Genomic DNA, 144,179 nt, shown 5'->3' on the forward strand with positions numbered 1-144,179 from the left:
GGTGTTTCATTAAAGCAATGGAGACACTATTTGTATGGGGTTAAGTGTGAGATCTATACGGATCATCGTAGCCTACAGTATGTCTTTACTCAGAAAGATTTGAACTTAAGACAGAGGAGATGGATGGAGTTACTAAAGGACTACGATATCACTATTTTGTATCATCCGGGAAAGGCGAATGTTGTGGCGGATGCTTTAAGTAGAAAGGCGGGAAGCATGGGAAGTCTAGCTCACTTGCAAGCTTCTAGACGCCCACTGGCTAGAGAGGTTCAGACTCTAGCTAACGACTTGATGAGATTAGAAGTAAATGAGAAGGGAGGATTGTTGGCTTGTTTGGAGTCAAGATCTTCTTTTCTTGACAAAATTAAGGGAAAACATTCTGATGATGAGAAACTGCGCAGAATTCAAGATAAAGTATTGCGAGGAGAGGCTAAGGAAGCACAAATCGATGAGGAAGGTGTTTTGAGGATCAAGGGAAGGGTATGTGTACCCCGCGTCGATGGTTTGATCAACACTATTCTGACAGAGGCTCATAGTTCAAGGTATTCTATACATCCGGGCGCAACCAAGATGTATCGTGACCTAAAGCAACACTTTTGGTGGAGTAGAATGAAGCATGACATTGTGGATTTTATTGCCAAATGTCCAAACTGTAACAGAGTAAAGTACGAACACCAAAGGCCCGGAGGAACACTTCAGAGAATACCCATTCCGGAATGGAAGTGGGAAAGAATTGCAATGGACTTTGTGGTTGGTCTTCCGAAGACAATGGGTAAGTATGACTCCATTTGGGTGATTGTTGATAGGTTAACTAAATCTGCTCATTTCATTCCGGTCAAGGTGACTTACAATGCAGAAAAGTTAGCCAAACTTTACATCTCGGAAGTGGTGCGATTGCATGGGGTTCCACTATCCATCATATCAGATAGAGGTACTCAGTTTACTTCTATGTTTTGGAAAACATTGCATGTGGAATTGGGTACTAGGTTTGACCTTAGTACGGCGTTCCATCCTCAGACCGATGGTCAGTCTCAGCGAACGATTCAAGTGTTGGAGGATATGCTTCGTGCGTGTGTGATAGAGTTTGGTGGTCACTGGGATAGCTTCCTACCCTTAGCGGAGTTTTCATACAACAATAGCTATCACTCAAGTATTGATATGGCCCCATTTGAAGCATCGTATGGGAGGAGATGTAGGTCTCCCATTGGTTGGTTTGATGCATTCGAGGATAGACCTTGGGGTACTGACCTTTTGAGGGATTCGATAGAGAAAGTGAAGTCTATTCAATAAAAGCTTCTAGCGGCGCAAAGTAGAAAAAAAGAATATGCAGATCGAAAGGTTAGGGACTTAGAGTTCATGGAAGGTGAACAAGTCTTGTTGAAGGTTTCGCCCATGAAAGGGGTGATGCAGTTCGGAAAAAGGGGTAAACTAAGTCCAAGGTACATTGGACCATTTGAAGTACTTAAGCGAGTAGGAGAGGTGGCTTATGAGTTAGCCTTGCCTCCAGGGCTGTCCGGAGTACATCCGGTATTCCATGTGTCTATGTTGTAAAGATATCATGGGGATGGAAATTACATTATCCGTTGGGATTCAGTTTTACTTGATGAGAACTTGTCTTATGAGGAGGAGCATGTTGCTATTTTAGATAGAGAAGTTTGCAAGTTGAGGTCAAGAGAGATTGCGTCCATCAAGGTGCAATGGAAGAATCGACCGGTTGAAGAAGCCACTTGGGAGAAGGAGGCGGATATGCGAGAAAAATACCCACATCTGTTTACAGATTCAGGTACTCCTTTTCGCCCTTGTTTTCCTTCTTTTGATCGTTCGGGGTTGAACGATGGGTAAATTGGTATCTAATGTAACGACCCGTTTAGTCGTTTTGAGCAACAGACTTCAATTCTGGAAAAACTAGCAGAAGCGACGGACCCCACGATGGAACGTCATGGGAACGACGGACCGTCGAGGGTGTCTCGTCCCAAAACACTTAGAAATTATGAAATTTGGGTGCTGAAATCGACTCTCTGAACTTCGTGACGGAATGGCAGGACTGACCGTCACGGGCGTGACGGACCGTCACGGAGACTTCAGCGAAAATCCATTCTCTGAACTTTGCGACGACCTGCAGGACGGACCGTCGCAGACACGACGGCCCGTCACAGGTTGCGCAAATCCTAGGCAGAATCGGATTTCCTTACACGTTTTAAAGGACGTTTTGGGACTATTCTTTCCTTAATTATAGATTTCGTGGGTTTATATTAATAACTCATATTCTTGGGGGTTAAAAGAGGTAACCGTAAGTTAATTGGTGGGGTATTTTTGCCATATTTTATTCTTAATTATATACTAATTAGGGTAAAAGAAAGAGGGTTTGAATAAGAAAAATAAGAAAGAACAAAAAGAGACAGAAAAAGAAAGAGAACGAGTAGAAAGAGAGAGAAAAGAAGAGGAAAACACCAAGCTTTGAGGATTAACTTACTTAATCGTAATTCTTCGGTGGAGGTAGGTTATGGTTATTTCATGCTATTCATAGTAAACTCTTAATAGTGAATGATATGTGTTAGTAGTATTGTAAACCCTTCTATATGCTTAATTGTATGCTTGCATGAATGATGTGATTATATAATTATGAATAAATAAGCATGATGAAGCTATTGAATCCCAAATCTTGAAAAGAAACCCTAATCTACTTTGATAATGATGATGCCTTGGTATGAAAGAAGGCTTGATGAATGAAAGTAGCGAGATTAGGGGATCGGGAGCCACGTTCTGGTACCAGGATAGAATATGGATCGGGTGTCACGTTCCGACACCAGGATAGAATATGGATCGGGTGCCACGTTCGGGTACCAGGATAGAATATGGATCGGGTGCCACATTCCGGTACGAGGATAGAATATATGGATCGGGTGTCATGTTTCGACACCAGGATAGAATATGGATCGGGTGCCACGTTCCGGTACCAGGATAGAATATGGATCGGGTGCCACGTTCCAGTACCAGGATAGAATATGAATCGGAGTGTCACGTTCCGACACCAGGATAGTATATTGAGCAGCGGAGTGTCACGTACCGACACGAGGGGAATAAAGATAATGAATCTTGAAATATGATAATATATCCAATCTAGTGAACTAATTTCCCAAATGAGTATGATGAGGAGGTATGAGTCCTCATTGATGTGCTTGGTGTGTAACCAAGGGTTATGGTAACTATAAATGCTGCATGCTAAGGATATTAGTTGATTTTATGGTATTGCTTAATACATACTGTTCCCTATTTTGAGTTGGCCGATGATATCTACTCAGTACCCGTGGTTTGTACTGACCCCTACTTTTATGTTTTTCTTTTTGTTATTTGTGGAGTGCAGCAAACGTGCCGTCATCTTAGACTCAACAGTAACTCAAGCCAGTCTTCGTCACACCGGAAATTCAGGGTGAGGTAATGCTTCTAGCTTGGACTGGATATTCGCCTTCATGTCTTGATGCCATGAACCTCCGGCATGGACTAGCTTTCTATGTATTTTTTTAGCTTTTAGAAACTCTTAGAATTAGTAGTTTAAAGTAGATGTTCTTGTGATGATGACTTCCAGGTTTTGGGAATAATAGATGTTGAATACTTATAGTTATTGAATTGGTTTTTATTAATGAGTTTAAGTCTTCCGCAGTACTTTATGTTTATATTATATTGAAATGTTAAGGTTAGATTGGTTGGTTCGCTCACATAGGAGGGTAAGTGTGGGTGCCAGTCGCGGCCCGGATTTGGGTCGTGACATATTCATTGTATATTAGTTACTTTTTTGGGTTGACCGGTGATACTTACTCACTACAAGTTGCCTCGTACTGAGCCTTGCTTGTTTTCTTCTTTGTTTTCCTTTTATGAAATGCAGCGAGTGTACCTATGACTTTTGATTTCCCTCAGCTCTCGCCAGCCTCCCGCATATCAAGTTCCAGGGTGAGCTATCCATTCAAGGTCGTGTTGGATTCTCTCGGTCATGACATGATGTCCTATACTTTTGAACACATACCATTTTATTCTTTTATTTTAGTGTATTCGATATTCTTAGACTTAGTATTGGAGATTAGATGTCCTTGATATGATAACTATCAGATTTTGGGATCATAAGTATTAATCTTTAGAAACTTATTTAACTTGGTTGCTTAGTATCTTTTGGAGCTTCCACATTATTTATATTATTTATAGTTGAACTATTGGTATATGTTGGGGTTTAGATGTGTTGGTTTGCCCACCTAAGGAGGTAAGTGTGGGTGCCATTCACGAATCATTTAAGTTGTGACATAAATATAGTGTTGGAATTAAAATAAAACTAAACTAATTACACTTAGAAGATGTTAAGTTCTTCAAATAAGTAAATGTGATTTAGTTGGTGAATATATTGTTGGAATTAAGTTAACAATAAACTAATTAGACTTAGAAAGATGTTAAGTTCTTCCAATATGTAAATATAATATAGTTGGTGAATATAGTGTTGGAATTAAGTTAAACCTAGACTAATTAGACTAGGAAATATGTTAAGTTCTTCAAATAAGTAAATGTGATTTAGTTGGTGAATATAGTGTTTAAGTTAAAAATAAACTAACTACACTAAAAAGATGTTAGGTTCTTCAAGAACTTAAATGTGATTTAGTTAGTAAATATTTTGTTTGAATTAAGTTAAAACTAAACCAATTAGACTTAGAAAGTTGTTAAACTCTTAAAATAAGTTAATGTGATTTAGACTGTGAATATAGTGTTGGAATTAAGTTAAAATTAAACTAATTAGAATTATAACGTTGTTAAGTTCTTTAAATATGTTAATGTGATTTAGTTGATGAATATGTTTATTTAATAAGTTAAAACTAAACAAATTACAGTTGGAAAGATGTTAAATTCTTCAAATAAGTTGATGGGATTCAGTTGGTGAATATAGTGTTTGAATTAAGTTAAAACTAAACTAGTTAGACTTAGAAAACTGTTAAGTTCATTCAATAAGTTAGTGTTATTTATTTAGTGAATATAGTGTTAAAATTAAGTTAAAACTAAACTAATCAGACATAGAAAGTTATTAAATTCTTTAAATAAGTTAATGTGATTTAGTTGGTGAACATAGCGTTGAAATTAATTTAAAACTTAACTATTTAAACTTAGAAGATGTTCATTTATTTAAATGAGTAAATGTGATTTTATTAGTAAATATAGTGTTTGAATTAAATTAAAACAAAACTAATTAGACTTAGAAAGTTGTTAAGATCTTTAAATCTGTTAGTGATTAAGTTGATGAATATATTGTTTGAATTAAGTTAAAGCTAAACTAATTACACTTTTAAAGATGTTAGATTCTTCAAATAAGTTGATGGAATTTCGTTGGTGAATATAGTGTTGGAATTAAGTTAAAACTTGACTAATTAGACTTAGATAGATGTTAAGTTATTCAAAAAAGTAAATGTGATTTAGTTGGTGAATATAGTATTTGAATTAAGTTAAAACTAAACTAATTACACTTGTAATGATTTTAAGTTCTTCAAATAAATATTGCGATTAATTAAGTGCATATAATGTTGGAATTATGTTAAAACTAAACTAATTATATTTAGGAAGATGTAAAGTTATTTAAATAAGTAAATGTGATTTAGTTGGTGATATAGTGTTTGAATCAAGTTAAAACTAAACTAATTACAATGTGAAAATTATTAAGTTTTTTTAAATAAGTTAATGTGATTTATTGGTCATTATATTATTGAAACTTTGTTTAAATTAATCTAATTACACGTAGAATAGTGTTATATTCTTTAAGTAAGTTAATATGAGTTAGTTGGTGAATACAGTATTGCAATTAAGATAAAACTAAACTAATTATACTGAGAAGATGTTAAATCCTTCATATAAGCAAAAGTGATTAGTCGGTGAATTTAGTGTTTGAATTAAGTTAAACTAACTAATTAGACCTAGATAGCTGTTAAATTCATTTAATTAGTTAATGTTATTTATTTTTGATGAATATAGTGTTGGAATTAAGTTAAAACTAAATTAATTAGACTTAGAATGTTGTTAAATTCTTTAAATAAATAAATGTAATTTAGTTGGTGAACATAGCGTTGAAATTAATTTAAAACTTAACTAACTAGTCTTAAAAGATTTTAACTTCTTTTAATAAGTAAATGTGATTTAGTTTGTGAATATAGTGTTTGAATTAAGTTAAAACTAAACTAATTAGACTTAGAAAGTTGTTAAGATCTTTATATCTGTTAATGTGATTTAGTTGATGAATATAGTGTTGGAATTAAGTTAAAATTTCACTAATTGGACTTAAAAAGATGTTAAGTTCTTTATATAAGTAAATGTGATTTAGTTAGTGAATAAAGTGTTGAATTTAAGTTAAAACTATACTAACTAGACTTGAAAAGTTGTTAAATTCTTTAAATAAGTAGATGTGATTTCGTTGGTGAATATATAGTTAAAACTTAACTAATTGACTTAGATAGATGTTAAGTTCTTCAAAAAGTAAATGTGATTTAGTTGGTGAATATAGTAATTGAATTTAGTTAAAACTAAACTAATTATACTTATAATGATGTAAAGTTCTTGTAATGAATAATGTGATCATTTAGGTGCATATAATGTTGGAATTAAGTAAAAACTAAACTAATTACATTTAGAAAGATGTAAAGATATTTAAATAAGTAGATGTGATTTAGTTGGCGAACATAGTGTTTGAATTAAGTTAAAACTAAACTAATTACACTAACAAAATGTAACGACCTGTTTAGTCGTTTTGAGCAGCAGATTTTATTTCTGGAAAAACAGGCTGAGACGACGGAACCCACGACGGACCGTCATGAGCACGACGGACTGTCGAGGGGTCTAGTTTCAAAACAGTTAAAAATTCTAAAAAATGGGCACTGAAATCGACTCTCTGAACTTCGTAATGGAATAGAAGGACGGACCGTCACAAGAGTGACGGACTGTCAAAGACTCTTCAGAGAATTTCAGTCTCTGAACTCTGTGATGGAGCAGCAGGACGGACCGTCGCTGGCACGACGGCCCGTCACAGGCTGGGTCAAATTTCAGTTAAGTAATTTAAGGGGCGTTTTGGACTATTCTTGCTTTAATTATAAAGTTAGTGGGTTAATGTTAATAAGTCTAATTACTTGGGGGTTAAAAGAGGTAACCTTTAATTAATTAATGGGTTAATTCACCATCTTTTATACTTAATTATATGGTAATTAGGGTAAAAGAGAGAGGGTTTGAATAAGAAAAAGAAAAGAACAGAAAGAGAGGGAGAAACGAACGAGAAAGAGGAGAAACGAGAAGAAGAACAAAGCTTTGGGAACTTACTTGCTTGATTTCTAATCTTTGGTGGAGGTAGCTTATGGTTTCTCTTACGATATTCGTAGCAAACTCTTAATAGCGAATGATATGTATTGATAATATTGTAAACTCTGCTATGTGTTTAATTGTATGCTTGCATGAATGTAATTATATAATTGTGATTATATAAGCATGATGAAGTTGTTGAATCCCAAATCTTGCAAAACCCTAATCTCTCTATTAATGATGAGGCCTTGGTATAAAAGAAGGCGTGATGAACTAAAATAATGAGATTGATGATGCCTTGGTAAGAAAGAGGACTTGATGAATTGATAGAAGGAGATTAGGGGATCGGGTGTCACGAACCGACACGTAGATTTAAGGGATCGGGTGTCACGAACCGACACGTAGATTTAGGGGATTGGGTGTCACAAACCGACACATAGATTTAGGGATCAGGTGTCATAAACTGACACGTAGATTTAGGGGATCAGGTGTCACGAACCGACACGTAGATTTAGGGGATCGGGTGTCACGAACTGACACGTAGATTTAGGGGATCGGAGTGTCACGTACCGACACAGGAGGATTAATGAATATGAGGGAGCGGAGTGTCACGTACCGAAAAAAGAGAAATAAAGATAATGAATCTTGAAAGAGGTTAATATACTCAATCTAATGAACATAATTCCCAAATGAGTATGGTATTGAGGCTTGAGTCCTCATGTGTGAACTTGACGGTAATTGTTAATGATATAGTACTTGTTGTTGCTACATGTTAAGTATGATAGTTGATTTTATGATATTACTTGGTATATATTGATTTCTATTTTGTGTTGGCCGATGATATCTACTCAGTACCCGTGTTTTGTATTGACCCCTACTTTTATGTTTTCTTCTTGTTATTTATGGAGTGCAGCAAACGTGCTGTCATCTTCGACTCAACAGTAACTCTAGCCAGTCTTCATTACTCCGGATATTAGGGTGATCTAATGCTTCTAGCTTGGACTGGATCATCCTCTTCATGTCTTGATGCCTTGAAGTTCCGGCATGGACTAGCTTTTATGTATTTTTAGCTTCTTAGAAACTCTTAGATTTAGTAGTTTGAAGTAGATGTTCTTGTGATGATGACTTCCAGATTTTGGGGATAATAATAGCTATTGAATTGGTTTTATTAATGAGTTTAAGTCTTCCGCATTACTTTATGTTGATATTACATTGAAATGTTAAGGTTTAGATTGGTTGGTTCGCTCACATAGGAGGGTAAGTGTGGGTGCCAGTCGCAGCTCGGTTTTGGGTCGTGACAAACTTGGTATCAGAGCATTAGGTTCGTTGGTCTGATCACATAAGAACGAGTCTAGTAGAGTCTTAAGGAACGGTAGGGGGACGCCTTTACTTTTCTTTGAGAGGCTATAAGACTTTAGGAAAATTCCATTCTTTCTTTCTATCGTGCTATTACTTGGATCCAATTGGTATCTAGGTGATACAAATTGGTATCTGACCATCTTCACTCTATTTTGCGGATGGTTAGAACTAGAGCAACGACTGCGCCAACATCAACATCGGCAAGGCAAGAAGCGTCTGAGCCAGCCACTGGGGCTGTAGCTCGAGGAAGAGTAGCGGCAAGAGGCCGTGGTAGAGGTCGTGGGAGGACGTCCTCTAGAGAAAGAGGACGAGCACCTAGCCCATCTGATACTAGGGCGGTGACTCCTCCACCGACTGAAGAAGTAGTAAGAGAGGGTGAGGAAGGGGAAACTGAGCAAGCGCAGAATGAGGGATTGCCACCCCAACCTACCTCAGAGATGATAAATCAGGTGCTTGCTTATATTAGCGGGCTATCCGATCAAGGTCAAGTGCCTCCAGTGTTTTCTGCACCAGCACCTCAGGGTCCGGAAGTACAACAGGCAACTGCTGTGGCTCCCCGCATGAATGTTCCATTGGAAATAGGCAAGTTTCCTCGTCTGACTACAGGGCCTATAATGACAAATGATCAACATGAACTTTTCAGTATGTTCTTGAAGTTGAAACCTCCAGTCTTCAAGGGTGCTGAATCTGAGGATGCCTGTGATTTTCCGGTTGACTCTCATGAGCTATTACACAAGATGGGTATAGTAGAACAGTGTTGTGTTGAGTTTGTGACTTATCAGTTTTAAGGAAACGCCAAAATGTGGTGGCGGTCATATGTTGAGTGTCAACCAGTAGAGGCACCACCTATGACTTGGGCATCATTCTCTAGCTTATTTATGGAGAAGTATATCCCCCGGACCTTGAGGGATAGGAAAAGAGATGAGTTCTTGAGCCTAGAGCAAGGTAGGATGTCGGTCACTACATATGAGGCTAAGTTTCGTGCATTATCCCGGTATGCCACCCAACATTGTTTCAGTCCACAAGAGTAGATTCACCGTTTTGTGAAGGGGTTGAGGTCAGAACTGCGGATTTCAGCCTTACAGGTAGCGGCTACGGCAAAATCCTTTCAAGAAATGGTTGATTTTGATGTAATTCTTGGTATGACTTGGCTTTCTCTAAATTTTGCGATCTTGGATTGTAATGCCAAAACTGTGATGTTAGCCAAGCCTGGGACAGATCCGTTAGTGTGGGAGGATGACTACACTTCCAATCTGGTTCGTATCATCTCCTTTCTTCGTGCTAAGAAAATAGTCAGTAAGGGTTGTTTAGCGTTCTTGGCACATCTAAGGGATGATACTACTCAGGTACCTCCAATTGAGTCGGTCTCGATAGTTCATGAGTTTTTAGATGTGTTTCCCGCAGACCTTCCTGGCATGCTACCGGATAGAGATATTGACTTCTGCATCGATCTTGAACCGGGTACTCGCCCCATTTCTATACCCCCTTATAGAATGGCTCCCGCGGAGTTAAGTGAGTTAAAGGCACAACTTCAAGAGTTGCTAAGCAAAGGCTTTATTAGACCAAGTGCATCTCCTTTGGGTGCTCCGATATTATTTGTGAAGAAAAAGGATGGGAGCTTTCGAATGTGCATAGACTACAGACAACTAGATAAGGTAACGGTTAAGAACAAATATCCTCTTCCTCGCATTGATGACTTGTTCGATCAGTTACAAAGTGCTTGTGTCTTCTCTAAGATTGACTTGAGATCCAGTTATCATCAATTGAAGATACGGGCAATGGATGTGCCAAAGACTACTTTTCGAACTACGTATGGTCATTACGAATTTGTAGTAATGTCTTTTGGTCTTACAAATGCCCATGCTGCTTTCATGAGCTTGATGAACGGGATTTTTAAGCGATATCTGGATCTATTTGTGATCGTATTTATTGATGATATATTGGTATACTCAAAGAGCAAGAAGGAACATGAAGATCATTTGAGAATGGTATTGGAAATGTTGAGAGAGAAAAAGCTTAATGCCAAATTCTCCAAGTGTGAGTTTTGGCTAGATGCAGTGTCCTTCTTGGGGCATGTGGTTTCGAAGGATGGGGTAATGGTAGATCCTTCTAAGATTAAGACAGTGAAGAATTGGGTAAGACCTACTAATGTGTCAGAAATAAGGAGCTTTGTTGGTCTGGCTAGCTACTACCGTCGATTTGTCAAGGGATTCTCTTCCATTGCTTCCAAATTGACAAACTTGACTAAACAGAATATTCCATATGTATGGTCAGACGAATGTGAGGAAAGCTTTCAGAAGCTCAAGACTTTGTTGACTACCGCACCAATCCTTACCTTGCCAGTGGAAGGTAAGAATTTCATTGTCTATTGTGATGCATCCTATTCGGGTTTGGGTGTAGTGCTAATGCAAGAGAAGAATGTAATTGCTTACACTTCGAGGAAATTAAAGGTGCACAAATGTAATTATCCGACCCATGATTTGGAATTGGCTGCGGTAGTGTTTGGCTTAAAGCAATGGAGACACTATCTATATGGGGTCAAGTGTGAAGTCTATACAGATCATCGTAGCCTACAGTATGTCTTTACTCAAAAAGATTTAAACTTGAGACAGAGGAGATGGATGAAACTACTGAAGGACTACAACATCACTATCTTGTATAATCCGGGAAAGGCTAATGTTGTGGCAGATGCCTTAAGTAGAAAGGCAGGGAGCATGGGAAGTCTAGCCCACTTGGAAGTTTCTAGACGTCCATTGGCTAGAGAGGTTCAGACTCTGGCTAACGACTTTATGAGGTTAGAAGTAAATGAGAAGGGAGGATTGTTGGCTTGTGTTGAGGCAAGATCTTCTTTTCTTGACAAGATTAAGGGAAAACAATTTGATGATGAAAAACTAAGCAGAATCCAAGATAAGGTATTGCGAGGAGAGGCTAAGGAAACACAAATCGATGAGGAAGGTGTTTTGAGAATCAAGGGGAGGGTATGTGTACCTCGAGTAGATGATTTGATCAACACTATTCTGACAGAGGCGCATAGTTCAAGGTAATCTATACATCCTGGTGCAACCAAGATGTACCGTGACCTAAAGCAACACTTTTGGTGGAGTAGAATGAAGCGCGACATTGTTGATTTTGTTGCCAAATGTCCAAATGGTCAGCAAGTAAAGTATGAACACCAGAGGCCCGGAGGAACACTTCAGAGAATGCCCATTCCTGAATGGAAGTGGGAAAGTATTGCAATGGACTTTGTGGTTGGTCTTCCAAAGACATTGGGTAAGTATGACTCTATTTGGGTGATTGTTGACAGGTTAACTAAGTCTAATCATTTCATTCCGGTCAAGGTGACTTACAATGCAGAGAAGTTAGCCAAAATCTATATCTCGGAAATTGTTCGGTTGCATGGGGTTCCACTATCCATCATATCAGATAGAGGTACGCAGTTTACTTCTATGTTTTGGAAAACATTGCATGCGGAATTGGGTACTAGGTTGGACCTTAGTATTGCGTTCCATCCTCAGACCGATGGTCAGTCTGAGCGAACGATTCAAGTGTTGGAGGATATTCTTCGTGCATGTGTGATAGAATTTGGTGGTCATTGGGATAACTTCTTACCCTTAGAAGAGTTCTTCTACAACAATAGCTATCACTCAAGCATTGATATGGCCCCATTTGAGGCACTATATGGGAGAAGATGTAGGTCTCCCATTGGGTGGTTTGATGCATTTGAAATTAGACCTTGGGGTACTGACCTTTTGAGGGAATCGTTGGATAAAGTGAAATTTATTCAAGAAAAGCTGTTAGCGGCTCAAAGTAGACAGAAAGAGTATGCAGATCGAAAGGTTAGAGACTTGGAGTTCATGGAGGGTGAACAAGTCTTGTTGAAGGTTTCACCCATGAAAAGGGTGATGTGTTTTGGAAAAAGGGGTAAATTGAGCACAAGGTATATTGGTCCCTTTGAAGTACTTAAGCGAGTAAGGGAGGTGGCTTATGAGTTAGCCTTGCCTCCAGGGCTGTCCGGAGTGCATCCTGTATTTCGTGTGTCTATGTTGAAAAGATACCATGGGGATGGAAACTACATCATTCGTTGGGATTCAGTTTTGCTTGATGAGAATTTGACTTATAAGGAGGAGCCTGTTGCCATTCTAGATAGAGAAATTCGCAAGTTGAGATCAAGGGAGATTGCATCCATCAAAGTTCAATGGAAGAATCGACCAGTCGAAGAAGCCACTTGGGAGAAAGAGGCTGATATGCAAGAAAGATACCCACACCTGTTTACAGATTCAGGTACTCCTTTTCGCCCTTGTTTTCCTTCTTGTGATCGTTCGGGGACGAACGATGGGTTAATTGGTATCTATTGTATCGACCTGTTTAGTCGTTTTGAGCAGCGGATTTCATTTCTGGAAAAACAGGCTGAGATGACGGAACCCACGACGGACCGTCGAGGGGTCTCGTTTCAAAACACTTAGAAATTCTGAAAAATGGGTACTGAAATTTACTCTCTGAACTTCGTAATAGAATAGCAGGACGGACCGTCACAGACTCTTCAGAGAATTTCAGTCTCTGAACTCTGTGACGGAGCAGCAGGACGAACCGTCGCAGGCACGACGGCCCGTCATAGGATGCGTTATCCCAGGCTGGGTCGGATTTCAGTTAAATAATTTAAGGGGCGTTTTGGACTATTCCTGCTTTAATTATAAAGTTAGTGGGTTAATGTTAATAAGTCTAATTACTTGGGGGTTAAAAGAGGTAACCTTGAATTAATTAATGGGTTAATTCACCATCTTTTATATTTAATTATATGCTAATTAGGATAAAAGAGAGAGGGTTTGAATAAGAAAAAGAAAAGAACAGAAAGAGAGGGAGAAATGAACGAGAAAGAGGAGAAACGAGAAGAAGAACAAAGCTTTGGGAACTTACTTGCTTGATTTCTAATCTTCGGTGGAGGTAGGTTATGGTTTCTCTTACGATATTCGTAGCAAACTCTTAATAGCGAATGATATGTATTAATAATATTGTAAACCCTGCTATGTGCTTAATTGTATGCTTGCATGAATGTAATTTTATAATTGTGATTATATAAGCATGATGAAGTTGTTGAATCCCAAATCTTGCAAAACCTTAATCTCTCTTTTAATGATGAGGCCTTGGTATAAAAGATGGCGTGATGAACTAAAATAATGAGATTGATGATGCCTTGGTAAGAAAAAGGGCTTGATGAATTGATAGAAGGAGATTAGGGGATCGGGTGTCATGAACCGACACGTAGATTTAAGGGATCAGGTGTCACGAACCGACACGTAGATTTAGGGGATCGGGTGTCACGAACCGACACGTACATTTAGGGGATCGGGTGTCACGAACTGACACATAGATTTAGGGGATCGGGTGTCACAAACCGATACGTAGATTTAGGGGATCGGGTGTCACGAACTGACACGTAGATTTAGAGGATCGGGTGTCACGAACCGACACATAGATTTAGGGGATCGGAGTGTCACGTACCGACACAAGAGGATTAATGAATATGAGGGAGCGGAGTGTCACGTACCGACACAAGAGAAATAAAGATAATGAATCTTGAAAGAGGTTAATATACTCAATCTAATGAACATAATTCCCAAATGAGTATGGTATTGAGGCTTGAGTCCTCATGTGTGAACTTGACGGTAATTGTTAATGAAATAGTACTTGTTGTTGCTACATGTTGAGTATCATAGTTGATTTTATGACATTACTTGGTATATATTGATTTCTATTTTGAGTTGGCCGATGATATCTACTTAGTACCCGTGTTTTGTACTGACCCGTACTTTTATGTTTTCTTCTTGTTATTTGTGGAGTGCAGCAATCGTGCCGTCATCTTCGACTCAACAGTAACTCTAGCCAGTCTTCATTACTCCAGATATCAGGGTGAGCTAATGCTTCTAGCTTGGACTGGATCGTCCTCTTCATGTCTTGATGCCTTGAAGTTCCGGCATGGACTAGCTTTTATGTATTTTTAGCTTCTTAGAAACTCTTAGATTTAGTAGTTTAAAGTAGATGTTCTTGTGATGATGACTTCCAGATTTTGGGGATAATAATAGCTATTGAATTTGTTTTATTAATGAGTTTAAGTCTTCCGCATTACTTTATGTTGATATTACATTGAAATGTCAAGGTTTAGATTGGTTGGTTCGCTCACATAGGAGGGTAAGTGTGGGTGCCATTCGCGGCCCGGTTTTGGGTCGTGACACCAAATTATTAAGTTTTTAAAATAAGTTAATGTAATTTATTGGTCAATATAGTGTTGGAACTAAGTTAAAATTAAACTAATTACAGGTAGAAAGATGTTATGTTCTTTAAATAAGTTAATGTGAGTTAGTTGGTGAATATAGTGTTGGAATTAAGTTAAAACTAAACTAATTAAACTTACAAAGATGTAAAGTTCTTCATATAAGTAATTGTGAATTAGTCGGTGAATTGTCATGACCATAAACGAGATGCGAGTGGCACCCACACTTATCCTACTATGTGGGCGAACCAACCAATCTAAACCCCAACATTTTAAATATAATAAACAGAAAATAATGTAGAAGACTTAAAACTCATTAATATAACCAATAAATAACTTCTAAAATTTATCAACTACTATCCCCAAAATCTGGAAGTCATCATCACAAGAACATCTATTCTCAAATTACTACATCTAAGAATGTCTAGGAAACTAAAAAAATACAATAAATAGTCCATGTCCGAACTTCAAGGACATCAAGATATGAATGAGAGAGAATCCAGTCCGAGCTAGGGACAATAGCTCACCCTGAAATCTGACGTGGTGAAGACATGCTAGAGTTGCGGTTGAGTTGAAGATGACGGTACGTTTCCTGCACTCCACAAATAACAAGGAGAAAACATACAAGTAGGGGTCAGTACAAGCACAAGTACTGAGTAGATATCATCGACCAACTCAAAATAGAAAGCAATATACATCAGATAATATCATAAAATCAACTACAATACTCAACAGGTAGCAGCAACAAGTACAAGAATCATTGATAATAATGCAAAGTACACACATTAGGACTCAATCCTCCATACCATACTCATTTGGGAAATTGGTTCATTAAATTGAGTCCATTAACATAATTCAAGACTCATTCTCTTTATTCCTCTTGTGTCGGAATGTGACACTCCGATCCCCTAATACTACATGTCGGTTCGTGACACCCGATCCCCTAATACTATGTGTCGATTCGTTACACCCGATCCCCTAATACTATATGTCAGTTCGTGACACCCGATCCCCTAATACTATGTGTCGGTTCGTGACACCCAGTCCCCTAATATTATGTGTCAGTTCGAGACACCTGATCCCCTAGTACCATGTGTCGGTTCGTGACACCCGATCCCCTAATACTATGTATCGGTTCGTGACACCCGATCCCCTAATACTATGTGTCGGTTCGTGACACCCGATCCATTAACCTCATTCTTTTAGTTCATCAAGCCTCCTTTTATACCAAGACATCATCATTAATAGAGAGTTTTTAAGGTTTAAGATTCAACAGTCTCATCATGCTAATTCATCACAATTACAAAATCATATCATGCAAGCACACAATTAAGCATATAGAAGACTTTACAAAATTACCCAATACATATCATTCGCTATTAAGAGTTTCACTATGAAATAGCATAAGCCATAACCTACCTCTACCGAAGAATTCGCGATCAAGCAATCTACTTCTCCAAAGCTTTGCTTTCCTCTTCGTTCTTCTCTCTCTCGCTCGTTCGTCCCTCTCTTTCTCTTTTTTCTGATTTTTTCCTTATTCAAACTCTTTTTATTTTACCCTAATTACAATATAATTAAGTATAAAAGATTACCAAAATAACCCACTAATTAATCCAAGGTTATCTCCTTTAACCCTCGAGTAATTGAATTATTAACATTCAACCACTAACTTTATAATTATAAGCAGGAATAGTCCAAAACGACCCTTAAAAATTTTAACATAAATCCGACCCAGTCAGGGTTACGCAGCCTGTGACGGCCCGTCGTGCCTGCGACGGTCCGTCTTGCTACTTCCGTCACAAAGTTCAGAGACTACTTTTCACTAGAGGGCCTGTGACGGTCCGTCGTGCCCACGACTGTCCGTCCTGTCATGTCGTTGCGAAGTTCAGAGTGTTGTTCTCAATACCCAATTTTTCAGAATTATAAGTGTTTTGGAACGAGACACCCTCGACGGTCCGTCGTGCCCATGACGGTCCGTAGTGAGATCCGTCGACTCAGACAATTATTACCAGAAAATAAACTTTACTGCTCAAAATGACTAACAAGTCGTTACATGAATATAGTGTTTGAATTAATTTAAAACTAAACTAATTAGACTTAGAAATTTGTTTAATTCATTAAATAAGTTAATGTGATTTAGTTGGTGAATAAAGTGTTGGAATTAAGTTAAAACTAAACTAATTAGACTTGGAATGTTGTTAAATTCTTTAAATAAGTAAATGTGATTTAGTTGGTGAACATAGCGTTGAAATTAATTTAAATCTTAACTAACTAGACTTAGAAGATGTAAATTTCTTCAAATAAGTAAATGTGATTTAGTTAGTGAATATAAAGATTGAATTAAGATAAAGCTAAACTAATTAGACTTAAAAGTTCTTAAGTTCATAAATCTGTTAATGTGATTAAGTTGATGAATATATTTTTTGAATTAAGTTAAAACTAAACTAATTAAATTACAAAGATGTAAAGTTCTTCATATAAGTAATTGTGATTTAGTTGGTGAATATAGTGTTTAAATTAAGTTTAAACTACACAAATTACACTTAGAAAGATGTTAAGTTCCTTAAATAAATTAATGTGATTTAGTTGGTTAATATAGTGTTTTAAAAACTAATCTAATTACACTTAGAAAGTTGTTAAGCTCTTTCAATAAGTTAATGCTATTTATTTGGTCAATATAGTGTGGGAACTTAGTTAAAATTAAACTTATTACACGTAGGAAGATGTTATGTTCTTTAAATGAGTTAATATGATTTAGTTGGTGAATATACTGTTGGAATTAAGTTTAAACTCAAAAAATTACCCTAAAAAAATGTTAAGTTCTTCAAATAAGTTAATGTGATTTAGTTGGTTAATATATTGTTTGAATCAAGTTAAAACTAAACTAATTAGACTTAGAAAGATTTTAAGTTCATCAAATAAGTAAATGTGATTTCATTGGTGAGTATTGTCACGACCCAAAACCGAGCAGCGACTGGCACTCACACTTACCCTCCTATGTGAGCGAACCAACCAATCTAATACTTAACATTTCAATATAATATCAACATAAAGTAATGCGGAAGACTTAAACTCATTAATAAAATCAATAACTATTATTATCCCCAAAATCTGGAAGTCAACACCACAAGAACATCTATGATCAAATTACTAAACTAAGAGTATTCTAAGAAGCTAAACAAATAAAAGCTAGTCCATTTCGGAACTTCAAGGCATCAAGACATGAGGAAGAAGATCCAGTCCAAGCTAGAAGCATTAGCTCACCCTGAAGATTCGGTGTAACGAAGACTGGCTAGAATTACTGTTGAGTTGAAGATGACGGCACCTTTGCTGCACTCCACAAATAACAAAGAAGAAAACATAAAAGTAGGGGTCAGTACAAAACACGGGTACTGAGTAGATATCATCGGCCAACTCAAAATAGAAATCAATATATACCAAGTAATATCATAAAATCAACTATTATACTCAACATGTAGCAACAACAAGTACTATATCATTAACAATTACCGTCAAGTTCACACATGAGGACTCAAGCCTCAATACAATACTCACTTGGGAATTAGATTCATTAGATTGAGTATATTAACATCTTTCAAGATTCATTATCTTTATTTATCTTGTGTCGGTACGTGACACTCCGCTCCCTCATATTCATTAATCCTCTTGTGTCGGTACGTGACACTCCGATCCCCTACTACTATGTGTCGGAACGTGACACTCTGATCCCCTAATTCTATGTTCGGTTCGTGACACCAGATCCCCTAAATCTACATGTCGGTTCGTGACACCCGATCCCCTAAATCTACGTGTCGGTTCGTGACACCCGATCCCCTAAATCTACGTGTCGATTCGTGACACCCGATCCCCTAAATCTACGTGTTGGTTCGTGACACCCGATCCCCTAAATCTACGTGTCGGTTCGTGACACCCGATCCCCTAAATCTACGTGTCGGTTTGTGACACCCGATCCCCTAATCTCATTCTATCAATTCATCAAGCCTTCTCTTATACCAAGGCATCATCAATCTCATTACTTTTGTTCATCAAGCCTTCTTTTATACCAAGGCCTCATCATTAACAAAGAGGTTAGGGTTTTGCAAGATTTGGGATTCAATAACTTCATCATGCTCATATAATCACAATTATATAATTACATTTATGCAAGCATACAATTAAGTACATAGCAGGGTTTACAATATTATCAATACATATCATTCGCTATGAAGAGTTTACTACTAATATCGTAAGAGAAACCATAACCTACCTCCACCGAAGATTAGTGATCAAGCAAGCAAATTCCCAAAGCTTTGTGTTTTCCTCTTCATTTCTCCTCTCTCGATCAATCCTCTCTCTCTCTTTGTTCTTTCTATTTTCTTTATTCAAACCCTCTTTCTTTTACCCCAATTAGTATATAATTAAGAATAAAAGATGGCAATAATAACCCACTAATTAACTTAAGGTTACGTCTTTTAACCCCCAAGTAATTAGACTTATTAACATTAGCCCACTAACTTTATAATTAAGGAAGGAATAGTCAAAAACGCCCCTTAAAACGTATAAAGAAATTCGACCCAGACTGGGATTACGCAGTCTGTGACGGCCCATCGCGCCAACGACGGTCCGTCCTTCTGCCCCGTTACAGAGTTCAGAGACTCAATTTCTCTGAAGAGTCTGTGACGGTCCATCCTGCCATTCCGTCACGAAGTTCAGAGAGTCAATTTTCAGTACTTAATTTCAGATTTTCTAAGTGTTTTGAAACGAGACCCTGCGACGGTCCGTCGTGCCCATGACGGTCCATCGTGGGGTCCATCGCCTCAGCCTATTTTTCCAGGTCGTTACAATAGATACCAATTTACCCATCGTTCGTCCCCGAATGATCACAAGAAGGAAAATAAGGGCGAAAAGGAGTACCTGAATCTGTAAACATATGTGGGTATCTTTCTCGCATATCTGCCTCCTTCTCCCTAGTGGCTTCTTCAACGGGTCGATTCTTCCATTGAACTTTGATGGATGCAATCTCCCTTGATCTCAACTTGCGAATTTCTCTATCTAGAATGGCAACAGGTTCCTACTCATAAGATAAATTCTCATCAAGTAAAACTGAATCCCAACGGATAATGTAGTTTCCATCCCCATGATATCTTTTCAACATCGACACATGAAATACCGGATGCACTCCGGACAGCCCTGGAGGCAAGGCTAACTCATAAGCCACCTCCCTTACTCTCTTAAGTACTTCAAATGGACCAATATACCTTGGGCTAAGTTTACCTCTTTTTCCAAACCGCATCACCCCTTTAATGGGCGAAACCTTCAACAAGACTTGTTCACCCTCCATGAACTCTAAGTGTCTAACCTTTCGATCTGCATATTCTTTTTGCCGGCTTTGCGCCACCAAAAGCTTTTCTTGAATAGATTTCACTTTATCTAACGATTCCCTCAAAAGGTCAGTACCCCAAGGTCTAACTTCAAATGCATCAAACCACCCAATAGGAGACCTACATCTTCTCCCATATAGTGCCTCAAATGGGGCCATATCAATGCTTGAGTGATAGCTATTATTGTAGGAGAACTCTGCTAAGGGTAAGACGCTATCCCACTGACCACCAAATTCTATCACACATGCACGAAGCATATCCTCCAACACTTGAATCATTCGCTCAGACTGACCATCGGTCTGAGGATGAAACGCAGTACTAAGGTCCAACCTAGTACCCAATTCCTCATGAAATGTTTTCCTAAACTTAGACGTAAACTGCGTACCTCTATCTGATATAATGGAGAGTGGAACCCCATGCAATCGCACCACTTCTGAGGTGTAAAGTTTGCCTAACTTCTCTGCATTGTAAGTCACATTGACCGGAATGAAGTGAGCAGACTTATTTAACCTATCAACAATTACCCAAATAGAATCAAACTTTCCCAATGTCTTTGGAAGACCAACCACAAAATCCATTGCTATCCTTTCCCACTTCCATTCAGGAATGGGCATTCTCTGAAGTGTTCCTCCGGGCCTCTGGTGTTCATACTTTACTTTTTGACAGTTTGGACATTTTGCAATAAAGTCAACAATATTACACTTCATTCTACTCCACCAAAAGTGTTGCTTTAGGTCACGGTACATCTTGGTTGCACCCGGATGTATCGAATACCTTGAACTATGATCCTCTGTTAGAATAGTGTTGATCAAATCATCGACGCGGGGTACACATACCCTTCCCTTAATCCTCAACACACTTTCCCCATCGATTGTCGCTTCTTTAGCCTCTCCTTGCAACACTTTATCTCGGATCCGGATCAATTTTTCATCATTAAACTGCTTTCCCTTAATCTTATCAAGGAAGGAAGATCTTGCCTCCAGACAAGCTAAAAATCCTCCCTTCTCATTTACTTCTAATCTCATAAGGTCGTTAGCCAGAATCTGAACTTCTCTAGCCAATGGGCGTCTAGAAGCTTGCAAGTGAGCAAGCCTTCCCATGCTTCCCGCCTTTCTACTTAAAGCATCCGCTACAACATTCGCCTTCCCCAGATGATACAAAATAGTGATGTCGTAGTCCTTCAGTAGTTCCATCCATCTCCTATGTCTCAAGTTCAAATCTTTCTAAGTAAAGACATACTGAAGGCTACGATGATCCGTGTAGACCTCACACTTAACCCCATATAAATAGTGTCTCCATTGCTTTAATGCAAACACTACCACGGCCAATTCCAAATCATGAGTTGGATAGTTACGTTCATGCACTTTTAAATGTCTTGAAGCATAAGCAATCACATTCTTCTCTTGCATTAGCACTGCACCCAAACCCGAATAGGATGCATCACAATAGACAATGAAATTCTTACCTTCCACTAGCAAGGTGAGAATTGGTGCAGTAGTCAAAAGAGTCTTGAGCTTTTGAAAGCATTCCTCACACTCATCCGACAATACAAATGGAACATTTTGCTTAGTCAAGTTCGTCAGTTGGGAAGCAATAGAAGAGAATCCCTCGACAAATCTGCGGTAGTAGCTAGCTAACCCAACAAAGCTCCTTATTTCTGACACATTAGTAGGTCTTACCCAATTCTTCACTGTCTCAATCTTAGAAGGATCCACAATTACTCTATCCTTAGAAACCACGTGCCCCAAGAAGGACACTACATCTAGCCAAAACTCACACTTAGAGAACTTGGCATAAAGCTTTTTCTCCCTCAACATTTCCAATACCATTCTCAAATGCTCCTCATGTTCCTCCTTACTTTTAGAGTATATCAGTATCATCAATAAATACGATCACAAAGAGATCCAAATATGGCTTAAAAATCCCGTTCATCAAACTCATGAATGCAGCAGGGGCATTCGTAAGACCAAAAGACATCACTACAAATTCGTAATGCCCATACCTGGTTCTAAAAGCAGTCTTTGGCACATCCGTTGCCCGTATTTTCAATTGATGATAACCGGATCTCAAGTCAATCTTAGAGAAGACACAAGCACCTTGTAACTGATCGAACAAGTCATCGATGCGAGGAAGAGGATACATGTTCTTTATGGTTACCTTGTTCAACTGCCGGTAGTCTATGCACATTCGAAAACTCCCATCCTTCTTCTTTACAAATAAAAACCGGAGCACCCCAAGGAGATGCACTTGGTCTAATGAAGCCTTTGTTTAAAAACTCTTGAAGTTGGGCTTTTAACTCTCTTAACTCCGCGGGAGCCATTCTATAAGGGGGTATAGAAATGGGGTGAGTACCCGATTCAAGATCAATACAGAAGTCAATATCCCTATCTGGTGGCATACCAGGAAGATCTGCAGGGAACACATCCAGAAACTCACGGACCACCGAAACTGAATCAATCGAAGGTACTTGGTAGTGTCATCCTTGAGATGTGCCAAGAAAGCTAAACTCCCTTTACTAACCATTTTCTTAGCACAAAGAAAGGAGATGATACGCACCGGATTGGAAGTGTAGTCACCCTCCCACACTAACGGATCTGCCCCAAGCTTGGCTAACGTCACCGTTTTAGCATTACAATCCAAGATTGCAAATTACGGAGAAAGCCAAGTCATACCCAGAATTATATCAAAATCATCCATTTCTAAGATAATCAAATCTACATAAGTGTTGCTCCCCACAAAGTTCACCAAACAAGACCTATATACCTTTTCAACTACCACAGACTCACCAACCGGAGTAGAAACACGAATAGGCATATCAAGTAATTCACAATGTAAATTTAGACCATTAGCAAATGAGGAAGATACATAAGAAAATGTGGATCCAGGATCAAACAGTACAGAAGCCATGCAATCACAAACTAAAAGATTACCTGTGATGACAGCATCAGATGTCTCCACTTCAGACCACCCAGGGAAAGCGTAACAATGGGCCCTATCGTTTGTCTGTCCATTGCCCCTACCATGTTGTGATGTAGTGGCTCCAGTTTGCCCATCACCTCAGCCGTTTTGGTGGCCACCATTACCTCGACCACCATGTCCTCCAGAATAACGGCCTCTACCATGACCACCTCTACCTCTAGCTATTGGGGGTCGATAACTCTGTTTGGGACAATTCCTCCTAATATGTCCAGTCTCCCCACATCCATAACACTCTCTTGAGTCAAGCATAGGTCTCTCAAAGAAGTGTTGACCGGTCTGAGGTTGACCCCCAACTACAGTCTGTAGTGAAGACTGAATGGGTCGAAATGAGTAACCTCCGGAACCCTGTCCTCTAGAGTAAGAACCATTAAACTCACCTCCCTTTCGAGACCTCTTTGATGTCGATGCCATGGTGAATTCATCTGGCTTCACTCCTTCCACCTGTACCACGAAATTTACCACTTCTTGGAAGGATTTTGCCGTAGCCGCTACCTGTAAGGCTGAAATCCACAACTCTGACCTCAACCCCTTCACAAAATGGTGAATCTGCTCTAGTGGACTGAAACAAAGTTGCGTGGCATATCTGGATAGTGCGTGAAACCTAGCCTCGTAAGCATTAACCGACATCCTACCTTGCTCTAGGCTCAAGAACTCATCCCTTTTCTTCTCCCTCAAAGTCCGGGGGATATACTTCTCCATAAACAAGCTAGAGAATGAGGCCCAAGTCATAGGTGGTGCCTCTGTTTGTTGACACTCAACATGTGACCGCCACCACATTTTGGCGTTCCCTTGAAACTAATAACTCACGAACTCAACACCAAACCGTTCTACTACACCCATCTTGTGTAGTAGCTCATGACAGTCAAAAAGAAAATCGTAAGCATCCTCAGATTCAGCACCCTTGAAGACTGAAGGTGTCAATTTCAAGAACTTACTGAAAAGTTCATGCTGATCTTTAGTCATTATAGGCCCAGTAGTCAGACGTGGAAACGTGCCTATGTCCAATGAGGCATCCATACGAGGAGCCATAGTGGCTGCATGTTGTACCTCTTAAACCGGAGGTGTTGGTGCAGAAAACACTGGAGGGGCCTGACCCTGATCAGACAACCCACTAAGATAAGCGAGAACCTGATTGATCATCTCTGGGGTAGGTTGGGGTGGCAATTCCTCATTTTGCACTTGTTCATCCTCCCCTTCCTCACCCTCTCTTACCACTTCCTCAGTCGGTGGAGGAGTCACCGCCCTAGTATTAGACGGGCTAGGTGCTCGTCCTCTTCCTCTAGAGGACGTCCTCCCACGACCTCTTGCAGCTACTCTTCCTCGAGCTACAGCCCCAGTGGCTGGCCCAGGCGCTTCTTGTCTTGCCGACGTTGATGTTGGTGTAGTCGTTGCTCTAGTTCTAACCATCTGCGAAATAGAGTGAAGATGGTCAGATACCAATTCGTATCACCTAGATACCAATTGGACCCAAGTAATAGCACGAAAGAAAGAAAGAAAGAATGGAATTTTCCTAAAGTTTTATAGTCTCTCAAAGAAAAGTAAAGGCGTCCCCCTACCGTTCCTTAAGACTCTACTAGACTCGTTCTTGTGTGATGAGACCAACGAACCTAATGCTCTGATACCAAGTTTGTCACGACCCAAAACCGAGCTGCGACTGGCACCCACACTTACCCTCCTATGTGAGCGAACCAACAAATCTAATCCTTAACATTTCAATATAATACCAACAGAAAGTAATGCGGAAGACTTAAACTCATTAATAAAATCAATAACTATTATTATCCCCAAAATCTGGAAGTCATCACCACAAGAACATCTATGATCAAATTACTAAACTAAGAGTATTCTAAGAAGCTAAACAAAAAAAAGCTAGTCCATGGCGGAACTTCAAGGCATCAAGACAGGAGGAAGAAGATCCAGTCCAAGATAGCAAGTACTATATCATTAACAATTAGCGTCAAGTTCATACATTAGGGACTCAAGCCTCAATACCATACTCATTTGGCAAATTAGATTCATTAGATTGAGTATATTAACATCTTTCAAGATTCATTATCTTCATTTCTCTTGTGTCGGTACGTGACACTCCGCTCCCTCATATTCATTAATCCTCTTGTGTTGGTACGTGACACTCTGATCCCCTACTACTATGCGTCTGAACGTGACACTCCGATCCCCTAAATCTACGTGTCGGTTCGTGACACCCGATCCCCTAAATCTACGTGTCGGTTCGTGACACCCGATCCCCTAATCTCATTCTATCAATTCATCAAGCCTTCTCTTATACCAAGGCATCATCAATCTCATTACTTTAGTTCATCAAGCCTTCTTTTATACCAAGCCCACATCATTAACAAAGAGATTAGGGTTTTGCAAGATTTGGGATTCAATAACTTCATCATGCTCATATAATCACAATTATATAATTACATTCATGCAAGCATAAAATTAAGCACATAGTAGGGTTTACAATATTATTAATACATATCATTCGCTATTAAGAGTTTACTACGAATATCGTATGAGAAACCATAACCTACCTCCACCGAAGATTAGTGATCAAGCAAGCAAATTCCCAAAGCTTTGTGTTTTCCTCTTCGTTTCTCCTCTCTCTCTCTTTGTTCTTTCTATTTTCTTTATTCAAACCCTCTTTCTTTTACCCCAATTAGTATATAATTAAGAATAAAAGATGGCAATAATAACCCACTAATTAACGTAAGGTTACCTCTTTTAACCCCCAAGTAATTAGACTTATTAACATTAACCCACTAACTTTATAATTAAGGAAGGAATAGTAAAAAACGCCCCTTAAAACGTACAAAGAAATCCGACCCACACTGGGATTACGCAGTCTGTGACGGCCCGTCGCGCCTGCGACGGTCCGTCCTGCTGCCCCGTCACAAAGTTCAGAGACTCAATTTCTCTGAAGAGTCTGTGACGGTCCGTTCTGCCATTCCGTCACGAAGTTCAGAGAGTCGATTTTCAGTACAGAATTTTAGATTTTCTAAGTGTTTTAAAACGAGACCCTGCGATGGTCCGTCGTGCCCATGATGGTCCGTCGTGGGGTCCGTCGTCTCAGCCTATTTTTCCAGAAATAAAATCTGCTGCTCAAAACGACTAAACAGGTCATTACAAGTATAGTGTTTGAATTAAGTTAAAACTAAACTAATTATACTTAGAAAAATGTTAAGTTCTTCAAATAAGTAAATATGATTTAGTTGGTGAATGTATTGTTTAAATTAAGTTAAAATTGAACTAATTAAACTTAGAAAGTTGTTAAATTTTTTAAATAAGTTAATTGTAACAACCCATTTAGTCGGTTTGAGCCCTAGAACTTTTTCTTTGATAAAATACTTTTGGATAGAATTTATATGCGTGTTTTGAACTATTCATAATTATAATTAGGAAATTAGTGGGGTGGGTTAAATAATTTATATAGTTAGTTAAAGGAAATAAAATTAAAATAAATATTGGGCTACTTTTACACTTTTATAATTAGTCATATTATAGTTAGGTTAATAAATAATCTTTAGAAGTGTCACGACCCAAAACGAGTCGTGAGTGACACCCACACTTAACCTACTAGGTGAGCAAACCTACAAATATAAATCCCAACATTTACCAATAGTTGAACTATAAATAACAAAAATAATGCCGAAGATCCAAAACTTATTAATGTAACCAAGTAAATAAGCTTCTAAAGTTTAACACTTATTATCCCCAAAATTTGGAGGTCATCACATCAAGGACATCTATTCTCAAATTACCCAGTCTAAGAGTATTTAAGAAACCAAAATAAGTAAAAAGATGGTCCATGTCCGAAATTCAAAGACATCAAGACGTGAATGAAAGAATCCAGCACGAGCTAGAAATAATAGCTCACTCTGAACTCTGATGTGCGGGAGCGAGTCGAAGTCGATGGTACACTTGTTGCACTCCACAAAAGAACAAAGAAGAAAATACAAGTAGGGGTGAGTACAAGGAACACTTACTGAGTCGGTATTATCGGGCAACTCAAAATAGAAATCAATATATAATGAATAATAATATAAGTCAACTACAATACTTAACAGGTGGCAAGCAACAAACAAATGAACCTTTGACAACAACAACACCATAATAGGTACACCATCAATCTCAATATCAAACACGCCTATGAGGACTCATGCCTCCACACCATACTCATTTGGAAAATAGGTTCCTTGAAATTAAGCATATTAAGTTACTTTAAGATTCTTTGCCTTTAATGTTATTTTGTCGGAACGTGACACTCCGATCCCATAATACCGTATCGGAACGTGACACTCCGATCCCATAATACCATTTCATAACGTGACACTACGATCCCATAATACTGTGTCGGAACGTGACACTCTAATCCAATTTTCTCATTATTTTATTTTCTGCAAGCCTTCTTTATTCAAGGCGTCATTTTAATAAGGAGGATTCAAGATTAGAAATTCAACACTCTCATAATGTTAGGCCAGCCACAAACCACACAATCAAGTATATAGGAGATTTTACAATATCACTCACTACATATCAATCGCTATTTAGAGTTTATCTATCAAATAGAAATAAACCATAACCTACCTCCACCGAAGAATCGAAATAAAGCAAGCTACCTCTCCAATGCCTTTGCTTTTCTCAATGACTATGAAACTTTTCAATCTATCATATATATTTATATACATATTTGTAAGTTAACGATTCTACTGACATCATATTACTCGATGTCTAGCTTAGACCCAAAATTCACCTAACTTTATATATATATTTCCTAAAATTCAAATCTAAGATTAAGTCTTAATTCCTCCACTAAGCACAATTTTAATAATAATCATATAATATAATACACTAAATATTTCAATATATCAAACATTAATTTCTTATATCATAACAAAATTTTATAATATTAAAATTTGGCCACTGGTTACGAAACCAGTGGCAGAATACTAACCCTCAAAGATAATTTCCTATTTCCCCACTAAACTTACCAATTGAAGCCACTGGTCACGAGACCAGTGGCACACATGCATTAATCCCCTCTTTCCTCACATGGCAATCAATTTGCAGGTTTGTCCCTCCCCTAACTTTCATACAGTAACTATATATATATATATATATATATATATATATATATATATATGTATATATATATATATATCTTCCAATTCCTTATCTATTCAAGTCATCATAATAATAATAATAATAAAACCTAATACATATTCTAGCATGACCTTCTATACATAGAATAATATATGAAATTGTTGAAATTCTTACCTGAAGGAACAACGCTTTCAAATATTGCAGGTAGGGTTTCTCTCCTAACTCTTGTTTCCTTTTTTCATAAAATATACTCTTAATTATTATATAAGATAATTATAAAAGTGTGAAAGTGATCCACTATTAATTATAATATTATTTTGTTAACCACTAACTAAATAAATTAGTAAAACTACCCCATTAATTTAATAGTTATAATTATGAATAGTCCAAAACACCCATTTAAAATCTATCGGAAGAATATTTATGAAATAAAAATCTCTAGTATTCAAAACGACCAAAAGAATCATGACAATAGATAAAAATTTACCCATCGTTCATCCTCGAACGATCAAAAAGAAAGGCGAGGGAGAGAAAGAGTACCTGAATCTGTAAAAAGATGCGGATATCTTTCTTGCATATCAACCTCACTCTCCCAAGTGGACTCTTCAACTGGCCAATTCTTCCACTGAACCTTGATAGATGCAATCTCCTTTGATCTGAATTTGCGCACCTCCCTATATAGAATAGCAACAGGCTCCTCCTCATAAGAAAGATTCTCATCAAGAAGAACTGAATCTCAACAAATAATGTAGTTTCCATCACATGGTATTTTTTAAGCATAGACACATGAAATACCGGGTGCACTCCTGACAGTCCTGGAGGAAAGGCTAATTCATAGGCCACCTCCCCCACGCGCTTAAGTACTTCAAATGGTCTAATATAACTCGGACTAAGCTTACCTCGTTTGTCAAACCGCATCACACCTTTCATGGGTGAAACCTTTAGCAAGACTTGCTCACCCTCCATAAAATCCAAGTCTCTAACCTTTCGATCTGCATATTCCTTCTGCCTACTCTGAGCTGCTATAAGCTTTTCTTGAATAAATTTCACTTTCTCTAATGATTCCCTCAAAAGATCAGTACCCCAAGGTCTAACCTCAAATGCATCAAACCAACCAATGGGGGACCTACATCTCCTCCCATACAATTCCTTAAATGGGGCCATATCAATACTTGAATGATAGCTATTGTTCTACAAAAACTATGCTAAGGGTATGAATTTATCCCAATGACCACCAAAATCAATCACACACGCACGAAGCATATCCTCCAGCACTTGAATTGTTCACTCTGACTGCCCATCGGTCTGAGGGTGGAGTGCAGTACTAAGATCCAATCTAGTACCTAATTCAACATGTAGGATCCTCCATAATTTAGAAGTAAATTGCGTACCTTCATCTGATATGATGGAAAGTGGAACTCCATGCAATCGAACAATCTCCGAGATATAGAGTTTGGCTAACTTCTCTGCATTGTAAGTCATCTTTACTGGAATAAAGTAAGCAGACTTAGTTAACCTGTCAACAATTACCAAAATAAAATCAAACTTACCCATTGTCTTTGGAACACCAACTACAAAATCCATTGCAATTCTTTCCCACTTCCATTCAGGAATGGGCATTCTCGGAAGCGTACCTCCAGGCCTCTGATGTTCATACTTTACCTGCTGACAATTCGATCATTGGGCAACAAAATCAAAAATGTCACTCTTTATTCTACTCCACCAACAATGTTGACTTAGATCACAATACATCTTGGTTGCACCAGGATGTATAGATTACCTCAAACTATGAGCCTCTGTAAGAATAATGTGAATCAAATCATCTACATTGGCCACACATACTCTTACTTAATCCTCAAGACGCCTTCTTAATCAATTACTGCCTCTTTAGCCTCTCCTCGCAATATCATATCTCGAATTCAGCTCAACTTCTCATCAGCAAACTGCTTTCCCTTTATCTTGTCAAGAAAAGAAGATTTTGCCTCCACACAGGCCAAAAATCCTCCTTTCTCCAGTACTTCCAGCCTCATAAAGTCATTATCCAGAATCTGAACCTCTGTAGCCTATGGGCGTCTAGAAACTTGTAAGTGAGCTAAACTACCCATGCTCCCTACTTTTCTACTTAAAGCATCTGCCACGACATTAGCTTTTCCTGGGTGATACAAAATAGCAATATCATAGTCTTTCAATAGTTCTATCCACCTCCTCTGCCTCAAATTTAAATCATTCTGTGTAAAGACATATTGTAAACTACGATGATCTTTATAAACTTAACACTTGACCCCGTATAGATAATGTCTCCATTGCCTTAATGCAAATACAACTGCAGCCAACTCCAGATCATAGGTCAAATAGTTACGTTCATGCACTTTCAATTGTCTCGAAGCATAAGAAATTACATTCCTCTCCTGCATTAGCACTGCATCCAAACAAGAATAAGATGCATCACAATAAACAATAAAATTCTTACCTTCTACTGGCAAGGTAAGAATTGGTGTAGTAGTCAACAAGGTCTTGAGTTTCTGGAAGCTTTCTTCGCATTCGTTTGACCATATAAATGGAATATTCTGCTTAGTCAAATTTGTCAACTGGGAAGCAATAGAAGAAAATCCCTTGACGAATCGACGGTAGTAGCTAGCTAAACCAACAAAGCTCCATACCTCTGAAACATTAGTAGGTCTTACCCAACTCTTCACTGCTTCAATCTTAGAAGGATCCACCATCAATCCATTATTAGAAACCACGTGCCCCAAGAAGGACACTGAATCTAGCAAAAACTCACACTTGGAGAATTTGGCATAAAGCCGTTTCTCCCTCAACAACTCCAATACTACTCTCAAATGCTCCTCGTGTTCTTTTCTGCTCTTTGAGTATATCAGTATATCCTCAATAAATACAATAAAAAAGAGATCCAGATATGGCTTAAAAATCCCGTTCATCAGGCTTATGAAAGCAGCAGGGGCATTCGTAAGACCAAAAGACATTACTAAGAATTCATAATGCCCATACCTGGTTCTAAAAGTAGTCTTTGGCACATCTGTTTCCCGTATTTTCAGTTGATGATAACTGGATCTCAAATCAATTTTAGAGAAGACACAAGCACCTTGTAACTGATCGAACAAATCATCAATGCGAGGAATGGGATACTTGTTCTTAATAGTTACCTTATTCAGCTGCCTGTAGTCTATGCACCATCGAAAACTTCCATCTTTCTTCTTCAAAAAAAAAACAGGAGCACCCCAAGGGGATTCACTCGGCCTAATAAAATCTTTACCTAACAGCTCCTGAAGTTGGGCCTTTAACTCTCTTAACTCAGCTGGAGCCATTTACCAATAGTTCAACTATAAATAACAAAAATATTGCATAAGATCCTAAACTTATTAACGTAACCAAGTAAATAAGCTTCTAAAGTTGAACACTTATTATCCCCAAAATCTGGAAGTCATCACATCAAGAACATCTATTCTAAAATTACCCAGTCTAAGAGTATTTAAGAAACCAAAATAAGTAAAAAGATGGTCCATGTATGAAATTCAAAGACATCAAGACGTGAATGAAAGAATCCAGCACGAGCTAGAAATAATAGCTCACCCTAATCTCTGATTTGCGGGAGACTGACTAGAGTTGAGGGCGAGTCGAAGTCAATGTTACACTTGCTGCACTCCACAAAAGAACAAAGAGGAAAATACAAGTAGGGGTCAGTACAAGGAACACGTACTGAGTAGGTATCATCGGTCAACTCAAAATAGAAATCAATATATAATGAAAAATAATATAAGTCAACTACAATACATAATAGGTGGCAAGCAACAAACTCATGAACCTTTGACAACAACAACACCATAATAGGTACACCATCAATTACAACATCAAACACGCCTATGAGGACTCATGCCTCCACACCATACTCATTTGGAAAATAGGTTCCTTGAAATTAAGTATATTAAGTTACTTTAAGATTATTTGCCTTTAATGTTATTGTGTCGGAACGTGACACTCCGATACCATAATATCGTGTCAGAACATGACACTCCGATCCCATAATACCGTGTCGGAACGTGACACTCCGATCCCATAATACCGTGTCGGAACGTGACACTCTGATCCAATTTTCTCATTATTTTATTTTCTGCAAGCCATCTTTATTCAAGGCGTCATTTTAATAAGGAGGGTTCAAGATTAGAAATTCAACACTCTCATAATGTTAGGCCAGCCACAAACCACACAATCAATATTTAGAGTTTATCTATCAAATAGAAATAAACCATAACCTACCTCCACCAAAGAACCGAAATCAAGCAAGCTACCTCTCTAATGCCTTTGCTTTCCTCAATTCCTATGAACCATTTCAATCTATAAAATATATATACATATTTGTAAGTTAGCGAGTAAAAAGACATCATATTACTCTATGTCTAGCCTGGACCCAAAATTCACCTAACTTTATATATATATTTCCTAAAATTCAAACCTAAGAGTAAGTCTTAATTTCTCAACTTAGCACAATATTAATAATAATCATATAATATAATAAACTAAATATTTAATTACCTATCTCAATATATCAAACTTTAATTTCTTATATCATAACAAAATTTCATAATATTAAAATTTGGCCACTGGTTACGAAACCAGTGGCAGAATACTAACCCTCGAAGACAATTTCCTATTTCCCCACTAAACTTACCAATTGAAGCCACTGGTCACAAAACCTGTGGCATACATGCATTAATCCCCTTTTTCCTCACATGGCAATCCATTTGCAGGTTTGTCCCTCCCCAACTTTCGTACAGTAACTATATATATATATATATATATATATCTTCCAATTCCTTATCTATTCATGTCGTCATCATCATCATAATAATAATAATAATAATAATAAAACATAATACATATTCTAGCATGACCTTCACTATACATAGAATAATATATGAAATTGTTGAAATTGTTTCTTGAAGGAACAACGCTTTCAAATATTGCAAGTAGGGTTTCTCGCCTAACTCTTGTTTCCCTTTTTCGTATAATCTACTCTTAATTATTATATAGGATAATTATAAAAGTGTGAAAGTAATCCACTATTAATTATAATATTATTTTCTTAACCACTAACTAAATAAATTAGTAAAACTACCCTAGTAATTTCATAGTTATAATTATGAATAGTCCAAAACACCCATTTAAAATCTATCGGAAGAATAATTATGAAATAAAAATCTCTAGTATTCAAAATGATCAAAAGAGTCGTTACAAGAAGAAAAGAAAAGAAGAGAAGAGTGTCACGACCCAAAATGGGTGTGATGGCACTCGTCTTATCCAACCAAGAGACGTCAGCCTAAAACCCAATATCTAACAAAGTGCGGAAGTAAATAACAATCCAACAACAATTTCTATTATGGAACCAAGTGATATTATTTCAATCCCCAAAACCAGGTTGTCACGTGGACAACCCTCTAATGTAAATATTAGAATTGAAACAAAATAGAAGTCTAAAATGAAGTTGTCTTTCAAGTAAAAACAAAGTCATAAACTTGAGTAGGGAAGTTCACTGAGATGAAAAGCAACTACCTCACAATACTCCATAGGATGCCTCGGAAATGAAAAGAAGGACAGGTATCACAATGATCCGGGCTCGTAACCTACAATAATTTGTAGAAGCAAGGGGTGAGTACCAAACAATGCGGTACCCAACAAGCAAACCTCTAAACACAAGTTAAGTGAACAAAATATGGGTACTCCTTACACCCTATATAAACCTTCAAGCTACAGCCTAACAGTTTAAAGTTTACCAAACACACAACTCAATAACCACACTCTATCGGTTTACACATTAACAACTCAATATTCAACAGTCACAAGCTTCACAGAGAAACAATGACAAGATCAGCAAAACACGTGTTCAAGTTCATCAAAAATAAGATGTTCAATGCCATGAGATGCAATGTTAAATATAGTGATGCATGTCTTTCGTACTGATACACACCCGCAGTCTCTCAGTCCGAGACCAATGGGGGACATATCTGTCCATGCATCAGTCTCGGTGCACGACACGACCCTTGATAAATAGTAACCTTCACAGCGCGCGATACGTCTTTCGAAATAAAATATTCATCGCGGCGCGCGATACGACCCTCGAAATGGTACATCCTCTTACCACAGCCATGTCTCAGATACAATGCAAATGACATGCTCAACTGAAAATGAAGAGATAACAATTTTGATAAGAAAGCGCAATTTACTACAAGGAATTCAACACCAACAAATAAGCAACAACTCATACACTTAACAAGGGTTTAGAAATCCACTAGCCTTTGTCAATCTAATAATCACTCTAGGACTTGAGTCTTCCCTTTCTATTGAGCTTCCGAATCAATGGGATCTATTCAAGTATATATATTCACAATAAGGTTTCAGAACTAACAACACCCAAATTTTTATAGGTTTAACCTTGAACTAAAAATTCACCCACATTTATAATCAAGTTTGTAACTCTTGATGTAAATTAACAATTCAACCATCATATTTTTTTTCAATTTTGATGCCTAGGGTTAAGTTCCAATTCCTCCACATAAAAAAACAATTGGCATTGAGGGAATATAACTCACCTACTACTTGATTTCTTATCTTAATATTTTAACACATTGAATTTCTAGGCGATAACTAAAGAAAGTAACCACATTTTGCTTAATTCACACATGACCCATACTTAAGTTGCATAAAAAAATTATAAAAATATGAAGAACCCTACTTGTGCATAATTATCAATTATTAATTGTTTTCATGATTTTTCCCACTAGTTTATACCTGTCAGAAAATTGCTACCACCCATATGACTAATGTAACAAGAAAAATATTTAAGAAATCTAAACATTAATCTAATAATTAAATGATAAAAGCCTCCAAATCGATAGACAATTTATACTTTCTATATACACCTCTTTATCTTAACAATTTTACATTCCAACAAACCTTTAAGATTTAAGATGTAGTTTTACCTGATCTTGACCTGCGGCTCCTTTATTCTACAAGTAAGTTTTCTGCCTCTCTTTCTTTTCCTTTTCCTTCTGAGTATTTTTTTTTCTGCCGTTCCTTCTTCAGTTTCTGACTTTCAACCATATAAGGCCTTGCCCTTATTTTATTTTATTTAGTTAATTAATTATTATATAATCACTTATTTAATTTAAAAATCATCCCACTTACGCTCACAAGTCATAAATTAAATATAAAACTATAAAAATGAGTTAAATTAGAAAAAAAGGTAAAATTCATAAAATGACTAAGAGGGTCGTTACATTATCCTACACTAAAAATCATGTTTGTCCTCGAACATAAAGTAAAATAAAGTACCTGAAGATTAAAAAAGTTGAGGATATCTGGCACGCATGTCATACTCAGTCTCCCAAGTTGCCTCTCCCATTGATCGGTGCTTCCATTGCACCTTCACTGAAGCAATCTCCTTGATCCTAAGTTTTCGAACCTGCCTATCCAAAATAGTTATAGGCTCCTCCACAAATGTCAAGTCTTGACCCAACTCCACAGAGTCAAGTGAAAGAACATGAGATTCATCCGGAATATACTTCCGAAGCATAGAGACCACCTCTGCTTATAGGCCACCTCTGCCACTCGGCTCAACTTATAGGCCACCTCTGCCACTCGGCTCAAAGTTTCAGCAGTTCCAATGAACCTATGGCTAAGCTTACCCTTCATTCCAAACCTCATCACACCCTTCATGGGTGATACTTGATACGCTCAAACTTACTTCTCGAATAAGAAGTAAAGCAGTCGTGTCAACTAAATAACCCAACTAGTGAGGTTGAGATCGTTCCCACGAGGAAAATAGTCTAGACTTAACTTCAACCTGTTATTACTATTGTTTGGTCAATGACTTCCTTGGAAAGTAAAAACATACAAAGGGGGGTTTCTATTTCTAAATGAGTGAAAATAAATAACAAACTTGAAAGAGACACTTAACAGCTTTGACAGTTGAATTTTAATCAATTAATCAAGGTAACTAGGGTTTACGTGTTCCCCAAAGGTTCATAACTTGATAATTCTAACTATAACAATTTTTTCCTAGTATCTTTCATGCAAAGTGATAAGTTATGTATTTCTAAATCCTTGGTCTGACATCTAGAAAATCTCACTCTGCACCTTGGTCCGGCTACGTGTGTTGCTATCCTAACTCTTATCCTTACCTCATATTAAGCATCGTATTCGATATTTGACTAAGTTATTACCTCGTACCAATCAATACTTGCCTATTAGATAGTATACACTAAATCTATGTTAATAATTCTTTTCCTATTATCTACCTCCTTGGTCCAGAAAGTAGCATTAAGGCGAGTTCTAACGTTGGCCATCCGTTATATGGACTTCAAACCGAAAGAATTATTAATACATGCAAGACAGTATTCTAGAATTGTTATTTTAGTTAGGGTTTATCTCATTATTTGCCTATGGTTCCCACAACCCTAGTTATGGAGTTTAGTTACTCATATCCATAAACACAATATTCAAATATAGTAGATAAGAATTCATGTACTTACTTCAATGAGAAAGAGTAAAATCCAAAGTTTGCTTGATTAATCTCTAAAAATCAATTGCAAGAATCTCAAAATCTAACACTAATACACAAAGTCTAATAATATGATGTATAATCTAGCGGAGTCTAACAATACGGAGTCTAACCTGAAAAATGAGGTTTTTTCGAACTATTTATAAAAAAACAAAAACCTTATTAAACAAGGATTCTAATTGCTGGAAATCTGCCAAAACGCAGATGGGTCGACGGACCTCACGATGGACCGTCGTGGTCACAACGGACTGTCATGGACTCCGTCGTCCTATACTTGTGCAATTTCTTCTGCTACTCTCTTCATTCCCCTCGACGGCAAGTATGACGGACCGTCATAGGTAAAACGGTCTGTCATAGGCACAAGGGTTCGTCGAGGGTCTTCGTTCCAAAACAGTTCAACTCTTCGAATCTGGGTACTGGGATCACTTTTCTGAACTTCACGACGAACCTGCAAGACGGGCTGTCATAGCCACGACGGACCCTCACAAGCTTCGTAACCCCACACTTGGTCAGACTTCCTCATCTTCCTTCAGCAGCTTTACTACGCTGCCACCTAAGGACCGTCACAAGAACGACGGACCGTCACATGCTCCGTAGGTGGTCTCTACTGCATTTCTTTGCTCAAAATCTCTGCATTCAACTTTGGACAGATTTCCTGCAAAACAAAGAGAATCTTACATAAAACTAGCACAAAAAAGGCTTTTGGACACACTAAACTTAAGGAAAAAAGTATTAATAATACCGTGAAACCACGGTATATCAACACCCTCAACTTAAATTTGTTGTTTGTCCTCAGGCAACGCACCATGACTCAATACAAAATCTTTGTACAATAGTATCCATGTTTTATCCTTTGTAATCATTTAGCTATCAATCCCGATTAATCTCCTCAAATCTATGCATGCTATCACTATTAGAATTGAATTATGTTGGGTCAGAACATGACAGAGACTCGCCATGCACTAACACCTATCCTCTTCAATTTCTCACCGAGGTGCTAACAATTCCGGTATTGCAACTAGTGTCCTCACTTTAAAACAAAATCTCCTTTTTCACACAATGATTTCAGTTTGAGTATAAGGATAACTTTTCAACACTCGCTCTCAGAACAAAGTCACACTCATTCATACATATTGCCAAAGCTTGCCCTTATTTTCACTGCCTTAAGTTCGCTATACAACCCTTAGGATCACGATAGGACTTTTTTAGTTAGTAACATAGGCTCGGGGTCAGGTAAGGTATATTTAGGTATACTTTAGTGACTTTTTGACCTCCTTGACATATCGGCTAAACCTTCCACTTTTTATCATTTTATCTCGCCCAGTTTCTCATATTCTTTCACCTTGCTATTTTCTCTTCTTTCTTCATTTGTGTAAGTGACTCTCTTCTTTTCTTGTTTGTAATTCTTGTATATTTTTCTTTTTCTTTACTTTTATTTCAACGAATTCTTGATTCACTTTACTTTTATTTTTTCTTGCTCTTTGTTCTTTCAACCTTACTTTCCAGAGCATTCCTCATAATAGCCACCCTCAACTCATGGATTTGCCTTAAGTCAAGATACACAATACCCAAAGTTGGGTCAGGGCCTTAACGAAGGTTGTTTTTTCATTAGCCACCCTCAACTCATTCTTTTGGCATAAGCTGAGGTGCACATGTCCAAGGAGGGACCAGGGCCAACACATTGTTCCCAGAAAAGATCATTTGGGGTGAAAAAAAAAATCTAATTTTAAGCTAAGATTATTTGAATCAAAGAACGATAAATTTCATTTGGTTTCTTTTATTTAGGCTAGAAATGGGCTACATTGAATAAGGGCCTATGATCCTTTCATAATTGTCTATTACAACTTACTTTTAGCAGGACTAACAAGGCAAGATCTTGCTCAGTACCAATAGTGGACTTATTCGAATTTTCCTCACACTCACTTGAAATCTCATCACTATACCAGATTATCACACACCTAGTTCGAATTTAAGACTCAGGGTAATTCAATGGTGTAACTATATGTCATGCTTAGAGCCACACAATTATAAGTTACTATGCCTAGTCATGCATCATTTTCTAGTTTATCAGGATATCATTTTAGCCATCATGCTTCAACTTAAACTATGTACAAAAGATATAAACCTATCGGTTCAATAGAAAAAGTAATTAGTCTTTTGGGGAAAAAGAACAAAGGCAAGAAAATCACAAAAGAGGATAGTGAATTGGGCTACTCAGACTTCACCCTAACACTCACTATCCATTTACCCCACCCCAACAAAAAAGCATGCAATTGTCCCCAATGCATAAAAATCTAAGTACTAGAGTGGTAGGTGAAGCAAACCTGTGGCACAAAGTACCGTTGATCAGCAAGATGGTGGGTCCGGTTCCCCGGAACCCACGTCCTATGCAATCTGGACAACCTCAGTGGTGTCCTCAGCAACAACCGCACCATCACTAGTGCCTCTTGCTATCTCCACAGTGCGGGAGCTAGACACCCCACTGCTAACTCTGATGCTCTCATTTGGTGCGCCTCCTCCTCAGCAAGGGAGGCTCTCCTCGCAGCCTTTATCTCTCGGTGCTCCTTCTTTCGTGCTCGCAACTCGTCCTCTACTCAAACCCTACGCCTCTTGTCACTCTCTCGAGGGGGAGGTGGTGGAATGTTAGAAGTACAAAAAAGGGCGGCCAACAGTGTGTCCTCAGCAGGTTCGACAGAAGGGGCCTCAGAATACGGCACCCTAGCCTCTAAGATTGTGTCATTATCTGCACGAAGACTGTCGACTGCAGCCTGAAGGGTCGACACATCAACCGGTGGGGCTGGTCGGGCTAGCACCCTCAACTCAAAGGCGTCGAAGCGCTAGTTAACCTCAGGGATCTTCTGCTCTGTAAACTGCACCATTTTCCTCTTTAGGCGCTCTTCTGACTCAGTAATCGACTTCTGCATCCATGGCTGGATATGATGCAGAAGAGTGGCCATTTGTGCCTCTATTTTTTGGACCCTTGCAAGCGGGACCAGTGCCGGTAGAGGGGCTGTGCGAGAGGAGCTCGGGGTTGTGCTACTACCCGAGATAGACTCGACCGGGGTAGTATCAGTAGACGCTTGTGTAGCTGTGCGTTCCAGGGCTACCATATCGGCAAGATCATCAGGAAGTGGGGATAGCTCTAGACTGGGACCTTTGCGTGGAGCCAACGTATTGGCCTTGTCTCTGATGAGGCCGACGTCAACAGTGCCCTGCGGGGTCTTAAGCTGAATAACGTGCCATATGGGCACACCTGCAGAATTGCAAAGGGCAAAGATCATGCACGGGAAAGGGTAGGTAGTAGTGACCTTGATTGCCCTCTCGTGCATGACTGCCTAGAGAATCCATGCGAAGTCCACCTCAAATACGGCTATCATCGCCGCCATCAACACTGCTCGATCCCAGGTAACGATATTATCAGCAGCTGTGGGGGAAAGGTATTGATGGACAAGCAGCCACAAGAACTTTGCTGTGAACGTGAGGTTGGCCTTCTTGATGGCCCCCTTCAGCTCAGTCACTCAATCGGCACCCTCACCATCTAATGAGAGGTACAGGGCCATCCACCTCTTGGTGGTCTCTATCAGTGATGGCTAGCGCAAAAACTGGCCATCCTTAACTATCTGCCAGCGGTTGTCAAACTCGGCAGTGAGGGAGGTCCGAGTAGCATCAACACTCTCGCCGTATAGAAACCTGTGAGTGGCTGGCAAGGAAATGTCAACCTGTACGCCTCGTACTTGGACCTGCTCCAGTGGGGCCTGTTTAGCAGGGGGCAGCCCGCCTATCGATCTGTTATCGGAGAGTCACTACGTAGGATACATAGAACTCTCGGACCATTTCTTCGTTATATCGTCCCAACGGACGTGCTATCCACTCCAAGCAATGCCTGGTGAAGAGGTTGTGGATCTCAGGCATCGTCAAGAGACTCCCTCTAAGTACCCGCCACTCCAAAGTGAGTGTTCGAGTAATCACTCCTTTATCAGTCAGGAACTTGGCATCGGAGTAGACTTGAAATTGCCCGTCGACACACCACCGATTGGGCTGGTCAGTGGCTTTGGTGGGGACCTGAGCTGGTGAGCCGCATGTAGAGTCTGAACTGTCAACCTCATCAGTGGAGGTCGACACTGCAGTGGTGGCGGGTGCGGGAACCTCAGCAGATCCACAAGCTTCTCGGACCATGATACTCCTAAGGAGCCAGACGCTCTTTCCTCATTTGTGAGTGACCCAGAGGGTGTGCCGGTCAGTGTGCGCTCCTCATCAGACTAGGAGGCAGTGACTACGCCAGATGCCACTTTTTTGGGTGTGGCTCTGGGAGCATTTGCAGCATGAGAAGGTGTGGAAGTGCCTAGGGGCACATACTCATGGGCACGCTCATCATCAGAGCCGATGACCATGCGGGCAGACGGGGCGACATACTTTGATCACCCGCGTGCGTAGATTCGGTCTTGCTTGGGTGCCATAGTAGATAGTACCTATAAACGATCAATATTAGAATGAGTAGTGGCAAACAAGAAAAGCGAAACCATAAGAAATAAAACATTGAAAATATTATTGTCATTGTTGTAGAAACAGTGATACATGACGGGCCTGGTGACGGGTCATCGTGACTACAACGGACCGTTGTGAGGTCTGTCGTGTTTTACTTGGACTATGTATATATAGAGAACACTGAAGGAAAGTGTCAGACTAGCATGACGGTATGTGCAGGACGGACCGTCAAGGGTATGATGGACCGTCATAGATGTCCGTCGTAGGACACTTGAGAAAAAAATATGGAGAACCTTTGGAGAGGGGTCTCTGACCGTCATGACGGTCATGCAGGACAGCCTGTCGTGGGTACGACGGTCCGTCATATGTTTCCATTGAAGGACACTTGGAAAACAATTTGAGACCCTTCGAAACAGGGTCTCTTACAACCAAAATGGTTGTGCAGGACGGACCATCGTGAAGATGACGGTCCGTCACATGTGTCCGTTGGAGAACACTTGGGAAAAAATGAGAGACCCTTAGAAACAGGGTCTCTGACAACCAAAACGGTTGTGCAGGACGGACCGTCGTGAGTACGACGATCCGTCGTGAGTACGACGATCCGTCACATGTGTCCGTTGGGAAGGGTGCTAGGGCTTTTGCAACGGACCCTACGACGGTCCATGGTGGGTACGACGGTCTGTCATCGGGGTCTCGTTCTGAGTAACAGTGGCAGAACTTAGGCACCCTAAGCATCCCCGATCAACCCACATCAACCTTGTAGTGTTTTGGACCTACATGTGTCTAACCCAACTACCTAGGAAACTAGCAATGCAAAAGCACCTATGTCTAGGGGGTAAACATGGCAATTTCAAACATTTGTAACCTAGGTTAGACAGAATCGTTTAATGTAAACAACATATGACGAAGAACTAAGCTATTACAAACTAATAACAAAAATACAAGATAATATGAGTAGAAATTATAGACACATACCTTAGAAATGGAGAAAAAAGAACGGACAATTACTCAGTTGGCAAAGTAGACACCCACAGCAGCAGCTCCGACTAGTAGATGATAACTCTAGGGCGTTGGAGAATTTTAGGGGGCAATGATCGGTGGGAGGGAATGTCGAAGCTGAGAAGAGAGGGAAGATGAGAGGACTAATGAAGGAATGGGGTGAAATGAGGGGTTGGGAGGGTTTAAAAGGTCTTATTTTGAAAAAGGGTCCAGCCGGGTCGGGTCGGGTATAACACATTAATCACACGATGCTTCCCTGACAACGGTCGGTTGCCGTTGTGACGACCCGTTGTTGGTTCAATCATGTGCGCCCTAGTTTCAAAATAACAGAAAAACATTGGTACGACGGATGCATATGACGATCCATCGAAGGTGCAATGGTCCATCGACGTGTTCGTCAGTGACTGCTGCAGAGTAATTTTCTGCAGAATTTCATGGTGACGTGCCTTCAAATTTAAGAACTCATTCTTAGAAAAATGCTACCATTAATAAAAAGACTATAAGTATTGGGTTGCCTCCCAACAAACGCCTTATTTAATGTCGCGGCACGACTGGGGACCCTTTATTACTCAGACTTCATCAAGATGGTATGCGTCTATTACTTCATTCCCCGGTGCTTTATGCCCAAAATAGAGTTTTATTCTATCTCTATTCCTCTTAAACCGCACTGCCGCCTTGGATTTTAACTCAACTGCTCCATAAGGAAATACTTGGGTAATCAAGTAAGGGCCAATCCATTTGGACTTGAGCTTTCCCGTAAGACAAGGCTACCCAGAACTATCAACAAGCACCAAATCCCCAACCATAAACTCTTGTTTTGCATTTTTTGTTCATTCTCCTTCTTAATCTTTTCTTTGTGGGATATGGCAGATACCGATTGGAGCTCACCACACTACCTCATGGTCCTACAAATCTTGAAGGTTGCTTCTTCATTATTCAACCGAAATGTCATCTGTCCCTTCTCCATATCAACTAAGGCTCTACCTGTAGCAAGGAATGGCCTCCCAAGAATAATAGACACTTCAAAATCGACCTCACAATTAAGAATAACAAAATCAGCTGGAAAGATGAATGACTCCACTTTTACTAGCACATCATGGAGTATCCCTATAGTCCTTTTCACTGTCCGGTCGGCCATCAGTAGCCGCATCACAGTGGGTTTTGGATCCCCCAAACCCAACTTCTTGTAAATTGAGAGGGGCATGAGATTTAAGCTTGGCCGAGATCACATAATGCTTTCGCAAAATGTAATGACCCAACTGTACAAGAAATAGTGAACGCACCCGGATCTTCTTTCTTTTGTACTAGGGATCTTCTAGCAATAGAACTACAATGCTGCAATCTATCATCATCCCCAAAAGTGACCGATCTTTTCTTGGTGACCAGATCTTTCATAAATTTGGCATAACCGGGCATTTGTTCTAGAGCTTCTACCAAAGGGACATTGATAGAAAGCTGCTTCAACATTGTTATGAAGCGCCGGTATTTACCATCCTCGGTATTTTTCACTAATCTCTGAGGGAAGGGTGGTGGTGGCCTAGGCATTGGAATTACCTTGATAGGTACTTCTGCATCTTTTCCATTACTATCCTCTGCTTCACCACTACCCTTTACCACATTATCATTATCCTTTCTCACATTTTCCAGTAGATGGCATAGGTCGGTCAACGGTTTGCTTACCACCCCGAGTAGTGATTGCCATACAGTGCGCATCTTTGGATTTTGAACAGTGTTGCTAGGAAGAGTTCCCGGTTGCCGTGTGTTCACTATCGCAGATAATTGGGCCATTTGTAACTCCATATGCTTAATCGAAATTGCATGTGTATCAACTTTCTGCCCAATACAAGCTAAATCACACCTCAACTCTTTAATGTGTTCATTACTACTGTCGAACCTCCTCATCATTTTGTGCAACATATCCTCAACTCGCGCCATACTATCTCCACCATCCCTAGGAGTAACTTCACGATTTTGAGAAGGGACATAGGGCCCATTCCTGTCGTTTCCATTATCATAGTTACCCCTCTTAAAGTTGTTGTAGCAGTTGTAGTTTCCATCACGGACATAATGATCCTCACGATTGTAGTTACCATAATTCCGACCTTGGTTCCCTTGACCTTGGTGCAAATTATCCTGATTTCTGCGTTGGGCGCTTGGTCGGAAACCCCCCGTCTTCTCATTTACTAAATAAGTGTCCTCCGCATAAAAGCACTCATCATTAGAAGGTGGTGGTTTAGCCAAGTAGTTTACTGCATTTATCTTTTCTGTAACCCCTGTGACATGTTTTAGTACCAACCCAAGCTCAGTTCTCATCTGAGCCATTTCTTCACGAATCTCATCTGTGGCTGGGTTGTGAGTGGACTGTACTGCGAAGGTGTTTCTCCCTGTATTAGACTTTCTAGTATTCCAAGCTTTGTTATTCCGGGAGATTTTCTCTAATTTTTCAGCGATCTCACCATAAGGACACTCCCCATAAGATCCACCTGCTATAGTGTCCAACACCGCTTTATTGTTATCATCCTGTCCTTGATATAAGTATTCCTTCAGTGACTCATCATCTATACGTTGATTTGGAATACTTCTCAAGAATGAGGTCAATCTATCCCAAGAACTACTAACTGACTCTCCTGGTAGTGCCACAAACTTATTCCCTCTGTCTTTGTGGTTTAGTTTCTTGGAGACCGGATAGTAGCGTGCTAAGAAAACATCTCTTAATTGGTTCGAAGTGATGATTGAGTTGTATGGGAGCTCAGTGAACCAAATGGTAGCCTCTCCCGTCAGTAAGAGAGGAAACACTCTGAGCCCTATTACATCTAGTTCCAAATCAGGCCTCCCCATAAAACTTTTACACACTGCCCTTACCTTAGCTATATGGGCATGTGGATCCTCAGAAGGTAGCTCTGAAAAAAAACCTCTGGCAGTGAGCATTTGCATCAGGCTACTAGTTACCACAAAGGTGTGGCCTGTGGGTAGAGGGAGCAAGACAAGTGGCCCATCTGAGTCTGCTATGTTATCATACCCTCTGTAGTATGCTTGGGGCAAGGCCATGGAACGGGATTTTGTCCCCTCTGTTGATGTTCACCCGGAGCATCGGGTAACATTTGACAATGAACATCAACCGGAGCTGGGATGTTCTTGTTCGGATCGTCATTATTTATTCCCAAGTATCGATTAATATTGCGTAGTGTACGCTCTAACTCGTGATAGTAGGGAAAAAAGGGTTCTCTTCCTCTCCGTGTATTTGGCATACAAGGAGGATAGTTCTGAAAAGAAACCAAAAACTATAAAACAAAGTAAAATCAAGAAAATATCAACTAAACTATAGTAATAAGTTCAATTTAATCTAAAACCTAGATTCCCCGGCTGCGGCGCCAAAAATTGATACGCTCAAACTTACTTCTCGAATAAGAAGTAAAGCGGTCGTGTCAAGTAAATAACCCAACTAGTGAGGTTGGGATCGTTCCAATGAGGAAAATAGTCTAGACATAACTTCAACCTGTTATTACTATTGTTTGGTCAATGACTTCTTTGGAAAGTAAAAACATAAAAAAGGGGGGTTTTTATTTCTAAATGAGTGAAAATAAATAACAAACTTGAAAGAGACACTTAATAGCTTTGACAGTTGAATTTTACGTGTTAATTTTAATCAATTAATCAAGGTAATCAAGGTAACTAGGCTTTAACAGTTGAATTTTAATCAATCAATTAATCCTAGTATCTTACATGCAAAGTGATAAGTTATGTATTTCTAAATCCTTGGTCCGGTATCTAGAAAATCTCACTCCGCACCTTGGTCCGGCTACGTGTGTTGCTATCCTAACCCTTATCCTTACCTCATATTAAGCATTGTATTCGATATTTGACTAAGTTATTAACTCGTACCAATCAATACTAGCCTATTATATAGTATACACTAAATCTATGTTAATAATGCTTTTCCTATTATCTACATCCATGGTCCGGCAAGTAGAATTTAGGCGAGTTCTAACATTGTTAATCCGTTAAAAGGACTTCTAAGTGAAAGAATTATTAATACATGCAAGACACTATTCTTTAATTGTTATTTTAGTTAGGGTTTATCTCATTATTTGCCTATGGTTCCCACAACCCTAGTTATAGAGTTTAGTAACTCATAGCCATAAACACAATATTCAAATATAGTAGATAAGAATTCATGTACTTACTTCAATGAGAAAGAGTAAAATCCAAAGTTTGCTTGATTAATCTCCAAAAATCAATTGCAAGAATCTCAAAATCTAACACTAATACACAAAGTCTAATAATATGATGTTTATTCTAGCAGAGTCTAACAATACGATGTGTAACCTCAAAAATGAGATTTTTTCGAACTATTTATAAAAAAAAACAAAAACCTAACTAAACAAGGATTCTAATTGCTGGAATTCTGCCAAAACGCGGCTGGGTCAACGGACCTCACGACGGACCGTCGTGGTCACATCGGACCGTCATGGACACAACGGACCGTCATGGACTCTATCGTCCCATACTTGTGCAATTTCTTCTGATGCTCTCTTCATTCCCCTCGACGGCAAGTATGATGGACCGTCATAGGCACAATACTACGTCGAGGGTCTTCGTTCCAAAACATTTCAACTCTTGGAATCTGGGTACTAGGATCACTTCTCTAAAATTCACAACAAACCTGTAGGACAGACCATCATAGCCACAACGGACAGTCACAAGCTTTGTAACCCCACACTTGGTCAGACTTCCCCATCTTACTTCAGCAGCTTTACTACGCTGCCACCTACAGACCATCACAAGCACGACGGACCGTCATAAGCTCCGTAGGTGGTCTCTTATGCATTTCTTCGCTCAAAATCTCTTCATTGAACTATGGACAGATTTCCTGAAAAACAAAGAGAAACTTATATAAAAACTAGCTCAAAAATGCTTTTGGACACACTAAACTTAAGGAAAAAGTTTTAATAATACCGTGACACCACGGTATATCAATACTCGGATCCAAATATGATCACCCTCCATAAACACCAAGGCTCTAATTCTCTGGTCTGCATAACTCTTTTGTCAACTCTGAGCCGTCAATAATCTATACTGAATCATACGGACTTGCTCCATAGGATCTCTTAGACGGTCTGTATCAAAAGAGTCCATCTCTGCCGAATCAAACCAACCAATCGGAGACCTACACCATCTTCCATACAACACCTCAAATGGGGCCATCTTGATACTAGAGTGATAACTATTATTATAGGCAAACTCCGCTAATGGTAGGCACGAAAATCGATCACACACGCTCGAATCATATCTTCCAATACCTGAATGGTTTGCTTAGATTGACCATCTGTCTGAGGGTGAAACGCCGTATTCATATCTAACTGAGTACCCAGGCAATGTTGTAATGCCTTCCAGAAATGAGAAGTAAATAGTGAACCCCGATCCGATATGATATAAATTGGAACTCCATGTAGTCGCATAATCTGACTGATATATAGCTCGGCTAACTTATTTGCCGTATACTTCACCCTAACCGGAATAAAATGGGCAGACTTGGGCAGCCTATAAACAACAACCCAAATAGAGTCATAACCACCCACGGTGGTAGGCAAACCCACAATAAAGTCCATAGTAATCCGCTCCCACTTCCAAGTAGGAATAGGCATCCTCTGAGATACACCCCCGGGCCGCTGGTGCTCACACTTGACCTGCTAGCAAGTCAAAAACCTCGAAGCAAAGTCTGTAATATCTCTCTTCATTCCACACCACCAGTAATGTTGACTCAGATCATGACACATCTTCGCCGCTCCCGGATAGATGGAATACCGAGACCAATGTGCCTCCTCAAGAATCAATCTAATCAAATCGCCTGTCTTAGGCACACAGATCCTGCCTCCGCTCCGTAAGACACCATCAGAATCAAAGACAACCTCCTTAGCTTCTCCACTCAATGCTTTTTCTTGAATGAGACATAATTTTTCATCATTAAAATTGTATGCACGAATCTTCTCGACTAAAGAAGATCAAGCCTCAATAAAAGTAATCATCCCATCACTCTCCTCGGAAATCTGCAATCGGACAAGACTGATAGCTAACAATTGAACATCTCTAGCCAATGGTCTCTCCTCAACACTAAGAGATTCAAGAGTCACCATGCTATGAGTCTTCCTACTGATAGCATCGGCCACAACATTGGCCTTCCCTAGATGATACAAAATAGTCACATCATTGTCCTTCACAAACTCAAGCCATCTTCGCTGCCTCAAGTTCAAATCTCTCTAACTAAAGATACACTGAAGACTGCGATGATCAGTAAAGATGTCACAATGCACTCCATACAAATAATGACGCCATAACTTAAGTACAAATACCATAGCCGCCATCTCCAAATCATGAGTAGGGTAGTTCTTCTCATGGGACTTCAATTGCCTAGAAGCATAAGCAATCACTTTCCCCTTCTGCGTCAACACACCACCCAATCCAATTCCTGAAGCATCATAATACACTATAAACTCTACACCCTCCTCAGGTAGAGTCAACACATGAGCTGAAGTGAACAAAGTATTGAATTTTTGATAGCTCTCCTCACACTCATTAGACCATTGAAACCGCACATCCTGTCGAGTCAATCTAGTTAATTGAGCTGCAATAGTAGAGAAACTCTGAACAAATCGTGGATAATATCCTGCCAATCCCACAAAACTTCGAATCTTAGTAGGTGAAGTAGTTCACGTCCAGCCACTAACTGCCTCAATTTTGGCCGGATCTACTCTAATACCCTTCTTTGACACTACTGTCCCAGGAATGTCACAGAAGTAAGCCAGAACTCACACTTTGAGAACTTGGCATACAACTTCTCTTCTCTCAACCTCTGAAGTCCAATCCTCAGGTGTCTGACATGGTCCTCCTCAGTCTTGGAGTAAACCAAGATGTCATCGATGAAAACAATCACAAAAGAATCAAGGTATGGTCGAAACACCCCATTCATCAACTCCATGAATGTTGCAGGGGCATTAGTCAATACAAAGGACATCATTAGGAATTCATAATGCCCATACCGAGTTCGAAAAGCTTTCTTAGGGATATCTGATTCCCTAATCTTCAACTTATGATACCTAGACCTCAAATCAATCTTAGAGAACAATGATGCTCCCTGTAACTGATCAAATAAGTCATCAATACGCAGAAGAGGATACTTATTCTTCACAGTTACCATGTTCAATTGTCTGTAATCAATACTCATTCTCATAGTCCCATCCTTCTTCTTCACAAACAATACAGGGGCACCCCAAGGTGACACACTAGCGCGAATAAAACCCTTACTCAATAAATCCTACAACTGATCCTTCAATTCTTTCAACTCTGCTGGAGCTATACGATATGGAGGGATATAAATAGTTTTAGTGCCCGGCTCGAAATAAATAGCAAAATTGATATCCCTAAAGGGAGGAACACCTGGAAGGTCAGAAGGAAATATATCGGGAAACTCTTGAACCACGGGAAAAGAGTCCATGGGAGGTGGTTTAACGCTAGTATTCCGAATAAAAGCTAAGTAAGACAAACACCCCCTCTCCACCAATCTCTAAGCATGGATAAAAGAGATGATCTAGCTACGATAAGAAACACTAACACTCTTCCACTCAACCCTTGGAACACCAGGCATTGCTAAAGTCACAGTCTTAGCATTACAATCAAGAACAACATGATAAGGAGAAAGCCAATCCATACCCAAGATAACATCAAAGTCTACCATCCCCAGAATGATTAAGTCTACCCAAGTGTCATACCTAGCCAAGGAAATAAGAAAGGATCGATACACTCGATCCACCACTAAGGGCTTACCCACGGGTGTAGAAAAACGAACAGGTACAGTCATGCTATCACATATCATATCAAATTTAGCATCAAAATACGTACACACATAAGAGAATGTAGAACCTTGATCAAACAACACAGACGCAGGTCGATGGCATACTGGGAAAGCATCAGAGGTCTCCGCCTCCGGTCTCCCCACGAAAGCATAGCAGTGGGCTCCTCGTCCACCTTTAGCCTGGGTGGTACCTCTACCCCTACTCTGCTGCGCTACAACACCACCACAAGAAACTCTATCACCTTTATATGACTGAACTCTGCCACGACCTCTACCCTGTGGAGATGGTGGTCTAGTCTGGAATAAAGAATTAGGTCGACACCCACCACGACCCTTTTGTGAAGTACACTGCCGCATTACATGATTGGGATCTCCATAAGTAAAACAAAATCTCTGACTTGGGAACTGTTATGTGGACCCTGAAAACACACTATAATTTCCTCGCCTTATAGGTCACTGCTATGAACCGTTCGAGCCCTGACCCGGTCTATAAGAACCCCTAGATGTCTGGCCACCCTCAAATAACGGCATAGATGCATGAATAGATCCCCGTTGTTGAAAAGAGCCACTCACTCTCTGTGATCCCCTACCTCCAGATGAGTCACCATGAAACTGGCCTGATATACGGGCCCTTTTAGGGTCCCCAAACTCCTCTCGCTCCATAAATTCCGCCTCTTTGGCGGCGCTCACAGTGGACTTGAAAGAAGCCCCCTCCCTAGATGCCCGAAACACAGATGACCTGATAGAGAAAGTCAATCCCCAAACAAATCTGCAGATCCTCTCTGTCTCATTTGGAATAATGGCCAACGCATGCCTAGACAACAGGCAAAAACGTGCCTCATACTCTGTAATCGATAAACCATCCTGTCTCAGACTCTCAAACCTCAAGCGACTCTCCTCTCTCACGCTCCATGGGATAAAACGATCTAGGAATGCACTAGAAAACTGCTCCCAAGTCCCGGAAGGAGATCCAACTCGCAAACCCACTGAATAAATCCTCAACCAGTCTCTCGCTGGTCACGAAGCTAGAGTGCAGCATATCGAACCCCATATGACTCAGCTAATTCAACAACCTCTAGTAACTCTCGGCAGGTTGTTAGAAACTCATGAGCGTCCTCACTCTTCCCACTCTAAAACTGAGGTGGGTCCATCTTTCGAAAACACTCATACCTACGCTGCTCATCCTCTGTAAAAACATCCATCGATGCAACTTGACGCCCAAATGCTGGTGCAACATCATTCTGTACCGCGGGATCTACTGGTAGTTGCCCCACCGCATCCTGAACAACTGGAGCTTGTTGCTGCTCTTGGGTCTGAGCCCCCTCTCTAAAACGAGAGTCATGTAGTATGGTAGTCGCACCACCACCCTGAGAAAATCCCTCTAGCACACTTAACACCCTCAAAAGTGTATCCTTAAGCAAGGGTGTGACTACAGGATCAAGAGGAACCTGGTTCTCTCTACCATCAATCTGAGGTTCTGTAGAGACCGCTCTAGCACGACCATTCACTGGTGCTGCTCCACGTCCATGACCTGTGGCTACTATCGTACTATTAGCACGACCTCTAGCTCGACATCAACCCCTACCCCTAGCTGGGGCCTCAACAACTGCCTTGGGAAGTGCCTCCCCTCTACCACCAGTAACATTAGTTCTAGTCCTCGTCATCTGTCAAAAGGGTATACAACAACTCAATACTAAAGAAGGTGACTACAGACGATGAAAAAGAATGAATAAAAGGAAGTTTCCTGGCAACTTTTATAGCCTTTCAAAGATGAGTCCAGACGTCTCCGTACTGATCCTTGAGAATCTACATAGACTCGGCTTGTATACACGTGAGACCTATGGACCTGGGTCTCTGATACCATTGGTCACGACCAAAAAACAGAAGTGATGGCACTCATCTTATCCTACCAAGTGTCACGACCAAAAATGGACGTGATGGCACTCGACTTTTCCCACCAAGACAAGTCATCCTAAAACTAAACCACTAACATAAAGTGTGGAAATAAAATATACGTAACTTAACAAAAAAACCCAAAACCTGGTAGTCACGTGTACAAGTATCTAAAATATAACAATTGATTAAAAAAAAACACAAGTGTCAAATGAACTTGTTTCTAGAATAGAACAAGATCATAATTAAGGAGAAAAAAGTTTGCTGACATGACAAGCAACTACCTCACAATCCTCCACAAGATGCCTCCGAAACGAAAAGAATGACAGGTATCACGAAAATCTGGGCTCGTAACCTACAAAAATTTGTAGAAGTAAGGGGTAAGTTCCAAACCACGCGGTACCCAACAAGCAAACTTCTAAACACAAGTTAAGTGAATAAAATACTGGTACTCCTTACACCCTATCTAAACCTCCATGCTACACCCTAACATTTTATAGTTTACCAAAGACACAACTCAATAACCACACTCTATCAGTTTACACATTCTCAATAACAACTCAATATTCAACATTCACAAGCTTAACAGAGAAACAATCACAAGATCAGCAAAACACATGTTCAAGTTCATCAATAATAAAAATTGCAATTCCATGAGATGCAATGTTAAATATAGTGATGCATGTCTTTCTTAACGATACACACCCACTGTCTCTCAGTCCGGGATCCATGGGGGACATATCTGTCCATGCATCTGTCGCGGCGCACAACACGATCCTTGATAATAGTAACCGTCGTGGCGCGCAATATGTCCCTCGAAATATAATATCTATCCTGACTTGCGATACGACCCTCGAAATGGTAAATCCTCTTACCACAACCATGTCTCAGATACAATGCAAATGACATGCTCAAATGACATGAAGAGATAACCATTTTGATAACAAAGCGCAATTTACTGTAAGAAGTTCAACACCAACAAATAAGCAACAAGTCTCCAAGTCATTCTCAATACCACACAAGAGAATACACGAATTTCATACGCTTAACAACGGTTTAGAAATCCATTTGCCTTTGTCAATCGAATAATCAATCTAGGGCATGAGTCTTCCCTTTCTGTTGAGCTTTCGAATCAATGGGATCTATTCAAGTATAAATATTCACAATAAAGTTTCAGAACTAACAACACCCAAATTTTTATAGGTTTAACCTTGAATTAAAAATAGACCCACATTTATAATTAAGTTTGTAACTCTCGATGTAAATTAACATTTCAACCATCATATTTTTTTCAAGTTCCATGCCTAGGGTTAAGTTCCAATTCCTCCACATAAAAAAAACAATTGGCATTCAGGGAATATAATTCACCTACTACTTGATTTCTTATCTAAATATTTTAACACATTGAATTTCTAGGCGATAAATAAAGAAAGTAACCACATTTTGGTTAATTAACACATGACCCATACTTAAGTTGCATAAAAAACATTATAAAAATATGCAGAACCCTACTTGTGCATAATTATCAAATATTAATTGCTTTCATGATTTTTACCACTAGTTTATACTTGTCAAAAATTTTCTACCACCCATATTACTATAGTAACGAGAAAAATATTTAAGAAATCCAAACATTAATCTAATAGATAAATAATAAAAGCCTCCAGATCGATAGAAAATTTATACTCTCTATATATACCTCTTTATCTTAACAATTTTACATTCAAACAAACCTTTACGATTTAAGATGTAGTTTTACCTGATCTTGACCTGCGGCTCCTTTATTCTACAAGTAAGTTTTCTTCCTCTCTTTCGTTTCCTTTTCCTTCTGAGTATTTTTTTTCCAGCTTTTCTTTCGTCAGTTTCTGACTTTCAACCATATAATACCTTGCCCTTATTTTATTTTATTTAGTTAATTAATTATTATATAATCACTTATTTAATTTGAAAATCATCCCACTTACCCTCACGAGACATAAATTATATATAAAACTATAAAAATGAGTTAAATCAGAAAAAAAAGGTCAAATTCATAAAATTACTAAGAGGGTCGTTACAAAGAGGAGAAACGAGAGCACGACATGAAACAAGAAGTGAATTGAAAACTGTTGCCTTCAGGTCTCCAGTTCTTCTAGTAATAATAGTAGTATTTAAATTTTGTTTAGCTTGAATGGTTATAGGTGTTGATGTATTAATTGTTATTTGAAAATTTTGAATACAAAAGTGAGGAAGAATGTGGTGTTATAGCAATTATAAAAGGTATCATATATAATATATTATATATATGTGAGCAGATTCCCTCCTCATTAGAATTGGTACTATTAATTAGAAGTATTGGCAGTGTCTTTAATTTTTATAATTTACAATTATTATAATTATTATTATATCATTATTATTAGCGTAGATGTTAACCTTGGAGATACATTTAATTTAGTGATTTTCTGGATTTTTGGGTAAAATTGAGAAGGAAATAGACTAGTTTTAAAAAGCATTACGTGATATGCAAATGATCTTAGAAACTGGTGATTTCCGGTTACGAATAGTTCTTGTTATGAAAATTATTAGTGTTAATATAGATGTATATATATTTATATATATATATACTTATTACCTGATCTATAATTTAATATGAAACAAACTAAAGATATACATATGTAATAATAATTTATAACTAAGGAATTTATGTGTTATACTGTGGAAAATTGGACGCATTAAGTTTTGTATATTTAATGCATGCATGTGCTATGCTTCTCAGGTGGTATAGTTGGGTTGTTGTCAGTCCGTAGCCACTGGTTTTGTGATAGTGGCTTTCAGAGATTAGTATTAATATTTTATTTTTGCATTATAAATTTATATTTTTATATCTGAAAATAGATAATTAAATATTAGGTGGATCAAATTATTTAAATTCTATTAAAGTTATGTTAAATGGGGGAATTTAGACTTACCTTTAGGTTTGAACTTTAAAATTGATTATATAAATAGATGAGTTTTTGAATCTAGGCTGAACATAGAGTAAATTGAGTGTTTATAGATTCGTTTACTTACAAGTTATGCATATGTATATACTTAATAGATTGGAAAAATTAGGAGGCAATAAGAAAAGGAAGGTCATTGGAGAAGTAGTTACTTGACTTCGATATTTCGATGTAGGTAGGTGTAACAACCTGTTTAGTCGGATCGATCAGTAGAATTATTTTTGATAAAAACTAACTGGGTCGATGGATCACGCAACGGACCGTCATGGTCACGACGGACCATGATGGACTCCGTCGTCCCATACTTGTGTAATTTCTTCTGTTGCTCTCCTCACTATTCTCGACGACAGGTATGATGAACCGTCATAGGCACGACGGTCCATCGAGGGTCTTCGTTCCAAAACACTTCAACTCGAAAATCTGGGTACTGGGATCGACACTCTGAACTTACCGACGGAATTGCAGGACGGACCGTCATAAATACAACAGACGGTCACGAGTTGCGTAACCTCACTATTGAATTTAACTCTCTGAACTTTGTGACGGACCTGCAGGACGGACCGTCGCAGATACGATGGGCTATCACAAGCTGTGTAATCCCGACTTAGTCAGACTTCCGCTAATAGTTTTAAAGGGGTGTTTTGGACTATTCATGGTCATAATTAAGAAATTAGTGAGGTAAGTTTAATAATTTATTGCTTGGGGGTTAAAAAAGATAATAGGGAAATAAATAGTGGGTTACTTTTATCATAACGGATTATATGATAATTAGGGTAAAAGTAAAAGAATTTGGGGAGGAAAAATAAAAAAAAACAGAGGGGAACGAACGAGCGAGAGAGAGAGAGAGAGAACGAAGAGGACATCAAAGGAATTGGGAAGGTAGTTTGCTTGAACACGATTCTTCGGAGGAAGTAGGTTATGGTTTATTTCTATGTGATAGATAAACTCTAAATAGCGATTTATATGTATTGGGTGGTATTGTAAAGTCTTCTATATGCTTGATTGTGTTTGTATGTTGTGATTGTGTAATTGTGGTGGATAAGAATGATGAGACTGTTGAATCTTCAATCTTAAATCCTTTTTATTAAGATGACGCCTTGACATAAAGAAGACTTGATGAAATAAAATAATGAGATAAATGGATCGGAGTGTCATGTTCCGATACGGTAATATTGGATCGGAGTGTCACGTTCTGAAACGGTAATATTGGATCGGAGTGTCACGTTTCGACACGGTAATATTGGATCGGAGTGTCACATTCCGACACGGTAGTATTAGGGGATCGGAGTTTCACGTTCCGACACGATAATAATAAAGAGAATGAATCTTGAATTATGTTAATATACTAAAATTCGAAGAACCTATTTCCCAAATGAGTATGGTGTGGAGGCTTGAGTCCTCATAGGTGTACTTGGTGTTGTTGCTAATGGTTGTTGTACTTGTTGACTGCCACCTGTTAAGTATTATGGTTGATTTTATATTATTATTCAGTATCTATTGCTTTCTATTTTGAGTTGACCGATGATACCTACTCAGTACGTGTTCCTTGTAATGACCCCTACTTGTAATTTTCTTCTTTGTTATTTGTGGAGTGCAACAAGCGTGCCATTGACTTCGACTCGTCCTCAGATCTAGCCAGTCTTCAGCACATGAGAGTTCAAGGTGAGCTATTCTTCCTAGCTTGTGCTAGATTCTCTCCTTCACGTCTTGATGTCTTGAAGTTCGGACATGGACCATCCTTTTACTTATTTTATCTTCTTAATACTCTTAGATTTAGAAATTTGAGGATAGATGTTCTTGATGTGATGACTTCAAGATTTTGGGAATAATAAGTATTAAACTTTAGAAGTTTATTTAATTGATTAGGTTAATAAGTTTTGGATCTTCCGCATTATTTTTACCATTCATAATTGATATACTAGTAAATGTTGGGGTTTAGATTTGTTGGTTTGCTCACCTAGGAGGATAAGTGTGGGTGCCAGTTGCGGATCGTTTGGTCGTGACAAAGTTGGTATCGGACCGTTAGGTTCGTTGGTCTCATCACACAAGAACGAGTCTAGTAGAGTCTTGAGGAAACGGTAGCGGGACGCCCTTACTTTTCTTTGAGAGGCTATAGGACTTAAGGAAAATTCCATTCTTTCTTTCTTTCGTGCTATTACTTGGATCCAATTGGTATCTACGTGATACAAATGAGTATTTGACATCCTCACTCTATTTCGCAGATGGTTAGAATTAGAGCAACAACTGTGCCAACACCAACACCGGCAAGACAGGGTGCGTCTGAGCCGGCCATTGGGGCTGTAGCTCGAGGAGGAGCAGTGGCAAGAGGCCGTGGTAGAGGTCGCAGGAGGACGTCCTCTAGAGGTAGAGGACAAGTACCTGGTCCAGCTAGTAATAGGGCCGTAACTCCTCCACCGACTGATGAGGTAGTAAGAGAGGGTGAAGAAGGGGAAAATGAGCAGGTTCAAGATGAGGAATTACCACCCCAGCCTACCCCAGAGATGATTAATTAGGTTCTTACTTATCCTAGCGGGTTATCTGATCAGGGCCAGACACCTCCAGTGTTTCCTGCACCAGCACCTCAGGTTCCGGGAGTACAACATGCAGCTGTTGTGGCTCCCCGCATGGATGCCTCATTGGAAGTAGGCACGTTTCCTCGATTGACTACAGGGTCTATAATGACGAGTGATCACCATGAACTTTTCACTAAATTCTTGAAGTTGAAACCTCAAGTCTTCAAGGGTGTTGAATCTAAGCATGCCTATGATTTTCAGGTTGATTGTCATGAGCTGTTACATAAGATGGACATAGTAGAAAGATTCGGTGTTGAGTTTGTGACCTATCAGTTTCAGGGGAATGCCAAAATTTGGTGGCGGTCATATGTTGAGTGTCAACTAGCACAGGCACCACCTATGACTTGGGCATCATTCTCTAGCTTATTTATGGAGAAGTATATACCCCAGACTTTGAGGGACAAGAGGAGAGATGAGTTCCTAAGCCTAGAGCAAGGCAGGATGTCTGTTACTGCATATGAGGCTAAATTTCATGCACTATCCAGGTATGCCACCCAGCTTTGCTTCAGTCCACAAGAGCGGATTCGCCATTTTGTGAAAGGATTGAGGTCAGATTTGCAGATCCCAGCCTTACAAGAAGCTGTTGCAGCAAAATTCTTTTAGGAAGTGGTTGATTTCGTGATAGAGGTGGAGGGGGTGAAGCCAGGCGACTTCACCATGGCGTCGACATCTAAGAAGTTCCGCAAGGGAGGTGAGTTTAGTGGTTCTTACTCCAGAGGGCAATGTTCAGGAGGTTACCCAGCCTGACCTATTCAGTCTTCACTGCATGTTGTAGCTGGGGTCCATCGCAGACCAGTCAGCATTTCTCTGAGTTTGTAGGTTATCCCCAGACTCCATCATTCTCACAGAGACCTATGCTTGACTCCAGAAATTGTTATGAATGTGGAGAGACTAGACATATTAGGAGGTATTATCCAAAACAGAGTTACAGACCCCTAATAGTTAGAGGTAGAGTTGGTCATGGGAGAGGCCGCCGTTCTGGAGGACGTGCTGGCCAAGGTAATGGTGGTCACCAAATCAGTCGGGGTGGTGGGCAAGCTGGAGCTACTGCAATGCAACATGGTTGAGGCAACGGGCAGATAGGTGATAGGGCCCATTGTTATGCTTTCACCGGGAGGTCTGAAGCAGAGACATCTGATGTTTTTATCACAGGTAATCTTTTGGTTTGTGATTGTATGGCTTCTGTATTATTTGATCCTGGATCCACATTTTCATATGTATCTTCCTCCTTTGCAACTGGTTTTGATTTATATTGTTATTTGCTTGACATGCCTATTCGTGTCTCTACTCCTGTGGGTGAATCTGTAATAGTTGAGAAGGTGTATAGGTCTTATCTTGTGACTTTTGTGGGGAGCAATACTCATGTAGATTTGATTATCCTAGAGATGGTTGATTTCGATGTAATTCTGGGTATGACTTGGCTTTCTCCAAATTTGCAATCTTAGATTGTAATTCTAAAACTGTGACATTGGCCAAGCCTAGGACAGATCCGCTAGTGTGGGAGGGTGACTATATTTCCACTCCAGTTCATATCATCTCCTTTCTTTGTGCTAAGAGAATGGTTAGTAAGGGTTGTTTAGCTTTCTTGGCACACCTCAGGGATGATACTTCACAAGTACCTTTAATTGAGTCTGTCTCGATAGTCCGTGGGTTTCTGGATGTGTTTCCTGCAAACCATCCTGGTATGCCACCGGATAGGAGTATTGATATTTTTATTGATCTGGAGCCAGGTACTCGCCCCATTTCCATACCCTCTTATAGAATGGCTCGAGCTGAGTTAAGGGAGTTAAAGACCCAACTTCTAGAGTTGTTAGGTAAACGTTTTATTAGACCAAGTGCATCCCCTTGGGGTGCTCCTGTTTTATTTGTGAAGAAGAAAGATGGAAGTTTTTAGATGTGCATAGACTACAGGCAGCTGAATAAAGTAACTATTAAGAACAAGTATCCTATTCCTCGCATTGATGATTTGTTCGATCAGTTACAAGGTGCTTGTACCTTCTCAAAAATTGATTTGAGATCTGGTTATCATCAATTTAAAATACGGGCAACAACTGTGCCAAATACTTCTTTTCGAACCAGGTATGGGCATTATGAATTCTTAGTAATGTCTTTTGGTCTGACGAATGCCCCTGCTGCTTTCATGAGCCTGATGAACGGGCTTTTTAAGCCATATCTGGACCTCTTTATTAATGTATTTATTGATGATATACTGATATACTCAAAGAGTAGGAAAGAACATGAGGAGCATTTGAGAATTGTATTGGAGTTGTTAAGAGAGAAAAGGTTTTATGCCAAATTCTCCAAGTGTGAGTTTTGGCTCGATTCAGTGTCCTTCTTGGGGCATGTGGTTTCTAAGGATGGTGTGATGGTGGATCCTTCTAAGATCGAAGCAGTGAAGAGTTGGGTAAAACCTATTAATGTTACAGAGGTAAGGAGCTTTGTTGGTTTAGCTAGCTACTACTGTCGATTTGTCAAGGGATTTTCTTCTAATGCTTCCCAACTAACAAATTTGACTAAGCAGAATGTTTCATTTGTATTGTCGGACGAATGTGAAAAAAGCTTCCAGAACCTCAAGACCTTGTTGACTACTGCACCAATTCTTACCTTGCCAGTGGAAGGTAAGAATTTCATTGTTTATTGTGATGCATCTTATTCTGGTTTGGGTGCAGTGCTAATGCAGGAGAGGAATGTAATTGCTTATGCTTCGAGGCAACTAAAAGTGCATGAACGTAACTATCCGACCCATGATTTGGAGTTGGCTGCAGTCGTGTTTGCATTAAAGCAATGGAGACATTATCTATATGGGGTTAAGTGTGAAGTCTATACAGATCATCGTAGTTTACAGTATGTTTTTACTAAGAAAGATTTGAATTTGAGGCAGAGGAGGTGGATGGAACTACTGAAGGACTATGATATTACTATTTTGTATCACCCAGGAAAAGCTAATGTTGTGGCAGATGCTTTAAGTAGAAAAGCAGGGAGCATGGGAAGTCTAGCCCACATACAGGTTTCTAGACAGACGCCCACTGGCTAGAGAGGTTTAGACTCTCGCTAATGACATTATGAGGCTTGAAGTACTAGAGAAGGGAGGATTTTTGGCTTGTGTGGAGGCAAGATCTTCTTTTCTTGACGAGATTAAGGAAAAACAGTTTACTGATGAGAAACTGATCCTAATTCGAGACATGGTATTACGAGGAGAGGCTAAAGAGGCAATAATTGATGAGGAAGGCGTTTTGAGAATTAAGGGAAGGGTATGTTGCCCCGTGTGGTTAATTTGATTTACACTATTCTTACAGAGGCTCATAGTTCAAGGTATTCTATACATCCTGGTGCGACCAAGATGTATGGTCACCTAAAGCAACATTTTTGGTTGAGTAGGATGAAGCGTGACATTGTTGATTTTGTATCCCAATGCTCGAATTGTCAGCAGGTAAAGTATGAACACCAGAGCCTAGAGGAATACTGCAGAAAATGCCCATTTCTGAATGGAAATGGGAAAGGATTGCAATGGATTTTGTGGTTGGTCTTCCAAAGACATTGGGTAAGTTTGATTCTATTTGGGTAATTGTTGACAGATTAACTAAGTCTGCTCACTTCATTCCGGTCAAGGTGACTTACAATGCAGAGAAGTTAGCCAAACTCTATATCTCAAAAATTGTTCGATTGCATAGAGTTCCACTTTCCATCATATCAGATAGAGGTACACAATTTACTTCTATGTTTTGGAGAACATTGCATGCTGAATTAGGTATTAGGTTGGATCTTACTACTGCATTTCACCCTCAGATCGATGGTCAGTCTGAGCGAACGATTCAGGTGTTGGAGGATATGCTTCGTGCATGTGTGATAGAATTTGATGGTCATTGGGATAACTTCTTACCCTTAGCAGAGTTTTTATACAATAATAGCTATCACTCAAGTATTAATATGGCCTCATTTGAGGCACTGTATGGGAGGAGATGTAGGTCTCCCATTGGTTGGTTTGATGCATTTGAGGTGAGACCATGGGTACCGATCTTTTGAGGGAATCGTTAGATGAAGTAAAATTCATTCAGGAGAAGCTTCTAGAAGCTCAGAACAGGCAGAACGAATATGCAGATCGAAAGGTTAGGGACTTTGATTTTATGGAGGGTAAGCAAGTCTTGTTGAAGGTTTCACCCATGAAAGGGGTGATGCGGTTTGGTAAGTGAGGTAAGCTTAGTCCGAGGTATATTAGTCCATTTGAAGTTCTGAAGCGCCTGGGGGAGGTGGCTTATGAAATGGACTTGCCTCCAGGACACACAGGAGTGCACGCAGTATTTCATGTGTCTATGCTGAAAAAATACCATGGGGATCGAAACTACATTATTCGTTGGGATTCAGTTCTTCTTGATGAGAATTTTTCTTATGAGGATGAGTCTGTTTCTATTTTAGATAGAGAGGTCCACAAGTTGAGATCAAAGGAGAATGCATATATCAAGGTTCAGTGGAAGAATCGGCCAGTTAAAGAGTCCACTTGGGAGAATGAGGCTGACATACAAGAAAGATATCCACATCTTTTTACAGATTCAGGTACTCTTTGTCGCCCTAGATTTTCTTCTTGTGATCGTTCGAGGACGAACGATGGGTAAATTGGTATCTATTGTAACAACCTGTTTAGTCGGATCGATCAGTATAATTATTTTTGATAAAAACTAACTGGGTCGACGGATCACGCGACAGACCGTCATGGTCACGACAGACCGTGATGGACTCTGTTGTCCCATACTTGTGTAATTTCTTCTGTTGCTCTCCTCACTACCCTCGATGACAAGTAGGACAAACCGTCATATGCACGACGGTCCGTCGAGGGTCTTCGTTCCAAAACACTTCAATTCGGAAATCTGGGTACGAGGATCGACTCTCTGAAGTTCACGACGGAACTGCTGGACGGACCTTCATAAGTACGACGGACCGTCACGAGTTGCGTAACCTCACTATTGAATTTAACTCTCTGAACTTTGTGATGGACCTGCAGGAGGGACCATCGCAGATACGATGGGCCGTCACAAGCTGCGTAACCCCGATTAGTCAGACTTTGGCTAAAAGTTTTAAAGGGGTGTTTTGGACTATTCATGGTTATAATTATGAAATTAGTGGGGTAAGTTTAATAATTTATTACTTGGGGGTTGAAGAAGATAATAGGGAAATAAATAGTGGGTTACTTTTATCATAACCGATTATATGATAATTAGTGTAAAAGAAAAAGAATTTGGGGAGGAAAAATAAAAAGAACAGAGAGGAACGAATGAGCAAGAGAGAGAGAACCAAGAGGACAGCAAAGGCATTGAGAAGGTAGCTTGCTTGATCACGATTCTTCTATGGAGGTACGTTATGGTTTATTTCTATGTTATAGATAAACTCTAAATAGCGATTGTTATGTATTGGGTGGTATTGTAAAGTCTTCTATATGCTTGATTGTGTGTTTGTATGTTGTGATTGTGTAATTGTGGTGGATTAGAATGATGAGACTGTTGAATCTTCAATCTTAAATCCTCTCTTTTAAGATGATGCCTTGACATAATGAAGACTTAATGAAATAAAATAATGAGATAAATGGATCGGAGTGTCATGTTCTGATACGGTACTATTGGATCGGAGTTTCACGTTCCGACATGGTAATATTGGATCAGAGTGTAACGTTCTGACACGGTAATATTGGATCGGAGATTCACATTCTGACATGGTATTATTAGGGGATCGGAGTGTCACGTTCCGACACGATAATAATAAAGAGAATGAATCTTGAATTATGTTAATATACTCAAATTCGAAGAACCTATTTCCCAAATGAGTATGGTGTGGAGGCTTGAGTCCACATAGGTGTGCTTGGTGTTGTTGCCAATGGTTCTTGTACTTGTTGACTACCACCTGTTAAGTATTATGGTTGATTTTATATTATTATTCTATATATATTGCTTTCTATTTTGAGTTGACCGATGATACCTACTCAGTACATGTTCCTTGTATGGACCCCTACTTGTAATTTTCTTCTCTGCTATTTGTGGAGTGCAGAAAGCGTGCCATTGACTTCGACTCATCCTCAGATCTAGCCTGTCTTCAACACATAAGAGTTCAGGGTGAGCTATTATTCCTAGCTTGTGCTGGATTCTCTACTTCACGTCTCGATGTCTTGAAGTTCGGACATGGACCGTCTTTTTACTTATTTTAGCTTCTTAATACTCTTAGATTTAGAAATTTGAAGATAGATGTTCTTGATGTGATGACTTCGAGATTCTAGGAATAATAAGTATTAAACTTTAGAAGTTTATTTAATTGATTACATTAATAAGTTTTGGATCTTCCACATTATTTTTACTATTCATAATTGATATACTGGTAAATATTGGGGTTTAGATTTGTTGGTTCGGTCACCTAGGAGAATAAGTGTGGGTGCCACTTGCGGCTCGTTGGGTCGTGACAGTAGGTTATGGTTTATGCTATTTGATAGTAATCTCTTAATAGTTATTGATATGTATTGAATGATATTGTGAAGTTTTTTATGTACTTGATTGTGTGATTGTGTGACTTTGTTGTGTGTTTTGTGATTGGTCTGAAACCGTGAGACCGTGGAATTTATATTCTTGAACCCTCTTTATCGAAGTGATGCCTTGAATAAAGAAAGCTTGATGAAATATTATTAACGAATGGAAAAGTGGTGATACTAAATAATAAGCTAGTGATATTATAGGATCAGAGTTTCACGTTTCGACACAATATTCTTGGATCGAAATGTCACGTTCCAACACGGTTTTCTTGGATCGGAGTGTCAGTTCCGACATGGTATTCTTAGATCGGAGTGTCATGTTCCGACACGGTATTCTTGGATCGGAGTGTAACTTTCCCACATGATAATGTTAAAGGAAAAATATGTTGAATTAGTGGAAGATACTCAATCTCAAAGACTATACTCCCAAAATGGTTTGTTTAGGAGGCATGAGTCCTCATGTGTGATGTTGATACCGTTGACTTAATACGTACTTACTTTATTGTTATTGACACTTGTTCATGTTGTTTTTTAGTAATCACATATTTAGTGCTATAGTTGAGTTCATACAATTATTCTTTGTATATTAGTTACTATTTTGGGTTGACCGATGATACTTACTCTGTACATGTTACCTCGTACTGAGCCCTACTTGTTTTCTTCTTTGTTTTCCTTTTATCAAATGCAGTGAGTGTACCTATGACTTCTTATTTCCCACAGCTCTAGCCAGCCTCCGGCATATCAAGTTCCAGGGTGAGTTATCCATTCAAGCTCGTGTTGGATTCTCTCGGTGATGACATGATGTCCTATATTTTCGAACACATATCATTTTTTCTTTTATTTTAGTGTATTCGATTTTCTTAGACTTTGTATTGGAGATTAGATGTCCTTGATGTGATGACTATCATATTTTAGGATGATAAGTATTACACTTTAGAAACTTATTTAAATTGGTTGCTTAGTTTCTTTTGGAGCTTCCGCATTATTCATATTATTTATAGTTGAACTATTGGTATATGTTGGGGTTTAGATGTGTTGGTTCGCCCACCTAAGGAGGTAAGTGTGGGTGCCACTCACGACTTCTTTTGGGTCGTGACAAACTTGGTATCAGAGCATTAGGTTCGTTGATCTCATCACACAAGGACAAGTCTAGTAGAGTCTTGCGGAACGGTATGGGGACGCCTTTACTTTTCTTCGAGAGGCTATAGGACTTTAGGAAAACTCATTTATTTCTTTCTTTTGTTCTACTACTTGAATCAAATTGGTATCTAGTTGATACAAATTGGTATCTGGACTTCTTCACTCTATTTCAAATATAGTTTGTACTAGATTATTAGGAGTTGAAATAGCGACAAGAGAAAAAAAATATTCTTCGAAATAGGTATATTTTCTGGGTTGCAAAATATGGTGGTAGTCTCATGTTGACTGTCGATTAGTAAAGCCACTACTATGACATCATATAGTGAGGATATATCAGAGAGGGTCATCGATACTTACTTGGTTAGAGTTAGGAAGTGTGTCATTTTTGTTATTGCATTGGTCTTAGAAGTAAAGCGAATTGTTTGGCCTAGAGAGAGAACAAATTTGATAATGTTTTGCAATTATTCAATGAATAGAAATATGTGGGCTATTTGGGTACGATCTTATCGATAGGTATGATGTGTTCTAGTGAGGTATCTGACAGACTTTCACGGTGTGACAGTATTAGGGTTATGTGGAAAGGGTACGTCGATTGTCAAGTAAGAATACTAACTACTAAAGAAGTTATTAGTTGTATGACCTGTTCAGATAATGAGATTCGGTGTTTCATTCATATTAGAGAAACCAACTATGTATTACTACAAGCACTTTGAAATGCATTATTTGCCAGAAATATTTTAACGGTGGATTTTTGTTACAATACTAATATATTTAGCTTGTGAGATGTATCTGGAGGGTTCTGAATGAGGACTGACGATTTTATCTGGAGCTTCAAAAGGTAGATTGCTACTAAGATGACAGACTTATAGGGAACAAAAGTCCTATTGAGTATGCTTGGGTGAACTAAATTGAAGATTTTAGTAAGTAAATGCTTATAAAGTTGAGTTAGTCCCTTAAATTTGATTGGTATACCTGAGTTTAAGGTGTCATGTCGAGGAAAAGGTTCACTTCTTGATGATGAGAAGGTGTAGCTAAGCATGATGGTAAAAAGAGAAAGTGGTATATGACCTGTATGGTTTATGTTTGTTGTAATAGTATCGAAAATTCTCATTTAGAATTAGTTTTCTGGCAATAAAGTCTTGATAGTGTTTCACCGGTTCTGATATCGAATTTAGTATTTGCTAAGATTTGGACACTAAGTATAACCCTACTTGAAAAAGGATTGAAATTATTCTTTTTATTTGGTTTGCAATCCTATTAGGAAAAAAATTGGAATATAATCCTATTTGTAGTTGATTTTGACTTTGCAAGGAAAAACACAATTATATAAATAGAGGATGATCTTAAGAGAAAATTTGAACTACTCATTAGTATTCTCCTTGAAAGACATTAGGACATAAGGGAGGTTTTGAGAGAGAAGAGAGAAGAAATAAGAAAGATATTTATTTTGCTGCATACTTTTTCTCCAACCAGCAACTTTCAGATCGTGTTTCTCAGTTAACTAACCGTTGGATCAGGATAAAAGTTTAACTACGTGTTCCTTAGATCTTGGTGGTTGATTTGAACAATGGAGATTGGATTCAGATGTCTGCAAGATCATTTTTTTATTTTGAGCAACAACTGCGTTTGGATGGTGCTTGCATTTAAAATTGTACAGACATTGTATTTAGAGTGTGCATTATGAGGTGTTTTAATGTAATATTTAGTAAGAGAATTATTAATTTAATAAAATGGAAGGGATAAAGAGGTATATTTCAGAGGTTTAGAATTGAGTAGAGGGACCTGTGGTTTTATCTATTTTATTTTGGTTAAGGTAATGGTGTCACAGGTTCATCAGATTGATTAAAAGTTATTGGATATGACTTGATAAAAGAGTGTATATACGTTCAACTCGAGTATGACAATAAGTTTTTTTGAGCTTGTGAGATCAGGATTAAGTACTATTAAATTTTTAGTGAAGGATATGGTAAGATGTATGAAGATACGTTTAATGATGCGCGAAGATAAATAAATTCCTAAAAATCTTCAAGGTATGAGCTAATGTTGATAGATAAGAGGATTGAATTACACAATTGAATTTACAATTCAATTTTTAAATACATATATTTATAAGTCTACATTAGTGGTGGTATATTTATCAAGGTATGGATTGGTAAAGTAAGAAATGATTAAGTCAAAATTTTTGTTACTTTTCTTTATTAAGGGGTTTCCCGTAATGTTTTGACTTAGAGGCTAAGATAAAAATGTCTAGGATTTTTGGAACAAATAATAATAATAATAATAATAATAATAATAATAATAATAATAATAACAATAATAATAATAATAATAATAATAATAATAATAATAAAATAAATTGGTAAGCGAGTCAGCAAAAAGGAACAAGAGTATCTCGTATGGAATATTTCAAGATATTTAGAAGTTTATGTCATGAAATGCTTAATAGGAATAGATATAGTCATAGTTTAAACATGTATGCGATATGAATACTTTGATACTAATGATGGTTTGGGAGTAAGGTAGATGATCAATGTTGGTAGGATATTTTATTTATATTAAAAGTGTTGAATTCAGTGGATGTGAGATATGTTAAACCAAGTATTTTTGCATTTATAGTAGGGACTAAATTAGAGATTGTAGGTAGCTGACAAATCAAAGAGATAAAGTCGGATGAATAAAATTGTTTGATATGGACAATATGGAAGGAGTATCTAGAGTTATTCGACCTGTATTATGTATCGATTATTTGATTGTCCTCTTGGGAAAGCGGAAACCTTGTTTAGAATTGTTCATCTTGTTACGAAAGATTTGGTGTTGTTTGAGAAAGTTAAAGTATACTAGTGACTTAACACAACAACTTTGAATATGAGAATGTATAAGCGAGCGACCAGTTGTTCGATAGACATAAGATTTATCTCATCAGGGATGTCATGTTTTGGCTATGTGTGATTGAACGTGAGGACCATTTGGTCTAGTTTTGTCTTTCTTTTGGTTTTTCTATGATAGCTACTAATCTTGCATTTCGATAGTATTGTTAGAAGTTTAGTATGCTTGGGTGTATTACTCGATGGTGGTTACTTGATCTTTTCCATATTTGGATCAAATGAGTTTTATTTTCCTAGATGACTACTTAATGTCTAAAGATCATATTTTTATAGCTTAAGCTCGAGGAAATGTTTGGTTGTGAGAATGTATTCTTGATAAGATCTATGATGGTTTGTGCATTATGAGTTGTGGTGGATGGTTTAGGAATACTCCTGGTTTTAGACAATATTGATTTACGATTATATCATGATTATTTTAAAAAATATATATATTTTGTCATGATTGTTGTGTCAAGGTCTAGGGGAAGAATCGATCAGGTGAAGAGTAGTTCACTAGGTAATAGTTTTGTTGTTAGTTGAGTTAATACAAAACGATATCATTGGAGTATTAAGATGGCTCCATTTGAGGCATTGTATGGGAGGAGGTGTAGATCTTGAATTTGTTTGTTTGGTACTTTTGAGGTGAGATCTTGGGTACTAATATTGTAAAGGAATAGTTGAGAAAACTATCCGTTTTACCCTCGCCTTCTTTTGATCATTCGAGTATGAACGATAGATAAATTGGTATCTATTGTAACAACCCATTTAGTCGGTTTGAGCCCTAAAAATTTTATTTGATAAGATACTTTTCGATAGATTTTATATGGGTGTTCTGAACTATTCATAATTATAATTATGAAATTAGTGGGGTGGGTTTCATAATTTATATAGTCAGTGGTTAAAGGAAATAAATTAAAATTAATATTGGGCCACTTTTACACCTTTATAATTAGTTATATTATAGTTAGATTGATAAATAATCTGTAGAAGAAAAAACAGAGGAGAAGAGGAGAAACGAGAGCGCGGCGTGAAACAAGAAGTGAATTGAAAACTGTTGCCTTCAGGTCTCCAATTCTTCTAGTAATAATAGTAGTATTAAATTATGTTTAGCTTGATTGGTTATAGATGTTGATGTATTAATTGCTATTTGAAAATTTTGAATACAAAAGTGAGGAACAATGTGGTGTAATAGCAATTATAACATGTATCATATATAATATATTATAGATATGTGAGCAGATTCCCTCCACATTAGGATTGGTACTATTGATTAGAAGCATTGGCCGTGGCCTTAATTTTGGTAATTTACTATTATTATAATTATCATTATATCATTATTATTAGTGTATATGTTAACCTAGGAGATACATTTAATGTAGTGATTTTCTGGATTTTTGGGTGAAATTGAGAAAGAAATAAACTAGTTTTAAAATGCATTACGTGATATGCTACTGATCTTAGAAACTGGTGATTTTCGGTTACGAATAGTTCTTGTTATCAAAATTATTATTGTTAATATAGATGGATATATATATATATACTTATTACCTAATTTATAATTTAATATGAAACAAATTAAAAATATACATATATAATAAAAATTAATACCTAAGGAATTTATGTGTTATGGTAGTGGGAAATTGGACGCATTAAGTTTTGTATATTTAATGCATGCATGTGCTATGCTTCGCAGGTGCTATAGTTGGGTTGTTGTCAGTCCGTAGATATATATATATATATATATATATATATATATATATATACTTATTACCTAATATATAATTTAATATGAAACAAATTAAAAATATACATAAATAATAATAATTAATAACTAAGGAATTTATGTGATATGGTAGTGGGAAAGTGGATGCATTAAGTTTTGTATATTTAATGCATGCATGTGCTATGCTTCGCAGGTACTATATTTGGGTTGTTGTCAGTCCGTAGCCACAAGTTTTTTGACTGTGGCTTTCATAGATTAGTATTAATATTTTATTTTTGCATTATAAACTTATATTTTGATATATGAAAATAGATAATTAAATATTAGGTGTATCAAATTATTTAAATTCTATTAAAGTTATGTTAAATGGGGGAATTTAGAGTTACCTTTAGGTTTGAGATTTAAAAATTGATTATATAATTAGATGAGTGATTGAATCTAGGCTGAACATTGAGTAAATTGAGTGTTTATAGATTCGTTTACTTACAAGTTATACATATGTATATACTTGATAGATTGAAAAAATTCGGAGGCAATAAGGAAAAGAAGGTCATTGGAGAAGTAGTTGCTTGACTTCGATTCTTCGGTGGAGGTAGGTTATGGTTTATACTATTTGATAGTAAACTCTTAATAGTGATTGATATATATTGAATGATATTGTGAAGTTTTCTATGTACTTGATTGTATGATTGTGTGGCTTTGTTGTGTGTTTTGTGATTGGTCTGAAATCCTGAGACCGTAGAATTTATATTCTTGAATCCTCTTTATCGAAGTGATGCCTTGAATAAAGAAAGCAGGATGAAACATTGTTAATGAATGGAAAAGTGGTGATACTAAATGATAAACTAATGATATTTTAGGATCGGAGTGTCACGTTCCGACACAATATTCTTGGATAAGAGTGTCACGTTCCGACACGTATTCTTGGATTGGAGTGTCACGTTCTGACACGGTATTCTTGGATCGGAGTGTCACGTTCCGACACGATATTCTTGGATCGGAGTGTCACGTTCGGACACAATAATGTTAAAGTAAACATATATTGAATTAATGGAAGATACTCAATCTCAAAGACTATACTCGGAAATGGTTTGGTTTGGAGGAATGAGTCCTCATGTGTGATCTTGATACCATTGACTTAATACGTGCTTACTTTATTGTTATTTACACTTGTTCATGTTGTTTGTTGCTTATCACATATTAAGTGCTAGAGTTGAGTTCATTCTATTTTGGGTTGACCGATGGTACTTACTCAGTACATGTTGCCTCGTACTGAGCCCTACTTGTTTTCTTCTTTGTTTTCCTTTTATCAAATGCAGCGAGTGTACCTATGACTTCTAATTTCCTTCAGCTCTAGCCAGCCTCCAACATATGAAGTTCCAGGGTGAGTTATCCATTCAAGCTCGTGTTGGAATCTCTCGGTCATGACATGTTGTCCTATACTTTCGGACACATACCATTTTATTCTTTTATTTTAGTGTATTCGATATTCTTAGACTTAGTATTGGGATTAGATGTCCTTGATGTGATAACTATCAGATTTTGGGATGATAAGTATTAAACCTTAGAAACATATTTAGATTGGTTGCTTAGTATCTTTTGGAGCTTCCGCATTATTCATATATATTATTTATAGTTGAACTATTGGTATATGTTGGGGTTTAGATGTGTTGGTTCGTCCACCTAAGGAGGTAGGTGTAGGTGCCACTCACGAATCATTTTGGGTCAAGACATTAATGAGATTTAGTTGGTGAATATAGTGTTGGAATTAAGTTTAAACTATAAAAATTAGACTTGAAAAGTTATTAAATTCTTTAAATAAGTTAATTTTATTTATTTGGTGAATATAGTGTTAGAATTAAGCTAAAACTTTAATGACCCAAAAAAATTATTTTTTTGAAAATTCTAAATTATTCTTTTAACTTTAGTTAATTTGTTGATGGGTAATTATAGACAATTAAATTAATTCAAAGGTAGTGAAATAAAGTGATAATTTACTTAAGACCATGTACTATTTAACTCATATATTAAAATAAGAAGTAGGGTTTAGTATTTGAGTCCTCAATTTTAGAGAGAAACAAAATAAGACTAAAAGGCGATAGACGAATGCAAAGGGACGACGTGCACTTCTTCACGTCAAAGATTAGTGAAACTCCCAACTCTTATCCTTTCTATGAAATAATATTATGGCAGTGATATTAATATAGTAATATTATTAAAGGGAAATGGGTGAATGTCATAAAATATTTGTAGGCGTTGTTTGGCAAAGAATAAGACAAAGAATTTTTTTTATCAATAAGCTAAGGCTAACAATTTAAGAATGGGAATTAATGATGCAAATGATTGATGATAATTATGAGAATATTGATGATATGTTTTTTATGTTAGTTTAAAAATACTTTAGTTTGCAGGAAAATGATTTCCTGGTCCAAGGTTTCTAACGACCTAATTCAATTTTTCGTGAAGAATCTTCTTAAGCTTACTATATTATAATTCAAGTTTTAATAGGTTGGTATGCACAGTTAAATATTAGATTTATGATATTATATGAATACCATTTGAATTGTGATATCAAATAAAATTGGAACTTAATCTTAAGTTTGAAAATTGGTAAACATGAGAGTTGACATGTTAATTGACACAAAGATAGAAGAACTTGGTTATGTATTTTGAGTGGGTTTTTGAGTCTAGGCTAAAACTATAATAATGTGGGCATTGTTACTTTTGAAACCTTATTGTGAATATATACTTTAATAGACTGCGTCGATTCAAAAGCTCAACAAAAAGGGAAGGCTCAAGTCCCGAAGTGATCGTTTGACTATTTGAGGCAAGTGGATTTCTAAACCCTTGTTAAGTGTATGAAATGCGTGTATTTCCTTGTGGTATATGTTTCGGAGTAACGGGATTGGTGATGGATTGACTTGTCTACATTGATTAATTCTAATGATGAAAAAAGGGTTAACAAAAGGCAATGTGATCCATTGTTTATGTGTGATGTGTTGAGAAGGGGTTAAAGACTTGTTTAATTATTGTTGATGTGACTTCATGTTTGTGTGGTTGTGAAGTGTGCGATGTTATGAAAATGGTCATCTCTTCATTATTTGTGTGAACTTTTCATCTGCATTATTCTGAGGCATTGGTTGTGACAAGTGTTATGTGTATTAATAAAGAATGAGTACTTAAGAGGATGTACCATTTTGAGGGACGTATCGCGCGCCGTGATTGATACTATCTTTCGAGGGACGTATCGCGCGCTGCGATTGTTACCATTATCAAGGGTCGTGTCGTGTGCCGCGATAGATGCATGGACAGATATGTCCCCCATGGGTCCCAGACTGAGAGACAGCGGGTGTGTATCACTAGATAAGACGTTCATGATTATACTTGACATTGCATTCCATTACATTTCACATATTTATCATTAGTGAACTTGATATCGTGTTTTGCTGATCTTCTGATTGCCATTCTGAGGAACTTGTGATTGATCAACATTGAGCTTTTTATCGTGGATACATAATTTGTTGAAGTATTGTTGTTGAGGATATATATTTTTTTTAAAGTGTTGTTGTTGAGGATATATAATTTGTCTAAGTGGTTTTATTGAGCTACGTGCTATGTAAACTGTGAGTTGTTAGGTCGGGTTGATTTTATTGTAGATTGTAGTTGTTGAGGTTCGGTTGGGGGTGGTAGGAGTACTCATATTTTATCCCCATAGCTTGTGTTTAGAGTTTTACTTGCTGAGTACCGTCTGGTTTGGTACTCACCCCTTGCTTCTACAAATTTTTTGTAGGTTATGAGCCTGGATTTTTGTTGTACTTGTCATTCTCTTCTCTTCCCAAGCTTCTTGGAGATCTGTGAGGTAGTTGTTTCCATCTGAGCAGACTTTATTCTCCTTAATTATGATCTTTTTCTATTCTAGAAAAAATTACATTTGATACTTGAGTTTTCTTTTGAATCAATTATAATATTTTAGAGGCTTTTACACGTGACTACCAGGTTTTGGTTTTTTTTTATCATGTTACTTATATTTTATTTCCGTAGTTTATTATAATGGTTGAGCTTAAGGCTGACTTGTCTTGGTGGATAAGACGAGTGCCATTACTTCTATTTTTGGGTCGTGACAAAATGGTATCAGAGCCCCATGTTCATATGTGTTTATCTTTGAGAGACTATAATGACTTTTAAGAAAATCTTCACCTCTTGGATCACTATCGTGTGTACTTGGTCCCATTTGATTTTAATCGCTCCACTCCATTTCCTCTTATTTATGTGATGACTCGTGCTTAGCTCCGTATGTGAATAGTTGACATTTCATATATTTTTTTGATGTAGATATACTATTAAGGGGGAAATTATATACTTATGAAACAAATGTGTGATCATATTTGATGGGATTTAATAAGGTTAGAATTTCTACTATAATTGTATCAATGCTTGCATGGTTAGAGTTATGCAGTGGGCTACTTTTTATATTGACCTGCCATATGAAAGAACACATATAACTTGGGCTAGATACGAAACTAATTTGGTAGTATTTTACCGCTATTTGATAGGTAGAAATGTGTGACCTGTTCGGATATGATTTTCCCTGTAGGAATAATATGTTCTAGTGGTGGATCATACATTTTTCTTACGGTGTGATATAAGTGGTATATTGAGACAAATATGTTGATTGTAAAGTGTGAATACTAACTACTTAAAGATTTAAAGTTGTATCAGATGCTCGTATAATTAGATTCAATGTTACAATCATATTTGAGAAACTTACTAGTTTGTTACTATGAGTGCTTGAGTTAAAACATTGTTATAAAAGATATTTTAGTGGTGGATTGTTTGTATGGTATTAATATTCTAATTTATGGAGTGTATCTCGAGGTTTCTAAATGAGAAGTAGTCCACGGGAATGGATAGATACCAAAATGAAAAACTTATGGGTAAGAAAAGTCGCAAAGTGTATACTTGTGTAAAGATAATTGAAGATTTTAATAAGAAAATACATATAAAATTGGGTTAGTTTTGTGATTTTTTGTTGGTATAACGGGATATAAGGTGTCATATTAATGAAAAAGTTCACTTTATGGTGATGACAAGAGCTAATTGAGCATGATGATAATAAGAGTTCATGATTAATTACACAATTATGCAACTATATGATAGAGATGGCTTGTTAAATAGTTTTTTAATGATAGTGACGACCTGCGAGTATTTATCATTATGATCTGCTCCTATTTGATGAGTTACGTTGTTGTATGGAAAGCTATAGGAGGTGCTGAGACTCTGCTTAAATAAATCGTAAAGAGCTAGAGTCACAAATAAAAAGAATTTGTGGGATCTAGTTTAGTCATTGAAAGGAGGTGATCGAGAACAAAAGATATTTACTTTTAATGCAAGTACAAAAGATATATCTTCAGATGGTAGAAAATGAAGTTTAGAGACGTGTGGTCTCATATGTTTTGCTTTACTTATGATATCAGTGTCACAGGTTCATCATATTGTTTAAAAAATATTGGATAAATTTTGGGAAAGAAGTTTACATACGTTCAGCTCGAGTGTGATGAGAAGTTTTCTTTTGTTTGTGGGTGTGTGATTTTGAGTTTGGTTATAAGTACGGTTGAATTTTAGTGAATGATAAGATAAGTTCGATGGAGAGGTGATCAATGATAAGCTAATAAACATGAGTTCATAAAAATCTTCAAGGTATGAGATAATGTTGATAAAGGATTGGGTTACACAATTAAATTCAAAAAAGAATTCAAGTTTTTCATGGTGAAGGTTGTGGTAGTGTGTTTTGTTAAGATATGGATTGGTAAGGTAAGAAAGGATCGATTACATTGAGTATAAAATAGTTTGAAGAACTTAAAAGTTGAGTAGTCTAGGTGGTTACTTTTGATTGTTAGACCAAGGAGGTTTCACATAATGTTATAGTTTAGAGGATAAGGTAAAAATATCATGGGTTGTTGGTTAAAGGATAAGATTGGTAAGCGAGTCAACCAAAGGAACAAAAGTTTGGTGTATTAATGAATTTAAGATATTTAGAATTATGTGTCATGGAAAGAATCTACAAAAGTTAAAGAATGAGACTTCTCATATAAACCCCTGGTTTGTAGTTGAATTATTTTTTTATTTTTGACTATCAGTTTAGATATGACTGTGAGATGTGAAATAGTTCAGTATAGACTTACTAGGGATTTATAAATAGTTTTTTTTTGAAGATTGAGTTTTAATTTGGATGAAAAACGTGAAGTGTGTAAGATTATTGATTGTATGTAAGATTATTGATTGTTATATGGAGCTAAATGGTCCAGATTATGATATGTGACTTATGGATACACAACAATATGGACCTACAATTATACCCGATATTGAGGGAATTGAAACTACTATTTTTAAGAGGCGATATAGATTGTTATAATGTGTTACATGGGCATTTGATGGCGAGTAGAGTATATGAGCATATCGTATACAAAATTATTTGAGTAACTAAGAATTTCTCTAGTTTTGACATGAGGTATATGATGATGTGAATAATATTTGATATGTGAGAGATTGTGTGAAGTTGACATTACGGGTGATACAACTATCATACCTAGAAAGGAAAATAATGTTAAATTTCAAACTAGTGCTATCAATCTTAAGGGTGACTCATATCTGTTATGAGATACTTACGTGAAAAAAGAAAAAGAAAAAAAGGGAGCCACAGTTTGAAAATATTAGAGGTGACAATGGATTTACTAGAAAGACTTTGATAGTAGTGATTGTTGAAGTGTAAGGTAAATGGATAGTGTAGTATGATGTTTGTTGGTATTTAGAGTGTTAGCTTAAGTGGGATACCATGAGAAGTATGTGAAAGCTGATGAATCATGTATTTGTAATATTGTGATGGAGATAAAATTGATTGATTGTGGGTGGCTAAAAATTGAGAGATTGAGTTAGATGAATGGAATTTTATTGATATGGACACTATGGAAAGAGTATCTTTTGTTATTCGAGCTTGATTCTATATATTCTTATGGGACAACCTTCTTCGTTCTGGACATGATTTTATTATGATTGACACATGTATTTCACTTCTATGAGTGTATATCCCTAGTGGTGGATCGGATGTACCGATCCTCTTATGTCCTCTTGATAGGGTGAGATCTTTAGGCAAAGTTATTTCAATTATGATAGATTTAATGTCGTTTGGGATAGTTTAAGTATACTAGTTGTTCTACCTACACGACTTTACTTATGAGAACTTATAGAAGAGATTTCGTGAATTGTTACAGTTATATAATAGTGTTGTTAAAGATTCTGCATCCTAGAGTGTATCACTTGTTGGGTGTTTACTTGATCTTCTTCTTCTTTGGGTTAGATAAGTTTGATTCTCGTTTGATTAGTACTTTATGTCTAAAGAACATAATTTCGTAACTAAAGTCATGGAAAGATTGTGTTGTAAAAAGGAAATTTTGATAAGATGTATGATCGTGTGTTCATTATCAATGTCTGCTAGTTGATTCATGCTCACTTCTGGTTGTAGTCAGTATTGATTCTGATGATTATGTGAAAAAAAAATATTCGTAACGATGGTTGTCTTAAGGTCCAATGAGTTTTAGTTAGATTAATTAATGTGTCAGTCTAAGACTTAATAATCACTCCTTATTTGTAAATCTTTCAAAATTTAATTAAAAAATTAGTTCTTAATAGTTGATCTTGAAGGAATGATTTTAAGGATGAGCTTACTTGGAGGGATGAACACCAAATACTAGGTCATAACATAAGATTTTGGTAATATGGTTATATTTTCTTCTTCTTCCTTATGTTCGAGGACCAACATAGTTTTTAGTGGTGGATAATGTAATGACCCAAAAAAATTATTTTTTTGAAAATTCTAAATTATTCTTTTAACTTTAGTAAATTGGTTGATGGGTAATTATAGATAATTAAATTAATTTAAAGTTAGTGAACTAAATTGATAATTTAATTAGGACCATGTACTATTTAACTCTTAAATATTAAAATAAGATGTAGGGTTCAATATTTGAGTCCTCAGTTTTAGAGAGAAAAAAAAGACTAAAAGGCGATAGACAAATGCAAAGGGACGTCGTGCACTTCTTCACGTCAAAGATAAGTGAAACTCCCAACTCTTATCCTTTCTATGAAATTATATTATGACACTTATATTAATATAGTAATATTATTAAAGGGAAATGGGTGAATGTCATAAAATGTTTGTAGGCGTTGTTTGGCCAAGAATAAGGAAAGAATTTTTTTATCAATAAGCTAAGGCTGACAATTTATGAATGGGAATTAATGATGCAAATGATTGATGATAATCATGAGGATATTGATTATATGTTTTTCTTTATGTTAGTTTTAAAATAGTTTAGTTTGCAGAAAATTGATTTCCTTGTCCAAGGTTTCTAACGACCTAATTCAAATTTTCGTGAAGAATCTTCTTAAGCTTACTACATTATAATTCAAGTTTTGATAGGTTGGTATGCACAGTTAAATATTAGATGTATGATACTATATGAATACCATTTGAATTATGATATTCGATAAAATTGTAACTTAATCTTAAACTTGAAATTTGGTAAACATGAGAGTTGACATATTAATTGACACAAAGATATATGTCACGATCCAAAACGAGTCGTGAGTAGCACTCACACTTAACCTACTAGGTGAGCTAACTAACAGATTTAAACCCCAACATTTACCAATAGTTGAACTATGAATAAGAAAAATAATGCGGAAGATCCAAAATTTATTAATGTAACAATTAAATAAGCTTATAAAGTTTAACACTTATAATCCCCAAATCTGGAAGTCATCACATCAAGAACATCTATCCTCAAATTTCCAAGTCTAAGAGTATATGAGAAACCAAAATAAGTAAAAAGATGGTCCATGTCAGAAATTCAAAGGCATCAAGACGTGAATGAGAGAATCCAGAACGAGCGAGGAATAATAGCTCACCCTTAACTCTGATGTGCTGGAGGATGACTAGAGTTGAGGGCGACTCGAAGTCGATGTATACTTGCTGCACTCCACAAAAGAACAAAGAATAAAATACAAGTAGGGGTCAGTACAAGGAACACGTACTGAGTAGTTATCATCGGTAAACTCAAAATAGAAATCAATATATATTGAATAATAAAATAAAATCAACTACGATACTTAACAGGTGGCAAACAATAAACACATGAACAGTCGACAACAACACCATAATAGGTACACCAGCAATCACAACAACAAGCACACCCATGAGGACTCATGCCTCCACACCATACTCATTTGGAAAACAGGTTCTTTGAGATTAAGTATATTTTGTTACGTCAAGATTCCTTTCCATTAATATTATTGTGTCGAAACATGACACTCCTATCCCATATATCGTGTCGGAATGGACACTCCGATCCCATAATATCATGTCGGAATGTGACACTGCGATCCAATTATCTCATTATATTGTATCATCAAGCCTTCATTATGCAAGGCGTTATTTTAATAGAGAGGTTTCAAGATTAGAAATTGAAAAGTCTCATAATTTTAGGCCAACCACAAACCACACAATCAAAACATACAACCACAAAATCAAGTACATAGGAGACTTTACAATATCATTCAATACATATCAATCGCTATTTAGAGTTTATCTATCACATAGTAATAAACCATAACCTACCTCCACCGAAGAATCAAAGTCAAGAAACTAGTCCTTTAATGCCTTTCCTTTCCTTATTGCCTCCGAACTTTTCCAAACTATCAAGTATATATAAGGTGTAAGTTCAAAAAAGTCATAAACACTCGGATTATTCTGTGTCTAGCCTATACACATAAATTCACCTAATTCTGTAATTAATCTCTTAAAGTTTATGCCTAATGGTAAGTCTTAATTCCTTGGAGAACCACAAATTTAATGAAATTTAAACATTATGATACACCAAATAATTATTTACCTATCTCAATATATTCAAATGTAATTTATAATCTCAGATAAATACATTAATACCAGAAGTTTGAAGCATACTGTAATGAAACTAGCGTCGGTCCACATTGAATTGTGCACTCATACGTGAACTGTATAACCAAAGACCTCAACTTACATGTTGCCTCTATATTATATATAATAATAATATTTCTAGTGCTCAAAACGATAAAAAAATTATTGTTACAATAGATAAAAATTTACCCATCGTTCGTCCTCGAACGATCATAGGAAGAAATGCAAGGGCGAGAAAGAGTACCTAAGTTAGTAAAAAGATGTGGATATCTTTCATGCATATCAGTCTCACTCTCCCAAGTGGACTCTATAACTGGCCGATTCTTCCACTGAACCTTGATAGAAGTAATCTCTTCTGATCTCAATTTGCGGACTTCTCTATCTAGAATAGCAATAGGCTCCTCCTCATAAGACAGATTCTCATCAAGAAGAACTGAATCCCATCTAATAATATAATTTCCATCCCATGGTATTTTTTCAGCATAGACACATGACATACCGGGTGCACTCCTGACAACCTTGGAGGCAATTCCAATTCATAGGCCACCTTCCCCATGCGCTGCAGAACTTCAAATGGACTGATATACCTCAAACTAAGCTTACCTCGCTTACCAAACCGAATTACACCCTTCATGGGTGAAACCTTCAACAAGACTTGTTCACCATTCATAAAATCCAAGTCACTAACCTTTCGATCTGCATATTCCTTCTACCTATTGTGAGCTGCTAAAAGCTTTTCTTGAATAAATTTCACTTTCTCTAATGATTCGCTCAGAATATCATTACCCCAAGGTCTAACCTCAAATGCATCAAACCAACCAATGGGAGACCTACATCTCCTCCCGTACAGTACCTCAAATGGGGCCATATCAATACTCTAGTGATAGCTATTGTTGTATGAAAACTCTGGTAAAGGTAAAAATTTATCCTAATGACCACCAAGTTCTAACACACATGCACAAAGAATATCCTCCAACACATGAATCATTCGCTTAGACAGACCATTGGTCTAAGGGTGAAATGTAGTACTAAGATCAAGTCTAGTACCTAATTCAACATGTTATGTCCTCCAAAACATAGAAGTAAATTGCGTACCTCTATCTGATATTATGGAAAGTGGAACTCCATGCAATCGAACAATCTCAGAGACATACAGTTTGGCTAACTTCTGAGCTTTGTAAGTAATCTTAACCGGAATGAAGTGAGCAAATTTAGTTAACCTGTCAACAATTATCCAAATAGAATCAAACTTACCCAATGTCATTGGAAGACCAACTACGAAATCCATTGTAATTCTTTCCCACTTCCATTCAGGAATGGGCATTCTCTGAAGTGTCCCTCCAGGCCTCTGGTGTGCATACTTTACGTGCTGACAATTTGGGCATTGGGAAACAAAATGAACAACGTCACGCTTCATTCTATTCTACCAATAATGTTGCTTTAGATCACGATACATCGTGGTTGCACAAGGATGTATAGAATACCTTGAACTATGAGCCTCTGTAAGAATAGTGTGAATCAAATCATCCTCATGTGGCACAGATACCCTTCCCTTAATACTCAAGACGCCTTCTTCATCCATTGCTGCCTCTTTAGACTCTCCTCACAATAACATATCTTGAATTCGGCTCAACTTCTCATCGGCAAACTTATTCCCTTTAATATTGTCAAGAAAAGAAGATTTTGGCTCCACACAGGTCAAAAATCCTCCTTTTTCTAGTACATCCAGCCTCATAAAGTCATTAGCGAAAGTCTGAACCTCTCTAGACAATGAATGTCTAGAAACCTGTAAGTGGGCTAAACTACCCATGCTCCCTGATTTTCTATTTAAAGCATCTGCCACAATATTAGCTTTTTCTAGGTGATACAAAATAGTAATATCATAGTCTTTCAATAGTTCCATCCATCTCCTCTGCCTCAAATTCAAATCTTTTGAAGACATATAGTAAACTACGATGATCTGTATAAACTTCAAACTTGACCCCATATATATAATGTCTTCATTGCTTTAATGCATATACAATTGCAGCCAACTCCAAATCATGGGCCAGGTAGTTACGTTCATGCACTTTCAATTGCCTAGAAGCATAAACAATTACATTTCTCTCCTGTATTAGCACTGCACCCAAACCATAATAAGATACATCACAATAAACAATAAAATTCTTACCTTCCACTGGCAAGGTAAGAATTGGTGTAGTAGTCAACAAGGTCTTGAGTTTCTGGAAGCTTTCTTCAAATTCGTCCGACCATACAAATAGAACATTCTGCTTCGTCAAATTTGTTAGCTGGGAAGCAATAGAAGAAAATCCCATGACAATTCGACGGTAGTAGCTAGCTAAACCAACAAAGCTCCTTACCTCTGCAACATTAGTAGGTCTTACCCAACTCTTCACTGCTTCAATCTTAAAAGGATCCACCATCACTCCATCCTTAGAAACCATGTGCCCAAGAAGGACACTGAATCGAGCCAAAACTCACACTTGGAGAATTTGGCATAATGCCTTTTCTCCCTTAACAACTCCAATACAATTCTCAAATGCTTCTCATGTTCTCTCCTGCCTTTTGAGTATATCAGTATATCATCAATAAATATTATAACAACGAGATCCAGATATGACTTAAAAATCCCGTTCATTAGGCTCATGAAAGCAGCAGGGGCATTAGAAAGTCCAAAAGACATTACTAAAAATTCATAATGCCCATAACTGGTTTTAAAAGCAGTCTTTGGCACATCTGTTGCCCGTATTTTCAATTGATGATAATTGGATCGCAGATCAACTTTAGACACAAGAACCTTCTAATTGATCGAACAAATCATCAATGCGACGAATGGGATACTTTTTCTTCATAGTTACCTTATTCAGCTGCCTGTAGTCTATGCACATCCGAAAACTTCCATCTTTCTTCTTCACAAATAAAACAGGAGCACCCCAAGGGGATCGGTCTAATAAAATCTTTACCTAACAACTCCTAAAGTTGGGCCTTTAACTCCCATAACTCGGCTAGAGCCATTCTATAATGGAGAATGGAAATGGGGCGAGTACCCGGCTCTAGATCAATACAAAAATCAATATCCCTATGCGGTGGCATACCAGGAAGGTCCGCAGGAAAAACATCCTAAAACTCACGGACTATCAAAACAGACTCAATCGAAGGTACTTTGGAAGTATCATCTCTGAGATGTGCCAAGAAAGCTAAACAACCCTTTCTCACCATCTTCGTAGCACGAAGAAATGACATAATACAAACTGGAGTGGAAATATAGTCACCCTCCCACACTAGAAAATCTGTCCCAGGCTTGGCCAATGTCACAGTTTTATCATTACAATCTAAGATTACCAAATTTGGAGAAAGCCAAGTCATACCCTGAATTACATCAAAATCAAACATCTCTAGAAAAATCAAATCTACATAAGTATTTCTCCCCATAAAAGTCACAAGGCGAGACCTATAGACCTTCTCAACTATCACAGACTCACTCACAGGAGTAGAGACAGAAATAGGCATGTCAAGCAAATTAAAATATAAATCAAGACCAGTAGCAAATAAGGAAGATACATATGAAAATGTGGATCCAGGATCAAATAATACAGAAGTCATGCAATCACAGACCAAAAGAGTACCTGTGATAACAACATCAGATGTCTATGCTTCAGACCTCCTGTGGAAAGCATAACAATGGGTCCTATCACCTGTCTGTTCATTGCCCCTACCAAGCTGTGCTACAGTAGTTCCAACTTTCCCACCACCCCGACTGAATTGGTGACCACCATTACCTTGTCCACCATGTCTTCCAGAATGGTGGCCTTTACCATGACAACCTCTACCTCTAACTACTGGGGGTCTGTTGCTTTGTTTTGGGCAATATTTCCTAATATGTCCAGCCTTTCCACATCCATAACAATTTTTGAAGTCAAGTACAGGTCTCTGTGAAAATGACGAAGTCTGGAGATTGTCACGACCCAACCCGATAGGCCGTGATTAGTGCCCGTTTTGGACACCCACATACAAACCTGCTAAGTATGACCAACTGAAACTAAGACAATATGGAATTTAATCAAATCAAGCCAACCCCAACGTCATATATATATATAAGAGGACCTGTCTCATAAGGAGTCATAACCATTCAACCTTCAAAGCATACGCGAGCCGACAAGGCCGCCACTATTCAAAACATAATAACATACGTATGTCGACAAGGCTGCCACTACACAATACACAATGATGTACACAGCCGACAAGGCTGCCCCTGTACAAGCGGACATCCCAAACAAACCATGTCCAGACCATTATCCAAAACATATATATACAACCCACATAATGTCCACAGACCTCTAAGAGTACATTAGTGAAACTTGACGGGACAGGGCCCCGCCATACCCATAGACGAGCAAAAGACTACACAAAAGTTATGTACCAAAACGACTGGGCTCCGGAACAGTGGAGCTCTCCCAATCAGCAGAGTAGATATCCTAGGCGGGAGGATCACCGAACTGCGCGTCTACACCTGCGGGCATGAAACGCAGCCCCCCGAGGAAAGGGGGGTCAGTACGGACAATGTACTGAGTATGCAAAGCATAAGGTAAAGATGACAGGATACCAATATGGCAAGTCGAAACAAAATATCGCTACACATATACCTTTAAAGTGAAAATCATGCATATATTTAACATTTAAGGTGCCCAGCTTCCCTAGTAAGGGGCTCGGCAAAATAATCATCACGTCATCTCCGTCATCATCATCATCATAACCATCCTCATCACCAATCATATATATAATATACATACCCAGCCCTCTAGTGAGGAACTTGGTGACATATGCAAGAAACTCCGCACGAACATTACCCGGCCCGGGACTCGGTGAAATGATAAATGACTCTATGCACGAGCAGAATATTATGAGCAACCATATGCAATTAAAATCATTTCTTATAACTCAATAGAACAATCAACGTGAACCAGCAAGGAGTATTACCAAAGATTAATGTTTTATCAAGATTATGAACCTTTAATACGATATTGAAAACGTAAAATCTCAATGACTCTAAGAAGCATCACCATAGATATTAGAGATCATCATAGCCTTACACATAGCCGATATATAGAAGAATAATTGTGGAAGCAAGAATATACATCACCTAGACGCTTTAGAGGTAAGTATCAAATCTGTCCGTTATTCGCTTATTTTTAAAAGTCATGCCAAGCAAAGAAAGAAAGGACAACATTACATACCGTATAATCGAGCCGCACGTCCAATATTTACTGCTCAAGCTATTAATCTATAACAAGCAACAATCGTGCCGCAATTAGATAAACATCGTGCTTTACTTTCTTGTAAGGTAGCTAATAATCTAACGAAAATTCGGCAGCACCTCCCCTATTTTCCTTACTTCGTCCCAATCTGACAACAATCCAAATTATCCACAGCAATACCAATAACACATATAACCCAAAGAATCATATTAAACAGCCCCCTCCCCAAAACAGTTCCGTCTCGGCAACTATAGCAGCGAAGTAACGACACACCGAGCGATAACTCGTTTTATAATTCGCAACACATCTACCTTATCGTATTCATCCTTTGGAGTATATACTCAAAATCACATTCAACATATACATAATGCCAAAACAGAATTTTCCTGCAGTTTGCTTTAATCAAAACAGCCCAAGCACCAACACGACACCACTAATAATCTGATTATGGTTTCCATTCATACTTAGCACATTCAATAACTAAAACAAACTTCCTAAGCTACTGGTCACGCCCCCTTCTTAAAATTAATGGATAATTAACAAGGGTATTCTAAAGAATTAACACACCAAACAAGGAGATTACTAACCAAATTATTTGCAGCTGCTGGCCAAGAGTTGCAGGGTTGGTTTCTCCATTTCCATGGCTGCCTAAGACAAGTGGTGAAGAAGAAGAAGATATGCAGCAATGCATTTCACCACTTTATATAGCATGGAGTGGATTTCTCCACCTCATTTAATAGTATGAAGTGGAGGCAGCCCCCCTCTACACCTGTCCACTAAGGCCAGCCCACAATCTGATCCCTTTTTAATTTTTGCCTTGAGTGGTGGGGCCCATTGGATTAAATCAATCCAAATTAGCCACTAATTTATCCCTCACTTAAAGTTAATGGCACTTACATTAGCCAACTCATACTTAATATCAAATTTGGAAATAACATCCTTGCCTAATATTTCTTTACGTCTTCTAGATCACGATGCGCACTACGTATAAAAAAAATACGAGGCATAACAGAGATAACCTCCAAACTCAGAAAAAGGCCGACTGGTCTGCGATGGACCCCCAGCTGAGGCCTGCAAAGAAGACTGAATAGGACGGGCTGGATAACCTCCTGAACTTTGCCCTTAGGAGTAAGAACCACTAAACTCTCCTTCCTTACGAAACTTCTTAAATGTCGATGCTGTGGTGAAGTCGTCTGGCTTCACCCCCTACCTCTATCACAAAATCAACCACTTCCTGAAAGGATTTTGCTGCAGCATCTACTTGTAAGGCTCGAATCTGCAAATCTGACCTCAATCCTTTCACAAAGCGGCGAATCCGCTCATGTGGACTTAAGCAAAGCTGAGTGGCATAACTGAATAGCGTACGAAATTTGGCCTCATAAGCAGCGACATACATCCTTCCTTGCTCTAGACTCAGGAACTCATCTCTCTTCCTATCCCTCAAAGTCCGGGGTATATAATTCTCCATAAATTAGCTAGAAAATGATGCCCAAGTAATATATGGTGGCCTTGCTGGTTGACACTCAACATACGACCGCCACCACATTTTGGCATCCCCCTGAAACTGGTCGGTCACAAATTAAACACCACATCGTTCTACTATGTTCATCTTCTGTAGCAGCTCATGACAATCAACTTGAAAATCATAGACATCTTCAAATTCAGCACCCTTGATGACTGGAGGTTTCCACTTTAAGAACTTAATAAAAATTTCATGCTGATCACCTGTCATTATAAACCCTGTAGTCAATCGAGGAAACGTGCCTACTTCCAAAGTTGTATCCATGTAGGGAACCAAAACAGCTACATATTGTAATCCCTTAACCTGAGGTGCTGGTACAGAAAATACTGGAGGTGTCTCGCCCTGATCACATAACCTGCTAAGATAAGTAAGAACCTGATTAATCAACTCTAGGGTAGGCTGGGGTGGGACTTCCTTATCCTGAACCTGCTCATTTTCCCCTTCCTCACCCTCTCTCACTACCTCATCAGTCGGTGGAGGAGTCACTGCTCTATTCCTAGCTGGACCAGGGTTTGTCCTCTGCCTCTAGTGGGCGTCCTCCTTTAACCCTTACCACGGCCTCTTACCACTGCTCGTCCACGAGTTACAGCCCCAATGATTGGCTCAGACGCACCCTGTCTATCCAGTGTCGGTGTTGGCACAATTGTTGCTCTAGTTCTAACCATATGTGAAATAGAGTGAGAAGGTTAGATACCAATTGGATCCATGTAATAGCATGAAAGAAAGAAAGAATGGAGTTTTCCTAAAGTCCTATAGCCTCTCGAAGAAATGTAAAGGCGTCCCCATATCGTTCCTCAAGACTCTACTAGACTTGTTCTTGTATGATGAGACCAACGAACCTAACGCTTTGATACCAAGTTTGTCACGACCCAAAATGAGTCGTGAGTAGCACCCACACTTAACCTACTAGGTGAGTGAACCAACAAATTTAAACCCCAACTTATTACCAATAGTTCAACTATGAATAACAAAAATAATGCGGAAGATCCAAAACTTATTAATGTAACCAATTAAATAAGCTTCTAAAGTTTAACACTTATTATCACCAAAATCTGGAAGTCATCACATCCAGAACATCTATCCTCAAATTTCCAAGTCTAAGAGTATTTAAGAAACAAAAATAAGTAAAAACATGGTGCATGTCAGAAATTCAAAGACATCAAGACGTGAATGAGAGAATCCAGCACAAGCTAGGAATAATAGCTCACCTTGAACTCTGATGTGCTGGAAGCTGTTTAGAGCTGAGGGAGAGTCGAAGTTGATGGTACACTTGCTGCACAGAACAAAGAAGAAAATACAAGTATGGGTCAGTACAAAGAACACATACTAAGTAGGTATCATCGCTCAACTCAAAATAGAAATCAATATTTATTGAATAATAATATAAAATAAACTACAATACTACATAGGTGGCAAACAAAAATTACATGAACCGTTGACAACAACACCATAATAGGTACACCAGACAACCACAACATCAAGCACACCCATGAGGACTCATGTCTACACACCATACTCATTTGGAAAATAGGTTCTTTGAGATTAATTATATTTTGTTACTTTGAGATTCCTTTTCTTTAATGTTATTGTGTCGGAACGTGACACTCCGATCCCATATATCTTGTCGGAATGTGACACTCCAATCCCATAATATCATGTTGGAACGTGACACTCCGATCCAATTATCTCATTATTTTGTTTCATCAAGACTTCATTATTCAAGGCGTTATTTTAATAGAGAGGGTTCAAGATTAATAATTTTAACAGTGTCATAATTTAAGGCCAACCACATACCACACAATCAAAACATACAACCACACAATCAAGTATATAGGAGATTTTACAATATCACTCAATACATATCAATCGCTATTTAGAATTTATCTATCACATAGAAATAAACCATAACCTACCTCCACCAAAGAATCGAAGTCAAGAAACTAGTCCTTCAATGCCATTCCTTTCTTTATTGCCTCCGAACTTCTCCAATCTCTCAAGTATATATATATAAGGTGTAAGTTCACAAGGCCATAAACACTCGAATTATTCTGTGTCTAGCCTATACTCATAAATTCACCTAATTCTATAATCAATCTCTTAAAGTATAAGCCTAATGTTAAGTCTTAATTCCTCCCGTTACCACAAATTTAATGAAATTTAACCATTATGATACAACAAATATTTTTATTACCTGTGTCAATATATTCATAAGTAATTTCTAATGTTAGATAAAAACATTAATACCAGAAGTTTGAAGCATACTGTAATGAAATCAACGCCGGTCCACAGTGAATTGTGCACTCATACGTGCATTGTATAACCAAAGACAGCAACTTACATGTTGTCTCCATATGATATATAATAATATATTTTCTAATAATAATCATTGGCTCCAGTTAACTTTCTTTCTTTTCCAATATCATTAAATTCCATCACCAACACTTAGTTCTCAAAATCTTTCACTATCACTTACACCCTCATACCATTTTTATCTAATAATGAAATAGTTTTAGGTAATATATGATACACTCAAACTTACTTCTCAAATGAGAAGTAAAGCGGTCGCGTCAAGTAAATAACCCAACTAGTGAGGTTGGGATCGTTCCCACGAGGAAAATAGTCTAGACTTAACTCCAACTTGTTATTACTATTGTTTGGTTGATGACTTCCTTAAAAAGTAAAAGCATAAAAGGGGGGTTTTTGTACTTCCTAATAAAATAAAAAAAATAACTAACGAACTTGACAGAGACACTTAACAGCTTTTAATGTTGAGTTTTAATAAAGTAATCAAAGTAACTAGGGTTTACGTGTTCCCCACAGGTTCGTAACTAGATAATTCTAGCTATAACAATTCTTTCCTAGTATCTTGCATGCAAAGTGATAAGCTATGTATTTCTAAATCCTTGGTCCAACATCTAGAAAATCTCACTCCGCACCTTGGTCCGGCTACGTGTGTTGCTTTCCTAACCCTTATCCTTACCTCATATTAAGCATCATATTCGATATTTGACTCAGTTATTACCTCGTACCAATCAATACTAGCCTATTAGATAGTATACACTAAACCTATGTTAACAATTCTTTTCCTATTATCTACCTCCTTGGTCCGGCAAGTAGCATTAAGGCGAGTTCTAACGTTGATCATCCGTTAAAAAGATTTCTAAGTGAAAGAATTATTAATACATGAAAGACACTATTCTAGAATTGTTATTTTAGCTAGGGTTTATCTCATTATTTGCCTATGGTTCCCACAACCCTAGTTATAGAGTTTAGTTCCTCATATCCATAAAAACAATATTCAAATATATTAAACAAGAAGTCATGTACTTACTTTAATGAGAAAGAATAAAGTCTGAAAATTTGCTTGATTATCAACAAGAGTTACTTGTAAGAATCTCCAACAATCAAAAACTCAGAAAAACAAAGTCTAATAATATGATGTTTAATCTCCCAGAGTCTAACCTCAAAAACGAGGTTTTTCGAACTATTAATAAAAAATAAAAACCTAATTAAACAAGGATTCTAATTACTGGAAATCTGTCAAAACGCGGCTGGGTCGACGGACCACGCAACGGAACGTCGTGGTCATGAAGGACCGTCGTGGGCTCCGTCGCCCCATACTTGGTGCAATTCTTCTGCTGCTTTCTTCATTCCCCTCGACGGCAAGTGTGACGGACCGTCACAGGCACGACGGTCCGTTGAGGGTCTTCGTTACCAAATACTTCAACTCTTGGAATCTGGGTACTGGGATCACTTCTCTGATCTTCGCGACGAACCTGCAGGACGGGCCGTTATATCCATGACGGACCGTCACAAGCTTCGTAATCCCACACTTGGTCAGACTTCCACATCTTCCTTCAGCAGCTTCTCTACGCTGCCACCTACGGACCGTCACAAGCACGACGGACCGTCATAAGCTCCGTAGGTGGTCTCTTCTTCATTTTTCGCTCAAAATCTCCGCATTCAGCTTTAGACAGATTTCCTGCAAAACAAAGAAAAACTTATATCAAAATTGGCACAAAAAGGCTTTCGGACACAATAAACTTAAGGAAAAGGTATTAATTATACCGTGAAACCATGGTATATCAACACCCTCAACTTAAATTCATTGTTTGTCCTCAAGCGACGCACTATGACTCATACACAATCTTTGTACAATAGTATTCATGTTTTATCCTTTGCAATCATTTGGCTATCAATCCCGACTAATCCCATCAAATGTATGCATGCTATCTCTATTAGGCTTGACTTTTGTGGGATTTGAACATGACACAGACTCACCATGCACTAACACCTATCCTCTTCAATTTCTCACCGAGGTGCTAATAATTCCGGTATTGCAACTAGTGTCCTCACTTTAGAACAAAATCCTCATTTTTCACACAATGATTTCAGTTTGAGTATAAGGATTACATTTCAACACTCGCTCTCAGAACAAAGTCACACTCATTCATACCTATTGCCATAAGCTTGCCCTTATTTTCACTGCCTTAAGTTCGCTATACAACCCTTAGGATCACGATAGGACTTTTTTAGCTTGTAACGTAGGCTCAGAGTCAGGTAGTGTATATTTAGGTATACTTTAGTGACTTTTTATTTTTTGCCCTCCTTGACATATCGGCTAAACCTTCCACTCTATATCACTTTATCTCGCCCAGTTTCTCCTATTCTTTCACCTTGCTGTTTCCTTTCTTTCTTCATTTGTGTAAGTGACTCTTTTCTTTTCTTGTTTGTAATTCTTGAATATTTCTTTTTTTTCAACGAGTTCTCGAGTCACTTTACTTTTGTTCTTTCTCTCTATTTGTTCTTTCAACCCCACTTTCCAGAGCATTCCTCAAAACAGCCACCCTCAACTCATGGCTATGCCATGAGTCAAGGTACACAATACCCAAAATCAGGTCAGGGCCATAACGAAGATTGTTTATACATTAGCCACCCTCAACTTATGCTTTTGGCAAAAGCTGAGGTGCACATGTCCAAGGAGGGACCAGGGCCAACATATTGTTCCCAGAAAAGATCAGTTGGGGTGAAAAAGAAAGGTCTAATTTTAAGCTCAAATTATTTGGATCAACGAAGGATAACTTTCATTTGGTTTCTTTTATTTAGGCTAGAAATGGGCTATATTGAATAAGGGCCTATGATCCTTTCGTAATTGTATGTTGGAGCTTACTTTTAGCAGGACTAACCAGGCAAGTTCTAGCTCAGTATAAGTAGTGGACTATTCATCTTTCCTCACACTCACTTGACATCTCATCACTATACCAGATTATCAGATACCTAGTTCGACTTGAAGGTTTAGGGTAGTGCAATGGTGTAACTCTATTTCATGTTTAGATCCACACAATTATCAGTTACTACGCCTTTTCATGCAACCTTTTCCTGTTTTATCGGGATATCATTTCAGCCATCATGCTTCAGAGTTAAACTATGTACAAAAGATATAACGTGCCGGTTCAACCAAAAAGTAATCAGTCTATTGGGGAAAAAGAACACAGGCAAGAAAACCCCAAAAGAGGATAGTGAGTTGGGCTACTCAGACTTCACCCTAACACTCACTTTCCATTTACCCCACCCCCAACAAAAAAGCATGCAATTGTCCCCAATGCATTAAAAAATCTAAAGATTAGAGGGGTAGGTGAAGCAAACCTGTGGCGCATAACGCCGTCGATCAACAAGCTGGTGGGTCTGGTTTCCCTGAACCCACATCCTCTGCAATCTGGACACCCTCAGTGATGTCCTCAGCAATAACTGCACCCTCAGTAGTGCCTCCTGCTGTCTCTACAGTGCGGGAGCTAGACGCCCCAGCCGCTATCTGTGATGCTCTGATCTGGTGTGCCTCCGCCTCAGCAAGTGAGGCTCTCCTCGTGGCCTCCATCTCTTGGCGCTCCTTCTTTCTTGCTCGCGCCTCATCCTCTGATCGACCCCTCCGCCTCTTGGCACTCTCTCTCGGGGAAGATGGGGGAATGTCTGGAGTAGAAAACAGAGCCGCCAATACAATATCCTCAGCAGGCTCAATAGACTCTGACACTCTTGTCGCTAGGATCGTGTCGATGTCTGCACGAAGACTGGCGACTGCAGCCTGGAGAGTCGACACATCTACCGGAGAGGCTGGTCGAGCTAATACTCTCAATTCAAAGGCATCGAGCTGGTTAACCTCAGCAATCTTCCGCTGCATCTGCCTCTCCGTACGCGCCTCAGACTCAGCAATAGACTTCTGCATCCATGGCTGGATATGATGCAGAAGAGTGGCCATTTGGGCCTCCAGTTTTTGGACTCGGGCAAGCGGGGCCGGTGTCGGTAGAGGGGCTGTGCTGCTACCCGGGATAGACTCGACCGTGGTAGTGTCCGTGGATGCCTGTGTAGCTGTGCGAGCCAGGGCCACCGTATCCGCAAGGTCATCAGATAGTGGTGGAAGCTCTGGACGGGGCCCTTGATGTGGGGCCAACTTATTGGCCTCGTCTCTGATGAGGCCGACGTCAACGGTACCCGGCGGGGTCCTCAACTGATCTATGTGCCATATGAGCACACCTGCAGACCTGCAAATGACAAAGATCATGCACGGAAAGGGGTAGGTGGTGGTGACCTTGAATGCCCTCTCGTGCATGACTGCCTGGAGAAGCCATGGATAGTCCACCTCGAAGCCGGCTATCATCGCCGCCATCACCATTGCTCGATCCCAGGTGACTATGTTATCAGCAGCTGTGGGGGAAAGGCAGTGACGCACGAGCAGCCATAAGAACTTGGCGACGAACGTGAGGTTGGCCTTCTTGATGGCCCCCTTCGGCTTGGTGACCCAATCTGCACCCTCTCCGTCGACTGATAAGTGTAGGTCCATCCACCGCTTGGTGGCTGTAGTTTAGTGGTAAGAATTCCACGGTGATGTGCCTGCAAATTTAAAACCCATTTATAGAAAAATGCTACCATTATTAAAAAGACGATAAGTATTGGGTTGCCTCCCAACAAGCGCCAGATTAAACGTCGAGGCACGACTGGGGCCACTTGATTACTCAGACTTCATCAAGATGGCATGCCTCTATCACTTTATTCCCCGATGCTTTATGCCCAAAATAGAGTTTTATTCTATCTCTATTCTTCTTAAACCGCACTCCCTCCTTGGCTTTTAACTCAACTGCCCCATGAGGGAATACTTGGGTAATCAAGTAAGGGCCAGTCCATTTGGACTTGAGCCTACCTGGAAGACAAGGCACCCCAGAACTGTCTACAAGTACCAAAGCCCCAACCACAAACTCTTGTTTTGCAAATTTTTGTTCAGTCCCCTTCTTCATCTTTTCTTTGTGGGATATGGCAGATACCGATTGGAGCTCACCACTCTGCCTCATGGGCCTACAAATGTTGAAGGTTGCTTCTTCATTATTCAACCGAAATGTCATCTGTCCCTTCTCCATGTCAACTAAGGCTCTACCTGTAGAAAGAAATGGCCTCCCAAGAATAATGGGCACCTCGAAATCGACTTCGCAATCAAGAATAACAAAATATGCTGGAAAGATGAATAACTCAACTTTTACTAGCACATCATGGAGTATCCCTATGGGCTTTTTCACAGTCCGATCGGCCATCAGTAGCCGCATCGCAGTGGGTTTTGGATCCCCCAAACCCAACTTCTTGTAAATTGAGAAGGGCATTAGATTTATACTTGCCCCCAGATCACATAATGCTTTCGCAAAATGTAATGACCCAACTGTGCAAGGAATAGTGAACGCACCCGGATCTTCTTTCTTTCGTACTAGGGATCTTGTAGCGATAGCACTACAATGCTGCAATCTATCATCATCCTCAAACGTGACCGATCTTTTCTTGGTGACCAGATCTTTCATAAATTTGGCATAACCGGGCATTTGTTCTAGAGCTTCTACCAAAGGGATATTGATAGAGAGCTGCTTCAACATTGTTATGAAGCGCCGGTATTTACCATCCTCAGTATTTTTCACTAATCTCTGAGGGAAGGGTGGTGGTGGCCTAGGCATGGGGATTACCTTGATGGGTACTTCTGCATCTGTTCCATTACTTTCATCTGTTTCATCACTACCCTTTACCACCTTATCATTATCCTTTCTTACATTTTTCTCAGCAGTTGGCATGGGTGGGTCAATGGTTTGCCTACCACCCCGAGTAGTAATTGCCATACAGTGTGCATCATTCTTTGGATTTTGGACAGTGTTGCTAGGAAGAGTGCCCGGTTGCCGTGTGTTCACTGTCGCAGATAATTGGGCTACTTGCAATTCGATCTGTTTAATCGAAATTGCGTGTGTGTCCACTTTTTGCCCAATACTAGCTAAATCACCCCTTAATTCTTTAATGTGCTAATCACTAGCATCGAACCTCCTCATCATTTTGTGCAACATATCCTCAACTCGCGCCATACTATCTCCACCATCCCTAGGAGTAACTTCACGATTTTGAGGAGGAACATAGGGTCCACTCCTGTCGTTTCTATTACCATAGTTACTCATGTTGAAGTTGTTGTCGTGGTTGTAGTTACCATCTCGGACATAATGACCCTCACGGTTGTAGTTACCATAGTTCCGACCTTGGTTACCTTGACCTTGGCGCCAATTATCCTGATTTGAGCCTTGGGCGCATGGTCGGAAACCCCTCATTTGTTCATTGACTGCATAGGAATCCTCCTCATAGTAACATTCACCGTTAGGGGGTGGTGGTTTAGCCAAGTAGTTGACTGCATTAATCTTTTCTGCACCCCCAGTGACATGTTTTAGTACCAACCCAAGCTCAGTTCTCATCTGAGCCATTTCTTCCCGAATATCATCTGTTGCTGGGTTGTGAGTGGACTGCACTGCGATGGTGTTTCTCCCTGTATCGGACTTCCTAGTACTCCAAACTTTGTTGTTACGGGAGATTTTCTCTAATTTCTCAGCAATCTCAGCATAAGGGCATTCTCCATAAGATCCACCTGCTATAGTGTCCAACACCGCTTTATTGTTATCATCCTGTCCCCTATAGAAGTATTCCTTTAGTGACTCATCATCAATACGGTGATTTGGGACACTTCTCAAGAATGAGGTGAATCTATCCCAAAAACTACTAACTGACTCTCCTTGTAGTGTCACAAAGTTATTCACCCTGTCTTTGTGGTTTAATTTCTTGGAGAACGGATAGTAGCGTGCTAAGAAGACATCCTGTAGTTGGTTCCAAGTGAAAATGGAGTTGTATGGGAGCTCAGTAAACCACATAGCAGTCTCTCCCGTCAGTGAGAGAGGAAACACTCTGAGACCTATTACATCTAGATCCAAATCAGGCCTCCCCACACAACTCTTACACACTGCCCTTACCTTAGCTATATGGGCATGTGGATCCTCAGAAGGTAGCCCTGAAACAAACCTCTGGCAGTGAGCATTTGCATCAGACTACTAGTTACCACAAAAGTGTGGCCTGTAGGTAGAGGAGGCAAAACCAGTGGCCCATCCGAATCTGCTATGTTATCATAGCCTCTGTAGTATGCTTTGGGCCGTGGAGCAGGATTCTGTCCCCTCTGTTGATGTTCACCCAGAGCATCGGGTAACATCTGACCATGAACATCAGCCGGAGCTGGGATGTTCTGGTTTGGATCCTCATCATTGATTCCCAAGTTACGATTCATGTTTCGCAGTGTACTTTCTAGCTCGTGATCGTAGGGGAACAACGATTCTCTTCCTCTCCGTGTATTTGGCATACAAGGAGGATAATTCTGAAAATGAATCAAAAATAATAAAACAAAGTAAAATCAAGAAAATATCAACTAAACTATAGTAAGAAGTTCAAGTTAATCTAAAAGCTAAATTCCCCGGCAGCGGCGCCAAAATTTGATACGCTCAAACTTACTTCTCAAATGAGAAGTAAAGCGGTCGCGTCAAGTAAATAATCCAACTAGTGAGGTTGGGATCGTTCCCACGAGGAAAATAGTCTAGACTTAACTCCAACTTGTTATTACTATTGTTCGGTTGATGACTTCCTTAAAAAGTAAAAGCATAAAAGGGGGGTTTTTGTACTTCCTAATAAAATAAAAAAAATAACTAACGAACTTGACAGAGACACTTAATAGCTTTTAATGTTGAGTTTTAATCAAGTAATCAAAGTAACTAGGGTTTACGTGTTCCCCACAGGTTCGTAACTTGATAATTCTAGCTATAACAATTCTTTCCTAGTATCTTGCATGCAAAGTGATAAGCTATGTATTTCTAAATCCTTGGTCCGGCATCTAGAAAATCTCACTCCGCACCTTGGTCCGGCTACGTGTGTTGCTTTCCTAACCCTTATCCTTACCTCATATTAAGCATCATATTCGATATTTGACTCAGTTATTACCTCGTACCAATCAATACTAGCCTATTAGATAGTATACACTAAACCTATGTTAATAATTCTTTTCCTATTTTCTACCTCCTTGGTCCGGCAAGTAGCATTAAGGCGAGTTCTAACGTTGATCATCCGTTAAAAAGATTTCTAAGTGAAAGAATTATTAATACATGCAAGACACTATTCTAGAATTGTTATTTTAGCTAGGGTTTATCTCATTATTTGTCTATGGTTCCCACAACCCTAGTTATAGACTTTAGTTCCTCATATCCATAAACACAATATTCAAATATATTAAACAAGAAGTCATGTACTTACTTTAATGAGAAAGAATAAAGTCTGAAAATTTGCTTGATTAAGCAACAAGAGTTACTTGTAAGAATCTCCAACAATCAAAAACTCAAAAAAACAAAGTCTAATAATATGATGTTTAATCTCCTAGAGTCTAACCTCAAAAAACGAGGTTTTTCGAACTATTTATAAAAAAATAAAAACCTAATTAAACAAGGATTCTAATTACTGGAAATCTGTCAAAACGCGGCTGGGTCGACGGACCACGCGACGGAACGTCGTGGTCATGAAGGACCGTCGTGGGCTCCGTCGCCCCATACTTGGTTCAATTCTTCTGCTGCTTTCTTCATTCCCCTCGAAGGCAAGTGTGACGGACCGTCACAGGCACGACGGTCCGTCGAGGGTCTTCGTTACCAAATACTTCAACTCTTGGAATCTGGGTACTGGGATCACTTCTCTGATCTTCGCGACGAACCTGCAGGACGGGCCGTCATATCCATGACGGACCGTCACAAGCTTCGTAATCCCACACTTGGTTAGACTTCCCCATCTTCCTTCAGCAGCTTCTCTACGCTGCCACCTACGGACCGTCACAAGCACGACAGACCGTCATAAGCTTTGTAGGTGGTCTCTTCTTCATTTTTCGCTCAAAATCTCCGCATTCAGCTTTAGACAGATTTCCTGCAAAACAATGAAAAACTTATATCAAAATTAGCACAAAAAGGCTTTAGGACACAATAAACTTAAGGAAAAGGTATTAATTATACTATGAAACCACGGTATATCAATATACACCACTAAATTTTAACGAATCAATAGAACCCCTGATAATTGACAAGTTACCAACAATATTATAAATGGAAAATAAAAAATCCGCCAACACCGTAATCGATCCACACCCCAACTAAATTTAAATGTTATTTTCTTTCACCACCAACTTAATAAATTATTAAAATTACCCCACTAATTTCATAATTATAATTATGAATAATCCAAAACACCCATTTAAATATATCCAAAAGTATTTTCTGACATAAAAAGTTCTAGTGCTCAAAACGATAAAAAAAATGGTCGTTACAATATAAGAACTTGGTTATGTATTTTGAGTGGGTTTTCGAGTCTAGGGTAAAACTATAATAATCTGGGCGTTGATAGTTTTGAAGCCTTGTTATGAATATATACTTGAATAGAGTGCGTCAATTTGGAAGCTCAACAAAAAGGGAAGGCTCAAGTCCCAGAGTGATCGTTTGACTCTTTGAGGCAAGTGGATTTCTAAACTCTTGTGAAGTGTATAAAATGCGTGTATTCCTTGTGGTATATGTTCTGGAGTAACGGTATTGTTGATGGGTTGACTTGTCTACATTGATTAATTCTAATGATGAAAAAAAAGGGTTAACAAAAGGCAATGTGATCCATTGTTTATACGTGATGTGTTGAGAAAGGGTTAAAGGCTTGTTGAATCATTATTGATGTGACTTCATGTTTGTGTGGTTGTGAAGTGTTTATGTTATGAAAATGGTCATCTCTTCATTATTTGTGTGAACTTGTGATCTGCATTATTCTGAGGCAATGGTTGTGACAAGTGTTATGTGCATTGAGAAAGAATGAATACTTAAGAGGATGTACCATTTCGAGGGGCGTATCACGCGCCGCGAATGATACTATATTTCGAGAGACGTATCGCGCGCTGTGATAGTTACCATAATCGAGGGTCGTTTCATGTGGCGCGATAAATGCATGGACAGATATGTCCCCTATGGGTCCCGAACTGAGAGATAGCGGGTCTGTATCACTAGGTTAGACATGCATCATTATACTTGACATTGCATTCCATTACATTGCACATACTTATCATTAGTGAACTTGATATCGTGTTTTGCTGATCTTCTAATTGCCTTTCTGTTGAACTCATGAATGATCAATATTGAGCTTGTTATTGCGAATATATAATTTGTTGAAGTATTTTTGTTGAGGATATGTAATTTTTTTAAAGTGTTGTTGTTGAGGATATGTAATTTTTCTAAGTGTTGTTATTGAGCTACTTTCTATGTAAACTGTGAGCTGTTAGGTCGGGTTGATTTTAATGCAGGTTGTAGTTGTGGATGTTCGATTGGGTGTGGTAGGAGTACCTGCATTTTATCCCCTTAGCTTGTGTTTAGAGGTTTACTTGCTGAGTACCGCGTGGTTTGGTACTCACCCTTGCTTCTAAATTTTTTTTGTAGGTTATGAGCCTGGATTTTTGTTGTACTTGTCATTCTCTTCTTTTCCCAAGCTTCTTGGAGATGTAACGACCTGTTTAGTCGTTTCGAGCAGTAAAGTGTAGTTTTGAAATTAAATGACTGTGTCGACGGACCCCACGACAGACCGTCGTGTTCACGACGGATCGGTGAGGGTCTCTGTCCCAAAACACTTAAACTCTGAAATATGGGTACGGGGAAATAACTCTCTAAACTTCAAGACGGAATGGCAGGATGGACCGTGGCAGGCATGACGGGCCGTCATAGATCTCTTATATAAAATTGAGTCTCTAAACTTTGTGACGGAAGCAGCAGGACGGACCATCGCAGGCACGACGGGCCGTCACAGGCTGCGTAATCCAAACTTGGTCAGATTTCTATTAAAAGTTTTAAGGGGTGTTTTGGACTATTCTCGCTTATGATTATAAAGTTAGTGGTTTAATGTTAATAATTCAATTACTTGGGGTTAAAGGAGATAACCTTGAATTAAATAGTGGGTAACTTTCGTCATCTTTTATACTTAATTATATGGTAATTAGGGTAAAAGAAAAAGAGTTTGAATAAGGAAAAATAGAAGGAACAGAAGAGAGAGACGAACGAGCGAGAGAAGAGAGAACGAAGAGGAAAAGCAAAGACCTTGAGGAGTAGCTTGTATGATCGCGAATTCGTCGGTGGAGGTAGGTTATGGTTTATGCTATTCCACAGTAAACTCTAAATAGCGATTGATATGTATTGGGTAATTTCGTAAAGTCTTCTATATGCTTAATTGTGTGCTTGCATGATGTGATTATATAATTATGATAAAATAAGCATGATGAGGCTATTGAATTTAAACCTTAAAACCTCTTTGTTAATGATGATGCCTTGGTATAAAAAATGTTTGGTGAACTGAAAGTATGAGATTTGGAGATCGGGTGTCACGCACCGACACGTAGAATTAGGGGATCAGAGTGTGACGTTCCGACACCAGGATAATATGGATCGGGTGCCACATTCCGATACCAGGATAGTAAAGAATCGGAGTGTCACGTTCCGACACAAGGATAGTATGGATTGGGTGTCACGTTACGACAACAGCATAGTATAGAGATCGGGTATCACGTTCCGACACCAGGATAGTAGGGGATCAGAGTGTAACGTTCCGACACCAGGATAGTGTGATGAATGAATGTTGACGGGATCGGAGTGTCACGTTCCGACACCAGGATAGTAAAGAGAATGAATCTTGAATTATTTTAATATACTCAAATTTAAAGAACCTGTTTCCCAAATGAGTATGGTGTGGAGGCTTGAATCCTCATAGATGTGCTTGGTGTTGTGGCCAATGGTTATGGTACTTGTTGTTGTCACCTGTTAAGTGTTATGGTTGATTTTATGTTATTATCTAATATATATTGCTCTCTATTCTGAGTTTACCGATGATACCTACTCAGTACTTGTGTTTTTTACTGACCCCTACTTGTATGTTTTCTCTTTGTTAATTGTGGACTGCAACAAATGTGACATCATCTTCAACTCAACTACAACTCTAGACAGACTTCAGCATAATCAGACTTCAGGCTGAGCTATTGTTCCTAGCTCGGACTGGATTCTCTCTCATTCATGTCTTGATGTCCTTGAAGTTCGTACATGGACCATTTGTTTTCTTATTTTAGCTTCCTAGACATTCTTAGATTAAGTAATTTGAGGATAGAATGTTCTTGTGGTGATGACTTCCAGATTTTGGGGATAATAATAAGTTTTGAGTTTTAGAAGTTATTTATTGATTTCGTTAATGAGTTTTAAGTCCTCTGCATTATATTCTATTTATTATGATTGGAATGCTGGGGTTAGATTGGTTGGTTCGCTCACATAATTGGATAAGTGTGGGTGCCACTCCCGGCTCGTTTTGGGTCTTGACAAAACTTGGTATCAGAGCATTAGGTTCGTTGGTCTCAACACACAAGAACGAGTCTAGTAGAGTCTTGAGGAACGGTAGGGGGGACGCCTTTACTTTTCTTTGAGAGGCTATAAGACTTTAGGAAAATTCCATTCATTCTTTCTTTCGTGCTATTACTTAGATCCAATTAGTATCTAGGTGATACAAATTGGTATGTGACCATCATCACTCTATTTCGCAGATGGTTACAACTAGAGCAACAACCACGCCAACACCAACACCGCCAAGACAAGATGCGTCTGAGCCAGCCACTGGGGCTGTAGATCGAAGAGGAGTAGTAGTAAGAGGCCGTGGTACAGTTCGCAGGAGGACGTCCTCTAGAGGAAGAGGACAAACACCTGGCCCATTTAGAACTAGGGCGGTGACTCCTTCACTGATTGTGGAAGTATTAAGAGAGGGTGAGGAAGGGGAGAATGAACAAGTGCAGAATAAGGAATTACCACCCCAACCTACCCCAGAGATGATTAATCAGGTTCTTGCTTATCTTAGCGGGTTATCTGATCAAGGCCAGACACCTCCAGTGATTTCTACACTAGTACCTCAAGTTCTGGGAGTACAACATGCAGCTGCTGTGGCTCCCCGCATGGATGCCTCATTGGAAAAAGGCACGTTTCCTCGCTTTACTACAGGGCCTATAATTACAAGTGATCAGCAGGAACTTTTCAGTAAGTTCTTGAAATTGAAACCTCCAGTCTTCTAGGGTGCTGCATCTGAGGATTCCTATGATTTTCTGTTTGATTGTCATGAGTTGCTACATAAGATGGGCATAGTGGAACGATTCGGTGTTGAGTTTGTAACCTACCAGTTTCAGGGAAATGCCAAAATGTGGTGGCGGTCATATGTTGAGTGTCAACCAGCACAGTCACCACCTATGACTTGGGCATCATTCTCTAGCTTGTTTATGGAGAAGTATATACCCCATACTTTGAGGGATAGGAGGAGAGATGAGTTCCTGAGCCTAGAGCAAGGCAGGATGTCGGTCACTGCTTTTGAGGCTATGTTTTGTGCACTATGCAGGTATGCCACCTAGCTTTGCTTCAGTCCACAAGAGCAGATTCGCCGTTTCTTGAATGGGTTGAGGTCAGATTTGCTGATTTTAGCCTTACAGGTAGCTGCTGCAGCAAAATCCTTTCAAGAGGTGGTAGATTTTGTGATAGAAGTGGAGGGAGTGAAGCCAGAAGACTTCACCATGGCATCGACACCTAAGAATTTTCGTAAGGGACGTGAGTTTAATGGTTCTTACTCCAGAGGGTAGGATTCAGGAGGTTACCCAGCCCGACCTATTCAGTCTTCGCTGCAGGATGTAGCTGGGGGTCCACCACAGACCGGTCAACATTTCTCTGAGTTTGGAGGTTATCCCCAGACTTTGTCGTTCTCACAGAGGCCTATGCTTGAATCCAGAGAGTGTTATGGATGTGGGGAGACGGGACATATTAGGAGGTTTTGTCCAAAAGAGAGTTACAGACCCCCAATAGTCCGAGGTAGAGGTGGTAATGGAAGAAGCCGCTATTCTGGAGGACGGGGTAGCCAAGGTAATGGAGGTCACCAAATCAACCGGGGTGACAGGCAAACTGGAACTTCGGCAGCATAACATGGTATGGGAAACGCGCAGACCGGTGATAGGGCCCATTGTTATGCTTTCCCTGGGAGATCTAAAGCGTAGACATCTGATGTTGTCATCACAGGTAATCTTTTGGTTTGTGATTGCATGGCCTCTGTATTATTTGATCCTGGCTCCACATTTCTACTCCGGTGGGTGAGTCTGTGATAGTTGAAAAGGTGTATAGGTCATGTCTTGTGACTTTTGTGGGGAGCAATACTCATGTAGACTTGGTTATTTTAGAAATTGTTGATTTCGATGTAATTCTTGGTATGACTTGGCTTTCTCCAAATTTTGCAATCTTAGATTGTAATGCTAAAACTGTGATGTTGGCCAAGCTTGGGACAGATCCGTTAGTGTGGGAGGGTGACTACACTTCCACTCCATTTTGTATTATCTCCTTCCTTCGTGCTAAAAGAAGGGTTAGTAAGGGTTGTTTAGCTTTCTTGGCACACCTCAGGGATGATACTACCCAAGTACCTTCAATGGAGTCAGTTTCAATAGTCCGTGAGTTTCTGGATGTGTTTCCTGCAGACCTTCCCGGTATGCCACCGGATAGAGATATTGATTTCTGTATTGATTTGGAGCTGGGTACTCGCCCCATTTCCATACCCCCTTATAGGATGGCTCCCGCTGAGTTAAGAGAGTTAAAGGCCCAACTTCAAGAGTTGTTAAGCAAAGGCTTTATTAGACCAAGTGCATCCCCTTGGGGTGCTCCTGTTTTGTTTGTGAAGAAGAAGGATGGATGTTTTCGGATGTGCATAGACTACAGACATTTGAATAGGGTAACTATTTTGAACAAGTATCCTCTTCCTCGCATCGATGATTTGTTCGATCAGTTACAAGGTGCTTGTACCTTCTCAAAATTTGATTTGAGATCTGGTTATCATCAATTGAAAATACGGGCAATGGATGTGCCAAAGACTGCTTTTCGGACCAGGTATGGATATTATGAGTTCTTAGTAATGTCTTTTGGACATACGAATGCCCCTGCTGCTTTCATGAGCTTAATGAAAGGGATTTTTAAGCCATATCTGGATCTCTTTGTCATTGTATTCATCGATGATATACTGGTATACTCAAAGAGCAAGAAAGAACATGAGGAGCACTTGTGAATAGTATTAGAAATGTTGAGGGAGAAAAAACATTATGCCAAATTCTCCAAGTGTGAATTTTGGCTAGATTCTGTATCCTTCTTGGGGTATGTGGTTTCTAAGGATGGAGTGATGGTGGATCCTTCTAAGATTGAAGTAGTGAGGAGTTAGGTAAGACCTACTAATGTTACAGTGGTGAGGAGCTTTGTTGTTTTAGCTAGCTACTACCGTCGATTTGTCAAAGGATTTTCTTCTGCTACTTCTCAATTGACAAACTTGACTAAGCGGAGTGTTCCATTTGTATGGTCGGACGAGTGTGAAGAAAGATTTCAGAAACTCAAGACCTTGTGGACTACTGCACCAATTCTTACCCTGCCAGTGGAAGGTAAGAATTTCATTGTTTATTTTGATGCATCCTATTCAGGTTTGGGTGCATTGCTAATGCAAGAGAAGAATGTAATTGCTTATGCTTCAAGACAATTAAAGGTGCATGAACGTAATTATCCGACCCATGATTTGGATTTAGCTGCAATAGTGTTTGCATTAAAACAATGGAGACATTATCTATATGGGGTTAAGTGTGAAGTCTATACAGATCATCGCAGTTTACAGTATGTCTTTACTCAGAAAGATTTGGACTTGAGACAGAGGAGGTGGATGGAACTACTGAAGGACTATGATATCACTATCTTGTATCATCCGGGAAAAGCTAATGTTGTTGCAGATGCTTTAAGTAGAAAGGCAAGAAGCATGGGAAGTCTAGATCACTTGCAGGTTTCCGTACGCCCATTGGCTAGAGAGGTTCAGACTCTGGCTAATGACTTTATGAGGCTGGAAGTACTAGAGAAGGGAGGATTTTTGGCCTTTGTGGAGGTAAGATCTTCCTCTCTTAACAAGATTAAAGGAAAGCAGTTTACTGATGAAAAAACTAATCCGAATTCGAGATAAGGTATTGCGAGGAGAGGGTAAAGAAGCAAAAATCGATGAGGAAGATGTTTTGAGAATTAAGGGAAGGGTATGTGTACCCCGCGTCGATGATTTGATTCACACTATTATTACAGAGGCTAATAGTTAAAGGTATTATATACATCCTGGTGCAACCAAGATGTATCGTGACTTAAAGCAACATTTTTGGTGGAGTAGAATGAAGCGGGACATTGTTGATTTCGTTGCTCAATGCCCGAATTGTCAGCAGGTAAAGTATGAACACCAGAGATTTGGAGGGACACTTCAGAGAATGCCAATTCCTGAATGGAAGTGGGAGAGAATGGTAATGGACTTCATGGTTGGTCTACCAAAGACAATGGGTAAGTATGACTCTATTTGGGTAATTGTTGATAGGTTAACTAAGTCTGCTCACTTCATTCTAGTTAAGGTGACTTACAAGGCAGAGAAGTTAGCCAGACTCTACATCTCAGAAATTGTTCGATTACATGGAGTCCCACTCTCCATCATATCAGATAGAGGTACGCAGTTTACTTCTATGTTTTGGAAAACATTGCATGCTGAATTGGGTACTAGGTTGGATCTTAGTACTGCATTTCACCCTCAGACCGATGGTCAGTCTGAGCGAACGATTCAAATTTTGGAGGATATGCATCGTGCATGTGTGATAGAGTTTGGTGGTCATTGGGATAACTTCTTGCCCTTAGCAGAGTTCTCATACAACAAATAGCTATCACTCAAGTATTGACATGGCCCCATTTGAGGCACTGTATGGGAGAAGATGTAGGTCTCCCATTGGGTGGTTTGATGCATTTGAAGTTAGACCTTGGAGTATAGACCTTCTGAGGGAATCGTTAGATAAAGTGAAATGCATTCAAGAAAAGCTTTTAGCGTCTCAAAGTAGACAGAAAGAATATGCAGATCGCAAGGTTAGAGACTTGGATTTTATGGAGGGTGAGCAAGTTTTGCTGAAGGTTTCACCCATGAAAGGGGTGATGTGGTTCGATAAGCGAGGTAAGCTTAGTCCGAGGTACATTGGTCCATTTGAAGTTCTGAACCGCGTGGGGGAGGTAGCTTATGAATTAGTCTTGCCCCCGGGACTCTCAGGAGTGCACCCGGTATTTCATGTGTCTATGCTGAAAACATACCATGGGGATGGAAAATGCATCATTCGTTGGGATTCAGTTCTTTTTTATGAGAATTTGTCTTATGAGGAGGATCCTGTTGCCACTTTAGATAGTGAAGTCCGCAAGCTGAGATCAAGGGAGATTGCATCCATCAAAGTTCAATGGATGAATTGACCAGTTGAAGAGTCCACTTGGGAGAAGGAAGCCGATATGCATGAAAGATACCCACACCTGTTTACAGATTCAGGTACTCATTTTCGTCTTTGTTTTTGTTCTTGTGATCGTTCGGGGACGAACGATGGGTAAATTGGTATCTATTGTAACGACCTGTTTAGTCGTTTTGAGCAATAGAGTTTATTTCTAGTAATAACTGTCTGAGTCGATGGATCTCACGACAGAACGTCATGGGCACGACGGACCGTTTAGGGTGTCTCGTTCCAAAACACTTGGACTCTGGAAAAATTGGGTACTGAGAACAACTCTCTGAACTTTGCCACGGAAGAGCAGGACGGACCGTCGTAGGCACGACGGACCATCATAGACTCTTTAATGAATTGAGTCTCTGAACATTGTGACGGAAGAAACCGGACGGACCATCGCAGGCATGACGGGCCGTCACAGGCTGCGTAACCTTGATTGAGTCGGATTTCTATTAAAAGTTTTAAGGGGTGTTTTGGACTATTCCCGCTATGATTATAAAGTTAGTGGATTAATGTTAATAATTCAATTACTTGGGAATTAAAGGAGATAACCTTGAATTAAATAGTGGGTTACTTTTGTCATCTTTTATACTTAATTATATGGTAATTAGGGTAAAATAAAAAAAGGGTTGGAATAAGGAAAAATAGAAAGAACAGAAGAGAGGTACGAACGAGCGGGAGAAGAGAGAACGAAGGGGAAAGCAAAGACCTTGAGGAGTAGCTTGCGTGATCACGAATTCTTCGATGGAGGTAGGTTATGGTTTATGCTATTCCGTAATAAACTCTAAATAGCGATTGATATGTATTGGGTAATTTCGTAAAGTCTTCTATATGCTTAATTGTGTGTTTGCATGCTGTGATTATATAATTGTGATAAAATAAGCATGACGAGGCTATGAATCTTAAACCTTAAAACCTCCTTGTTAATGATGATGCCTTGGTATAAAAGAAGGATTGATGAACTGAAAGAATGAGATTAGGGGATCGGGTGTCACGAACCGTCATGTAGAATTAGGGGATCGGAGTGTCACCTTCCGACACCAGGATAGTATGGATCAGGTGTCACGTTCCGACACCATGAGAGTAAAGGATCGGAGTGTCACGTTCCGACACCAGGATAGCATGGATCAGGTGTCACGTTCCGACACCAGGATAGTAAAGGATCGGAGTGTCACGTTCCGACACCAGGATAGTATGGATCGGGTGTCACGTTCCGACACCAGGATAGTAAAGTATTGGAGTGTCACGTTCCGACACCAGGATAGTATGGATCGGGTGCCACGTTCCGACACCAGGATAGTAAAGGATCAGAGTCTCACGTTCCGACACTAGAATAGTATGGATCGGGTGTCACGTTCCGACACCAGGATAGTAAAAGATCTGAATGTCAGTTCCGACACAAGGATAGTATGTATAGATCAGGTGTCATGTTTCGACACTAGGATAGTAAAGGATCGGAGTGTAATGTTCCGAACACCAGGATAGTATGGATCGGGTGTCACGTTCCGACACCAGGATAGTAAAGGATCGGAGTGTCACATTCCGACACCAGGATAGTATGGATCGGTTGTCACGTTTCGACACCAGGATAGTAAAGGATCGGAGTGTCATGTTTCGACACAAAGATAGTATGGATCAGGTGTCACGTTCCGACACCAGGATAGTATGGATCGGGTGTCACGTTCCGACACTAGGATAGTAAAGAGAATGAATCTTGAATTATGCTAAAATACTAAGATTTCATGAACCTGTTTCTCAAATGAGTATGGTGTGGAGGCTTGAGTCCTCATAGATGTGCTTGGGTTGTGCCTAAGGGTTATGGTACTTGTTTTTGTCACCTGTTAAGTGTTATGGTTGATTTTATGTTATTATCTGATATATATTGCTCTCTATTCTGAGTTGGCCGATGATACCTACTCATTAGTTGTGTTTTGTACTGACCCCTACTTGTATGTTTTCTCTTTGTTATTTGTGGAGTGCAGCAAACGTACCGTCGTCTTCAACTCAATCGCAACTCTAACCAGTCTTTATCACGTCAGATTATAGGGTGAGCTATTGTTCCTAGCTCGGACTGGATTCTCTCTCATTCATGTCTTGATGTCCCTGAAGTTCGGATGTGGACCATTTGTTTTCTTATTTTAGCTTCCTAGACATTTTTAGATTTAGTAATTTGAGGATAGAATGTTCTTGTGGTGATGACTTCCAGATTTTGGGGATAAAAATTGATAAATTTTAGAAGTTATTAATTGATTTCGTTAATGAGTTTTAGGTCTTCCGTATTATATTCTGTTTCTTATGGTTTAAATGTTGGGGTTTAGATTGGTTTGTTCGCTCACATATTAGGATAAGTGTGGGTGCCACTCGCGGCCCTTTTTTGGTCGTGACACCAGGACTCTCAGGAGTGCACCCGGTATTTCACATGTCTTACCTGAAAAGATACCATGGGGATGGAAACTATATAATTCATTGGGATTCAGTTCTTCTTGATGAGAATTTGTCTTATGAGGAGGAGCCTGTGGCAATTTTTGATAGAGAAGTCCGCAAGTTGAGATCAAGGGAGATTGCATCCATCAAGATTCAATGGAAGAATCGGGCAGTTGAAGAGTCCACTTGGGAGAAGGAGGCCGATATGCAAGAAAGATACCCACACATGTTTAGAGATTCAAGTACACTTTCTCGCCCTTGTTTTTCTTCTTGTGATCGTTCGAGGACAAACGATGGATAAATTGGTATCTATTGTAATGACTTGTTTAGTCGTTTCGAGCAGTAAAGTGTAGTTTTGAAAATAACTGACTGTGTCGACGGACCCCACAACAGACCGTCGTGGTCACAACGGATCGTCGAGGGTCTCCGTCCCAAAACACTTAAACTCTGAAATTTGGGTACGGGGAAATAACTCTCTGAACTTCGTGACAGAATGGCAGGACGGACCATCACAGGCATTACGGGCCGTCAAAGACCTCTTAAATAAAATTGAGTCTCTGAACTTTGTGACAGAAGCTGTAGGATAGACCGTCGCAGGCACGACGGACCGTCACAGGCTGCGTAAACCTGACTGGTTCGGATTTCTGTTAAAAGTTTTAAGGGGTGTTTTGGACTATTCCCGCTTATGATTAAAAATTTAGTGGTTTAGTGTTTTTTTTGTGGTTTAGTGTTAATAATTTAATTACTTGGGGGTTAAAGGAGATAATCTTGAATTAAATAGTGGGTTACTTTTGTCATCTTTTATACTTAATTATATAGTAATTAGGGTAAAAGAAAAAGAGTTTGAATAACGAAAAATTGAAGGAACAGAAGAGAGGGACGAACGAGCGAGAGAAGAGGGAACGAAGAGGAAAAGCAAAGACCTTGAGGAGTAGCTTGCGTTATCACGAATTCCTCGGTAGAGGTAGGTTATGGTTTATGCTATTCCGTAGTAAACTCTAAATAGCGATTGATATGTATTGGGTAATTTCGTAATGTCTTCTATATGGTTAATTGTGTGCTTGCATGATGTTATTATATAATTGTGATAAAATAAGCATGATGAGGCTATTGAATCTTAAACCTTAAAACCTCCTTGTTAATGATGAGTCCTTGGTATAAAAGAAGGCTTGGTGAACTGAAAGAATGAGAATAGGGGATCGGGTGTCACGAACCGACACATAGAATTAGGGGATCGGAGTGTCACGTTCCGTCACCAGGATAGTATGGATCGGGTGTCACGTTCCGACACCTGGATAGTAAAGGATCGGAATGTCACGTTCCGCCACCAGGATAGTATGGATCGGGTGTCACGTTCTGACACCAGGATAGTATGGATCGGGTGTCACATTTTGACACCAGGATAGTAGGGGATCAGAGTGTCATGTTCCGACACTAGGATAGTAAGATGACTGAATGTTGAGGGGATCGGAGTGTCACGTTCCGACACCAGGATAGTAAAATGAATGAATCTTGAATTATGTTAATATACTCAGATTTAAAGAACCTGTTTCCCAAATGAGTATGGTGTGGAGGCTTGAGTCCTCATAAATGTGCTTGGTGTTGTGGCCAATGGTTATGGTACTTGTTGTTGTCACCTGTTAAGTGTTATGGTTGATTTTATGTTATTATCTGATATATATTGCTCTCTATTCTGAGTTGGCCGATTATACCTACTCAGTACTTGTGTTTTGTACTGACACCTACTTGTATGTTTTCTCTTTTTTAATTGTGGAGTGCAGCAAACGTGCTATCATCTTCAACTCAACCGCAACTCTAGCCAGACTTCAGCATAATCAGACTTCAGGGTGAGCTATTGTTCCTAGCTCGGACTGGATTCTCTCTCATTCATGTCTTGATGTCCTTGAAGTTCGGACATGGACCATTTGTTTTCTTATTTTAGCTTCCTAGACATTCTTAGATTTAGTAATTTGAAGAAAGAATGTTCTTGTGGTGATGACTTCCAGATTTTGGGGATAATAATAAGTTTTGAGTTTTAGAAGTTATTTATTGATTTCGTTAATGAGTTTTAAGTCTTCCGCATTATATTCATTTTATTATGATTGGAATGCTGGGGTTAGATTGGTTGGTTCGCTCACATAATAGGATAAGTGTGGGTGCCACTCGTGGCTCGTTTTGGGTCGTGACAGGAGATTTGTCAGGTTGCTGTTTCCATCTCAGCAGACATTCTTCTCCTTAATTATAATCTTGTTGTATTCTAGAAACAAGTTTGTTTGAGACTTGAGTTTTCTTATGAATCAATTGTAATATTTTAGAGGCTTGAACACGTGAGTAACAGGTTTTGGGTTTTTTATCAAGTTACTTATACATTATTTTCGTACTTTATTGTAATGGTTGAGTTTTAGGCTGACTTGTCTTGGTGGGATAAGACGAGTGCCATCAAGTAAATTTTTTGGGTCGTGACAAAAACAAAACTAATTATACAGAAAAAGTTTTTGAGTTCTTGGAATAAGTTAATGTGATTTAGTTGATGAATATATTATTTGAATTAAGTAAAAATAAAAATAATAACACCTAGAAAGATGTTAAATTCTTCAAAAAAAAGTTTATGAGATTTTGTTGGTGAATATAGTGTTGGAATTAAGTGTCACGATCCAAAACCGAGCCGCGACTGGCACCCACATTACCCTCCTATGTGAGCGAGCCAACCAATCTAAACCTTAACATTTCAATGTAATATCAACATAAGTAATGCGGAAGACTTAAACTCATTATTAAAAACCAATTCAATAGCTATTATTTCCCAAAATCTGGAAGTCATCATCACAAGAACATCTATGATCAAATTACTAAATCTAAGAGTTTCTAAGAAGCTAAAAATACATAAAAGCTAGTCCATGCCGGAACTTCAAGGCATTAAGACATGAAGAGGAAGATCCAGTCCAAGCTAGAAGCATTAGCTCACCCTGATATCCGGAGTAATGAATACTGGTTAGAGTTACTGTTGAGTCGAAGATGACGGAACGTTTGCTGCACTCCACAAATAAACAAGAAGAAAACATAAAAGTAGGGGTCAGTACAAAACACGGGTACAAAGTAGATATCATCGACCAACTCAAAATAGAAATCAATATATACCAAGTAATATCATAAAATCAACTATGATACTCAACATGTAGCAACAACAAGTACTATATCATTAACAATTACCGTCAAGTGCATACATGAGGAATCAAGCCTCAATACCATACTCATTTGGGAGTTATGTTCATTAGATTGAGTATATTAATATCTTTCAAGATTCATTATCTTTATTTCTCTTGTGTCGGCACGTGACACTCCGCTCCCTCATATTCATTAATCCCCTTGTGTCGGTACGTGACACTCCATTCCCCTACTATCTGTGTGTCGGAACGTGACACTCCGATCCCCTAAATCTATGTGTCGGTTCGTGACACCCGATCCCCTAAATCTACGTGTCGGTTCGTGACACATGATCCCCTAAATCTACGTGTCGGTTCGTGACACCTGATCCCCTAAATCTACATGTCGGTTCGTGACACCCGATCCCCTAAATCTACGTGTCGATTTGTGACACCCGATCCCCTAATCTCCTTCTATCAATTCGCCAAGCCTTCTTTCTTACCAAGGCATCATCAATCTCATTATTTTAGTTCATCACGCCTTCTTTTATACCAAGGCCTTATCATTAACAAAGAGATTAGGGTTTTGCAAGATTTGGGATTCAATAACTTCATCATGCTTATATAATCACAATTATATAATTACATTCATACAAGCATACAATTAAGCACATAGAAGGATTTACAATATTACGAATACATATCATTCGCTATTAAGAGTTTAATATGAATATCGTAAGAGAAACCATAACCTACCTCCACCGGAGATTCGTGATCAAGCAAGTGATTTCCTAAGCTTTGTGTTTTTTCCTCTCGTTCGATCCTCTTTCTCGTTGGACTTTCTCTCTCTTTCTCTTGTTCTTTCTATTTTCTTTATTCAAACCCTCTTTCTTTTACCCTAATTAGTATATAATTAATAATAAAAGATGGCAATAATAACCCACTAATTAACTTAAGGTTACCTCTTTTAACCCCCAAGTAATTAGACTTATTGACATTAACCCACTAACTTTATAATTAAAGCAGGAATAGTCAAAAACGTCCCTTAAAACGTATAAGAAATCCGACCCAGACTAGGATTATGCAACCTGTGACGGCCCGTCGTGCCTGCGACGGTCCGTCCTGTAGGTCGTCGCAAGGTTTAGAGACTGGATTTTCACTGAAGACTCTGTGACGGTCCGTCACACCTCTGACGGTCCGTCCTTCCATTTCATTACGAAGTTCAGAGAGTCAATTTTCAGTACCCAATTTAAGATTTTCTAAGTGTTTTGAAACGAGACCCTGCGATGGTCCGTCGTGCCCATGACGGTCCGCTGTGGGGTCCATCGCCTCAGCCTGTTTTTCCGAAAATAAAATCTGCTGTTCAAAATGACTAAACAGGTCGTTACAATAGATACCAATTTACCCATCGTTCATCCCTGAACGATCACAAGAAGGAAAACAAGGGCGAAAAGGAGTACCTGAATCTGTAAACAGATGTGGGTATCTTTCTCGCATATCCGCCTCCTTCTCCCAAGTGGCTTCTTCAACGGGTCGATTCTTCCATTAAACATTGATGGATGCAATCTCCCTTGATCTCAACTTGCGAATTTCTCTATCTAAAATGGCAACAGGTTCCTCCTCATAAGACAAGTTCTCATCAAGCAAAACCGAATCCCAACGGATGATGTAGTTTCCATCCCCATGGTATCTTTTCAACATAGACACATGAAATACCGGATGCACTCCGGACAGCCCTGGAGGCAAGGCTAACTCATAAGCCACCTCCCCTACTCGCTTAAGTACTTCAAAGGGACCAATATACCTTGGGCTTAGTTTACCTCTTTTACCAAACAACATCACCCCTTTCATGGGCGAAACCTTCAACAAGACTTGTTCACCCTCAATGAACTCTAAGTCTCTAACCTTTCGATCTGCGTACTCCTTTTGTCTACTTTGCGCCGCTAGAAGCTTTTCTTGAATAGATTTCACATTATCTAACAATTCCCTCAGAAGGTCAGTACCCCAAGGTCTAACTTCAAATGCATCAAACCACCCAATGGGAGACCTACTTTTTCTCCCATATAGTGCCTCAAATGGGGCCATATCTATGCTTGAGTGATAGCTATTGTTGTAAGAGAACTCTGCTAAGGGTAAGAAGCTATCCCACTGACCACCAAATTCTATCACACATGCACGAAGCATATCCTCCAAAACTTGAATCGTTCGCTCAGACTGACCATAGGTCTGAGGATGGAACGCAGTACAAAGGTCCAACCTAGTACCCAATTCTGCATGCAATGTTTTCCAAAACTTAGAAGTAAACTGCGTATCTCTATCTGATATGATGGATAGTGGAACCCCATGCAATCGCACCACTTCTGAGATGTAAAGTTTGGCTAACTTCTCTGCATTGTAAGTCACCTTGACCGGAATGAAATGAGCAGACTTAGTTAACCTATCAACAATTACCCAAATAGAATCAAACTTTCCCAATGTCTTTGGAAGACCAACCACGAAATCCATTGCAATCCTTTCCCACTTCCATTCAGGAATGGGCATTCTATGAAGTGTTCCTCCGGGCCTTTGGTGTTCATACTTTACTTGTTGACAGTTTGGACATTTGGCAGTAAAATCCACAATATCACACTTCATTCTACTCCACCAAAAGTGTTGCATTAGGTCACGATACATCTTGGTTGCACCCGGATGTATTGAATACCTTGAACTATGAGCCTTTGTCAGAATAGTATTGATTAAATCATCGACGCGGGGTACACATACCTTTCCCTTAATCCTCAAAACACCTTCCTCATCGATTGTCGCTTCTTTATCCTCTCCTTGCAACACTTTATCTCGGATTCGGATCAATTTTTCATCATTAAACTGCTTTCCCTTAATCTTGTCAAGGAAGGAAGATCTTGCCTCCATACAAGCTAAAAATCCTCCCTTCTCATTTACTTCTAATCTCATAAGGTCGTTAGCCAGAATCTGAACTTCTCAAGCCAATGGGCGTCTAGAAGCTTGCAAGTGAGCTAGACTTTCCATGCTTCTCGCCTTTCTACTTAAAGCATCTGCTACAACATTCGCCTTCCCCGGATGATACAAAATAGTGATGTCGTAGTCCTTCTGTAGTTCCATCCATCTCCTCTGTCTCAAGTTCAAATCCTTCTGAGTAAAGACATACTGTAGGCTACGATGATCCGTATAGACCTCACACTTAACCCCATATAAATAGTGTCTCCATTGCTTTAATGCAAACACTACCGCGGCAAATTCCAAATCATGAGTTGGATAGTTACGTTCATGCACTTTTAATTGTCTTGAAGTATAAGCAATCACATTCTTCTCTTGCATTAGTACTGCACCCAAACCCGAACAAGATGCATCACAATAGACAATGAATTTCTTACCTTCCACTGGCAAGGTGAGAATTGGTGCAGTAGTCAACAGAGTCTTGAGCTTCTGAAAGCTTTCCTCACTCTCATCCTACCATACAAATGGAACATTTTGCTTAGTCAAGTTTGTCAGTTGGGAGGCAATAGAAGAGAATCCCTTGACAAATCGGCGGTAGTAGCTAGCTAACCCAACAAAGCTCCTTATTTCTGACACATTAGTAGGTCTTACCCAATTCTTCACTGTCTCAATCTTAGAAGGATCCACCATCACTCCATCCTTAGAAACCACGTGCCCCAAGAAGGACACTGCATCTAGCCAAAACTCACACTTAGAAAACATGGCATAAAGCTTCTTCTCCCTCAACATTTCCAATACCCTTCTCAAATGCTCCTCATGTTCCTCCTTACTTTTAGAGTATATCAGTATGTCATCAATAAATACGATCACAAAGAGATCCAAATATGGCTTAAAAATCCCGTTCAAAAACTCATGAACGCAACAGGGGCATTCGTAAGACCAAAAGACATCACAACAAATTCGTAATGCCCATACCTTGTTCTAAAAGCGGTCTTTGGCACATCTGTTGCCCGTATTTTCAATTGATGATAGCCGGATCTCAAGTCAATCATAGATAAGACACAAGCACCTTGTAACTGATCGAACAAGTCATCAATGCAAGGAAGAGGATACTTGTTCTTTATGGTTACCTTGTTCAACTGCCGGTAGTCTATGCACATCCGAAAACTCCCATCCTTCTTCTTTACAAACAAAACCGGAGCACCCCAAGGAGATGCACTTGGTCTAATGAAGCTTTTGCTCAACAACTCTTGAAGTTGTGCTTTTAACTCTCTTAACTTCGCGGGAGCCATTCTATAAGGGGGTATAGAAATGGGGCAAGTACCCAGTTCAAGATCAATACAGAAGTCAATATCCCTATCTGGTGGCATACCAGGAAGATCTGCAGGGAACACATCCAGAAACTCATGGACCACCGAAACCGACTCAATCGAAGGTACTTGGGTAGTGTCATCCTTGAGATGTGCCAAGAAATCTAAACACCCTTTACTAACCATTTTCCTAGCACGAAGAAAGGAGATGATACGCACCGGATTGGAAGTGTAGTCACCCTCCCACACTAACGGATCTGTCCCAGGCTTGGCTAACGTCACCGTTTTAGCATTACAATCCAAAATCGCAAATTGCGGAGAAAGCCAAGTCATACCCAGGATTACATCAAAATCATCCATTTCTAAGATAACCAAATCTAAATAAGTGTTGCTCCCCACAAAGTTCACCAAACAAGACCTATATACCTTTTCAACTACCACAGACTCACCCACCGGAGTAGAAACACGAATAGGCATATCAAGTAATTCACAATGTAAATTTAGACCATTAGCAAATGAGGAAGATATGTAAGAAAATGTGGATCAAGGATCAAACAATACAGAAGCCATGCAATCACAAACTAGAAGATTACCTGTGATGACAGCATCAGATGTCTTCACTTCAGACCGCCCAGGGAAAGCGTAACAATGGGCCCTATCGTTTGTCTGTCTATTGCCCCTACTATGTTGTGATGTAGTGGCTCCAGTTTGCCCATCACCTCGGCCATTTTGGTGACCACCATTACCTCGACCACCGCATCCTCCAGAATAACGGCCTCTACCATGACCACCTCTACCTCTAGCTATTGGGGGTCTATAACTCTGTTTGGGACAATTCCTCATAATATGTCTAGTCTCCCCACATCCATAAAACTCTCTAGAGTCAAGCATAATTCTCTCAGAGAAGTGTTGACCGGTCTGAGGTGGACCCCCAACTACAGTCTGTAGTGAAGACTGAATGGGTCGAACTGAGTAACCTCCGGAACCCTGTCCTCTAGAGTAAGAACCATTAAACTCACCTTCTTTTCGAAACCTCTTTGATGTCGATGCCATGGTGAATTCATCTGGGTTCACTCCTTCCACCTCTACCATGAAATCTACCACTTCTTGGAAGGATTTTGCCGTAGCCGCTACCTGTAAGGCTGAAATCCGCAATTCTGACCTCAACCCCTTCACAAAACGACGAATCCGCTCTTGTGGACTGAAACAAAATTGAGTGGCATATCTGGATAGTGCACGAAACTTAGCCTCATATGCATTGACCGACATCCTACATTGCTCTAGGCTCAAGAACTCATCCCTTTTCTTATCCCTCAAAGTCCGGGGGATATACTTCTCCATAAACACGCTAGAGAATGAGGCCCAAGTCATATGTGGTGCCTCCGTTGGTTGACACTCAACATGTGACCACCACCACATTTTGGCATTCCCTTGCAACAGATAACTCACGAACACAACACAAAACTGTTCTACTATACCCATCTTGTGTAGTAGCTCATGACAGTCAACCATAAAATTGTAAGCATCCTCAGATTCAGCACCCTTGAAGACTGGAGGTTTCAATTTCAAGAACTTACTGAAAAGTTTATGCTGGTCATTTGTCATTATAGGCCCAATAGTAAGACGTGGAAACGTGCCTATGTCCAATGAGGCGTCCATACGAGGAGCCATAGTGGCTGCATGTTGTACTTCTGAAACCGGAGGTGTTGGTGCAGAAAACACTGGAGGGGCCTGACCCTGATCAGACAACCCACTAAGATAAGCGAGAACCTGATTGATCATCTATGGGGTAGGTTGGGGTGGCAATTCCTCATTTTGCACTTGTTCAGTTTCCCCTTCCTCACGCTCTCTTACTACTTCTTCAGTCGGTGGAGGAGTCACTGCCCTAGTATCAGATGGGCTAGGTGCTCGTCCCCTTCCTCTAGAGGACGTCCTCCCACGACCTCTATAGTGGCCTCTTTCCACTGCTCCTCTTCGAGCTGCAGTCTCAGTGGCTGGCTCAGATGCATCTTGTCTTGCTGATGTTGATGTTGGCGCGGTTGTTGCTCTAGTTCTAACCATCTGCGAAATAGAGTGAAGATGGTCAGATACCAATTTGTATCACCTAAATACCAATTGGACCCAAGTAATAGCACGAAAGAAAGAATGAAAGAATGGGATTTTCCTAATGTCTTATAGCCTCTCAAAGAAAAGTAAAGGCGTCCCCCTACCATTCCTTAAGACTCTACTAGACTCGTTCTTGTGTGATGAGACCAACGAACCTAATGCTCTGATACCAAGTTTGTCACAACCCAAAACCGAGCCGCGACTGGCACCCACACTTACCCTCCTATGTGAGCAAACCAACCAATCTAAACCTTAACATTTCAATGTAATATCAACATAAGTAATGTAGAAGACTTAAACTCATTAATAAAAAACAATTCAATAACTATTATTTCCCAAAATCTGGAAGTCATCATCACAAGAACATCAATGATAAAATTACTAAATCTAAGAGTTTCTTAGAAGCTAAAAATACAAAAAATTTAGTCCATGTCGGAACTTCAAGGCATCAAGACATGAAGAGGAAGATCCAGTCCAAGCTAGAAGCATTAGCTCACCCTGATATTTAAAGTAATGAAGACTGGCTAGAGTTACTATTGAGTCGAAGATGACGGCACGTTTGCTGCACTCCACAAATAAACAAGAAGAAAACATAAAAGTAGGGGTCAGTACAAAACACGGGTACTGAGTAGATATCATCGGCCAACTCAAAATAGAAATCAATATATACCAAGTAATATCATAAAATCAACTATGATACTCAACATGTAGCAACAACAAGTACTATATCATTAACAATTACCGTCAAGTGCATACATGAGGACTCAAGCCTTAATACCATACTCATTTGGGAATTATACTCATTAGATTGAGTATATTAACATCTTTCAAGATTCATTATCTTTATTTCTCTTGTGTCGGTACGTGACACTCCGCTCCCTCATATTCATTAATCCCCTTGTGTCGGTAGGTGACACTCCGATCCCCTACTATCTGTGTGTCGGAACGTGACACTCCGATCCCCTAAATCTACGTGTCGGTTCGTGACACCCGATCCCCTAATCTCCTTCTATCAATTCGCCAAACCTTCTTTCTTACCAAGGCATCATCAATCTCATTATTTTAGTTCATCACGCCTTCTTTTATACCAAGGCCTCATCATTAACAAAGACATTAGGGTTTTGCAAGATTTGGGATTCAATAACTTCATCATGCTTATATAATCACAATTATATAATTACATTCATGCTAGCATACAATTAAGCACATAGTAGGGTTTACAATATTACCAATACATATCATTTGCTATTAAGAATTTACTACGAATATCGTAAGAGAAACCATAACCTACCTCCACCGGAGATTCATGATCAAGCAAGTGATTTCCCAAGCTTTGTGTTTTGTCCTCTCGTTCGATCCTCTTTCTCGTTCGACTTTCTCTCTCTTTCTCTTGTTCTTTCTATTTTCTTTATTCAAACCCTCTTTCTTTTACCCTAATTAGTATATAATTAAGAATAAAAGATGGCAATAATAACCCACTAATTAACTTAAGGTTACCTCTTTTAACCCCCAAGTAATTAGACTTATTAACATTAACCCACTAACTTTATAATTAAAGCAGGAATAGTCAAAAACGTCTCTTAAAACGTATAAGAAATCCGACCCAGACTGGGATTACGCAACCTCTGACGGCCCATCGTGCCTGCGATGGTCTGTCCTGCAGGTCGTCGCAAGGTTCAGAGACTGGATTTTCACTGAAGACTCTGTGACAGTCCGTCACACCTGTGACGGTCTGTCTTGCCATTTCGTTACAAAGTTCAGAGAGTCTATTTTCAGTACCCAATTTCAGATTTTCTAAGTGTTTTGAAACGAGACCCTGCGATGGTCCGTCGTGCCCATGACGGTCCGTCGTGGGGTCCGTTGCCTCAGCCTCTTTTTCCTGAAATAAAATCTGCTGTTCAAAACGACTAAACAGGTCGTTACATTAAGTTAAAGCAAAACTAATTAGACTTAGAAAGATGTGAAGTTCTTCAAATAAATAATGCGATTAATTTAGTGAATATAATATTGGAATTAAGTAAAAACTAAACTAATTACATCTAGAAAGATGTAAAGCTCTTTAAATAAGTAAATGTGATTTGGTTGGTTAATATAGTGTTTGAATTAAAATAAAACTAAACTAATTAGACTAAGAACGATGTTATATTCTTCAAATAACTAAATGTGATTTAGTTGGTGAATATATCATTTGAATTAAGTTAAAACTAAACTAATTACACTTAGAAAGATGTTAAGTTCTTTAAATAAATGTAATTTAGTTGGTAATATAGTGTTTGAATTGAGTTAAAATAATTACACTTACAAAGTTGTTATGTTCTTTAAATAAGTTAATGCTATTTAGTTGGTCAATATTGTGTTGGAAATAAGCTAAAAATATACTAATTACACGTAGAAAGGTGTTATGTTCTTTAAATAAGTTAATGTGATTTAGTTGGTGAATATAGTGTTGGTATTAAGTTAAAACTAAACTAATTACATTAAGAAAGATGTTAAGTTCTTCAAATAAGTAAATATGATTTAGTTCATGAATATAGTGTTGGAAAAAGTTAAAAGTTAACTAATTAGACTTAGAAAGATGTTAAGTTCTTCAAATAAGTAAATGTGATTTAGTTGGTGAATATAGCGTTTGAATTAAGTTAAACCTAAACTAATTAGACTTGGAAAGATGTTAAGTTTTTCAAATAAGTAAATGTTATTTTGTTGGTTAATATAGTGTTTAAATTAAGTTAAAATGAAACTAATTATTCTTAGAAAGTGTTAAGTTCTTCAAATAAATAATGCAATATATTTGGTGCATATAATATTGGAATGAAGTTAAAACTAAACTACTTACATTTACAAAGATCTAAAGTTCTTTAAATAATTAAATGTGATTTATTTGGTGAATATAGCGTTGGAATTAGCTTAAAACTAAACTAATTAGACTTAGAAAGACGTTAAGTTATTCAAATAAGTAAATGTGATTTAGTTGGTGCATATAGTTTTTGAATTGACTTAAAACTGAACTAATTAAATTTAGAAAGATGTTAAGTAAATGTTATTTAGTTGGTGAATATAGTGTTTGAATTAAGTTAAAACTGAACCAATTATACTTAGAAAGTTGTATAATTTTTTAAATAAGTTAATGTGATTTAGTTGGTGGATATAGTATTGGAATTAACTAAAAACTAAACAAATTAGACTTGGAAACTTGTTATAAGTTAATTTTATTTATTTGGGCAAACCAACACATCTAAACCCCAACATATGTCAATAGTCCAACTGTAAATAATATAAATAATGCGGAAGCTCAAAAAGATACTAAGCAACCAATTTGAATAAGTTTCTAAAGTTTAATACTTATCATCCCAAAATCTGATAGTCATCACGTCAATGAATTTATTTTCAAATTATCAAGTCTAAGAGTGTTTAAGAAAACAAAAATAAGCAAAAAGATGGTCCATGTCCAAAATTTAAACAGATCAAGACAAGAAAGAGAGAATCCAACACGAGCTAGAATTAATAGCTCACTCTGAACTCTGATGTGCTGGAGACTGGCTAGAGATGAGGGCGAGTCGAAGTCGATGGTACACTTGCAGCGCTCAACAAAAGAACATAGAAGAAATACAAGTAGGGGTAAGTACAAGGAGCACGTACTGAGTAGGTATCATCGGCCAACTCAAAATAGAAACCAATATATATTGAATAATATCATAAAATCAACTACGCTACTTAACAGTTGGCAAACAACAAACACATGAACCATTGACAACAACACCATAATAGGTACACCATCACTCACAACATCAAGCACACCTATGAGGACTCATGCCTCCACACCATACTCATTCGGGAAATAGGTTCTTTGAGTTTAAGTATATTAAATTAATTCAAGATTCCTTTCCTTTAATGTTATCATGTCGAAACGTGACACTCCGATCCCATATACCGTGTCAGAACGTGATACTCCGATCCCATAATATCGTGTCGGAACGAGACACTCCGATCCAATTATCTCATTATTTTATTTCATCAAGCCTTCTTTATTCAAGGCATCATTTTAATAGAGAGGTTTCAAGAATAGAAATTCAACCGTCTCATAACTTTAGGCCAACCACAGACCACACAATCAAGATATTAAACCACACAATCAGGTACATAGGAGACTTTACAGTATCACTCAATACATATCAATCGCTATTGAGAGTTTATCTATCAATAGAAATAAACCATAACCTACCTCCACCGATGAACTGAAGTCAAGCATGTTACTTCTCCAATACTTTTTTTTCCTCAATGCCTTCGAATCTTTTCAATATATAAAGTATATATACATAATTTGTAAGTTAATGAGTATACAAACTCTCACTTTATTATTTAGCCTAGACCCAAACTCACCTAATTTTATAATCAATTTTCTAAAGATCAAATCCAGAAATAAGTCTAGATTCCTCCAATTAGCCCAACTTAATAAATTTAATACTTAGTTACATATTTCCGTAAATTAAAACTTATATTATAATGTGTTAACTAAAGAAAATTACCTAAGAACGAAATTGATGAACTACCATATTCCAATTTTCATTTGTATAGCCTAAATCATTGTTCAATGATAAGGCAATTATTCTCCAACGATTGGTATGATAGTCATTCTAATTTTTGCCCAAGTTCTCAAATTCCTTCGTTACCAGACGCTTGTTTTTCAACTTTTCTTACTCAAGCCTATAATCTTTCTGTACAACCAACACAAAAATTCCACCCTTGATGAAAGCCACTCACATATATAAATAATAGTATATACATATATATTATCCTTCAAACCATTATAATACCCTATTCTCCTCACCTTATTAATTTACCTTGTTAACCCACAATTTGAATATTGATAATCACGCCTACCACATCAACCCGAACATCTTCCAATTTTTATAGGACGTCGGCAATTTCAATTATAATAATAATGATAATAACATGATTCATACCATTATTATAACAAAATTATACAATATAATAATAATAATAATAATTCTTACTCTAGTTTTAATTTAGAACATGTATATTCAAGCCTTATGTGAGTGTTGTTCTTCCCTGATAGAGGCATTGCAGGTATGCGGTCTCCCTTTTCTTATTTTCTTCCTTTTATTAAATACAAACTTCTACCCTAATTATCATATAATTAACTACACAATTTGATAACAGTGATCAATTATTTATTTTTATATTTTTTTCTTAACCACTAACTAAATAATTTAGTAAAACTACCCCACTAATTTCATAATTATAACTATGAATAGTCCAAAACACCCCTTAAATCAATATGAAAGTATTTTCTGACATAAAAAGTTCTAGTGCTCAAAAGGATCGAAAATGGTCATTACAATTGATACCAATTTACCCATCGCTCGCCCTCGAACGATCACAGGAAGAAACGCAAGGGTGAGAAAAAGTACCTGAATCTGTAAAAAGATGTGGATATCTTGCTTTCATATTACCTCACTCTCCCAAGTGAACTCTTAAACTGGCCGATTCTTGCACTGAACCTTGATAGATGCAATCTCCTTTGACCTCAACTTGTAGATCTCTCTATCTAGAATAGCAACAGGCTCCTCCTCATAAGATAGATTCTCATAAAGAAGAACTGAATCCCAACGAATAATATAGATTCCATCACCTTGGTATTTTTTCAGCATAGACACATGAAATACCGGGTGCAATCCTGACAGTCCTGGAGGCAATACCAATTCATAAGCCACCTCCCCCACGTGCTTCAGAACTTCAAATTGACCAATATACCTTGAACTAAGCTTACCTTGCTTACCAAAATGCATCACACCTTTCATGTGTGAAACCTTCAGCAAGATTGTTCAATCTCCATAAAATCCAAGTCCCTGACCTTTCGATCTGCATATTCTTTCTGTCTGCTCTGAGCTGCTAGAAGCCTCTCCTGAATGAATTTTACTCTATCTAAGGATTCCCTCAAAAGATCGGTACCCCAAGGTCTCACCTCAAAGGCATCAAACAAACCAATGGGAGGCCTACATCTCCTCTCATACAGTGCCTCAAATGGAGCTATATTAATACTTGAGTGATAGCTATTATTGTATGAAAACTCTGCTAAGGGTAATAATTTATCCCAATGACCACCAAAATCTATCATACACGCACGAAGCATATCCTCCAATACTTGAATTGTTCGCTCTGACTTCCCATCGGTCTGAGGGTGAAATGCAGTACTAAAATCCAATCTAGTACCTAATTCAACATGTAGGGTCTTCCAAAATGTAATGACCATATTCGGTAGTTTTGAGCACTAGAACTTTTTATGTCAGAAAATACTTTACTATAGATTTAAATGGGTGTTTTCGACTATTCATAATTATAATTATGAAATTAGTGGGATAATTTTTATAATTAAGTTACTTGGTGGTTATAGAAGATAACATTAAAATTAATAGTGGACCACTTTTATCACTTCTTGTACTTAGTCATATAATAATTGGGATAAAAATAATCTGAAGAAAAGAAAAAAAAAAGTAGGTCATTGTTACAGAAAAACATAGAAGCGGCTTCCCTACCGATATGATACAGAACTAGCAGCAACCGGAAGAATGCACGTAGAATTGGGTAACAAAGAGTAAGTCCTGGTAATTTTATAATGGTCATAATATTATTAATATTATTATATTGTAGGGTGAAGTTGAGGGGAAAAGGAAAGGGTAAATTGCCAATTTTAATGTTGTTGGTATGTGTCACTGTGTTGCTGCAATCATTGGTAGTGATTACCATAATAATTAAAGCAGCAAATTGTTAGTAATGTGGGTATTGGAATATATATATATATATATATATATATTTTGTAGGTGGTAGGATCTTAGGTGATGGAAAATTTTCTAATATGTAGTCGTGAGTTCATGTATTATAATTTTGATATCACAAAACAAATCAATTTTTGATATATTGAGATAGATAATTAAATGTTAGGGGTATTATAATATGAATACCATTAGAATAAATTAGTTGGAGGAATATAGACTTAACAATAGGCCTGAAATTAAAGCCATTAGACTTGATGAATTAGTGGGTATCAAAGTTTAGGAATTTGACTATAGATTTCAGTGAGTTTTTGTGTCTAGGCTAAATATATAGTAATATGGGTGTCAATGAACTCGTTAAGTTATGAATATTATATTTGATCGATTGAAAATATTCGGAAATATTGAAGTCAGGAATAACACTGAGAAATTACCTTGGTTGACTTCAACTCTTCGGTGGAGATAGGTTGTGGTTTATGCTATACGATAGTAAACACTTAATAGTGATTGATATGCATTGGATGATATTGTGAAGTTTCTATATACTTGATTGTGTGATTTTGTGGCTTAGTTGTGTGTTTTGTGATTGGTCTGAAATATCGAGACCGTAGAATGTATATTCTTAAACCATCTCTATCGATGTAATGTCTTTAATAAAGAAGGCTAGATGAAATATTATTAACAAATGGAAATGTGGTGATACTAAATGATAAACTAATGATATTATAGGATCGGAGTGTCACGTTCCGAAAAAATATTCTTGGATCGGAGTGTAATGTTTCGACACGGTATTCTTGGATCGGAGTGTCACATTCCGACAAGATGTTCTTGGATCAGAGTGTCACGTTCCGACACGATAATATTACAAGAAAAATATTTTGAATTAATGGAAGATACTTTGTCATAAAGCACTCAACTCCCAGAATGGTTTGCTTTGGAGGCATGAGTCATCATGTGTGATCTTTATATCATTGACTTATTACGAGATTATTTTAATGTTGTTGATACTTGTTCATGTTGTTTGTTGTTTATCACCTTTTAAGTGCTATAGTTGAGTTCACACTATTATTTATCGTATATTAGTTCCTATTTTGGATTGGCCGATGATATCTACTAAGTAATGTTGCCCCCGTACTGAGTCCTACTTGTGTTTTTCTTTGTTTTCCTTTTATGAAATGCAGCGAGTGTACATATGACTTCAGATGTTCCTCACCTCTAGCCAGCCTCCCTCATGTCAAGTTTCAGGGTGAGCTATTCATTCATGCTCTTGTTGGATTCTTTTGGACATGAAATAATGTCCTATACTTTCGGATACATACCATTTTATTCATTTATTTTGGTGTCTTTGATACTCTTAGTATTAGTAATTAGAGATTAGATTCCTTTGTTATGATAACTTTCAGGTTTTTGGGAAATGATAGTTAATAAATTTTGGAGATTCCGCAATATTTTGTTATTCACAGTTGAATTATTTGTACATATTGGGATTTAAATTTCTTGGTTCGTCCAAACCCTTAAAGACAAAACAGCTACTCTTATATGGACCACCGTCCACCCTAGGTAGTTAAGTGTGGATGCCACTCACGACTCATTGTTACAGAAAGACATAGAAGCGGCTTCCCCACCGATATGATAGAAAAATAGCATCAACCGGAAGAATGCACGTAGAATTGGGTAACAAAGAGTAAGTCGTGGTAATTTTATAATGGTCATAATATTATTAATATTATTATTATATTGTAGGGTGATGTTGAGGGGAAAAAGAAAGGGTAAATTGCCAATTTTAATGTTGTTGGTATGTGTGACTGTGTTGCTGCAATCATTTGTAGTGATTACCATAATGATTAAATCAGAAAATTGTTAGTAATGTGGGTATTGGAATATATATATATTCTGTAGGTCGTAGGATCTTAGGTTATGGAAAATTTTCTAGAATGTAGTTGTGAGTTCATGTATTATAATTTTGATATCACAAAACAAATCAAGTTTTGATATATTGAGATAGATAATTAAATGTTAGGGGTATTATAATATGAACACCATTAGAATAAGTTAGTTGGAGGAATATAGACTTAACATTAGGACTTAAATTAAAGCCATGAGACATGATGAATTAGTGTGTATCAAAGTTTAGGAATTTGACTATAGATTTTGGTGAGTTTTTGGGTCTAGGCTAAATATATTGTAATATGGGTGTCAATGAACTCCTTAACTTACGAATATTATATTTGATAGATTGAAAATATTCGAAAATATTGAAGACACGAATAACACTGAGGAATTTGCTTGGTTTACTTCAAATCTTTGGTGGGGTAGGTTATGGTTTATGATATTTGATTGAAAACTCTTAATAGTGATTGATATGCATTGGATGATATTGTGAAGTTTTCTATGTACTTGATTATGTCATTGTGTGGCTTGGTCGTGTGTTTTGTAATTGTCTTAAATCCCGAGACTGTAGAATGTATAATCTTAAACCATCTCTATCAAAGTAACGCCTTGAATAAAGAAGGATAGATGAAATATTATTAACGAATGGAAATGTGGTGATACTAAATGATAAACTAATGATATTATAGGAACGGAATGTCACGTTCCGACACAATATTCTTGGATCGGTGTGTAACGTTCCGACACGGTATTCTTGAATCGGAGTGTCACGTTCCGACACGATATTCTTGGAGTTTGGAGGCATGAGTCCTCATGTGTGATATTGATATCATTGACTTATTATGAGCTTACTTTAATGTTGTTGATACTTGTTCATTTTGTTTGTTGTTTATCACCTGTTAAGTGCAAAAGTTGAGTTCATACTAATATTTATTGAATATTAGTTCCTATTTTGGGTTGGCCGATGATATCTACTCAATACATGTTGCCCCCATACTGAGTCCTACTTGTGTTTTTCTTTGTTTTCGTTTTAGGAAATGCAGCGAGTGTACCTATGACTTTAGATTTTCCTCAACTCTAGCCAGCCTCCCATATGTCAAATTTCAGGGTGAGCTATTCATTCATGCCCGTGTTGGATTCTTTCGGTCATGACATGGTGTCCTACACTTTCGGACACATATCATTTTATTCATTTATTTTGGTGTCTTTGATACTCTTAGACTTAGTAATTAGAGATTAGATGTCCTTGTTGTGATGACTTTCAGGTTTTTGGGAAACGATAGTTAATTAATTTTGGAGCTTCCGCAATATTTTGTTATTCATAGTTGAATTATTGGTACATGTTGGGATTTGAATTTCTTGGTTCGTCCACCTAGGTAGTTAAGTCTTGAGGCCACTCACGACTCATTTTGGGTCGTGACACAAAACTTAGAAGTAAATTGTGTTCCTGTATTTGATAGGATGGAAAGTGGAACTCCATGTAATCGACCATTTTCTGAGATATAGCGTTTGGCTTACTTTTCTGCATTGTAAGTCATCTTGACCGGAATGAAGTGAGCAGACTTAGTTAACCTGTCAACAATTACCCAAATAGAATTAAACTTACCCAACGTCTTTGGAAAACCAACTACAAAATCCATTGCAATTCTTTCCCACTTCCATTCAGGAATGGGCATTCTCTGAAGTATTCCTCAAGGCCTCTGGTGTTCATATTTTACCTTCTGACAATTCGGGCATTGGGCAACAAAATCAACAATGTCACGCTTCTTTCTACTTCACCAAAAGTGTCGCTTTAGATCACGATACATCTTGGTTGCACCAGGATGTATGGAATACCTCGAACTATGAGCCTCTGTAAGAATAGTGTGAGTCAAATCATCAACACGAGGAACACATACTTTTCCCTTAATTAACAAGACGCCTTCCTCATCAATTATTGCCTCCTTAGCCTCTCCTTGCAATCCATATCTCAAATTCGGCTCATCTTCTCATCAGCAAACTGTTTTCCCTTAATATTGTCAAGAAAGGAAGATCTTGCCTCCACAGAGGCCAAAAATCCTCCTTTCTCTAGTACTTCCAGCCTCATAAAGTCATTAGCTAGAGTCCGAACCTCTCTAGCCAATAGGCGCCTAGAAACCTGTAATTGGCCTAAAATGCCCATGATCCCTGCTTTTCTACATAAAGCATCTGCCACAACATTAGCTTTTCCTGGGTGATACAAAATAGTAATATCATAGTCATTCAATAGTTCCATTCACCTCCTCTTCCTCAAATTCAAATCTTTCTGAGTAAAGACATATTGTAAACTATGATGATCTGTATAAACTTCACACTTAATCCCATATAGATAATGTCTCCATTTCTTTAATGCAAATACAACGGCAGCCAACTCCAAATCATGAGTCGGATAGTTACGTTCATACTCTTTTGATTGCCTCGAAGCATAAGCAATTACATTCATCTCCTGCATTAGCACTGCACCCAAACCAGAATAAGATGCATCAGAATAAACAATAAAATTCATACCTTCCACTAGCAAGGTAAGAATTGGTGCAGTAGTTAACAAGGTCTTGAATTTCTGGAAACTTTCTTTATATTCACCCGACCATACAAATGGAACATTCTGCTTAGTCAAATTTGTCAGATGCGAAGCAATAGAAGAAAATCCCTTGACGAATCGACGGTAGTATCTATCTAAACAAACAAAGCTCCTTACCTCTATAACATTAGTAGGTCTTACCCAACTCTTCAGTGCTTCAACCTTAGAAGGATCCACCATCACTTCATCCTTAGAAACCATGTGCCCCAAGAATGACACTAAATCGAGCCAAAACTCACACTTGGAGAATTTGGCATAAAGCCTTTTCTCTCTTAACAACTCCAATACAATTCTCAAATGCTCGTCATGTTCTTTCCTGCTCTTTGAGTATATCAGTATAACATCAATAAATACTATAACAAAGAGGTCTAGATGTGGCTTAAAAATCTCATTCATCTGGCTCATGAAACCAGCAGGGGCATTCGTAAGCCCAAAAGACATTACTAAGAATTCATAATGCCCTTACCTGGTTTGAAAAGCAGTCTTTGGCACATCTGTTTGCCCGTATTTTCAATTGATGATAACCGAATCTCACATCAATTTTTGAGAAGACACAAGCATCTTCTAACTGATCGAACAAATCATCAATGCAAGGAATGGGATACTTGTTCTTAATAGTTACCTTATTCAGCTGCCTGTAGTCTATGCACATCCGAAAACATCCATCTTTCTTCTTCACAAATAATACAGGAGCACCCCAAGGGGATGCACACGGTCTAATAAAACCTTTACCTAAAAATTCCTGAATTTGGGCCTTCAACTCCCTTAACTCAGCTGGAGCCATTCTATAAGGGGGAATGGAAATGGGGCGAGTACCCGGCTCTAGATCAATAAAAAAATCAATATCCCTATCAGGTGGCATACCAGGAAGGTCTGCAGGAAACGCATGCAGAAACTCACGGACTATTGAAATAGACTTAATCGAAGGTAATTTGGAAGTATCATCCCTGAGATGAGCGAAGAAAGCTAAACAACCCTTACGAACCAACCTCTTAGCACAAAGAAAAGAGATAATACGAACTGAGGTGGAAATATAGTCACCCTCCCACACTAACGGGTCTGTCTAGGGCTTGGCCAATGTCACAATTTTAGCATTACAATCTCAGATTGCAAAATTTTGAGAAAGCCAAGTCATACCCAGAATTACATAAAAATTAACCATTTCTAGAATAATCAAATCTACATAAGTATTGCTCCCCACAAAAGTCAAAAGGCAAGACCTATACACCGTCTCAACTATCACAGACTCACCCACAGGAGTAGAGACACGAATAGGCATGTCAAGCAATTGACAATATAAAGCAAGAGCAGTAGCAAATGAGGAATATACATATGAAAATGTGGATCCAGGATCAAACAATACAGAAGCCATGCAATCACAGACCAAATGAGTACTTGTGATAACAGCATCAGATGTCTCTGCTTCAAACCTCCCGGGAAAAGCATAACAATGGGCCTTATCACCTATCTTTCCATTACCCCTACCCAGCTGCGCTGCGGTAGTTCTAACTTGTCTGCCACCCCGACTGAATTGGTGACCACCATTACCTTAGCCACCATGTCCTCCAAAATAGGCCTCTACCATGACCACCTCTACCTCTAACTACTAGGGGTCTGTGACTCTATTTTGAATAATTTTCCTAATATGTCTAGACTCTCCACATCCATAACAATTCCTGGGGTCAAGTATAGGTCTCTGTGAAAATGACGAAGTCTAAAGATAACCTCCAAACTCAGAAAAAGGCTGACTGGTCTACGACGGACCCCCAGCTGAAGCCTGCAATGAAGACTGAATAGGACGTGCTGAATAACCTCCTGAACTCTGCCCTCTGGAGTAAGAACCACTAAACTCACCTCCCTTACGAAATGTCTTAAATGTCGATGTTGTGGTGAAGTCATCTGGCTTTACCCCCTCTACCTCTATCACAAAATCAACCACTTCCTAAAAGGATTTTACTGCAGCAGCTACCTGTAAGGTTGGAATCTGCAAATCTGACCTTAATCCTTTAACAAAGCGGCGAATCCGCTCTTGTGGACTGAAGCAAAGCTGAGTGGCATACCTGTATAGTGCACGAAATTTGGCCTCATAGGTAGCAACAGACATCCTTCCTTGCTCTAGGCTCAGGAACTCATCTCTCCTCTTATCCCTCAATGTTCGGGGTATATACTTCTCCATAAATAAGCTAGAAAAGGATGCCCAAGTCATTGGTGGTGCCTGTGCTTGTTGACACTCCACATACGACCACCACCAGATTTTGGCATCCCCCTTGAAACTGATAGGTCACAAACTCAACACCGAATCGTTCTACTATGTCCATCTTATGTAGTAGCTCATGACAATCAACTAGAAAATCCTAGGCATCATCAGATTCAGCACCCTTGAAGACCGAAGATTTCAACTTTAAGAACTTAATGAAAAGTTCATGCTGATCACCTGTCATTATAGACCATGTAGTCAATCGAGGAAATGTGCCTACTCCCAATGATGTATTCATGTGGGGAGCCATAACAGCTGCATGTTGTACCCCCTGAACCTGAGGTGCTGGTGCAGAAAACACTGGAGGTGTCTGGCCCTAATCAGTTAACCCGCAAAGATAAGTAAGAACCTGATTAATCATCTCTGGGGTAGGCTGGGGTGGTACTTCCTTATCTTGAACCTGCTCATTTTCTCCTTCCTCACCCTCTCTTACTGCCTCATCAGTCGGTGGAGGAGTCACTACTCTAATCCTAGCTTGACCTGGTTTTTGTCCTCTTCCTCTAGTGTGCGTCCTCCTACGACCTCTACCACCACATCTTGCAACTTCTCCTCCTCGAGTTACAGTCTCAATGGTTGGCTCAGACGCACCCTGTCTTGCCGGCGTTGGTGTTGGCATAGTTGTTGCTCTAGTTCTAACCATCTCCGATATAGAGTGAGGATGTCAGGTACCAATTTGTATCACCTAGATACCAATCGGATTCAAGTAATAGCACGAAAGAGTGAAAGAATGGAGTTTTCATAAAGTCCTATAGCCTCTCGAAGAAAAGTAAAGGCATCCCCATACCGTTCTTCAAGACTCTATTAGACTTGTCCTTGTGTGATGAGACCAACGAACCTAACGCTCTGATACCAAGTTTTTCACGACCCAAAACGAGTCGTGAGTGGCACCCACACTTAACCTACTAGGTGAGCGAACCAACAAATCTAAACCCCAACACTTACCAATAGTTCAACTATGAATAATATAAATAATGCGGAAGCTCCAAAAGATACTAAGCAACCAATTTAAATAAATTTTTAATGTTTAATATTTATCATCCCAAAATCTGATAGTCATCACGTCAAGGACACCTATTTTAAAATTACCAAGTCTAAGAGTGTTTAAGAAACCAAAATAAGCAAAAAGATGGTCCATGTCCAAAATTCAAAGACATCAGGACGTGAATGAGAGAATCCAGCACGAGCTAGAAATAATAGCTCACCCTGAACTCTGATTTGTTGGAGAGTGACTAGAGTTGAGGGCGAGTTGAAGTCGATTGTACACTTGCTGCACTCCACAAAAGAACAAAGAAGAAAATACAAGTAGGGGTCAGTACAAGGAACACGTACTGAGTAGGTATCATCGGTCAACTCAAAATAGAAATTAATATGTATAATGAATAATAATATAAAATCAACTACAATACTTAACAGGTTGCAAGAAACAACACATGAACCATTGACGACAACAACACCATAATAGGTACACCATCAATCACAACATCAAGCACACGTATGAGGACTCATGCCTCAACACCATACTCATTTGGAAAATAGGTTGCTTGAGATTAAGAATATTAAGTTACTTCAAGATTCCTTGCCTTTAATATTATTATGTCAGAACGTGACACTCCGATCCCATAATACCGTGTTAGAACGTGACACTCCAATCCCATAATACTATGTCGGAACGTGACACTCCGATCCAATTATCTCATTATTTTATTTCAGCAAGCCTTCTTTATTCAAGGCGTCATTTTAATAGAGTGGGTTCAAGATTAGAAATTAAACACTCTCATAATTTTAGGCAAACCACAAACCACACAATCAAAACGTACAACCACACAATCAAGTACATAGGAGACTTTACAATATCACTCAATACATATCAATTGTCATTTAGAGTTTATCTATCAATTAGAAATAAACCATAACCTACCTCCACCGAAGAATCGAAGTCAAGCAACTACTTCTCCAATGCCTTTCCTTTCCTTATTTCCTACGAACCCTTCCAATCTATCAAATATATATATATATATATATATATATATAAGGTGTGAGTTCACATGGCCATAAACACTCCGATTATCTGTGTCTAGCCTAAACCCATCAATTCACCAAATTCTATAATTAATCTCTTAAAGTTTAAACCTAAGGATAAGTCTTAGTTCTTCCGATTAGCATAATTTTATTAAAATTTAAGTAATTGAATACACCTTATATTTACCTATCACAATATATCAAACAATCATAATAGAATAACAAAACTATAATTAATTTTAAAAAAAATGAAAGCCAGTGGTTACGAAAACCAATGGCAATCATATAATGCAGAAATGCATTCATCGTGACATGAGTTAATGATTAGCCAATCATTATTTCAATTGAAATAAATCAATATCCCAAACAATATAAAAGAATTACATCGCATTATGTCTATCCAAAAATAGAAAGAAACACACATTCCCCTTTTTCCACAACTAACAAGAATAATTGCACAGAATCTGTACAGAATTTACCGTCTAATTCCACATAGATATAATATATAACATAGGCGACCGTTCCAGCATCCTAAGATTCAAATATTAATTGTATTTGCTTATAATTTGACCAATCATCACGTCTTTCTTCTTAAAACATACCATATAATAATCTATCCCTATGATTACACCCTAATATTGAATGCCGAAGGAGAAACTGTAACAACCCTCTTAGTCGTTTTAGAAACTCCAACTATTATTTTTATATTAACCTTTTTAATAGTTTTGATAAATAATTTATGACTTATAAGAGTGACTGATATGATTCTCATATTTAATAAAGGATTATTTTGTTGCTAATAATAATGAAAAAAGAAAAGAAAAAAAAGAAATAGAAAAGAAACTTAAATAAATAAATAAAATAATAATAATAACAACAATAAAAGGGCAAAGTTCCCTAAAAGGGTTAAAAGCTGCTGCTAACAACAGCAGCAGCAGTCACACATAAAACAATTAAAAAAAAACCTTCTGGCGAAAACTACTTAGGGGCAGTAGCAAGCAAAAGAACGTTGTTGTATTATTTTCACATTCATGCTGCACTCCGAAGGATATTCTCGTAGATTCAGGTGACTTTGATTACATTTTCCTATTAGAATTAGTATGTATATGAATATTTTGGTTGGACTTGAAGGAATTAGAGTCTACATATTAGTATGTGTGTGTGTGAGTTGAAAAGAAAATAATTTACCGTGATAAGTATCTGTTTTAATTAATGTGTAACAATATTTGTTAGTATTCATTTAATATTGGTTTTGAAGAGGAAAAAAAAACGGAAAGAAAAACAACAACAGCGTTTTGAAATAAGAAAATTAGAAATTGGTACATTTGCTTACACTAATGTTGGAATGAGTTACTAGTCAATCATATTGTAATGATTGAGGTTATAATTTAATTATCATTATTAATATTGACAATATTGATAAAAAGGAATAAAGGGAATATTATTTGAGTTTCAATAGTAGTGGTACTCTCGTCATTTTGGTCGTAACTTAACTTTGTTGTTTCTTTGAATTTTCTTATTATTATTATCTTATTATGATTCAAGTTTTGATATATTAAGATATTAATTAAATATTATGGTGTATTATATTATGTGAAAATTATTAGGGTTGTAGTGTTTGGAGAAATTATGACTTAACTCAAGGTTCGAATTTGAGGAATATGAGAGTTGAAATATTAATTGGCATAAAGATTAGGAACGTGATTATAAATTGGGGTGTAGTTATTGACTATACACGTAGTAATATGCGTGTTGTTGATTTTGGAATCTTATTGTGGTTAATTATTTGACTAGATTTATTTGAGTTGGAAGTTCAACAAATGGAAAAGACTCAAGTTCTGGAGTATATTCTTGTTGGATTCAGGCAAGTGGATTTCTAAACTCTTGTTAAGTGTATGAAATGCGTGTATTTCCCTGTGTTATATGTTTTAAAGTAACGGGATTGGTGACGGGTTGACTTGTCCACATTTATTAATTCTAATGATGAAAAAAAAAGGATAACAAAAGGCAATGTGATCAATTGTTTATGTGTGATGTGTTGAGAAAGGGTTAAAGGCTTGTTGAATCATTGTTGATATGACTTCATGTTTGTGTGGTTCTGAAGTGTGCGATGTTATGAAAATGTTCCTCTCCTCATTATTTGTGTTAACTTCTAATTTGCATTATTTTGAGGCATTGGTTGTGAAAAGTGTTATGTGCATTGAGAAAAAATGAGAACTTAAAGAGGATGTACCATTTCGAGGGACGTATCGCGCTCCGCGATGGATACTATATTTCGAGGGACGTATCGCGCGCCGCGATGGTTATGTAACGACCTGTTTAGACGTTTTGAGCAGCAGATTTCAATTCTGGAAAAACTGGCAGAAGCGACGGACCCCACGACGGACCGTCATGGGCACGACGGACCTTCGCAGGGTCTCGTTTCAAAACACTTAGAAAATCTGAAATTGGGTACTAAAAATCGACTCTCTGAACTTCGTAACAGAATGGCAGGACGGACCGTCACAGGTGTGACGGACCGTCACAGACCCTTCAGAGAAATTGAGTCTCTGAAGTCTGTGACGGAGTAGCAGGACGGACCGTCGCAGGCGCGACGGGCCATCACAGACTGCGTAATCCCAGTCTGGGTCAGATTTCTTGATACGTTTTAAGGGACGTTTTTGACTATTCCTTCTTTAATTATAAAGTTAGAGGGTTAATGTTAATAAGTCTAATTATTTGGGGGTTAAAAGAGGTAACCTTAAGTTAATTAGTGGGTTATTATTGCCATCTTTTCTTCTTAATTATATACTAATTAGGGTAAAAGAAATAGGGTTTTTAATAAAGAAAATAGAAAGAACAAGAGAGAGAGAGAGAGGGAGAATCGAACGAGGAAGAAAGAAGAACAAAGCTTTGGGAATTTGCTTGCTTGATCACTAGTCTTCGGTGGAGGTAGGTTACGGTTTCTCTTACGATATTCGTAATAAACTCTTAATAGCGAATGATATGTATTGATAATATTGTAAACCCTACTATGTGCTTAATTGTATGCTTGCATGAATGTAATTATATAATTGTGATTATATAAGCATGATGAAGTTATTGAATCCCAAATCTTGCAAAATCCTAATCTACTTTGTTAATGATGATGTCTTGGTATAAAAGAAGGCTTGATGAACGAAAGTAGTGAGATTAGGGGATCGGGTGCCACGTTCCGGTACCAGGATAGTATATGGATCGGGTGCCACGTTCCGGTACCAGGATAGAATATGCATCGGGTGTCACGTTCCGACACCAGGATAGAATAAGGATCGGAGTGTCACGTTCTGACACCAGAATAGTATATTGAGGAGCAGAGTGTCATGTACCGACACGAGAGGAATAAAGATAATGAATCTTGAAAGATGTTAATATATTCAATCTAAGGAACTTAATTCCCAAATGAGTTTGATGAGGAGGCGTGAGTCCTCATTGATGAGCTTGGTGTTGTAACCAAGGGTTATGGTAATTGTAAATGCTGCATGTTAAGGATATTAGTTGTTTTTATGATATTGCTTAATATATACTGTTTTCTATTTTGAGTTGGCCGATGATATCTACTCAGTACCCGTGTTTGTACTGACCCCCTACTTTTATGTTTTCTTCTTTGTTATTTGTGGAGTGCAGCAAACGTGTCATCGTCTTCAACTCAAAAGTAATTCGAGCCAGTCTTCGTCACACCGGATCTTCAGGGGGAGCTAACGCTTCTAGCTTGGACTGGATCTTCTTCCTCATGTCTTGATGCCTTGAAGTTCCGGCATGGACTAGCTTTTAATTGTTTTAGCTTCTTAGAATACTTTTAGTTTAGTAATTTGATCATAGATGTTCTTGTGGTGATGACTTCCAGATTTTAGGGATAATAATAGTTATTGATTTTGTTAATGAGTTAAGTCTTTCGCATTACTTTATGTTGATATTACATTGAAATGTTAAGGTTTAGATTGGTTGGTTCGCTCACATAGGAGAGTAAGTGTGGGTGCCAGTCGCAGCCCGGATTTCGGTCGTGACAAACTTGGTATCAGAGCATTAGGTTCGTTGGTCTCATCTCACAAGAACGAGTCTAGTAGAGTCTTAAGGAACGGTAGGGGGACGCCTTTACTTTTCTTTGAGAGGCTATAAGACTTTAGGAAAAATTCCATTCTTTCTTTCTTTCTTTCGTGCTACTACTTGAATCCAATTGGTATCTAGCTGATACAAATTGGTATCTGACCATCTTCAATCTCTTTCGCAGATGGTTAGAACTAGAGCAACGACTACGCCAACACCAACACCAGCACCGGCGGGACAGGGTGCGTCTGAGCCAGCCACTGGGGCTGTAGCTCGAGGAAGAGCAGAGGTAAGAGGCTGTGGTAGAAGTCGTGGGAGGACGTCCTCTAGGGGAAGAGTACGAGCACCTAGCCCATCTGATACTAGGGAAGTGACTCCTCCACCGACTGAGGAAGTAATAAGAGAAGGGGAGGATGGGGAAAATGAATAAGTGCAGAATGAGGGATTGCCACCCCAGCCTACCCCAGAGAAGATAATTCAGGTGCTCGCTTATCTTAGTGGGTTGTCTGATCAAGGTCAGGCACCTCCAGTGTTTTCTGCACCAACACCTCTGGTTTCAGAGGTACAACATGCAGCCACTATGGCTCCTCGTATGGATGCCTCATTGGACATAGGCACGTTTCCACGTCTGACTACTGGGCCTACAATGACAAATGATCAGCATGAACTTTTCAGTAAGTTCTTGAAATTGAAATCTCCAGTCTTCAAGTGTGCTGAATCTGAGGATGCTTACGATTTTCTGGTTGACTGTCATGAGCTACTACACAAGATGGGTATAGTAGAACGGTTTGGTGTTCAGTTCGTGAGTTATTAGTTTCAAGGGAACGCCAAAATGTGGTGGCGGTCACATGTTGAGTGTCAACCAACAGAGGCACCACCTATGACTTGTGCCTCATTCTCTAGCTTGTTTATGGAGAAGTATATCCCCCGAACTTTGAGGGATAGGAAAAGGGATGAGTTCTTGAGCCTAGAGCAAGGTAGGATTTCGGTCAATTCATATGAGGCTAAGTTTCGTGCATTATCCCGGTATGCCACCCAACTCTGTTTCAGTCCACAAGAGCGGATTCGCCGTTTTGTGAAGGGGTTGAGATCAGAGTTGCAGATTTCAGGTTTACAGGTAGCGGCTACAGCGAAATCTTTTCAAGAAGTAGTAGACTTCGTAATAGAGGTAGAGGGAGTGAAGCCAGATGACTTCACCATGGCAACTACATCAAAAAGGTTTCGAAAAGGAGGTGAGTTTAATGGTTCTTACTCTAGAGGACAAGGTTCCGGAGGTAACTCAGTCCGACCAATTCAGTCTTCACTAGAGACTGTAGTTGGGGGTCCACCTCCGACCGGTCAACACTTCTCTGAGAGACCTACACATGAACCCAGAGAGTGCTATGGATGTGGGGAGATTGGACATATTAAGAGATATTGTCCAAAACAGAGGTACAGACCTCCAAATGTTAGAGGTCGAGGTGGTCATGGTAGAGGCCGTTATTCTGGAGGACGTGGTGGTCGAGGTAATGGTGGTAACCAGAACGGCCGAGGTGATGGGAAACCTGTAGCCACTACATCACAACATGGTAGGGGCAACGGACAGACGGGTGAGAGGGCCCATTGCTACGCTTTCCCTGGGAGATCTGAAGCGGAGACATCTGATGTTGTCATCACACGTAATCTTCTGGTTTGTGATTGCATGGCTTCTGTATTGTTTGATCCTGGATCCACATTTTCTTATGTATCTTCCTCATTTGCTAGTGGTCTAAATTTACATTGTGAATTACTTGATATGCCTATTCGTGTTTCTACTCCGGTGGGTGAGTCTGTGGTAGTTGAAAGGGTATATAGGTCTTGTTTGGTGAACTTTGTGGGGAGCAACACTTATGTAGATTTGGTTATCTTAGAAATAGATGATTTTGATGTAATTCTGGGTATGACTTGGCTTTCTTCGCAATTTGCGATCTTGGATTGTAATGCTAAAACGGTGACGTTAGCCAAGCCTGGGACAGATCTGTTAGTGTGGGAGGGTGACGACACTTCCAATCCGGTGCGTATCATCTCCATTCCTCGTGCTAAGAAAATGGTTAGTAAAGGGTGTTTAGCTTTCTTGGCACATCTCAAGGATGACACTACCCAAGTACCTTCGATTGAGTCGGTCTCGATAGTTCGTGAGTTTTTGGATGTGTTCCCTACAGATCTTCCTGGTATGCCACCAGATAAGGATATTGACTTCTGTATTGATCTTGAACCGGGTACTCGCCCCATTTCTATACCGCCTTATAGAATGGCTCCCGCGGAGTTAAGAGAGTTAAAAGCCCAACTTCAAGAGTTGTTGAACAAAGGATTCATTAGACCAAGTGCATCTCCTTGGGGTGCTCCGGTTTTGTTTGTGAAGAAGACGGATGGGAGTTTTCGAATGTGTATAGACTACAGACAACTAAACAAGGTAACCATAAAGAACAAGTATCCTTTTCCTCACATTGATATTTTTTCGATCAGTTACAAGGTGTTTGTGTCTTCTCTAAGATTGACTTGAGATCTGGTTATCATCAATTGAAGATACGGGCAACGGATGTCCCGAAGACTTCTTTTAGAACAAGGTATGGGCATTACGAATTTGTAATGATGTCTTTTGGTCTTACAAATGCCCCTGCTGCGTTCATGAGTTTGATGAACGGGATTTTTAAGTCATTCTTGGATCTCTTTGTGATCGTGTTTATTGATGATATACTGATATACTCTAAAAGTAAGGAGGAACATGAGAAGCATTTGAGAATGGTATTGGAAATGTTGAGGGAGAAAAAGCTTTATGCCAAGTTCTCTAAGTGTGAGTTTTGGCTAGATGCAGTGTCCTTCTTGGGGCACGTGGTTTCTAAGGATGAAGTGATGGTGGATCCTTCTAAGATTGAGATAGTGAAGAAGTGGGTAAGACCTACTAATGTGTCAGAAATAAGGAGTTTTGTTGGGTTAGCTAGCTACTACCGCCGATTTGTCAAGGGATTCTCTTCTATTGCGTCCCAACTGACGAACTTGACTAAGCAAAATATTCCATTTGTATGGTCGGATGAGTGTGAGGAAAGCTTTCAGAAGCTCAAGACTCTGTTGGCTACCGCACCCATTCTCACCTTGCTAGTGGAAGGTACGAATTTCACTGTCTATTGTGATGTATCTTATTCGGGTTTGGGTGCAGTGCTAATGCAAGAGAAGAATGTGATTGCTTATGCTTCAAGACAAATAAAAGTGCATGAACTTAACTATCCCACTCATTATTTGGAATTAGCCGCGGTAGTGTTTGCATTAAAGCAATGGAGACACTATTTATATGGGGTTAAGTGTGAGGTCTATACAGATCATCGTAGCCTACAGTATGTCTTTACTCAGAAAGATTTGAACTTGAGACAGAGGAGATGGATGGAAGTACTGAAGGACTACGATATCACTATTTTGTATCATCCGGGGAAGGCGAATGTTGTAGCTGATGCTTTAAGTAGAAAGGCGGGAAGCATGGGAAGTCTAGCTCACTTGCAAGCTTCTAGACGCCCATTGGCTAGAGAGGTTCAGACTCTAGCTAATGAATTGATGAGATTAGAAGTAAATGAGAAGGGAGGATTGTTGGCTTCTATGGAGGCAAGATCTTCCTTTCTTGACAAGATTAAGGGAAGACAGTCTGATGATGAGAAACTGCGCAGAATCCAAGATAAGGTATTGCAAGGAGAGGCTAAGGAAGCACAAATCGATGAGGAAGGTATTTTGAGGATCAAGGGAAGGGTATGCGTACCCCGCGTCGATGATTTGATCAACACTATTCAGACAGAGGCTCATAGTTCAAGGTATTCGATACATCCGGGTGCAACCAAGATGTACCGTGACCTAAAGCAACACTTTTGGTGGAGTAGAATGAAGCGTGATATTGTGGATTTTATTGCCAAATGTCCAAACTCTCAACAAGTAAAGTATGAACACCAAAGGCCCAGAGGAACACTTCAGAGAATGCTCATTCTGGAATAAAAATGGGAGAGAATCGCAATGGACTTCATGGTTGGTCTTCCAAAGATGATGGGTAAGTACGATTCCATGTGGGTGATTGTTGATAGGTTAACTAAGTCTGCTCATTTCATTCCGGTCAAGGTGACTTACAATGCAGAGAAGTTAGCCAAAATCTATATCTCAGAAATTGTTCGGTTGCATGGGGTTCCACTGTCCATCATATCAGATAGAGGTACGCAGTTTACTTCTAATTTTTGGAAAACATTGCATGCGGAATTGGGTACTAGGTTGGATTTTAGTACTGCGTTCCATCCTCAGAATGATGGTCAGTCTGAGCGAACGATTCAAGTGTTGGAGGATATGCTTCGTGCATGTGTGATAGAATTTGGTGGCCATTGGGATAGCTTCTTACCCTTAGCGGAGTTTTCATACAATAACAGCTATCACTCAAGCATTGATATGGCTCCATTTGAAGCATTGTATGGTAGGAGATGTAGGTCCCCCATTGGTTGGTTTGATGTATTCGAGGTTAGACCTTGGGGTACCGATCTTTTGCGGGATTCGATAGAGAAAGTGAAATCTATTCAATAAAAGCTTCTAGCGGCGCAAAGTAGGCAAAAAGAATATGCAGACCGAAAGGTTAGAGACTTAGAGTTCATGGAGGGTGAACAAGTCTTGTTGAAAGTTTCGCCAATGAAAGGGGTGATGCGGTTTGGTAAAAGAGGTAAACTTAGCCCAAGGTATATTGGTCCATTTGAAGTACTAAAGAGAGTAGGGGAGGTGGCTTATGAGTTAGCCTTGCCTCCAGGGCTATCTGGAGTGCATCCGGTATTCCATGTGTCGATGTTGAAAAGATACCATGGGGATGGAAACTACATTATCCGTTGGGATTCAGTTTTGCTTGATGAGAATTTGTCTTATGAGGAGGAACCTGTTGCGATTCTGGATAGGGAAATTCGCAAGTTGAGATCAAGGGAGGTTGCATCCATCAAAGTTCAATGGAAGAATCGACCCGTTGAAGAAGCCACTTGGGAGAAGGAGGCGGATATGCGAGAAAAATACCCACATCTGTTTACAGACTCAGGTACTCCTTTTCGCACTTATTTTCCTTCTTGTGATCGTTTGGGGATAAACGATGGGTAAATTGGTATCTAATGTAACGACCTGTTTAGTCGTTTTGAGCAGTAGATTTCAATTCCAGAAAAACTGGCAGAAGCGACGGACCCCACGACGGACCGTCATGGGCACGACGGACCGTCGTAGGGTCTCGTTTCAAAACACTTAGAAAATCTGAAATTGGGTACTGAAAATCGGCTCTCTAAACTTCGTGACGGAATGGCAAGACGGATCGTCAAAGGTGTGACGGACCGTCACAGACCCTTCAGAGAAATTAAATCTCTGAACTTTGTGACGGGCAGCAGGACGGACCGTCGCAGGCGCGACGGGCCGTCACATACTGCGAAATCTCAGTCTGGGTCAGATTTCTTTATACGTTTTAAGGGACGTTTTTGACTATTCCTGCCTTAATTATAAAGTTAGTGGGTTAATGTTAATAAGTCTAATTACTTGGGGGTTAAAAGAGTTAAACCTTAAGTTAATTAGTGGGTTATTATTGCCATCTTTCATTCTTAATTGTATACTAATTAGGGTAAAAGAAAGATGGTTTGAATAAAGAAAATAGAAAGAACAAGAGAAAGAGAGAGAAAGTTGAACTAGAGAGAGGATCGAACGAGAGGAAAAACAAAAAGCTTGGGAAATAGCTTGCTTGATCACGAATCTTCGATGGAGGTAGGTTATGGTTTTTTATGCTATTCATACTAAACTCTAAATAGCGAATGATATGTATTGGTAGTATTGTAAACCCTTCTATAAGCTTAATTGTATGCTTGCATGAATGTGATTATGTAATTGTGATATAATAAGCATGATGAAGCTATTGAATCCTAAATCTAGAAAAGAAAACCCTAATCTACTTTGTTAATGATGGTGCCTTGGTATAAAAGAAGGCTTGATGAACGAAAGTAGTGAGATTAAGTGATCGGGTGCCACGTTCCGGTACCAGGATAGTATATGAGGATTGGAGTGTCACGTTCTGATACCAGGATAGAATATGGATCGAGTGCCACATTCCGATACCAAGATAGAATAAGG

General features: G+C 38.6%; 1 protein-coding gene and 2 long non-coding RNA genes across 3 annotated transcripts; 1 reads left to right on the forward strand and 2 right to left on the reverse strand.

Annotated features, from left to right (window-relative positions):
• Positions 1-36,990: 36,990 nt before the first annotated feature.
• On the reverse strand, positions 36,991-42,045 carry LOC138347195 (uncharacterized). The gene is made up of 2 exons (XM_069294875.1): positions 39,304-42,045; positions 36,991-37,634 (listed from the first exon to the last, which is right to left on the reverse strand). The coding sequence occupies exon 1, from the start codon at positions 40,306-40,308 to the stop codon at positions 39,817-39,819; it is 492 nt and encodes a 163-aa protein (XP_069150976.1). The 5' UTR covers positions 40,309-42,045; the 3' UTR covers positions 36,991-37,634; positions 39,304-39,816.
• A 4,371-nt stretch (positions 42,046-46,416) lies between these two features.
• Positions 46,417-54,666, reverse strand: LOC138347196 (uncharacterized). Its single transcript, XR_011219892.1, has 3 exons — positions 53,965-54,666; positions 52,490-52,560; positions 46,417-47,333 (listed from the first exon to the last, which is right to left on the reverse strand). It is a non-coding gene; the product is annotated as an uncharacterized lncRNA (long non-coding RNA).
• Positions 53,781-65,209, forward strand: LOC138347197 (uncharacterized). Its single transcript, XR_011219893.1, has 3 exons — positions 53,781-53,997; positions 57,406-58,908; positions 64,950-65,209. It is a non-coding gene; the product is annotated as an uncharacterized lncRNA (long non-coding RNA).
• The last annotated feature ends 78,970 nt before the right edge of the window (positions 65,210-144,179 follow it).

The sequence above is a fragment of the Solanum lycopersicum genome, chromosome 3, assembly GCF_036512215.1.
Source record: "Solanum lycopersicum chromosome 3, SLM_r2.1".
Classification (NCBI taxonomy): Eukaryota; Viridiplantae; Streptophyta; class Magnoliopsida; order Solanales; family Solanaceae; genus Solanum; species Solanum lycopersicum.

What these genes read in the sequence shown, in the direction of transcription:
- LOC138347195 (XM_069294875.1), bottom strand. Translation starts at nt 40,308, where the DNA reads ATGCACGAGAGGGCAATCAAGGTCACTACTACCTACCCTTTCCCGTGC.